The sequence below is a fragment of the Papio anubis genome, chromosome 11 (genome assembly GCF_008728515.1).
Source record: "Papio anubis isolate 15944 chromosome 11, Panubis1.0, whole genome shotgun sequence".
NCBI lineage: Eukaryota > Metazoa > Chordata > Mammalia > Primates > Cercopithecidae > Papio > Papio anubis.
In genome coordinates, this window is record NC_044986.1 from 111,361,096 (window position 1) to 111,505,274 (window position 144,179).

At 43.3% G+C, this 144,179-nt stretch overlaps 1 protein-coding gene across 6 annotated transcripts; it reads left to right on the plus strand.

Moving 5' to 3' along the window:
• The first annotated feature begins 27,346 nt into the window (after positions 1-27,346).
• Positions 27,347-114,227, plus strand: FAM107B (family with sequence similarity 107 member B). Of its 6 annotated transcripts, none has more exons than XM_031652483.1 (4): positions 27,347-27,513; positions 101,891-102,074; positions 110,725-110,875; positions 111,453-114,227. In XM_031652483.1, exons 2-4 carry the CDS (start codon positions 101,947-101,949, stop codon positions 111,567-111,569), a joined length of 396 nt encoding a protein of 131 aa, XP_031508343.1. In that variant the 5' UTR covers positions 27,347-27,513; positions 101,891-101,946; the 3' UTR covers positions 111,570-114,227. The 6 variants fall into 6 exon arrangements, with proteins under 6 accessions (XP_031508343.1, XP_017818045.2, XP_021798767.1 ...); XM_017962556.3 differs by lacking the exon at positions 27,347-27,513 and adding an exon at positions 34,579-36,373; XM_021943075.2 differs by lacking the exon at positions 27,347-27,513 and adding an exon at positions 42,170-42,254.
• Positions 114,228-144,179: the final 29,952 nt, after the last annotated feature.

Genomic DNA, 144,179 nt, shown 5'->3' on the forward strand with positions numbered 1-144,179 from the left:
TCACTGAAACCTCTGCCTTCTGGGTTCAAGGGATTCTCTTGCCTCAGCCTCCCAAATAGCTGGGATTATAGGTGCACACCACCATGCCCGGCTAATTTTTGTAGTTTTAGTAGAGACAGGGTTTCACCAGTGTTGGCCAGGCTGGTTGAAGTCCTGACCTCAGGTGATCCGCCTGCCTTGGCCTCCCAAAGTGCTGGGATTACAGATGTGAGCCACCTGCGCCCAGCCAGATTTCTTAATTTTATCAGAGGATTCCAATGGTCCTAATGGCTCAGGAACCTGCACTTTTTTCATGGGCTACAACCTGTGCAGTCGTATGGCAAAACCTACCTTACAAAGGCCGTCACTTGGCTTGATGCTGTGTTGTCACCCTCTAGAAATGCCTAATCATTTGGTGACAAAGGGCCACAGATTTCCATGTTGCACTGGACCTCACAACCTGGGTAGCCAGCCTGGCATTACAGAGAAATACTTATGGCAGGGGGTTAGGAGGGGTGCAATTCACTGGGGAGCAAAAGGGCAGAATCAGGGCTGATGATGAAGTCGCTGGGGTGGGGGCCCAGGAGGTTAGAGAAGGAAAAAAGAGGGGTCATTTTTAGTAGTGCTCACTATTCCCCTGGAAGTCTCCTTGAATTGCAGGGCTAGGTTTGGGATGGGGCATGGTGGTAGACTTCTTGTAAATCAATCAGGAAAATGATCAAATGGTCACAGTCAATTCTGAACTGTTCTTAAGGAATTTCTGCCAAATTTCAGAAAAGTAATCTGTCTCTAAAAATAGATGGATTCTAAAAGTTGTGCTGTAGAATTTACACACTGGTTCATCTTTTCCATTCAAACAGATAACCCAATATAAAAGCAGAGACAAGATTATCCCAGTAAACCAAGACAAATCTTGTCCTGACATGGTACTTTATATGGATGTTGGCTAGAAGGAGATGTTCTGGTGGCAGTTCACGAAAGAAATCCTGGAAGAGTAAACTAGGAAGGGGACTGTGATGTAGTTCTGTTGAAGGGATGATGGGATGCTGCCCAGACCCAGCCAGGGGATATGTACTGAGACTCATCTGTGAGAAAAAAGATGTGAGATAATTACAAACTGTCCCAGGGAGAAAAGTGTCTGTTTATCCCAATAGAAAGATTTTTGTAATGATCAGTACAACAGAAAGAGAGGCAGAGTTTAGATGACAAATTCATGCCTTTCTATTTGCTTTTCATTCATTGTTTCGCTGGCTCTCAATAAATGTAAAATAATAGAAGTCGATTAGGTAAACCATTTCAAACAGACTAGATCCCTTTATATTCATAGAATTCAGACAATAGCATTTGAAGGTCCTTTACTGATGCTCTACTTTATTTTATTTTAATTTTTTTTTTGTTATTATTATTATTGAGACGGGGTCTCCCTCTGTCACCCAGGCTGGAGTGCAGTGGCACGATCATGGCTCACCACAGCCTCAACCTCCTGGGCTCAAGGAATCCTTCTGCCTTAGCCTCCCAAGTAGCTGGGACTACAGGCTAATGCCATCATGCTTGGGTAATTTTGGGGGTATTTTTATTTTAGAGGCGAGGTCTCACTATGTTGCCCAGACTGGTCTTGAACTCGTGGGCTCAAGTCATCCTTCTGCCTCAGCCTCCTACAGTACTGGGATTATAGGCATGGGCCAGCCCAATGTTATTTTTTAAAAAAACACAGAACTGACTGCTTTTAAAGAGAATTAACTTCAAAATATAGTTTTGAAAGGGAAACTGAGAAATATATAACTTACATTCCCTAAGAAATATATAACATATATGTAAAATTCAACTCTGCCTACGTGCATTTTTTTTTTCTTGTTTGTTGGGATTCTTCGGGAGCAGTGGGCATTTGTAGGCAATTCTATATTTTGCTAATGATCACTTTGGTAAATATCGCAATTCAGCTATTTTTTCTGCAATTCTATTTCCATCTTTTCTTTTTTTTTAGCATCAGGAGAGAAGCAAGGCATAGTGAATTGCATAAGCATGTCTTAACGTTGTATATGGGACATAAAGTGCTTACTTCAGGTGAAACTGCTGAAGTGAGCAAGAGAAATATACATTTTGCATGTTTTCTTTTTTCTTTTTTTTTGAGACAGTGTCTCGCTCTGCCACCCAGGCTGGCGTGCATTGGCCTCCGAAAGGGCTGGGACTACAGGCATGAACCACCGTGCTAGACCCCATGTTTTCTTAAAAGTCTTGATTCTTGCCCTGAGATTTAGGTGCGGATAACAGGAAATTCTTCAGTGAAGGAAACTCCTACTTATACACAGCATCCTGTGGAAGGAGATAAAGCTCTATCAAAGTTGCACGTGATAAATATTGTTCATTTGTTGTGTAACATCAAAGAAGATATATGTATCTTAAGTTGAAAGTGTGTTTGCACTTTCGTCATTCACGTGGTTTTTTTAGTATTAATACTTGATTTTAAAAAGTAAATGTAAAAACCATGATTTTTTCTTAAATGTATATATTTTGCCATATATAATAATAATGTTTTAAAATTACTTTTATATCCTTGGTTAATATTTGGTTGCATTTAGAAACTTAAACTCCTTTAAACATCTTAAATTGCATTCATATTTATAAACTTTATATATTTAGTTTTCTTTCTAAATCCTTCAAGTTTTTAATACAACTTCCCAGAGACTTGTAATATAAAGCTAACATGTATATAATATATTTATAAACATTTATGTAAACTTTAATTCTCCTAAGTTTTTCCAGTACTGTTTACAAATTTGGTTTTATTGTGTCAACATAAAAGCATGAGTCTAAATCTATTAGTCATACCAAATTATTTTATTTTGTTTTATTTTATAGAGATGGGGTCTTGCTATATTGCCCAGGCTGGTCTCAAACTCCTGGGCTCAAGCGATCCTCCCACCTCAGCCTCCCAAAGTGCTGGGATTACAGGTGTAAGCCATCATATACAGTTCCCAAATTATTTTATACAATACAAACATTTAAAATATAAGGCATGCACAAAACTATTCCCTATATTAACACACAAATAATACTGTGAGTTTGATTTAGTTAATCTTCTTTAGACTTGACTTGGATCTAACCTCACCTGGGGTTAAAATGTATTTGCTCACCAAAGAACCAATTACACTATCCCACATTCATTTCACTTACCGTTCTAAGAAGTTTACAAATACTTCCCCAAGGAAGTTGGGGTTTCCATTCCTAGCACATTGGGGTTACCTTCTCAGAGACTGAGTAGCACATAAACTGGAAAGACCCATCTGGGTAGGAAAGATAGAGCTATGGGCCAGGTGCGGTGGCTCACGCCGGTAATCCCAACACTTTGGGAGATCAAGGCAGGTGGATCACTTGAGGTCAGGAGTTTGAGACTAGCCTGGCCAACATGGTAAAACCCCATCTCTGCTAAAAAAGACAAAAAAAATATCCAGGCATGGTTGTGGGCACCTGTAATCCCAGCTACTCGGGAAACTGACGAAGGAGAATCACTTGAACCCAGGAGGGGGAGGTTGCAGTGAGCTGAGATTGCGCCACTGCACTCCAGCCTGGGCAACAAGAGTGAAACTCCATCTCAAAAACAAAAAACAAAAAAACCTCAGCAAAACAAACAAGCAAACAAACAAACAAAAAGAAAGAGCTATGGACCTCCAGCATAACTTTTCTCACAAATCTTCTGGTTAAGGCAAATCCTTTGACTTTCCTTCCAAACCCCAATTCTGATCTCCCTCTTTGTGCCACTCCCTCACTGGATTCAACCAATCTGTTAAATCCTTCTTTCTACTCTGATTTTTGCCCCCTTTTTTATAGAGAAAGAGAAAACCTGGGGATTTCACTTTGTCCTCCAGGTGAGGATGCAGATATGTGATCCTAGCTCACTGCACCATTGAACTCCTGGGCTCAAGCGATCCACCTGCCTCAGCCTTCCAAGGAGCTGGAACTACAGGTGTGCTGCACCATGGCTAATTTTAAACATTTCTTTGTAGAGATGGGGTGTCGTTACGTTGCCCAGGCTGGTCTCAAACTCCTGGCTTCAAGTGATCCTCCTACTTTGGCCTCCCAAAGTGTCGGCATGACAGGCGTGAGCCATTGCACTCAGCCTCACCTCTATATTCTTTTTACATTCTATCTTCCTATCTAGCAGAGCTGCTATTTTAACAGATATTTGTATGATTTTAACAGATACTTGCATGACATCCTTTAGATTCCGCAGATCTTCTCCTGCCTGTTTATCCCTATGGTCCGTTTCTAAAATCATTCTAATGATAATATTCTGAATATAACCTTAAACAGCTTGGGATGGAGGAAATTAGGACTGAGACAAAAGTATGTTTTGGTAGAATCAGATTGCAATACTTTAAGAATTAATAACATCCATTTAGGAAATTTTCCTTTTTAATCTTAAGGCCACAATTTAGACTGCTGTTCAAACGTTGGTAATTTACCTAAATTGCCCTGTGGTAATTGGTGCCTGGCAGGAACTAGGTCCACCAGTGTCTGTCTTGTAAATATCCTGTCTGAAGCTCACCTTCAGGTTATGGTCATATCTAATTAAGAGTGTCCGGAGAAGGAAGAGATGTTGATGAGAAGAGGGAACATAGCCATTTGGTGCAGAAGCAAATCAGGATAATAAATGAGGATTTAAATCCAGACGCCCAAAAGATAGAAGGAGGCACAAATAGATCATGTGGGTGCAGATAAAACATTAAATCAGAGGCCATCGATGATGTGCTCCGTAGTACTTTTTATGCACGGCCAAAGAGCTTTGCTGAGATACACGGAGTCTCTTAAAGGAACCAAGCAGCACAACACAACTAATACCATAAAATGATCCATCTCAAATTCTGCAGTTTGTTTCCGTGAAAGTCAGGTCCTGTGATAACTAACAGCCCAAATGAGAAACCAAATGGCAGAAGTACTGTGAGAGAGTATGCTCTCATGCACCTAAATTCCAAGATTTCCAGCTCTTAGACAATTGCACAGTCCGACTGAAAACTGTAAAATTCCCTTCAAATATAGACCAGCATTGTTTTTATTGTTTATGTAATGAATCGTATATTGAAGACAGAGAAGAAGGGGGCGATCTCAGTGAACTCATGCTATATGAAGAGGGGTCTCTGTAAATCCCAGGCGACCCAGGGGCTGGCAGTGACCAGCAGTGACCAGCCTTCAACAGAGTAAATAAAATCATCACCATAAGAGAAGATGGCTTTTCTCTTCTCTGCTTTGCCAGCTTCAAAACAACCACGGTCTTAAAAGAGTCCCAAGTGTACTGGGGGGGGGGGACCGTGTCCCAAGCCTCCCCTTAGCTCTAATGAGGGAGGAGGATGTGCTTTGCTTTGATGTACAAAGCTGTATGTCCTCTAACGATGTAGGCAACAGATCAGATTCCATTACGACTTCTCCTTTCAAGCCTTGATTATTCAGCAGCCCTGTTGAAATTAGCTTTTTTTTTTTTTTTTTTTTTCCATGAGCAGCTGCATGGAGGTCGGATGGTTTTGTGTGTTGTGTTGCACTGAATCTGTCTGGGCCAAAGCACTCTTGAATATTTACTTAATTCAATTATCCTTCTGTGCCACTTTTTTTTTCCTTCTAAGCAATAGCACTGGACTCTGAAACCATGAGAATTTCACCGTAAAAGTGACCAAGAAATTTGATCTGGATTGTAAAACGCAGCTCAGTTCTAACAAGAGATAAATCCCTCAGTCCCTTCCGCCTTTTTCTCTTGCACGCGACATTAATGCCTATTTTGGCACACCATGTCACAGCTGCCAGGCAGAGCTGGTCCCTCCTGTTTCCCTGTTCTTATGAGCTCCCTGCAGAGCTGCCAGGACAGTTGTACTCATGGCTGTCAGGCCCTGGCTGGAGCAGTTACAAAGGCTTTTTCTCAGAGCAAGGGGCAAGCTCTGCTCGTTGTTCTGGGGAAGTGTTTGGGACTAGATGAGGCATCATCAGAGAGTCAAATAAGAAGAAAGGAAGGATGACTCTGAGACAAAACACAGATTTCATGGCAGGTTGAAAAATTCCCAGGGCTGGGAGGCATACACACACACACATGCACACACACATACATGACATTCCTTTTTTTTTTTTTTTTTTTTTTGAGACAGTCTTACTCTGTTACCCATGCTGGAGTGCAGTGGTACCATCTTGGCTCACTGCAACCTCCATTTCCCCAGGTAAATGGAGGAAGCCTGGATTATTCAGCAGATTATTGAACGATTCTCCTGCCTCAGCCTCCCAAGTAGCTGGAATTACAGGTGCATGCCACCACCCCAGCTAATTTTTGTGTTTGTAGTAGAGACGGAGTTTCACCGTGTTGGCCAGGCTGGTCTCGAACTCCTGACCTCAAATGATCCACCTGCCTCAGCCTCCCAAAGTGTTGGGATTACAGGTGTGAGCCACCACGCCCGGCCACACATGGCATTCTGATCAACAAAACTGTTGTCGTCCACCTAGATCAGTGGATTACCTGAGTTTCTTACCCTTGAATATTTGCTGATAGAGAGAAATGAACTTCCTTATGTAGGTACTTTCTGTTTCTCAGACCTCTGTATCATTGATTTAACAGCTCCACCCGCTCTGTTTTTCTTTTCTTATGTTTGCCAGCTGCTTCAGTTATTTTATGACATTTGTCATGAGTGCAGCTTGTTATGCTCAAGTATGAAAACTGACTCAGGGACATTCAAATTCTTCGGGAGTTGACCCTCCAGTCTATTTTTTTTTTTTTTTTTTTTGAGACGGAGTCTTGCTCTGTCGTCCAGGCTGGCATGCACCGGCACAGTCTCTGCATATTGCAACATCCTCCCCCTGGGTTCAAGCAATTCTCCTACCTCGGCCTCCCAACTAGCTAGGATTACAGATGCACACCACCACACCTCCAGTATTTTTGTATTTTTAGCAGAGACGGGGTTTCACCATTTTGGCCATGCCAGTCTCCAACTCCTGACCTCAAGTGATCCACCCGCCTCAGCCTCCCAAAAGTGCTGAGACTCCCCCTAGTTCTTTTGATTTCGAGATGGGGCAGGATAGACAAAGCCGTGGTCCAGTGGAAACTGGCTTGGTCATTTCTTCTCCAGCTTTTCCCACCAGCCTTGGGACAGTTTCCACACTTCTCACATCTTCTGATGGGTTTCATGGTTTTATTCATTGTCCTTATAGCCACTCCAATGTTTGTATAGTTAATAGATCTCTTTCAAAGCCTCTAGTGGTTTTTTAATGATCCTCTGTGGGTTTCGTGAATTGGGCACCAGCTTCCCTCACCTGCCTCTCCATTGTTTTATGTTTGCTAGCAACCCTTTAGGAGTCAGTACTGTGGTTGTTGATGACACGAGCAACTGATATATTGTGATGCTCCATTCTTCTGAAAAAGGCTTTGTAACAAATGTTGGCATGTTCATTGGAATAGTGGTGTCTTCACCAGTGTTCAGCGTTGATGTTGAGAAAGATGAGTTTGACATTCTCATAGAGTGACAGAAAAATTAAGGAAAATGAGTTGTTTTATATGCCTTTAAGATACAAAGCCCAAGTGTGAGCGATTTACTTATTTATTTCAGACAGAGTCTCTGTCCCCCAGACTGGAGGGCAGTGAGGCGATCTCAGTTCACTGTGACCTCCCCCTCCCAGGTTCAAGCAATTCTCATGCCTCAGCCTCCTAAGTAGCTGGGATTACAGACATGCACTACCATGCCCAGCTAATTTTTATATTTTTAGTAGAGATGGAGTTTCACCATGTTGGCCAGGTTGGTCTCAAACCCCTGGCCTCATATGATCCGCCTGCCTCGACCTCCCAAAATGCTGGGATTACAGGCATGAGCCACTGTGCGGGCCCAACTGTGAGCTAATTGGCTTGAAGCCTGAACTCTCTCGACTCCTCCTCTGAATATGGGTTGCTTCCTTTGTGCCCATCTCAGCTCTCTGCGTTGGTCAGCCTCCTTTGAATGTCTGTGCCTTTTGGGTAGTAGATGTTTTAACAGATCTCTACTTAGCCACAGTTGGGATGAACTGTCACCTAAATTCCCGATGTAAGATGCACAGGATGCATCCTGTGGCCTGCTGGCCTCCTGCAGGTGATAAGCTGTTCTCCACCTACTTCTGTGTCTACTGATTGAGCTGTTTGCTTAAGAAGAATAAGGTGTGTCTGCCTCAAACTTGTTCTGCTAGTTGTTATTTTAATATGGTTATATAATTAAAATCAAATCAACAAAACATGAACACCAAAAGAAAGAGGGTTGTGATGATCAAAATCAAGTCAAATGCTTTGAAAAGAATGAACATGAGCGGCTTAAAACAAAATGCTGTCAAGTTAGGTGTGGGTAAGAGAATTGTATCAGATGGATAAACTAGTATCAGTCAAGAAGAATGCTTTACTCAGGTTGCTTTGCAATTCTCTCCACATTCCTGCTCCCCTTTGAAGAGGCAAACTAGAAATTGTGTAGTTAATGAATGCATTAGGAGTGTGATTTCTACAGGAAAGAAATCCCTGTGATTTCTACAGGGAACTCCAATTAGAAGATTTATGGTTAAAGGAAAATGTTGAGTCTACAGGCAAATAAACTGGGACACAAATGCTCAACATATGTTTATGTTAAATTAAGTGTTTAAGGCATACATTATGTTTCTATAATTTCCTGTTCTGATTAACTGACCATGTACTTGAATGAAAATAGCCAATAAGAGGGTTTCTAGTGTACAGAAGCTTTTATGTGCTGCTTAGATGCCTTCTCCAGGAAGCTTTCTGACTTTCTCCCTCTGACCTGGTTTAAGAATCTCATGCCTGTAATCTTAGCACTTTGGGAGACTGAGGCAGGTGGATCTCAAGGTCAGGAGTTCAAGACCAGCCTGGCCAACATAGTGAAACCCTGTCTCTACTAAAAATACAAAAATTAGCTGGGCATGGTAGTGCGCACCTATAGTCTCAGCTACTCAGGAGGCTGAGGCAGGAGAATCTCTGAACCCGGGAGGCAGAGGTTGCGGTGAGCTGAGATCATGCCACTGCACTCCAATCTGGGCAATACAGTGAGACTCCATCTCAAAAAAAAAAAAAAAGAAACTCTCATACTGGCTCCCAGGTGCTTGTCCATCACAGCATTTATTGTATTATGTTTGTTCCAATGTCTGTCTCCTCCGCTAGGCTGTAAGTCTGCTGAGGGCAGTGACCGCATTTTTCATCTCCATATTCTTAGGTCCTGACATATTGCCTGGCCCCAGTTGGATGCATAGATGTTTATTGAATGAAAGTTGAAAGATGGACTTTATTAAATGTGTTGATGGAAAAGCCAAGATGAAAAGCCAGGCATGTTACTTCACGGAGAGACTGTGGAAAAGCTTTGTTGGTATAAGGGGTCATTTTGGGGGGTATTTAAGATGCGTGTGATTCGTTGGAAGGGAAAAGACCTGGAATCAGAGAGCAACTTGAATATATTTTATTGTTAGTGTTTGTTGACGTGGCAGACCCTCTCTTAACTGCAAGGTACTTTTGTACATCTTTTTTACCCTGAAGAATTTTTCCTTCCCTTTCTTTTTGCTCTCCAAGAGTCATACTCCGCTTTCAGTAGCTGACAAGCGAGCTGTGGAATGGGGCTGCTGCCACCCGACATTGGCTGGGAAAGCCTCAAAAAATCCAAATCCTGTTTCCAATCTTGTTTATGCTCCTTCCTCTGTTCCCCAACTTCAAATTAACAGATGCTTCTCGTCTGGGAACCTATGGGAGTTCTCAAGGCCATGTATCCTGTTTCTTTGAATAGAATTGCAGCCTGACTAAGGTAAGAATTAGTTTCCTTTTTGTCTTTTATATTCTTTAATTCCTTGTCTTCACTCTTTAATCAAATGTCTTGTTTTAATTTTTCCTTGCCCTGTGGCATTGGCTTATGGGTAGCCACAAAATGTCCCATTTCATATACGTTTTAAAAAGTGGACCACAGGAGGAAATATTTTATCCAAAGGGAACATTATAGTTTGAACACTTAAGATCTAGAATCAAAGAGTCTGCAGTAGGAGTGAGTCACAGAACACAGATAACAGGGGCACAGTTTGACATAAAAAATTAAAAATGAGTCTACGTAACATAAACAGCAGTTTAATGTTGCTTTCAAAACACTGAAATGTGAAACCAAATCTCCTTCTCTTCACTGGCTGTGGATGTGCCTCTTCCCCTGGAATTCCCTGAAAAGAATGCCAAATTTAAAAAAACCGAGAACCTAAGAAATAAAATGGTCTTTATTACAAAAGACCTGATTATCTACATTAAAAATCCCAAAGAACTATTGTAAAAATGACTAAGAACTATAATATGTGAGTTTGTCAAGTTCATAAGATACAAGGTCAATCTGTGGGAATCAACTGTATTTTTATATACAAGCAATAAATAGTTAGAAATTGAAATTCTAAAAATGTATAATTTACAGTAACATCAAAACCGAGAAGTACTTAGGGGTGACTTTAACAAAATATATGTAAGGTTTGTATGCTAGAAATTACCAAATATTAATAAGGAAATCGAAGAAGACCGAAATAAATGGAGAGACATACTATGTTCACATATCAGAAGACTATATATTAAGATATCAGTTAAACACTGCATGTTCTTACTCATAGATGGGAGTTGAACAATGAGAACACATGGACACAGGGAGGGGAACATCACACACTGGGGCCTGTCGGGGATAGGGGGCTAGGGGAGGGATAGCATTAGGAGAAATACCTAATGTAGAGGATGGGTTGATGGATGCAGCAAACCACCATGGTACGTATATACCTATGTAACAAACCTGCACGTTCTGCACATGTATCCCAGAACTTAAAGTATAATAATAAAAAAAATACAGTAAGCGTTTTGAAAAAAATCAATGTTACTCTAAAATGTATTTGAAAGCAAAGGGCCTAGTACAACCCAAATAATTTTGGAGAGAACAAAGTTAGATAACTCACAAAACCTGATTTTTAGAGTTGCTATAAAGCAATATAAATAAGATAGGGTGGTAGTGATGAAAGGTTAGATATATAGAGACATGGAACAGGATAGAAAATCCAGAAATAGGCCAGATGCGGTGGCTCATGCCTGTAATCCCAGCACTCTGGGAGGCCGAGGTGGGCAGATCATGAGGTCAGGAAATCAAGACCATCCTGGCCAACATGGTGAAACCCTGTCTCTATTAAAAATACAAAAATTAGCTGGGCGTGGTGGCGCACGCCTGTAGTCCCAGCTACTCAGGAGGCTGAGGCAGGAGAATGGCTTGAACCTGGGAGGCGGAGGTTGCAATGAGCCAAGGTTGTGCCACTGCACTCCAGCCTGGCAACAGAGCGAGACTCCATCTCAAAAAAAAAAAAAAAGGAAAGAAAATCCAGAAATAGATAGACATTGACACAGTCAATTGATTTGCAACAAAGCTACCAAGTTCATCAATGTATAAAACATAGTCCTTTCAACAAACAGAACAATGGAACATCTGTATACTAATGAAAAAAAAAAAAAGAAATTTTGCCTTTACACCATATGAAAATATTCATTTGAAATACATCATAGACCTAAATGTAAAAGCAAAAACTATAAAACTTCTAAAAGAAAACATAAGAGAAATTAATTGAGTGTTTAGCTTGAGCAAAGTTTGTTTGTTTGTTTGTTTTTTTGCTAGGACACAAACACAAATCATAAAAGAAAACATGGATAAATAAGCCTTCAAATTTAAAGTTTTTTCTTCTTCAAAAGACATTGTTAAGGAAATAAAGAGAGAAGTCATAGATGGGGAGAAAATATTTAGAAAACACACACCTGTAAAAGAACTCTTACAACTTATTAAGAAAACACACACAACCAATAAAAACTGGATAAAAGACTGGAACAGACGCTTCACTAAGGAAGATATATGGATGGCAAATAGCACATGAAAAGGTGCTCAACATAATACGCCATTAGAAAGATAAAAATTAAAACCACTATTCACCTATTAGAATGGCTAAAATGAATAACGCTGCTAGTGTCGTGTGCTGATGGATCATAGAGCAAGCAGGACTCTCATGCACTGCTGATGGGAACGTAAATACTTTGGGGAAAAGTGCCCATGAAGTGAAATACACACGGACCATACTGCCTTACTTTCCTAGGGTTGCTGTAACAAGGTATCGCAAAGTGAGTGGCTTAAAACAACAGCAATGTATGTCTCCCACTTCTGGTGGCTACAAGTGTCGGATGAAGGGGTCTGCAGGTGGTGCTCTCTCTGAAGCTCCCTCTGAAGCTTGTAGGAGAGTTTCCTTCCTTGCATCTTCTAACCTCTGGTGCTTGCTGACAATCCTTGGCACTGTTTATCTTATTGATGCATCACTCCAATCTCTGCCCCTGTTGTCACAAGACCATCTTCTTCCTGCGTGTCTGTTTATGTGTCTCTTCTCCTCTTCTTATGATACCTACCAGTCAGATCAAGGGCCACCTTACTCCAATATGACCTCATCTTAATTACATCATCTTCAGTGACTTTTTTTGTTTTTTTTTTTTTGTTGTTGTTGTTATTTTTTTTTTCTTTTTTGAGACACAGTCTTACTCTGTCGCCCAGGCTGGTAGGCAGTGGCATAATCTCAGCTCACTGCAACCTCTGTCTCCCGGATTCAAGCAACTCTCCTGCCTCAACTTCCTGCATAGCTGGGATAACAGGTTCACACCACCATGCCCGGCTAATGTTTGTATTTTTAGTAGAGACGGGATTTCGCTCTGTTGGTCAGGCTAGTCTCAAACTGTTGGCCTCAAGTGATCCAGCTGCCTTGGCCTCCCAAAGTGCTGGAATTATAGGCATGAGCCACCAAGCCTGGCCCGCAATGACTTATTTCCAAATAAGGTACTGGGGATTAGGACTCAACATCTTTTTGGTGGGCATGGGGGCAGGGGACAGAATCCAACCCAGAACACCATACAACCCGACAGTCCTACTCCTAGGTTTTCACCCAAGAGAAATGAAAACATATGTTCTCACACAGACCTGTGTGAGATGTGTATAGTGGTTTTATTCACACTCACCCCAAACTACAAACAAGCCAAATGTTTGTCAACTGTAAATGGATAAACAGAGATAAACAATACAATGGAATACCACTTGGAAATAAAAAGTACGAATTACTGATAGACCTGAGAACATAGAGAAATCTCAGAAGCATTGTGTGAAGTGAAAGCAGCCCCGAAGGAGACTGTGAACTGTGTAATACCCTGCAGGTTGCATTCTGGAAAAGGGAGAACTATGGAGCAAGAATCGCAGGGACTGTGGGTGGGCAGGAGGAATTCACCACAAGGAGACATGAGTCAACTTTTTTGGGTGGTGAAATATTCCCTATGATAATTGTGGAGGTGGTAACACAACTGTATTACATGAGTCAAAATTCATAGATCTGTACACTAAAAAGAGTAAATCTTACTGTGTATAAATTTCACTTCAAGAGGCTGGGTTTGGTGCTCCACACCTGTAAACCCCACCTCCCAGCTTCAAGCAATTCTCCTGTCTCAGCCTCCCAGGTAGCTGAGATAACAGGTGTGCACCACCACAGTAATTAGGCCCCCAACTCTGGGTCATGGGCCTGTCTCAGACTCTTTTTTTTTTTTCCGGCATCTACCTGAATCTGTCTCTAGTTCTTTGTTCTTTACTCCTGACCGGACAGCACCTTCCTAGATGTGGCGGTGTCCTTTCTTCCCCAACAGGACAGCTTGCTCTTGGTTTACATGTGTTCAAGCTCTGAGCACACCGTTTTACTTTTGTCTCTGCTCGAACATAGATAGCCACTTCCATGTTTCATCACTTCTAAGCAGTCATAAATTGTGAAATTAGGATATCTTAAGCTTCAGATGCCAGAATGTACAATTTTGTGTTAAATCATATTCAGTTTAGCCCATTTTTGAAAAGACAATGTCTCCTGAGTGGCTTGACTCGTCGTGAGCAAGACCCGGGCTCTCCCTCACTTCCTGTTGCAAGTTTGAGAGACACGTATCCTCCCCAGGGATTTAAAGCAGTAAGGACCCCCACCTTGAGGTGCAAGCCCCTTCTCTTTGCAGATGCTTTTATCTGGATATGCAACAATCGCTAGCAAGGTGCAGAGCAGGAATTACACACAGGTCTCAACAGGAAAGGCTGTTTCCTGAGTCTTTAATTCACAGTGAAAACTGGGGCGTGACCTTCGAAAAAACCTGAAAATATCCCAAGTCAGTTAATTTCCTTTTCCTTTCCAGCCTCTTTATTTCCTTTTCTTCACTCCTGCCGCATTCTTGTCTGTGATTAGTTCTTCCTCTCGGTTCTCTTTCTTCTCTTTTCTCCTATTGCTCCTCTCCTTTTTCTTCTCTTCCTTATCCTTCTCTTATTCACCCACCTGCCTGCCTTATTTTTATTTTTACTTTCCTTACTCTCTCTCTCTCTTTTTTTTTTTTTTTTTCTTTTTGAGAGAGGGTCTCCCTCTGTCACCCAGGCTGGAGTACAGTGGCACAATCATGGCTCACTGCAGCCTGACCTCCCAGGGCTCAAGGCATCCTCCCCCCTCAGCCTCCCAAGTAGCTGGGACCACAGATATGTGCCATTACACCCAGCTAATTTTTGTATTTTTTGTGCAGAGACAGGGTTTCCCCATGTTGCCCAGGCTGGTCTCCAACTCCTGGGCTCAATCGATCTGCTTGCCTTGGCCTCCCACAGGGCTGGGATTACAGGTGTGAGCCACTGAGCCCAGCCTCCTTACTCTCTCGAGTGTACCTTTCATTATTGCTGTTCTTATTCAGTAAAGTTTTGTGTTCTCCAATATGCCTAGAAGAAAGTCTGCCACAAACTTGCCAATAATATACCCACTGGGTCTTTCCATTTTTTTATACCAGGCTGACCTAGGCAATGGAACAATACCTTTTATCAGCTTCTTGATGTGATTCCAGCTCATGCATATTCATTTTCAACCTCATTACTAGTCCCCTGGGCTTATTTTGTGTCATCAGAAGAGGAGTGAGAATTATGGAAATCTCAGTAAAAACAATGTCCTTTGTCTTTTCATTTCTGTAGTACTTTTGAAGCTCAAGTGTCCAGTAGCTCTGTAGAACTGCTAATCAGATTTTTTTCCTACATATAAAGCTGAGTCTTAAGAACACTCATTCCAACAAATGTGCAACATGCCCTTGTAGTTCAGCTTTATCAAAATTTTCAATAAAGATACTCAGTTTTGCCATCCACAAGCAGGTCAATATTATTATTGTTTTTAAAAAACCACTGTCCTTAAGGCTCTTTATTTAACACAGCAGGGAAATATCAAACCTCTTTTAGAAAGTTTTAAAATAATTGTTATAAAATGTTTGAAGGAATAAACTATTAAGGGAAGTTTTTGTGATTATTTTATACAATTGGGAAGTAATATAATGGTGCCTAAGTAATTCCATTATACTTATTTTTAATTTAATTTGATAAATATCTATCTAGCTCTGATTATGAAGTTCTTGTTGTGCTAAGCACTAAAAAAAGATTAAAACATTGATTCCTGCCTGCCTTCAAGGTTGACAAGGTAATTAGGGAACACGTACAAAAAATTATTACAATAAGAAGTTTGTGGCCGGGCGTGGTGGCTCAAGCCTCTAATCCCAGCACTTGGGAGGCTGACGCAGGTGGATCATGAGGTCAGGAGATCAAGATCATCCTGGCTAACACAGTGAAACCCCGTCTCTACTAAAAATATAAAAAAGTTAGCAGGGCGTGGTGGTGGGCGCCTATAGCCTCAGCTACTCGGGAGGCTGAGGCAGGAGAATGGCGTGAACCCGGGAGGCGGAGCTTGCAGTGAGTCGAGATCACACCACTGCACTCCAGCCTGGGCAACAGAGTGAGACTCCGTCTCAGAAAAAAAAAAAAAAAGAAAAGGAAAAAGAAGTTTGTTAGCTTCTCAAGTATAGAATGATGCTTTTTATTTAACTTATTCTGTTCCCAAATCTAGCTCACTCCTTTCCACACAGAGATACTTAATAAGTAATTTATAAATATTAAGTGCTATTAAAAAATTAAAGAAGCAGTTGGTCTAGGTTATAAAAGTTAAGGGAGGCCTCATGGCAGACCTAAGGTTTGAACAGAAGCTTAATGCATGGGCAAAACTTGGATCTGCTAACAGGAGAGGAAGAGCATGTCTGCTAGAGGGAGCATCATGAATGAAGATTGGGAAGTGGAAGTGTGTGTTTATGCCTCATAGGAAAAATGGCTAGAGTAGAGTTCACTTCAGCAAGGCCTAGGCTTACTATCCAGAAGACCAAAATATATCCATTAATTCTCTCCCTACAAGATCATTCCTATCAGCTTACGGATAATTATTCGTATCTGCCTTTTTTTTTTTTTTTTTTTTTTTTTTTGAGATGGTTCCTCACTCTGTCACTCAGGCTGGAGTGCAGTGGTACAATCTCAGCTCACTGCAACCTTCACCTCCCAGGTTCAAGCAATCCTCCTGCTTCAGCCTCCCAAGTAGCTGGGACTACAGGCACATGCCACCGTGCCCAAAAAAATACAAAAAATAATTTTTGTGTTTTTAGTAGAGATGGGTTTTCATTATATTGGCCAGGCTGGTCTTGAACTCCTGACCTCAAGTGATCCACCTGCCTTGGCCTCCCAACGTGCTAGGATTACAAGCGTGAGCCACCACGCCCAGCCGTTTCTGCCATTTTTAAAAACAAGCAAAGCAATGAAACAAAACCTTTCTTGGCCCTGGATTCCCCTCTGTCTACTGCCGTTGACAAAGCTGCCTATAATAGCTGCCTCCAGTTGCTCTTTTCCCATTATGTCTTGAAGCCACTCCAGCCAGGTCTTCATCCCCACTGCTCCCCGAGTGATTCTTGAGTTGGTAAACACTCCCTGTCTCATGCAACCTGGTAGCAGTGTTTGACAAAGGTGCCCATCACATCCTCTCCTGCTTGAAACCCTCGGTTGGTCTCCAGGTTTCATTCATAGCTCTCTTGGGTCCCATTCACTTTCACTGGCCATTCCTTCTCTCTCTCTCTCTCTTTTTTTTTTTTTTTTTTGAGACAGTCTCGCTTGCTGTGTTGCTCAGGCTGGAGTGCAATGGCACGATCTTGGCTCACTGCAACCTCTGCCTCCTGGGTTCAAGCAATTCTCCTGTCTCAGTCTCCCGAGTAGCTGGGATTACACGCATGGGCCACCACGCCTGGCTAATTTTTGTATTTTTAGTAGAGACCGGGTTTTGCCATGTTGGTCAGGCTGATCTTGAACTCCTGACCTCAGGTGATCCACCTGCCTCAGCCTTCCACAGTGCTGGGATTACAGGTGTGAGCCACTGCACCTGGCTCCTTCTCCATCTCTTTAGCCAGTTCCCAGCAGCTCCCCGACCACCAAATGCCAGGGCGCCCTGGGCACAGGCCTCAGTTTCTCCCTTGGTGATGAACACAGGCTCCTGGCTTTCAGTATCATGCACACTGATGGCTTCTGATCATGCTCAGAGCCTCTAAGAGCCCACAGGACCTCATGTGATCTGTGACCCTCACAGGACAATGACTGTTAGGGGGAAAAGAAAGAAGTGACTTCAAGTTTTATTGATTGATTGATTGATTGATTGAGATGGAGTCTCACTCTGTTGCCCAGGCTGGAGTGCAGTGGCATGCTCTCGGCTCACTGCAACCTCTGCCTCCCACGTTCAAGTGATTCTTCTGTATCAGCCTCCCAAGTAGCTGGGCCCACAGGTGCCCACCACCATGCTTGGCTAATTTTTGTATTTTTAGTAGAGACAGGTTTTCACCATGTTGCCCACGCTGGTCTCTAGCTCCTGACCTCAAGTGATCTGCCCACCTCGGCCTCCCGAAGTGCTAGGATTACAGGTATGAGCCACCGCCCCCAGCTGACTTTGAATTTTAATAAAAGAAAAGCCAGCGGTCCGACTTTGAGGGGAAAGTGTTGTATAATTTGTTTTACTAGATTAGCCTAGCCGATGTGGCCTGCTTGTGCAATGACTTGAGTCATAGTGTATACCTGTGTGGGGCAGACAGAAGGAGAGCAGTATTAGTGGATATGCGCTCTGACAATTGTGTGTCTGTGGGCCAGGCAGAATTTGATAGAGATGGAGAGAAGAATGTAGATTTGAGAGAAATAATAGACAAAGCAATGTCTTGGTTTTGTCACCAAAGTAGATGTGGGGCTTAAGTGAGGAAATTAAGATTATCTTGAAGTTTGTGCAGTGAAAAAAACTGTCAGGGTTAATAAGGGGGCATTGGGGTAAATAAGGAAGTTCCGAGTAAAAAGAGAAGTTCTGCTTTTCATTAGTTATATGGATAAACTGTCTTTTAAAAGATTATGAATCTCTCCAATCAAGCTAAGAACAGTCATGAGCAAATCATTCTTAAAATCAATTTCCATACCACTAGGTTCCTTCTGTTCTATGATAACATTTTAATTGCCAGGTCAATTCATTGAAAGTTTATGGGCTCAGTGCGGTGGCTCACACATGTAATCCCAGCACTTTGGAAGGCCGAGGCAGACAGATCACTTGAGGTCAGGAGTTTGAGACCAGCCTGGCCAACATGGTGAAACCCCATCTCTCCTAAAAATACAAAAATTAGCCGGCCATGGTGGTGCACGCTTGTAATCCTAGCTACTCGGGGACTGAGGCAGGAGAACTGCTTGAACCTGGGAGGTGGAGGTTGCACTGAACTGAGATTGCACTACTGCACTCTAGCCTGAGTGACAGAGTGAGACTCTGTCTCAGATAAATAAATAAAATTTTAAAAAGAAAGTTTACCTATTTCATCCTGAGTCACTTGTATTTTTCTAGGAATTTTTATTTCATCTACATTTCCAGACAAAGTTGCTCATGGTGTTTTTGTATGCTTTTTTAGTTTTGGGGTATCTACAATTACGTCTCCATTTTTATTCCCAATCTTTTTTTACTTGTTCTTTCTCTGTGTGTCTTTGTCTCTCAGCCTGTCTGTCACTTATCATTTTGGACAAAGGTCTGTTATATTCTTTGGTCTGTCAAAGACAAGGACAGTTCTGTCATATCTTTGTATTTCTTTCTTTTGTCCTTGTAATTATTTGTGTATGAAATGATACAAATGATAGCAAATGGCTGAAGCAATTGTTGCAGAGAGAAATGAGCTGAGAAAAGCAGGTGCATGTCAAAGTACAGTTTCCTGCAATGTGTGTCAGCTGTGGACTTAGAAAAAGGAGGCCACCAGAACAAGCTAGAATCTTGGACAGGGTAAGTAAGGAAGGACAGGGCAGGTTGTTTTGAGTGCTGACGGCAACTGAGAGAGGAACAAGGAGACTTGCAAAACCTCTCCAGAAACTGCCCTCAGCTGCCCAAGAAGGATTCTGTCCTTCCATCATGCATTCATTCTCTCCTTTTCCTTATGAAGTTCAAACTTTTATTAAATTAACATTATCCAGCAAACACTAACATTAGTTAGAATTTTAGTTTAAATTTGGTGGAACAAATAGAAGAGTGTTATTACTTGAACAGCAGTTTTAAAAGTCCAGTAATCATTAGCAGTTCAAATGTGTGGGTCACACACTTCTCTAAGCAGAGTTAATAAGCAAACCTTCTCTGGCACGATTTAACATTAGCTGCAGTTTGAACTTTACTTCTAAGGTTGGAGTGGATCACACAGCCCTCTCTTCCAGCCAAGCCTGGACAGCAACCCAACTAAAGCTGGAACTTTTTATAGAAATAAGGACTTATATATAAAACGTGTATATATATTTATACTCATACACGTACACACACATGCATACACATACACATATATAAGGACATAAAAATGTTTTATATGTATGAGGATATAAACATAAAAATGTATGTATTTAGTGGCTGAGAGTGGTGACTCCCAGCTAATAACTAGCAAGGAAAAATATATACATATATATTTTTATGTATATATATTTTTATGTATGCAATTAATAGAAGTTAGGTGAATATATATATATAACTGGCATTCAACTAGTTATTAATAATATAAGCATTCCAAGGGATACTTTCTGCTAATGGAAATGTGTGTATCTAGAGTGAATATCAGTGAAAAATATATACATATATATTTTTATATATATTTATAAATGAATGAGCTTAGAAGAGGACCTTGAGCTCCAAATGAGATGAACTATGATCCCTGCTAAGATCTTGATTTTGATTTTCGGAGGCCTTCAGCAGAGAATGCAGCCATGCCATTTCTGAACTATAGAAATAGCTATGAATTCATTTACCGTTAAGACCAGAGGAGGCTGAAGCTTTGGTTAAGTTTCTTATCCAAGGTCACCAGGCAGATCTCTTTAGTCCTAGCCTAGCCTTCCTTCCATTCTTCCATAAACTGATTTTATTGCAATTAATAGAAGTTAGGTGAATATATATATATATAACTGGCATTCAACTAGTTATTAATAATATAAGCATTCCAAGGGATACTTTCTGCTAATGGAAATGTTTGTATCTAGAGTGAATATCAGAAAGAAGAAAAAGAAGTTGGAGCAAACTGTAGAATGTTCACAGAAATTTGGCCATTTGTATTATATGTTGGTTATTTGAATCAGGAAATTTACAGAAATTATCTTCATATTGCTTAATTGCAGAGATGGCTTGTTTACTCATTAGTATCTATCATGAAGATATCTTAGTATTTTTGACAGGATGAACACTTGAGGATTTTGTTCCCCGTCTCTTTGCTATTTAGAGATCTTAGTTTTAATACACAGGAAGACTCTCAGGAAATCCTTTTTTCTGGTTTTGGATTCATGGAAAGAAAAAAAAACGTAAAATGCAGATCTTTGCATCGTTCAGGAGTCGTTTATGTGAGTAACAGCTGTTTCTCTTGATTCTTCGTGATGTCCAGTTACAAGTTAGAACCACCATTTCATAGAGTACCTTTGATTTTAAAATTGTGAACAACGAAAAGCAAGTGGTCTTTAAAAATGAAATTTAGTATTTTAGGCAATACATATATTAAGTGTTTGGAAAATAAAACTCTCCTGAATTTGTAAACTCTCTAGAATTGGCAAAGTATTCAGTTACATCATGAAATACGGCTCTGTTTTGGAGCTTGCAAAGTGGTTTTGTAGCGGATAACTACTGCAGGGGACAATACTTATCTTTACTGTTGGTGCTATTAGCATATTTAATGAAGTCATTCCATTCCTGTGCCACAAATGCTCATACACAGAGGCTCTTTTAATGAAATAGCTCATCATCTGGTTTCTAGCATATTCTTTCAGATTTGGGCATATCATTTTGATCCTTCCTAAGTACTATTGATTTAAAAAGGTACGCATGTGCTATATTTGCTTGGCAAACCACACAGCTTTTCACAAAAATTTTCCACAAATGAGTTCTCTAAGTCTCTTTATTGAAAAGCATTATCTTCCTGGGTTATGGAACATTACATTAATGTCATACAACAATTGTGCAAACTAGTTAAGCAAAATAAAGGAAATTCTGTTATATTTACATGATTATGCTATTTAAATGATAAAATTAGGATGCCATATTCTTTTTTTTTTTTTTTTTTTTTTTTTTTGTGGGGGGATGGAGTCTCGCTCTGTCTCCCAGGTTGGAGTGCAGTGGCGAGACCTCAGTTCACTGCAAGCTCTGCCTCCCGGGTTCATGCCATTCTCCTGCCTCAGCCTCCCGAGTAGCTGAACTACCAGTGCCCATCACCATGCCCGGCTAATTTTTTGTATTTTTAGTAGAGACGGGGTTTCACCATGTTAGCCAGGATGGTCTCGATTTCCTGACCTCGTGATCCACCCGCCTCGGCCTCCCAAAGTGTTAGGATTACAGGCGTGAGCCACCGCGCCTGGCCTAGGTGCCATATTCTTAACTTTGTTTTCCTCCCCCATTTTTTTCAGTATTCAGGTCATCAGGGTTCAATGAAGACTTGGTAACCATTGAATCATGTGGGAGCTCGGTTATCACTCAATAAGAATTCCTTCTTAGGCCTGGTTCCTGGTTTACTGCTGAGCTCTGCATGTGATACCTCTCCAAGGCTTCCACCTTCTGCCTGCCCTTACATTCTATGTTTATATTAAAGAGCATGTGTTTGCCTATCCTTCCATCTATCATAGAATTCTAAGACAGCCTCCACAATTCCTGGCCTCTGGTATACACACATCTTCTCTAGTTATTCAGTCATAATCTAGGTATTGCTGTGAAGGGATTTTGCAGATGTAAGGAAGGTCTCGAGTCAGTTGCCTGTCCAGATAGGAAGATGATCTGGGTGTGCCCGACCTAATCACATGAGTACTTTAAATCTGAGTTTAGAACCCAAGATGGTCGAGTCAGAGATTGGAAGCATAGAAGGATTTGTTGAGACACTGCTCACTGGAAGATGGGGAGGGCCACGTGATGAGGTTTCTGGGCAGCCTCTAGCCTTTAGCAGCTGAGAGTAGCTCTCAGCTGACAGCCAGCAAAGAAACTGGGTCCTCAGTCCTATAGCCACAAAGAACTGAATTCTGTCAGCAATCTGAATGACCTTAGAAGAGGACCTTGAGCTCCAGACAAGATGAACTATGAGCCCTGCCAAGATCTTGATTTTAGCTTTGGAAGGCCTTCAGCATAGACCTCAGTCATGGCATTTCTGGACTGAAAAAAGGATGAGTGAATATCTGGGTGTTATAAGCCACTAAGTATATGGTAAGATGTTATGCAGCAGTAGATATCTAAAACACTGATTTAGAACCCAATCCACTTTAGTTGCATTACAGTCCCAAAGCCTTTGTTCTTTTTTCTTTCCCCCATCTTTTTCTTATTTAAACCAAAAACAAATAAGCAGAAATTAACTATTTTCTTTGACCTATCAGTTGAGGCCATGAGGTCAATACAAATGTACTGAATCTGTCCTTGTGGGTTTTGTGTTGAATGGCAAAGTGTTTTTGTCTTATCATCGGAAAGATTTCCCTTGAGACTATTGTTAGCACCTGTTACTTTGCCCTCCATTCTGTAGTTCCTCATGTCTGATTTAGAGGAAGATTATCTGCAAGGATGGCCACAAGAATTCCTCCTCTCCTAGTACCACACGCAAGCCCTGTTGCAACATGACTACTGCTTCTACCATCGAGGGGAGTCTGTTTCCCCAAACCTCGGATTTGGGCTGACATTGTGACATTTTTAATGGTAGAATGTAGCAGAATTCTATCATTCTTCTAGACCTATAACGCTACAGCTCCAGGGGCCTTACCACTTCCTCTTTCTCCCTCCTGGACCAGGCTGCTGTGTGAGGAAGTCCTATCTAGCCTGCTGAGAGGCCATACAAGGGGATTTGAGATGCCAGAGCTGACAGCTGCCATCAACTTCTGGACTTTGAGGCCACTCAGGGCAAGCCAGTCCCTGGCTAACCTCCCAGTTGACTGCAAATGCATGACAGAGCCAAGCTAATGCCACATGGGGCAGAAATAAGATATCCCAGCTGAGCCTTGTCCAAACTGCCAACCCACAGTATTGTGAGCAAATCATGTGCTCTTATTTTAAGCCACTAAAGTTTTGAGGTGATGTGTTATACAGTCGTAGATAATTGACACAGAATGAGAGAGCGTGGCTTAAAAATAGGATTTTAAAATTAAGATTTTATTTCTTTTTGAATGGATTACGATTCAAATGTCCACATACACAGTGCAAAATTTAAGATACAAAAGAGTATACATGTCAAAACACATTTCCCTCCTCTAGGGCATTGTTAAGTTTTTCTCATCTCTTTGGAGCTCTTCAGCATGGTGGTTTGGGTGTAAAGTAACAATTTTAAGATTATGCATGAGGAAAATGACCCAAGTAGAAGATAAAAAAGCAACACATCTTATTCCAGATTGATTTGCTTTGTATCATTTTATGTCCCCAAATATTCATTTCTGCTTTCTTCAATTTTCCTTTGGGATGAATTTACAAGGTCCCCAGATGTCCAAGCTAAAGGATGAGGTCATAGCAGAGTATATGGTGACCCTGCAGGTTGCTGCTCTGAAATGGAAAATTATTATGTATGTTTTCCAGTAATGCAAGATCAGAGAATCTATCACCAGTGATGGGTTAAATGACTCAGAAACCATTCCGCGGAGTGTTCCCTTTGTATTGTAAGGGAAATCAGTATTTGTATTGAAAGCAAATCAGTAAAGACCATCTAAGCTACCTGATAAACTGTGTCAGCCCCATAACAAAATCTTAAACACAATCCAGCAGGCTATTTAGGCCACTAGTTCCCCTTACTTTTTCCAGAGTCCTGTCTACATTCAGAATGTGAAATCTACAGTATATCAGACTCGGGCTGAGGGTCCGGTGTTACCTGGTATAACCCTGGGAAGTACCAGGCTTATGCATTCAACAACATCTATCACACACAGAGTGATATGTTGCAGATACTCTGGTGGATGGTATGGATACAAATGGAAATATCACCATAGCTCATAACCTTTAAGCTTTTATTTCCCGGGATTCACCCACAGTAGCTCCAGGGGCCCCAAACCAAATTGGATACTTGATCTTACCTGTATTAAAACCCCCCTAAGATTCCCTAGGGATGTGAGATATTCAGCCCAAAAGAGTGGTTTTAACATATTGATATTGGCCTCCTGTCTTTTATTTGAATTAATAAATTCAAAGTAAATATTTGCTTTTATTTGTTTCTGGTTTAAAAGAAATTATGGTACCTGGTACAAAAGGTAGCATGGTGACTTTGAGCCTGTAGGCATTTATACCCTGGAGTATGGAACAAGCCTTTGTTTCTATTTCTCTCATGGGGCAGGGAAAAGACCATGGTCACTTATCACATTCAGACACTCTGCCTGGCCTTGCATCACAGATGTTCATCCAGGCTACTTTGTATGGAGAAGTCAGGCTCACTGCTGGGTTGGGGTTTAGAATCTCGAATCCAATGCACGCTTCTCCTATTCATCTGATGGGGCTGCCATAACCGAATACCCCAGACTGAGTGACTTAAACAAGACATTTCATTTTCCCACAGTTCTGAAGGCTGGAAGTCCAAGATCGAGATGGCAGCAGGGCTGGTTTCTGGTGAAGTCTCTCTTTCTGGCTTGTAGTTGGCGGCCTTCTCATTGTGTCTTCATGTGGCCTCTTCTCTGTGTTTGTGCAGAGAAAGAGAGGGTGGGGAAAGGGACAGGGGGGAAGGAGGGAGGGAGAGAGGAAGAGAGAAGGAAGGAGGGATCTGGTGTCTCTTCCTCCTTATATAAGGCCACAAGACCTAAGCTTAGGATCCCACCCTTATGACCCTGTTTAACCTTAATTACCTCCCTATAGGTCCTGTCTCCAAATACAGTCACATTGGGGGTTAGGGCTTCAACATATGAATTATAGGGGTACGTGGTACACAGTTTAGCTCATAACACTTCCTATATGCCAGATATTACATTAGGCAAGTGGATATAAAGATATGTATATATGTCAAGCACAAACTCTGGGCTCACAGAGGTACATATTTACAATACAGTGCAATAGTGGCAATACCGTGCCGGGTATGGAAGGGGCAGAAAAGATCCATCTAGCCTGAGCAGGTCAGGAAAGGTTTTCCAGAGAAGGCTGATTCTCAGGAGAGGAGCTCTTGGGGATGGGTGAAGTTCTGCTAGGCAGAGGGGAAGCCCGTGGAAGAGCATGACAAGGCCATATATTCATTATTTCATCCAGTCTTCATCACAGAGCAGGGCCACTTAGCAAATACGGCACTCTGGCTGAGTGGAGTCTTGGATGTTTGCTGGGGAGCTTGGACTTGATCATGTAGCAGGAAGCAGGTACCCACTAAAGTGTTTCAAGCAGAGGAGGACACTGAGCATCTTGCACCTGGAAAGTTCACTTGCACCCCAGAAAGTTGAGAGGAAAACCATGTGTTAGATCAGAGGCTGGGGCCAGTTAGGAAGCCCCTGCCACCATATTGTGACTGAGCCCAAAGGCAACAGTGGCAGTGCCAAAGGAGGGGGAGGGAGACGGCCAGGAATTGCACACATTGCACAGGCCTTGGAGTTGATGCCAATGTGGGGAGGGAGGGAGACAGTTTAGGCTGGATCCTAGGTTTTAGTCTGGTGACCGGTGGAGCCATTGTGAAGAACAGAAACACAACTCAAGGACGGGAGAGAAGGAAGAATCATAGGAAACACCATGTATAAAGTTCATGGAATTCAACTTCCTGAGCTGGGAAGGAGTTTCTTTAAGTTCTCTGGCAGTGATTCCAGCCCTCAGTGGGTTCCAGGGAACCACGGATGGCCAGACCCTTACACGGCTGGCAGGCTGTGGTTTAGAGCATGGTGTGTGAGAAATATCTTTGGAATAAGTAATTTGTTTACCACAATCCATAACTGATGTGACTTTTCTGTATGACTATGACCCAAACTGTCTTAGTCAGAAAAATTTCCCCATAAATAAGCCCTTAGTCATCTGTTGCCAAGACAATGAAAAAACTTTTGATCTAAAATCCACGAACCTGTTGTCTTTTTGCTACGCTGAAACAGATACTGTTTCAGTCCCTGATTTTGTACCTGCTGTGATTCAAGTAGATGGTAATCTCAGAGCCTTAGGGTTGGTTAGAGTAGCACTTGTAAAAGAGCTGAAGAAAAGGAGATCAGAGAGCAGGTAAGAGGCAGAATAAACCCTTTCTTTCTTGCATATTTAAATTTCCAATTACCCTTTGATGAAGGGAGGGGAGGAAAATGGGTGAATCCCCAGGTCACTGGGTTTTGATTTGTACAATTACAACGAATGTCTCCTTTTCCTCCCTGATTCCGTCTGCGTTTTCTTCCAAGAGGAACTGGCAGGATTTCTATGGGGACGGCCTCTAAGCATCGCACGCTTGCCGGGGAGACGGAGCCCGGACACCCAGGAGCCAGATGCTCTTGGGTACCTGTGTGTGTGAGAGAGAATAAGAGAGAGAGACGGGGGGTGGGGACAGAGAGAGAGAGAGAGAGAGAGAGAGAATGAAAGAATGAGACGGGGAGAGAGAAAGAATGAGAGAATGAGAATGAGAGAAAGAGAGACAATGAGACAATGAGAGAAAGAGATTAAGGGAGAGAGAGATAAAAAGAAGAGAGAAGTGACAGAGACAGAGACGCAGAGGGAGAGAGCGACGGAACCAGGGAGTGAGAAAACAGGAGAGTGTGGCTGTGACCTACGCGGCCGCCTTCCCACTTTCCCGGTCGTCCGGGGCCGCCGCGCTTCCCCTCCAGCCCTCGCTCCCACCGAGTCCCCGAGGCTGAGCGCTGGAGCCCCTGCTGGCGCCCCTCCCGGTGCGGATGCCCGGCCTGTCTGGATCTCCGCCCGACTCGCGCGAGCGGTGGAAGGAAGGCGGGGGCGGGGCTGCTGGGGGCGGGGCGCGTCGGGGGTGTGGCCTTGCCCGCCCCGCCCCTCCCCGCCCCGCCCCGCCCCGCCGCTTAATTCGGACGCGCGGGGCCGCGGAGAGCGACAGCCGCCCTGAGCCGGACTGGCTTGCGGGTCGGGCCGCTGCCGCCGGAGCCGCCCTCGCGCCGCCTCGGGCCGCCGCGGAGCAGTCGGGCCGCTGGGCGCCGCCGTGGGTGCCCGGAGCGAGCCGGGAGGGAGCCGCGCGTCTTTGTGCGCGCCGAGGTAGGTTCGCCTCCCGCACTTACTTTGCACACAAAGACGAGGGGCGCGGGGAGGCGGGCGGCGGCCCGGCCCGACCCCGGCTCCGGGGACCCTCTCGGCGGGCGGGCGGCCGGGCGGGTGGGGGGTCCCCGAGCGCGGGGGGCGGGGGGCTTGCGGGGACTGCGGGTCACCCCGTGCGGCGCCCGGGAGGTGCCGAGGCTCAGGGCCAGCACGCGGCGGGGCTGGGCGAGGGGCGCCGCGGAGGCGGGGACCGCTGCGGGGAAGGGGCCCAGCGGCCGCCCGGCTCATTGTTGCCTCCTCGGCGTTGCCGCTGGGGAGCCCTACCCGGCGCGGGGTGCCTGCCCTTGGCGCCTCTCGCCCCGGGGCGCTCGGCGTGGACCGGGTCGCGCCCCGACGCCAGCCCCCGCCCCGCAGACAAAGCCGGAGCCGGGGAGGTTCGCCCCGCGCCGAAGGTGGCCGTGACACTGACTGCAGTCTGCAAGTAACTTTTCGTCTTTTGCCTCTTCTCTTTCTCCACTGTTCCAGTGAACCCAGCATATGGGGTGGTGTGACACACACAAGGAGTCCTAATACAATTTGGGTTCCATAATTTCCCCCAGGCATCTTTAGGTCCCTTGGAGGTGGCACTGATGCGTATGGCAAAGTGTTAGTGTTGTGTAGGGGGTGGTGTTCACCACTTGTGAAATCTGCAAGAGGAATTAGGTTGAGAGGGTGAACTGCAGATTTCATTCTCTGCTGCAAGGTACCAAGCCTCCTTCCTTCCTCCCTCCCAAAGATTTCAGGCAATGACAGCGGAGCAAAGTTACTTGATAGGATGGGAGCGATTTTGAGGGGACATAAAGAAAACGGAATGAGGCCTGTTCAACTTCACATTCTTAAACTTGAGATTTGTTGCTATCAAGTACATCGGTTTTCTCCTCCAGCCACGTTTTCCTAACATCACTTTGGAAATTCTATCCAAGTGGCTTTAAGTTGAAATAGTGCCTGGGCTACCTGTCCAGAGAAGATTTCTTAGCGCCGCTGGTTTTCGGGTTAAACTTTTCATTAGAAAATTTTATATATTAATTAAAAAATTGATTGAAAAAATATAGAAGAAAACCACTCGTGCTCACCACCCAAACACACCCTAAGGATGAAGGCATCTTTGCTTAAATTATAACTTGGCAGCCAAAAAGTAAGTGTGTGTGTGTGTGTGTGTGAGTGTGATGGAGAGGGAAAGAGAGAGGGTGGGGTGGTAAATGAGAGCATTACTGACCGGCCACATCAGCCTAAAATACATTTAATCATGATAATTCTACAACATTGGTATGCCACTTACATCCAAGATTAATACGGACAAGTTGTTTTGAAATATATTTTCTTATAGGTTTGCAAATAACCACCTGTACAGAAGGGAGAAGAAAGATACAGGAAAGACAATGTAGATTTCCACTTGATTTGGAAGAATGGGCTGACAAAGTTTTATGGACTGTATTTTTGAATTCAGGAGTCATTTGGGATTGACTTTTGTCTTTAAATGAAATCTTTCAGCTTTAAAAATATTTAAAAAGTTACATTGTGTTCTGAGATTCGTGAGAAATATGTGATGGAAAGGAATTCTTGTTTGTGGAACAAGGAATAGCAGTGATTGTACAACTGAGTGCATGCTGGTTTCTTAAAGACCTTTCACTGAGAAAGTAAAATAAGAGTTTTCCTGAGAGTTGTGAGTTGTGTTGAGTGTGTATGTTCTTTTAAAATAAAATCGTTCTTTAGCCACAGATTTGGCCACTGGACGCTTTTGTTATTATGTACTTTTATTTTCCTCTTGTAACATTTTTGGACTTTTGAATTCTCTAATATGCAAAATAAAAGGTCTTTGAGACAACCATTTAGAAGTAGGTTGATCATTAGGATGATGCAATACATTTTGAAGTTAGAAGAATTTACAAGAAGGAAGTCGTGGCTATGTACACTCAGGTGCATTTTTGTTGCAGTTCCTAACACTTGGGGCGCTTTAATCTGCACGCACGCTGAGCGTTGAGGTGTAGTAGTGGCCTGTGAGTCAATGAGTCATGCATGTAGTCAGCTCTAACGATCGGCATTCCTTCAGGAGTCCTGATGCCTTTCTGTCTGCAAAAGTCAAACGAAGCTCCAATAGGAAATGTCACAATCCCCTACCCCAGGGGACTAGAGATCCCATTCCTTGGATGGTTAAAAATGGACTTGGTTTGCGCGTCTGAGAAATTGACATGTGAAATCTTGTTCCTGATGTGGGAGGATGGATGCAGTCATTCATTCATTCATTCGTTCAGTCTTTCCTTTGACTCTTAATTGTTTAAAATGTCACAAGTAAAGGTGGAAAAGAGTTTTACTGATTTTCTTTGGGAATGGTGGAGGGGTAGAAGACTTATCTCTGGACGGAAAGAGGAAACACAGTAGATGAGGAATATAGTTGAATGTTATTCCTAACTTACCTTCTGCCCCTTCCCTCCAGAATTCTGTGCGCAAGCGTTTTGAGGAAATGCGTTGGGAGTTTGGGTGAGATCTAGATTTTGGGCATTTGTAGAAGTCTCCAGCTATCTCTGGGAGTCATTGCTCTTTCAGCCTAGAGAAGGTGGCTATGGGTGCCACTGTGCTTTGGGCACACTCTGGGGTGGGAAAGCTGCTGTGGAGTGGGATGCCCTCTGTGTGCATCATGGGATCAAGTGTGGCTTTGGGATGACCTCATGAGACCTTGCTGCATTTCCTTGTATAGTTCCCTTGTCTAATCATGGCCTATTTCTGCTTTTCCTTCTTGAAGCAAACCATTTTTCTCTCCTTTTCCTTTCTAGTTCAGGAAGGGCTGGGCCTGATCCATCTGAACTTTCCCTCACCCTAAGTACTTAGGATACTTGCTGAAGAGGAATGGACAGTCTTACCCATCTCATATCACTGATTCCAGTACCCCATCAGTGAAAGAAAGAAGATTATTTGGCAAGCTGGTTTAGATTGCCATTTAGTCATGGTTCATGGACAAGGGGCTATTTTAAGGTTGATGGGGGAGGCTTTGCTTGTCATTTACTCTCCATTCACCAGACATTTAGTGCCCATCATGCGCCAGGCACTGGGTTTACTACTGTTAACAAGACTACAAGGTAGGTGAGGAAGATATTTAAAGACTGGGCTGGGTACAGTGGCTCGTGCCTGTAATCCCAGTGCTTTGGGAGGCTGAAGCAGGAAGACTGCTTAAGGCCAGGAGTTTGAGACCAGCCTGGGCAACATAGTGACCTTCATCTCTATAGAAAATTAGCTGGTCACGCCTGTAATCCGAGGCATGCGGATCAGGAGGTCAGGAGATCGAGACCATCCTGGCTAACATGGTGAAACCCCGTCTCTACTAAAAATACAAAAAAATTAGGCGGGCGTGGTGGCGGGTGTCTGTAGTCCCAGCTACTCGGGAGGCTGAGGCAGGAGAATGGCGTGAATCTGGGAGGCAGAGCTTGCAGTGAGCCGAGATTGCGCCACTGCACTCTAGCCTGAGCGACAGAGACTCTGTCTCAAAAAAAAAAAAAAAAAAAAAAAATAGCTGGGTGTAGCAGCGCGCTCCTGTGGTGGAAGCTACTCGGGAGACTGAGGCAGGCGGATTGCTTGTGACCAGGAGTTTGAGACCAGGCTGGGCAACATAGTGACCCCCATCTCTACAACAAATTTTTAAAAATTAGCTGGGAGTGGTGGTGCATGCCTGTAGTCCCAGCTATTCTGGAGGCTGAGGCAGGAAGATCACTTGAGCCCAGGAGTTCGAGGCTGCAGTGAGCTGTGATCATGCCAGTACACTCCAGCCTGGGCGACAGAGTGAGAGCCTGTCGCTAAAAAACACATATACATAAACAAGAATTACACAAAGTTACACAAAAATTGTTTAATTACAGTTAAGAGCTGGGAAGGGAAAGCAGTGTGTGGTGAATTAAGGTAGCTCAGAAAGAATGATGTCATTGCCAGTGAAGGTGGGGGTTGGGTATCTGACAGTGGAAATGTCAGGGTGGGAGGGTACAGCGGGCCATGGAGCTGCATGGGGATTTGCCCAGTGCCCATCAGTTCAGAGCCTGCCGGTAGGGGCTTAGCTGAACAGATGAGGTGGACTGTTCAGTTCTGTCTGGAATTTGGCTGAGGGGTTCAAACGCTTTGTTGTTTGGAATTGAGGTGGATCAGGAAAATGTATGGTTCTGTCCCAGTGTCCTTGCTGAAGGTGAACTTTATGGCCAGTAGCCCCGGGAAGCCAGTTGTGGTGGGATGTGGTGTCCTGAGCTGGCCTGGATTCCAGGAGTGAGGACTTGTGCCACGCAAGGCTCACCCGACTACAGCTGTGCCCACCAGAGGTTTTGTTGCTAATGAAAAGATAAGAGGGATTTGTGGGGAACGAGCGAGAAGACTTATTTAAGAACATTATTCGGACTCAGATGAGCTGTAGGAAGGAAAATGGGGAGAGAGATGCAGAAAAAGGAGGGAATCTTGCTTTGACACCAGGTGAACTCTTGACTTAGGGATTGACTTTTTTTTAGTGAAAATAAATCTTTCAGCTTTAAAAATATTTAAAGAGTAAAATTGAGTTCTGAGATTCACGAGATGTATGTGATGGAAAGAGCTCTTTTTTTTGTAGAACAAGGAATAGCAGTGATCCCACAGCAGGGTACATGCCGGCACTGAGAAAGTTAAAGAAGAAGGGCTTCCCTGCAAGGAGTGAGTTGTGTTGAGTTTGTATGTTCTGTGGAAATAAGAATCATTATTCAGCTGCAGATTCTACATTCTTTTATGTTCCCTGATCAAAGATGTTTTACCAAAGATGTGAGTTAAACATATCTTTTTTTAAAAAAATGTAGAGATGGGGTCTCACTATGTTGCCTCAGTTGATCTCGAACTCCTGGGCTCAAGTGATCCTCCTGCCTTGGTCTCCCGAAGTGCTGGGATTATAGGCATGAGCCCCCAGGCCTAGCCTACCAAGGATGTGAGTTAAGCACATGTTAATAGTCCTAAAACAGGCCCCGTGGTCTGTAGTGGTATTGGGGGTGTGTGTAAGTCACATGGTTTGGTGACAGTAATGTTTCCTCCACACAACAAAGTCTTGGGGTTCCTGCTGTGGCAGAGAGACTGGGGTGTAAGAAGAGCACCCCCTTAGAGGCTGTGAGAGGGCAGGGGCCCTCTGGGCTGTTCAGCAGGGCTCTTCCTGGTGGGGCTGCTAAAGTCGTTAGCAGTCAGGAGACTTAGAAGTCTTGAAGTGGGGGGACGCTGAGCCCCGGCAACCCTCAGGTTATGTATGTGCTGTCAAGTCTCCCGCAGAAACAAGATAGAAAAATGCAGGTTGCAGACGGGTTCTTCCCGCCATGGCAGGTTTCGGTGCATTCAGTTAGAGGGTTTGCCTTCCACGTTCTCTGCTCTCCTTTCTGTTGTCATTGCTCACTTGAATTATGCTGGAACATCTCCAGGTGACAGCCCTGTCTGGCCACAGCCCTGAGCCAGAGGAGTGAAGTTGCTGAATGGAGCAAGGTGCTTAATGTGGTGTAGGGGAAAGGTTTGGAGAGCTGTGAGCCCGGCCTGCCAGGGTGAGGATCCAGGCCCCAGCTCTGTGACCTCCAGCAAGTCCCGTAACCCCTTTGAGCTGTAGCGTTCTCATCTGTGAGACTCCCTGGGTTATATGCACCTCCCATGCATCGTGTGGACATGTGGTCCCTGAGATTTGGCAAATGAGGGGTGTTTATGCTGTTATGCCAGTGCCTACGGTCTTTAAAAAAATGTTCTTTGCAAAATGTTACTGTGATAAGAGCACTTAACATGAGATCTACCCTCTTATTTATTTATTCTTTTGAGATGGAATCTCGCTCTGTCGCCCAGGCTGGAGTGTAGTGGCTCAATCTTGGCTCACTGCAAGCTCCGCCTCCTGGGTTCACGCCATTCTCCTGCCTCAGCCTCCCGAGTAGCTGGGACCACAGGCATCCGCCACCTCGCCTGGCTAATTTTTTGTATTTTTAGTAGAGACGGAGTTTCACCGTGTTAGCCAGGATGGTCTCAATCTCCTGACTTGTGATCCGCCTGCCTCGGCATCCCAGAGTGCTGGGATTATAGGCGTGAGCCACCGCGCCCGGCCAAGATCTACCCTCTTAAGAGATTTTTCAGCGTGCGATGTTTTATTGCTGACTGCAGGTGCAGTGTTGTGGGGGAGCTCTCTAGAGCTTATTCCTCTTGCTGAACTGAAACCTTGTGCTCATTGATTGGTAACTCCCCATTTTCCCCCACTGCGGTCCCTGACAACCACCATTCCACTCTTCAAGTCTATAAATTTAGCTACTTAGATGCCTCGTCTGAGAGGAGTCACATGGTATTTGTCCTTCTGTGCCTGGCCTCTTTCAATTAGCCCTCCAGGTGCCTGCATGCTGGCGCTTGTGGCGGAACTACTGCTTTTCTAAGGCTGCCTGGTATTCCATTGTAGGTTCATTACCATGTGTCTTTACCCATTCATCTGTCCTTGATGGTTAAGTTGGTTCCACGAAACTCCTGGAAGAAAACATAGGTGAAGACGTTCAGAACACTGGTCTTAGCGGTAGTTATGTGAGTGCCACACTAGAAGCACAGGCAACAAAACCAAAACTAAACGAGACTGCATCGAACTAAAAAGCTTCTACACAGCAAAGGAAACAGTCAATGGAGTAAAAAGGCAACCTGTGGGATGGGGAAAAATGTTGGCAAACTGCATATTCGATAAGGGGTTAATAACTAAAAAGTATAAGGGATTCCCACAAATCAGCAGTAAAAAAACAAAGAACCCAACTCAAAAATGGGCTAAGGACTTAAACAGACATTTCAACTCAGAGTTTTTTATTTTTATTTTTTATTTTTTTGAGGTGGAGTCTCACTCTGTCGCCCAGGCTGGAGTGCAGTGGCACCATCTCGGCTCACTGCAAACTCTGCCTCCTGGGTTCAAGTGATTCTCCTGCCTCAGCCTCCCAGGTAGCTGGGACTACAGGCATGCACCAACATGCCCAGCTAATTTTTGTATTTTTAGTAGAGATGGGGCTTCACCATGTTGGCCAGGCTGGTCTTGAACTCCTGACCTCAAATAATCCACCTGCCTCAGTCTCCCAAAGTGCTGGGATTACAGGTGTGAGCCACCGTGCCTGGCCTCAACTCAGAGTGTTAGTAACGTAGCCGGCAGTGATGTCCAGATGCGGACACAGGGACACTTGGGTGGGAGGATGGGAGCTTTGTCCCTTGTCCCCACCTGCTCCTCAGTATCTCTTCATGCCTTCAGGAGAGTTTTAAAGATAACTGGATTTTCATATTAGAAATAGCCTGTTTTATTCTATTCTTGGACATGAGTTTTGGCATTGTTCCTAAAGTGTCATAATAGAGTGTATAGGAAAGAGGGCTGTCATACTGTGGTATAAGCTTTTCTGTGCCCTTATTAATATATGAGACAGAGCATACTTCATCAAAGTAAAAACTCACGCTTTTTCCAAGTTTTAAGGTATCTGGGCCTGGTGAGAGCTAATGAGTTTACAAAAAATTGCACAGTCTCATTATGAAATCCTGCAGTATAAATAATCACACGTGGTTTGTGAGTGTTTAATGTAGATGTATTAAAATTCCCGTGTCCTGGAGGAAGTTGAGAATGCCATTTGTGCATATGCACATGTAGAGGGGGCTTTATGATATTCTTTCCCTTGTAACTTGATGCTATTTGAAACACGTAAAACTGGTCAGAGTTCTTTCTCATTTTTTCTTTTTTTAGTGGATGTGCAGGGCAATGTAGTATTTTGGAAAGAGTGAGGCCTAGACTTTAAACATTTTCAGAATCTGAAGCCTGAGCTTGCCGTGAATGAGTGTATGACTTTTGAGCATGTCATTTTTTCTGTTTCCCGGTGTCGTCTTCTGTAAAACAGAAATAGTCACACTCGCTTACCTCTCAGAGTTCTCTTAGGGTGAGACAGAAGCCTGCATTCTTTATGCCTGCTTGTCCTTCTAGGGAATGCTCTGGAATTGGAACAGCCCATGGGCCACCCCCGAGGATAGGTGACTCTTAGAAGCTGAGAGGAGGCAGGGCCCAGGGTGTGCGAGAGAATCAGCTACATCATCTTTCAGGTTCCTGCCGCGGTGGGTGAATTCTGTTACTCTGTGCCCGTGAAATGGGAGGCGTCATAGAAGTCATAGACATCAGACGTAGAGTTTGACCTGAGTGAGTCAGTTGCCCTCTTGGGGCTCCCATATTCTTACCTGTGAAATGCAGTAATAATACTAGTAATGTTATTATTATCAATGAACAGTTCTTGATCACCTCATATGTGGCCAGGCATGGTGTCAAGTGCTTTATGACATTTCTTCATTCATTCAGCAACTATTTAATGAATGCTGCTGTATGCCAGGCACCATTCCATGCTCTGGGGATCGGTGGGATCACTGGCTAGGATGGTGGGGGGGACAGACTGACTCCCTGCCTGCGTGGAGTTTATATGCTAGTGCATGACAGAAGATAAATAGATACATGGATGAGGTGATTCCCGTGGTCAGTGCTGTAAAGAAAACTAAGTCAGGCCAGGGGGCTGGAGTCTGGTGGGAGAGCAGGTCGTGTTTTTATTAGGATAAGGCCCCTCCGAGGAGGAGAATTTGAGATCTGAGTGAGGCAAGGGGATGAGCCTCGCAGAAACAAGTGCAAATATCAGCTCAGTGGCTGGCAGGAACTTGCTGTGGAAGGAACAGCAAGAGGGCCCGTGTGGGAGGAGCCAGCGAGCAGGGCAGGAAGAGAGCTGTGCGGTGGGGTGCGAGGAGGCCTGGCAGGCCACGGTGAGGATGTGGCTGATGAGGAAGCCACAGGAGAGTTCTGAGCAGAGCGTACAGGAGATGGACCTTGTATTTTGTAAGTGTGTCCCTGTGGCTGTGGAGGGCCACGGGGACTGCAGAGGGCCAGGAATGGGAGCAGGGAGACCCGGGGTGCTGCTGGTGAGATGGATTGGAGTTGATACAAGAGAGAAAGGCATTGAGAGTGACACCTGCTCTTTTGGCCTCAGCCTTTGGGTGAAAGGTGGTGCCATTGATTGATATGGGGAGACTGGTGGAGGATGAGCTTTATGATGTTGACATCAGCCTCTGGACTTAGTGTTGTTTTATTCCCATTTTACAGATGTGGAAACCAAGGGCGAGAGAAGTAAAAAGTTTGCCCTAGGACCTGGCCAACAGGTCTCTCCTAAAATTACAAAAATTAGCCGGGCGTGGTGGTGCCTGCCTGTGGTCCCAGCTACTTGGGAGGCTGACGCAGGAAAATTGCTCTAACTCAGGAGTCAGAGGTTGCAGTGAGCTGAGCTCGAACCACTGCACTCCAGTTTGGGTGACAGAGCAAGACTCCCTCTCAAAAAAAAAAAAAAAAAAAAAAAATGTTTGCCCTAGGAAGAAGCTGAGCCAGGATTAGGATCCAAGTCTGAACTATGCCCAAGCCCTTGCGTTTTCAATCATTTTTACTGTACTCTGTAAATACCTTCATTTACTCTCATTGCCAGATTGATACGAAAGTACCTGCAGAAACGCTTGGGAGATGCATCTGTTTTGTTTTTAGTATGGCTTTATTGCAGTATAATTTATATTCCGTACAATTCACCCATTATACGTGCACAGCTCTGTAGTGTTTAGTAAATTTGTAAGGGTGGGCCGCCTCCCCCTAGCCCAATTTTAGACTTTGCAGTCAGTTCCCCCTCCCGCCCCCAGCCTTAGTTAATCAGTGATCTTTTCTCTGTCTCTAGCGTTTTGCCTTTGCACAGGTAGAATCACGGCGTGGCCTCTTGTGTCTGGTTTTGTTCATGTAGCGTAGTGTTTCTGAGGTCCATCCATTGTTGCCTAAGACATCTGCTTTTAAGGAAACTTCTTGGTATTTGTCATCTGTCCTAAGAGGTACTCCGTGCTGATGAGAAAAACGTCTGCTGAGATGTGCCTTAAGATGAGAATAAAAATAACAGGGGCTGGCATTTCCTGAGCATTTGTTATATGCCAGGCACCGTTATGACCATTATTTTCTCTGATTTCTAGAAATCAGTTTTAGAGGCACCAGCCAATGAAGTTCCATGACAGGTGCCGTGATCAGTGATTTACAAGTGAGGAAGCTGAAGCATAGGGAAGTTAAAAACTTGCTCAGGGTTTTAAGAACTGGGATCAGACCTGGGCCTTCTCCTCATGGAGCTGCGTCTTTACTGCTCCTTCACACTCCCTTCACCATGTGTTTCAGGCTTGTGTCTTTGTAGCCTCACAAAGAGATTGGGATTCCATTTGGAGAATGCGTTTGCCACATTTGCCAGTTTTTTTTTTTTTTTTGGCAGGGTCTTGCTCTGTCATGCAGGCTGGAGTGCAGCGGCACCACCATAGCTCACTGCAGCGTTGAACTCCTGGGCTCGAGGAATCTTCCCACCTCGGCCTCCTGAGTAGCTGGGACTGCAGAGTGCTTCACCACTCTAATTTTTAAATTTTATTTTTTGTAGAGATGAAGTCTTGCTCTGTTGCCCGGTTGGTCTTGAACTCCTGGCCTCAAGCATTCCTCTTGCATTGGCCTCCCCAAGTATGGGTGTGAGCCACCGTGCCTGGCTGAAAATTGTGGTTTTAAGGAGAATATTTGTACTGAATTTTTATTTTGGCATTACCATATGGAGATGATAGTGTCCTAAAGTGATCCATTTGTGAAGTAGTTTTCTTAGGCACAGTGTCAGGATGGCACCAAATTAAAAACACATAATTATGTCATCAGACAGAGCCTGTGTGTTTGAGTTGTTTTAAATGTTGTGTTTACCAGAAATGCCATTTTTGTACAAAGTGCCCCAAGGCTGTTACCCTATTAATGGATGGAATTTAATTAGGCATCGTGCATTTTTCAAGATGTTTATCTAATTGTATTATATATTAGTACATTTTATTCTCAAACAATTCTATATTTAAACGGTATTTTTTCCTGCCACATATAGTCTATATTAGAAGATTTCTTAGTTTTGTTTTGCAGAGTTCTTTGTATATACCAAGAATTCTGAAATTTTGGAAAAGATTTTAAATACTTTACATACACAGTAGCTTGGTAAGACCTGGTTACATAATTTTAGCCATGATAAGCCGTAATTTTTTTTTTTTTTTTTGAGACAGGTTCTCACTCTTGTCGCTGGTGCTGGAGTGCAGTGGTGTGATCTCAGTTCAGTGCAATCCCCACTTTCCCAGTTCAAGCAATTCGCCTGCCTCAGCCTCCTGAGTAGCTGAGATTACAGGTGCCTACCATTGTACCTGACTAATTTTTTTTGTTTGATAATTTTTATTTTTAGTAGGCATGGGGTTTCACCATGTTGGCCAGGCTGGTCTCAAACTCTTGGCCTCAAGTCGGCCTCCCAAAGTGCCACTGCGCCCGGCCAGCAGTACACTTTTTGGAATAAGAATTAATGTTACACTGGGTTCTATGCCTGGTTTCTGGTAGAACAGTTTTTACTGGTGTCACATCTTCCTAAACTTCCTCAAATGGAATTATGGTGTCGTTAAACTAATTTTTCACATTTAGTACGTTTTTCACTTTTAAGGATTTGTAATTATAATTTTACTAGTTCAAAGTAGCAAACAAAGAAGCTTTTTATGTTAGACTACCTAGTTTTAAGAATAAAAATTAAGAATTAATAATATTACATTTTAATTTAAAAAGACTTCGTTCAAATCTTTGTTAATCTCTTTATATGGTTAGGACCCCGGGGAAGTCTGCCGTTTTTTAGAAGGTTAACCCGTACAATGGTAGGCCTTTGAAATGAGTGAAAGAGGTCAACCATTGTTCCATATTTGTTGGGCAATTCCAGGCAGTGCAGTGGCCAGTTAGAAATCCTTACAACTTGAGCTAGAAGCCTTGGGGAAAGTAGCATTTGTGGACAGAGGTGGGTACTGGAATGGTGCAGTGAAGAAGCTGTTATCTTCCATTGCCAAGGGACTCCGTTCAACTTTAATCTGTGTCCTGGCTGGACGGTGCATGTCAGCTGCCCAGGCTACCAGTGTGCAGCGCGCAAGAGTTGGAAGCAGGCCCCTAACCTGTTTCTTTTTCCATTCCAGAATCGCTTCTGACTGGCACATGCCTTGAGGAGAGGAGATACTATCTTGCAAAACCGATCCAAGTAAAATTGAATTTGCAGAAAGTAAAAATTGGGCTGTACATGTAACGCATGCACTGTATGCAAGTTATGCCTCAATTATGTATTTTTAAAAAGATACACGAAAAGCAAAGCCAAACCACAAAACCCCCGGGTAGAAATGCTGGAGTAGACACTGTTAAGGATGCAAAATCTAAGCCACCCCTTGGGTGTTGTCTCTTTTTCTCCTCTTTCACTTCAGAGGTGCCTTGTTTTGATTCACGTGATAAAATGACTCTGGGCAGACCTGTGATTTTATGCTTTTTATGTGAATGGCTTTCACATGAAGCCTCAGGGTTGCTATGAACCTGCTGGCAAAAATTTCCAGCAAAGGAACCTGTACATTTCCTCTCTAATAGCCCCAGGAACTGCCTCTTCCTTTGCTAAACCTGAATCATCTTACGTGGGGGTTTCCTGGTCCTGAGCTGGGTGTGGCCCAGCTATTTGTAGCCTAGTTTCTGTGCTGGGCCCTGGCCTTTCAACTCAGGGGTGGCTGGACATGCAGTTTGGGAAATCAGATGGCGAGAGATGGGGGAAGCCCAGGGATCTGTTGAACTTCCCACCTCCCCAGCATTGATTTCATCCTTTATTCACTTAAAAATGACTTTTCTTTAGGACCAGGATTTGAATGAAGTCTGTCCAGTGCATTTGATGGTTATGCCTTTTAAAGCTCTATACATGTAGAACAGTTCTTCTGCCCCCACCCCTTCCCCCGATGCTATTGACTTGTTGAAGGAATCAGGTCACTTGTTCAGCAGAATGTTCCACATTCTGGATTTGGGTGCTGGTTTTCTTTTAAACTCATCCCACTAGTCCCTGTATTTCTATAAACTGGAAGTTATCATGAAAGCTTGATCAGATTCATATGCAGGGTTTTTGGCAGGATTAATCTGTTGTTGGTATCATCTGGCTTAACGCTGCATCAGTTTGGGAAAAGGTCTGTCTCGTGTAGTGATTCTAAAACTGAGCGTTGGGGTCCTGTGGTGGGTGGCAGCTTGACCCTTTCATTTCCTCATCGATCTGTCTCCCAATGCCGTTGGCATTCATCAATGACTGTTGTTTGAATTAATTATTTCATTAGAGAGTGTTGATTCTTCTCTCTTAATGAGATGGCAGTGAGCGTGAGATGAGATTTAAACTGACCAGGGTGTCAGGGAAAACTGACAACATTGATACAGCTTAGGGGCATCTAAAGAATTAACAGAAAAAAGCAAAGATTGGCTTGGTTCTTGCAGTCACTGTGAGCGCCTCCTGTTATTAAAGCTAATTACCGTTTGCACGGTCTTCTATGGATGTTACCGTGTCAGGTTAATTTTGTTATTTAAGTCTTAAGTGGCAGCAATATTAAATTCTGTGCATATGTGCTAACTCTCTTGTTCACATAACTTGGGTGCCTGTTCACCTAAGTTAGGAGAGAATGACCTAGGTTTAGGAGATAGAATTCCCTGTGATGGTGCAGACCATGATTGAAAGTATCTTTCTCAATTGTCATTTAAAATTTTCTGACTTGTAAGGAGACATTCATGCTTAGTCTTTTCTTATAAAAGATCAGTCATTGATGAGTTTAAAATAACTAGAAAAGAATGATACACCTGAAATAGTTTTGTGTTTTCTTCTGCAAACATACAGAAGAAATGGAGTGGTTTTTTTTTTTTTTTTTTTTTTGAGATGGAGTTTTGCTCTTGTTGCCCAGGCTGGAGTGCAATGGCACGATCTCGGCTCACTGCAACCTCTGCCTGCCGGGTTCAAGTGATTCTCCTGCCTCAGCCTCTCGAGTAACTGGGACTACAGGCGCGTGCTACCACAGCTGGCTAATTTTGTATTTTTTTAGTAGAGATAGGGTTTCTTCATGTTGGTCAGGCTGGTCTCGAACTTCTGACCTTGGGTGATCCGCCCACCTCAGCCTCCCAAAGTGCTGGGATTACAGGCATGAGCCACTGTGCCTGGCTGAGAAATGGATCTTTTAATGGCAACGCTCAACTTCATTGTTAAGAGTGTTTGGAGAGGGTAGATGCTTGCATTGTTTCCATTAGGAAGAAATTGAGAGTTCCTTTGAAAGGAGCATGATCGTAGCGAATGAATTTAATTTATACATGGTCCATCAGCACCAGGCTGCACGGTGACATACTACACCTGCAGTTTGATTTTGGGACAACTTCCGTATCGGAAGACCACCAGAATGGAAGTAGATTGATTCTAACTATCATGGGCAAACCTGTCTTTTGCTGCAATGTGTTGTTTGAAACCAGATTGTTAAAAGGATCATTATAAAGTAGGTTCTAGGATTCGCACAGTCACAGTCTCATTTGAGGAGTTGTGCTGTTGACCAAACACTTGGTTTCATAGAAATCATGGCTGTGACCAATAAGTCGTAAAAGAAAGTTGTGAAAACTAGAAACCTGAAAGAGTTTGAAATCATAAATGATGCTTCTGTTGTCAGGGAGGTCTTGAGCTTGGAGAAGCCATAGAAATTAAGAAGTCATCTAATCAAGACTCTTCATTTTTGATGAATAAACCAACACTTAGATGTGTTAAATTGCTTGCCCAAGACCACACAGCTAATGATTTGCAGAGTTGGAACCAAAACTCACCTGGAATAAGGACCATTAGTACGTAAGTGTTTCTTGTGAACATGTTAAATGCTTTTTACATGCATCATTTTTGGATCCTCGCGACAACCCTGTGATTTAGGACTGTAATTGGCTTCATTTTCTGAGGAGGATGTTGAGACATAGAGACATTGAGTATCTTGCCCAAGATCACCCAGGACTGAGATATATTCACTACAGAGAATGCACTCTTAAAAAAATTGTTAAAAATTTTTAAATTTTACTTTATGTTCTGGGCTACATGTGCAGAACATGCAGGATTGTTACATAAGTATACATGTGCCAGGGTGGTTTGCTGCACCCATCAACCTGTCATCTAGGTTTTAAGTCCCGCATACATTTGGTATTTGTCCTAATGCTTTCCCTTCCCTTGCCCCTCATCCCCCGAGAATGTGCTCTTACTCACTCTGTGGTACTGGCTTCTGAGTCATTCGTTCATTCATTCATTTCTTCCTTTTTATTATTATTACTGTTTAAAATTCATTATTTCGTGTTAAAGGAATGCCTTATTCCTAACAGCCCGTAAACATTGCCTTTCACGGACTTTCCATATACTCTTAAAATCTATGTTTTTGAAAACCTACCAGCTCTGATTATTGCAGATATGGTCAATGGAAATCACTAGCTATAATAACTGTTATTTTAATAATTGGTAATTGTGCCTGGCTTGTTAGTATTTGAAAAAGCTTTCAGATTATGGATGGTTCAGGACTCTTAAAAGATGTATAAGTAAGTTTGAACTGATAGTTTCTTTCTTTTGATAAATGTCCTGTGCCAACCCACAGCTTTAAAAATACTTCCCTTGACCATTCTTTTAAAAAGTCACCACTTACTCTTTTTTTTTGTTTTCTTTTTTTTGAGACAGTCTTGGTGTGTCACCCAGGTTGGAGTGCAGTGGTGTTATCTCGGCTCACTGCAACCTCTGCCTCCCGGGCTCAAGTGATTCTCCTGCCTCAGCCTCCCAAGTAGCTGGGACCACAGGCATGCACCACCACGTCCGGCTAATTTTTGTATTTTTAGTAGGAATGGGGTTTCACCATGTTGACCAGGCTGGTCTCGAACTCCTGACCTCAAGTGATCTGCCTGCCTTGGCATCCCAAAGTGCTGGGATTACAGGTGTGAGTCACTGCACATGGTCTCACCACTTGTTCTTTAAATTCTTGGAAACTTCATGGAGGAATCGACTTGGGATGGGTTTGGAGCCCTCATTCTCTTCTTCCTCCTTTCACTCCCCTTCAGTCACATCGTGGGCAGCCCTGAAGCTGAGATTTCATAAAGATCAGATGTGTTTTTGGGAGATAGCGTGTGTGGGGTGATGGGCGGGGAGGAGTGGAGGTGAGAAGTCAGCCTGTGGCATGGGAGAGGGTGTTTGGTGTTGATTTTCTGAGTGTCAGCCTCTTGTTTCTCGGGATGGTTTGTTGACAGTCTTTTTCTCTATTTGCACTGCCCACAAAGAGCTGGATGTGGGTGCCACCGGGAGCTTATGGGACCCACTTACCTGTGTGAAGCCGGCTCACAGGGAGGGAAATGGGTAGATCCTGGGAACGTCCAGGGAGACTTTCACGTGGGCGTGGTTTGTACTCTGACCCACTGGTGACTTTAAACAATTTGTCATAAAATACCACAGTTGGCTTTGTAGCTATCTGGTATTTGTGCCTGGAGTAGGTTTGTTTGTTTTGTTTTAAATGCTTCTAAATTACAATTCTTTGTGAGCTTCCTGTTTCATACTTACAGCTGAAATATGTGATGACTGAATCTACCAGGGCTGCTTTTTTCCCCTTTTCTCCATTTGTGCTGGAAACAGAACAGCTTGCACGCACAGCCTGGAGCATGTTGCCTGCATGTGCTTCTTGGTGGACCATAGCACATGGCTAATTTCAAAAACCCCCTATTTATATCCTCTTCAGAATAGCTGTCAGAGTTAGGCGCTCTCTCTGCTAATGTCATGCCAATTAATATGGATTTTAAAATGGAGGTAAATTACTTTTTACTCATGGGTGAGTCATTAGATAGTCTTCTTTAAATACACATCCCACCATTTCTCTCAAGTGTGTCACACTAGTAATTGGCCCATGCTGGAGTTTTCAGCAATTATGATAGGATTGAATGCAGGACGAGGCTGTGGAGAACACCTAACCCTCTTATTTTATAGATGAAACGACAGCCCGGGGCTGCTGAATTACTCAGAGCTCAAAGCTCCTTGGCGCAAATCTAGGACTAGAGCTCTCTCCTCCCATAGCTTCGAATTGAGCACAGTGTCCTTTGCTGTCACCCACCTTGCCTCACGCTACCTACCCCACATGCTGGCACTTGCCACCACAGAAGAATAAAAACAAGGACAGGAAATAAAACTTCCTAGTTACTAGGGTTGTGGTGACATTTTTATAGCAGAAAACAAGATAATGTTTAAAATATGTAATCCTAAAAAAACTGTCTTTTTTGGGGGTTGTTTGTGTAAGACAAATTCCTATACTAATGGAAAGTCTTAAAAACGTTAAACATGAAAAATAGTTGTTCATACTATGAACATAAGCCTAGGCATTTATTTAAATGTATGAGAACTGTCTTTGTCGACTGTATCTGTTGTCCACATTTTGACTTCTAGGGCTAAGCATCTTCCTGTGATTGGATAAATATGGGAGTTCTTTGTAAATAAATATATGAGAATGTATTTCTGTGCATAAATACATGAGAATAAATACATGAGTTCCAGCATTGTGTCTTAAACTGCCATTATCCTCACGCTTTTTTCAGATGTATGTTATTTATTAGTTCCAACACTGGCGCATTCGAAGGACGATGAACTTTGTGCTAGATAGATCTAGGCGGCATGTTGTAAGAGCTTTTACATTGGTGAGTTCAAGTTTTCTCATCTCTGCGGTGTGACTGTTATCAGGCAGGCAAAGCACCTGGCACAGTACCTGTACACAGGTGTGAACAAAGGTTAGTGTCTGCTCCCCCAAGTTGGTGTTGTGATGTGATGTCATACGTGATTGTTTACAGTCTCACCTGATGGGCGAGACTATTCAATTCTCACAGGACTCAGTGAGAGAGAGTTTGTCTCAGGATTGGGGTGAATGTGTCACCTATATCATCCTGTTTCACCTATATCATCCTCTTGGGTCTTCTCCACCTGAAATGTAACCTAGTTTGATAAGCAGTGGTAGAATACAGAGATAGGTTAGGAACCTGGTGGGGGTAGTGGGTCCAAACTGGAGCTCTGGGGTCTAATTGGAGAGTGGAGGAGCAACCCTGGACTCAAAGGTATGGATGGCTGTCTTCATCCGTTTGGGCTGCTGTAACAAATACCACAGACTGGGTGGCTTTAACAGCATTTATTTCTCACAGTTTTGGAGGTTGGGAACTCCAAGATCAAAGGTGCTGGCAGATTCGGTGTCTGGTGAGGGCTCCCTTCCTGTTTTGCAGAAGGCTACCTTTTTGCTGTATCCCTACATGGTGGAGAGGGAGAGCATCTGTCTGGTGTCTCTTTTTCTAAGGGCACTAATCCCATTCATGAGGGCTCCACTTTTATGACTTAATTACTTCCCCAAAGCCCCACTTCCAAATATCATCACATTGGGATTAGGGCTTAAATAATATGAATTTATGGCGGGGGAGGAACATTCAGTCCATAGCCATGGCCAAGGTGAGCAGAGGCTTCAAGTCTATGGGCAGGATTCTCACCTTGTATTTTTTTTCTTTTATTTTTAAGTCTACCACAGAGACATTCCTTGCACAGGTAGGATTCTTAAAAGCAAAGAAGTGTTCTGTAGAGAAGGTAGGTTTTCAGTGGTGATGGAGGAGGATAAGGAGGATGTGAGTTGTAAAAGTGAGAGTGAGGCTGTAGGTCAGGAGTTGAAGTAGCACATGAGGAATTCGGGTCAGGAGGTCACCAGTAACCAGGAGTTGACAGTGGTGCAGAGTCAGTGCTCTTGCCCAGCTGTTTTATTGCTTGCTGGGTTCCTGTTTATGCAGGAGCTGATTGCTGGCTGGAGTCACCCCTGCACACCCAAGCAAGAGGGATCCAGGGTCAGCAGGTAGTAGCAGGGGAACCCCCTGAGGGTGCCTTGTATGCAGGGAGAGCGCATCTCCTGTTTGGTTTGGGACGAGCCTGGTCCAGGTGTAATTACTAACAGAGGCTTCCTCCACACTCAGCAATGACTACTGTGGTCGACAAGTAATATGGTCACCTTACTTACGAGTACTTGGTTGCAGAGAAGTATTTGTTATGTGTATGAGTGAAGATCCTGACTAAAGATTTGACCAGCACAAGGTTCTGTAGTGAGTCCATGGTTTACCTGTCTCATGGGTGGAGCTTGGCTGCCTCTCTTTGTGTATTTGTTATTTGAACTCCAAAGAACATTCTGCGCCACACTTTTCAGAGCTCTTTTCTCCCAGTGTGTGTTTTAGACGGCCATCTGTTTTGTCATCGATCAGCTAATTCTGTAAACCTCAGGGCAGCCGCACACGCAGCATCTGTAAACTGCACCTCTGTAATTGGCTGGAATGTTCGAGAGACTGGACTTGCTTTTCCTGGGCCCACCCAGGGTATGTGGCTGGCTTCACCTAAAGGCTTGGTGGCAGGGACTGGTGAGAGAGGGAAGAGGAAGAGAGGAAGGAGAGGAAGGAGAGGATGTTTGGCCTTCTGCTCATCGGCCTGATTGACAGGGGCTGGGAAAGTCTGACTCTTAGTTGACTGCGGGGAAGATCTGGCATGTGAGAGTGGAGGTGGCTGAGATGGGGTCCAGGTGTTTCTAGTGGAGGGTGTCCAGGCTCTTGGCATTTTAAACAAAGAGTTGGACAAAACTCACAAACAAAGCAAGGAAAGAATGAAGCAACAAAAGCAGAGATTTATTGAAAACAAAAGTATGCTCCACAGGGTGGGAGCAAGCTGGGCATATGGGCTTAAGAGCCCAGTTACAGAGTTATCTGGGATTTAAATACCCTCTAGAGGTTTCTTGTTGGTTACTTGATGTACACCCTGTGTAAATGAAGTAATGGCCCACTATCAGTCTGATTGGTTGCAGGAGGGGACCAATCAGAGGCTGAAGCAAAGTTACAAAGTTACACCCTATGGCAACATCTGATTGGTTGCAGGAAGCAACCAATTAGAGGCTGAAGTGAAGTTCCAAAGTTATACTGCTGTGCAGATGAAGACTTGGCCTGTGACCAGCCTGACTGTACGGGAGAGGGGACCAAGCAGAGTTCCTTTCAGTTTTTCATCTGCCATGCAGAAAAGGTGGGGGTTGCAAAGGGAGTATCCTTTGGTCCTTTTGTTACTAGGGCATGGAAAGTTGGGGTTTTCCTTTTGATTTAGTTCTAGGAAGTCAGTGTGAATCGGCCTTAGGTTCCCTGCCTCCAGCCCCTATTCTACCTCACAGGGTCCGTATTGTGGAGCTGTTTATAATTGTAGGGAGAGCACTGCATGTGTGTTCCTGGTTTTCTTTTGGCATGGTTTCTCCATCCCTTTTGGAGGAGTCGATGCACCTCCTTGAATTTCTGCACCAACTGTTTTATTTGGATCCCAGCATCTTATAGGCTGTTGTCTTGTTTTGCAACTTTTTCATTTATGGTGAAATGGAGTGAAAGACTCTGGGTGCCAAGGGCCATGGGGTGCAAAAGCGTAATTCTCATCGGCAGCTGGACCTGGGAAGTCCTTTTCCACCTTTGAGTTTTCCCCTGGTCACTTGATTATACACTGCGCTTTTCCATATCTGGTTGGCAGCTCTGAGGACAGCGACCCTGGCGTCCTCATCTTTGTGTCTCCTGAGGGTCCTACAAGTAGTAAGTGCTTATTCCTGAGTCATCGCTGCTGCTCAGCTGAGACACCCAACGAGCTACCCAGATCAGACCCGGAGTGTTGCTGCTTATTTAGGTGGGCCGGGCTGGGCATCGGGAGGGCCTGTCTTGCTTGGCCCCTCCGTCAGTTTTGGACCCAGTATGTCTCAGCATCTGGATCTGCTGGAGTAGCTAGGCACTCCTGCTGAAAGGCAGCGTTTATTTCTGCGTTGGTATCATTTTAGTCCCACACTTCCTGAACTCAAAAGCCTCTTTCCTAAGACCTGCCATGAAACACTCCCATGACCAACGGTGACCACAAGTCCCTTTCGGGGGGAGTGTCGCTTTATACTTTGTATTGTGTCCCAGCCCTGGATCCTGAGGGGTGGCCTTGGGTCTATGAGAGTGCCCAACGGTGTTCGCGTACGGAAGATTCTTCCGGTGAGTGGATGAACTTGTGGCCTCGTGCGGTAGTTTCTTTTCCTTTTTCCCTGTAGCTTCCTTCCACTGTCAACTTTCCCCCCTCCTTCATGGCAGCAGATGTTGGCAAGGACGTGCCCAGGTTAGTTAGGCCCAGCCTCTTCTTCTTCCTCCAACCCCACCCACCCTATCTTTAGGACTGGGGTAGGGTGATGTGTCTGGCCACAACTTCCTTAAAAAAATTAAAAATGGAGAGCCATGCCACATGCTTGTGACTTCCACAGGTGAAAGAATACTCAGCTCTAGAAGGGCGGAGGTGAGTGGGTGGTGACTTCCCGCTAAGGTGAGCTTGGGTCCTGTTTTCAGAGTTCTGTGGTCTGTGCTGCAGCCCTGTGTTTCATGTCATCTGTCACTAAGAAGCAGCAGCAGCTACTTTCTCTGCAGTATCTTCATCTCCAACTCTACCCCACCGGTGCCCTGACTCTTAAATAAGACACAGGCTGTCCTGTTAGCCAAGCAAAAGGGATATGTCCTCTTCTGTCTCCCCAGGTAACTTCTGCCAGATGAAGAATTTTTCTTTTTCTGGTTTCTTTAAATGGAGAAATAGTAATAGTATGATTTGTCAGGCTCTGGAATGAGACTACTGGGCCCACCTTCCAGGTCTGCCATTTACCAGCTTTGTGATCTTAGGCAAGGGAATCACCTACTTGAGTTTTGGCCTCCTCTCCTCTCCCCTCCCCTGCCCTCCTTTTCAGACAGAGTCTTGCTCTTTCACCCAGGCTGGAGTGCAGTGATGCGATCTCCGCTCACTGCAACCTCTGCCCCACTGGGTTCAAGCAATTCTCCTGCCTTAGCTTCCCAAGTAGCTGGGATTATAGGCATGTGCCACTATGCCTGGCTGATTTTTGTATTTTTAGTAGAGATGGGGTTTTACCATGTTGGTCAGGCTGATCTCAAACTCCCGACCTCAGGTGATTCACCTGCCTTGGCCTCTCAAAATGCTGGGATTATAGGCGTAAGCCACCATGCCTGGCGAGTTTCATCTTATCAATAAAATAATAGTGCCTTCTTCATAGAGTTGTACAGTAATAAAGTTGGTGCATGAGTAGTGTGCCTTCATGGAATAAGTACTCAGTACAGGGTTAAAATGTGGGTAGGCTGGGTGCAGTGGCTCACGCCTGTAATCCCAGCATTTTGGGAGGCCGAGGGGAGCGGATCACGAGGTCAGGAGATCAAGACCATCCTGGCTAACATGGTGAAACCCCGTCTCTACTAAAAATACAAAAAATTAGCTGGGAGTGGTGGCGGGCACCTGTAGTCCCAGCTACTCGGGAGGCTGAGGCAGGAGAATTGCTTGAACCCAGGAGGCAGAAGTTGCAGTGAACCGAGATTGCGCCACTGCACTCCAGCCTGGGCGACAGAGCGAGATTCCGTCTCAAAAAAACAAACAAACAAACAAAAAACCCAAAACAAACCAAAAACGTGGATATGTCGTTGCAGTAACTTACACTTCCACGCTCTGGTACTGTTTAGAAGGACCATTATTTATCTCCTAGAGGTGTGGTCACAGTTTATTATCAAATTGGGATTAGAGTAGATTATTTGAAAAGTAAATGTGCATTTACGGGGATAGCAAAGCAGGATATTTGAAATTGAAGTATCCTAGCAACCTTGGATCCCTTTGGTAACCCATGGCAAACAGGCTGCTGCTGATACTCTGTATGGTTGAAGACAGGGTTTTATTCTAATGTGCCATAGCTGGGAGTGTTAACTTTTGTCGCAAAGAATGTGTCAACAATGTGCCAAAGTTGAAACTGTCAGCTTGGGCAAGCATCCTATACAATTTTAAATCATACTAAATTCTGTACAGTGTGTCTCCTTATGATAAATGGGCACTGATTTTATTTATATTTATTTTATTTTTTCGAGACATGGTCTTGCTCTGTCACCCAGGCTGGAGTACAGTAATGTGAGCACAGCTCACTGCAGCCCCGGACTCTTGGACTCAAATGATCCTCCCACCCCAGCCTCCTGTGTAGCTGGGGCTGTGGGTGTGCACCACCATGCTCACCTGAGTTTTACTATGTTTTTGTAGAAATGGGGTCTTGCTCTGGTGCCCAGGCTGTTCTCCAATGCTTGACCTCAAACAGTTATCCTGCCTTGACCTCCCAAAGAGTCGGGAGTACAAATGTGAGCCACCACGCCTGGCTGGGCGTTAATTTTAAAACTGCTCCTGGTGTGGACACCTGCTGGTGATGGCAGCCAGAGTTAGATGTCTGCTGGGAACATCCTGATGGCTGGATGAGGCTGTGACAGGGATGGCTCCGAACGAACGTCTTTTAGGCCAGTTGATGTTTCCACTGCATTCGGTGGCCTGGAACTCTGAGACTTGAATCGACTGCTTCTTGAATCGTGGAATGCATCTGAAGCTGAGCCTGACCTGGGTTCCAGCCGCTTCCCTCCTGGCACCCTGCCGCAGCCACATTGGCTTCTTTGCTGTTTTCCCTGAGCAGCGACTCACGTGCTTGCCCAGGGCCTCCTGGTTTCTCCAGATGCCTCTCTGGAAAGCTTGCACCAGATGCGCTGCAGAGGCCTCCAGGCCACCGTTTATAAATGCAGCGTCTGACCCGCGGCGCTCTCTTCCTCAGCTCTGTTATTTTTCTTCCGAGCACTGCACCAGACCAATTACAGATCTGTGCGTGCCCATTTACAAATTGCCTGTTCTCCTCCTCCCCAGGCCCGGCAGCTAGAACCTACATTCCATAGACTTTGGGTTTTATACTTGCTGTTTCCAGCAGCAGATTTACTTTAGTTCTTGCTCTAATTTGCTGTAACTTCAGGTGCATTCAGCCTGGTGAGACTGCTTATTGAACTTACCAAAGCAACAGAGTAAGAGTTCTGGAGGTTTTAATTTTTTAATCACTGTGCTCTCAATACGCCAACAGAAGGAAATGATCTCTGGGAAGAATGTTCTGCTGAATACATTAAGTTCCATCTTGGTATGAAGTTAGGATCCTGGGAGGCCAAGTGTGAGGATTCTGCTAGCATTTTCTTTCAGTGAATTAAAATGATTTAAAGACTAGTGAATTAAAGGCTAGGCATACTCCTGTGCCTTTGGCCCTCGACAGGTTTTTTTTTTTTTTTTTTTTTTTTTTTAAAAACGACCGTTTTTTTTTTTTTTTTTTTTTTTTTTTTTTAAATAAAAAACAGCCATGTGTTCAGTGTGCTTTTATTTGGCATGAATGAATAAAGGCTTTTATCCATGCTGTAGTGCATTGTTCCTTGTGTAACATTCCATGTGGAAAACTTCTTTTAGACGATCATGTCATGATATTTTTTTCTTTTCCTTGCGAAGATGGATACTTATTTTTTTTCTAAGAATGTATAGTATGTACGTTTTTATTTTTGGTCCTGGCCCCCCAGGAAGCTCAAAACCACACTTAATACAGAGATCTGGAAATTCTATTAGCCCTTGTGTTATAACACTTGCTGTTTCTTTTGTAGGGTGGCCTTGACTTTTTTTTTTTTTTTCAGATGGATTCTTGTTCTGTCACTCAGGCTGGAGTGCAGTGGCACATAATCTCGGCTCACTGCAAGCTCCACCTCCCGGGTTCACGCCATTCTCCTGCCTCAGCCTCTCAAGTAGCTGGGATTACAGGCGTACACCACCATGCCTGGCTAATTTTTTTTGTATTTTTAGTAGAGACGGGGTTTCGCCGTGTTAGCCAGGATGGTCTTGATCTCCTGACCTCGTGATCCGCCCATCTCGGCCTCCCGAAGTGCTGGGATTACAGGCGTGCAGGCGTGAGCCACCGCACCTGGCCTGGCTTTCTAATGCTATTTTATTTACCTAGTTGGATGTATGACTTTTTTTTTTTTTTTTTTTTTTTAAGACGGAGTCTTGCTGTAATTCCCGTGCTGGAGTGCAGTGGCGTGATCTCAGCTCACTGCAACCTCTGCTTCCTGGGTTCAAGCGATTCTCCAGCCTCAGCCTCCCAAGTAGCTGGGAGTACAGGTGCCTACCATCATGCCTGGCTAATTTTTGTATTTTTAGTAGAGACAGGGTTTCACCATATTGGCCAGGCTGGTCTCGAACTCCTGACTTCAAGTGATGTGTCCACCTCAGCCTCCCAAATGCTGGGATTACAGGCGTGAGACATGTAAGACTTTTAACACACTCCAAATCTTCTTTAGAAGGAACTAGTGAATGACAGAACAGTTTTATCCTCCTCTTATCTCCTAATATGGGGTATTGAGTAACCAACTTGGTTTTGAAATTCTGTTGCCCTTGTGTGCTTTTACTTGGGTAATGCAACAAACGGAAATTTCTGGATTTACTTAAGTAGAATTTCCATTTCTTTGTTTGATAAAGCCCAGGGTTGCAGTTTTAGGGAAGTTGCCAGCTGGGTAGAGAGGTAGGAATCGTTTTGAGATGACCTTCTCACTGGTTTCCTCTGTTGATTCTAATTGTGAGATTTTCGTTACTTTGCAATAGAGGCTTTAAATATGCACTGCTTTACAGCAACCAGGTAACTGGCTTCTGAAGATTGAAATACGGTTTCTTCAACATTGCTGTTTCAAGGGAGTTCAGTTTGTTTTCATTCACAGACTCAGTGCCTTCCTCTGTTCAAGGAATTCTACTTGTTGGTATGGATGCTTCCAAATGATGCTTAGCTGGCTGACCCTTCTGTGGATAAGCTAACATTTTAAGAAATTAATTTTCACAATTGGTATGTCAAATTGGTAATTATTTCAGAAGCAAATTAAGATAACATCTTAGAAAATCAATTTATGGACTTGAGCCAAGTGCTTCTTACAACGAATGGGTTTTTTCTAGGTGTTTGTCACCGGGGATTCTCCTGAGAGGCTTGTATATATTAATAGAAAAGGAGTATAGCTTTTTTTTTTTTTTTCTTCATTATAATTTTGGTAAAGTCTTACAGTGAAATGTGAACAAGGCTGTCGTTTTTAGTCTGCGTTTGAACGAAAACGTGCTGTACTTTTTGGAGACTCTGATTGAGTAATCGGTGCTTGGGGTAGTGATAAACCACAGGTGAACTAACTTGCAGCATTCTTTAGATTAAAATTCGATTGTCATTGTTCCCAGCAATGATTTGCCAGGCATGATAAGCATACTGTTCTGCCCCATTCTTCCTTGTTCTAATCTCTTCTTAAATAGTTCTGTTTTTCTTTTGCCGGACAGGAATTCCCGAGTAAATAATTCTTTCTTGTGACTGAGGGTGCAGTTGATGAGGTCTTCTTGCCTTCTGAATGGCCGGTAGCTGCTTCCGGACTCCAGAAAATAGGTCGCAAATGAAGACTGCTATCACTCACTCTATAAACAGGACCAGAAAGTGAGCAATGTGGCCAGATCCCCTCTCTCGGCAAGTCTGATGGGTTTCTTTTTTTCCCCCAGTGAAGACTTGTCATATTTATAAGCCAATGGTGTTATTTCAGAATCTCCAAGGGAAATGTGCATTCGTGATAGGGAAGCACCTTGTTTATTCTAGACTTTTCTTCACTGTATTTCTAACGTTGAGGAAATTACTCAAAGAAGTTTGGCAGAGTGAAGACAGATGAGTGAGACTGGATTGAGTTTGTGGAATGTATTAATTCAGCTCATGTTTGTTCAGCTCCACGTGAAGGATCCAGCATCCAGGGCACAGATAAGTGCAGGATATTCGCCCTCAGGGAACTTCCCTATCATTAGGGAGGCTGGAACCTGCTTGCAATGAACAGAAATGTTAGCGTAGTTGCTCATTCTGCTTGAAAGCGGAGCCATTACCATTTCATTTAATGAACTTTTCCAAATGGAAAGAAAGCTTTGTACCTGCACGGACTGGCTCTGGATGTAAAGGTTGAGAGCCTGTGAAGCTCTTATTTAAACATGAAAATGGGTGTCAGCTTTAGGACTAAGTTCCGTTGGGAAGAACTGGGGGAAGGGAGCCATTTTTAGGTGGCATTAGCCATACCACCTTTAATAAAAAACTTCATGTGATTCAATGTATTTCCTGGCTGACTACAGTTACAGAAGTATTAACTGTCCAAAAATGTTTATTTTAAAGGGAAACGACTTCAGTATTGGCAAATGCACAGAAAACTAGATTATAAGTAAATACTTTTGTTCACATTGGGGGTTAAAAACATTGGGCCTGCTTCATCATGGTTATTAATGTGAGCAGAGGTTTGCAGTTCTGAGTTTCAAGGCTTGGCACTTGGAAATGAGCTGAGATTAGCGTCAGAGAGCAAGGCCTCTCCTGCCATCTTGGGAGCTGAAATCCTAGGATCTCAACCTGAAAATCAGGGGCTAACACTCTGATATGGATCTGTATACCTTTGGAAATCCAGTTTTTAAAAAGAAACAGCTTTGAAAACTAGCACTTTTTTTCTTTGTACTATGCAAGTTTACATATGTAGCTATAAAAGGCAAACGTAAGCTCGCTTTTGTAAAGATTCACGTGAAGCTGTTTTCTTTCTGTGAATGGAGGAGTTTGACAGAGAAACACCTTTGTAAGCACACATCGAGAATATGTTATTAGAACATGATTCTTTCTCCATTGGGCCCCATGAGGCCAAGCAGAAAAATCCAGCAATAAAATGCAAATGTGAGCATGCTTGCTTTAAGATGTATCATAAACTGTTTTCTGTCAGGGAATGGAAGGATTTGACAGAGAAACACCTTTGTAAGTTACATGTTGAGAATATGCAATTAGAATATTTTCTCAGTTGGGCCCTGTGAGGCAAGGAGGCATATCCAACCATAAAAGGCATTTGCATGTTTTCTGTAAGATTTCATCATAAGCAGTGTTCTGTCAGTGAATGGAAGTGTTTGAATAGAGAAACTTCCTTGTAAGCATACATTGATAACATGAAGAAACAATTATTGATCAAAAAAAGTCGTGCATTATTATATTTTTTTCTGAGCTGCTTGAAATTAGTGTTTCTGTTTTCTCATCGTGTTTAATAGAGGCACATTGCTGATCCCAAATACTCTGGGAAGATTTAATCTAATAAAATACCCCTTCTGTATTCAGGGATCTGATCATTTCTGTTCTTACTAGGTTTTCATGGTATTCTCAACTTTTCTAACAAAATAGTTTTTGAGCATTGCGATCTTCTTTCATTTTGTAGTAAATATCCTTGTTCCTGTTTTATAGATAGAAAAAAAAATAGAGTACAAAGATGTATTTGCACTGTTAGGATTCTGATGCCACAGAATACTACCGTAAATGTTTCTTTCCAATTGTGATAGTTTTGCCAACATCACATAGTACAGAAAGCCGTAATTTTGTGAGCGTTTCCCCATTGTTCACTGCTTTCTAACTCAGTGGCTTTTTGTTGGTTGTTGTTGTTTTTGAGACGTAGTCTCGCACTGTCGCCCAGGCTGAAGTGCAATGGCATGATCTCTGCTCACCGCAACCTCCGCCTCCTGGATTCAAACGATTCACTTGCCTCAGCCTTCGAGTAGCTGGGTTTACAGGCGCCCACAACCACACCCAGCTAATTTTTGTATTTTTAGTAGAGATGGGTTTTCACCATGTTTGCCAGGCTGGTCTCGAACTCTTGACCTCGTGATCTGCCCGCCTCGGCCTCCCAAAGTGCTGGGGTTACAGTTGTGAGCCACTGCGCCTGGCCAACTTTAGTGGCGTTTTAAAAAATTGTGGTGAAATATGCATAACAAGGTAAACAATTTTAACCACACTGTTGTGCAGCCGTCTCCACCATCCATCTCCAGAACTTTTTCATCATCCCAAACCAAAACTCGGTACCCATAATACAATTCCTTCCCATTCCCTTCTCTTCCCGGCCCCTGAGAAGCAGCATTCTACTTTCTGTGGATTTGACTCTTCCAGGGAGCTCATATAAATGGAATCATACCATACTTGTCTTTTTGTGACTGGCTTATTTCACTTAGCGTGATGTCTTCAAGGTTTGTCCATGTGGTAGCATGTGTGACAATTTCCTTCTTTTTTAAGACTGAAAAAATGCCTAATATCTGTCTTGTATGGATAGACCACATTGCTTATTCATTTATCCCTTGCTGGATCTGACTCAGTGTTTTTATACTGAGGGTGACAGCCTGCATTTTAAAACATAAAGTAGATTAGGAAATGTATGCCCATATGAGGTATTCGTGTTGTTTTGTGAGCCCGGGCACACATGTGTCTGTCTGCATTGTGATGTAAAATGTTTTTTTCTGGTTGTCAGTGGCTGTCAGAAAAGTTTGGAAGCCGTACCCTAAAGATCCTTTAGATGTTAGGTTTCCCTGGGCCCCTGTGCCTGCGTGAGCTCCTTTGTGACATGTATGGTGTTCCCTTGGTGTCCAGGCCATCACACAGTGCTTTTTCTTGGCTGTGTTTGTATTGCTCTCCATTGAAAAGCTTCTTGGCCGGGCGCAGTGGCTCACACCTGTAATCTCAGCACTCTCAGAGGTTGAGGCGGGCAGATCACTTGAGGTCAGGAGTTCGAGACCAGCCTGGTCAACATGGTGAAATGCCTTCTCTACTAAAAATACAAAAATTAGCTGGTGTGGTGGCACGAGCTTGTAATCCTAGTTACTCAGGAGGCTGAGGCAGGAGAATCTTTTGAACCTGGGAGGTGGAGGCTGCAGTGAACCAAGAGTGCACCACTACACCCCAGCCCGGGCAACAGAGCGAGACTCCATCTCAAAAAAAAAAAAAAAAAAAAGCTTCTTTAGCATGTGATCCCTAGTACAGGGAAGTACAAGCTACTTAAACTAGAAATTCTAAATAATATGCCACCTGCTTTATTCAGTGCAGGAAGCTCAGCGCCTTTAGTGCTTATTATTGATTCATACAGATAACTTACTTTTATGAGCTACTTTCCCACCGGTCAGCAAAGTCAGTGTTTTCATTAAAGGTCAGTATGAAAGACTGTTAATAAAGGAGGTCATATTTCTTTTTCCTGGTGTGTTCTTCAGTGGGGCGCACTGTAGCCTAGAGTAATATGATTTTTGGAATAAACAGGCCTGGATTCAATCATCCTGTTATTTGCTAGCTGTGGCCAATTATACACGAATTAGGAAGAGATTTCACCATCTCCATACAGAATTTATAGGGCCATATATGACTTGTGTCAGGGGTGGAGATGCTTTGGGGAAAAGTGTGATGTAATGTTATTAAAAATCAAGCAATTTTATTTCCTACCCTTCATATTAGCAGTATAATTTCATACTTCTTTTTCTAGGAGTTGACTAAAATATACTAATAATCTGTGAGAGGTCTGTGTGCTAAGCCTTTTCTCATCTCTCCTCTCTTGGCCAGTTGTGGTCCATTGGATAAAAACAGTATGTCTGGTCTGCTAGTCTGATTGGCTGCCGAGAGGTGGACAGTTGTGATCAGCCACAACGGCTCTGTTCTGAGACTTGGGTGACAGCGGAAACTCCTAGTTGGCAGGAACTCTGCAAGTGTAGGTGAGGGCCGTGTTTCCCAAATGTTGTTTGCCCAGGGCGCTTTTGTACCGGTCTGCACAATGTCCTGCAGAAGATTCTTCTTAGCAATGTGTAGGTTAAAACAACAAAACCAGGGTTCAGCTTTGAGATACTGGATAAATTATATCCACCGTGCATACATATTATGATGTCTCAGGGTACAGAATGTAAAGAGTAACAGTTCACTCTTACAGATTCAGTTGGGAATAACTGTGTCAAGATGCCTGAGGAAATATCACCTTGTTATCTATTTATTAAATACTAATTCAGTATTTTTTCTGAGGGTGGCATGCATATTCCATAGTGTTTGTGTATTGAACCGATCACACTGTTCTTACTGAGCTGATATTTTGCATTTTTTTATAAGCAGAGGCTAGCCCTAAGTATCTAACGTGGTCTTATGGCATTTCATGTTGAGGCCAAATATTTCCTGTGTCATGGGAAGGATAGATAATGAGAGAAGGAGCAGAGCAGATGAGCTCCTGGGCCTAGTTTGTTTGTTTGTTTCCTTCCTTCCTTCCTTCCTTCCTTCCCTTCCTTCCTTCCTTCCTTCCCTCAGCTTCCTTCCCTCCTTCCCTCCTTCCCTCCTTCCCACTCCTTCCCTCCTTCCCTCCTTCCCTCCCTTCCCTCCCTTCCCTCCTTCCCTCCTTCCCTCCTTCCCTCCTTCCCTCCTTCCCTCCTTCCTTGGCCTTCCTTCCTTCCTTCCTTCCTTCCTTCCTTCCTTCCTTCCTTCCTGATCATTTGGGAAGGAATCCAGAATGAAATCAAGTGTGAATTAGAACAGCATTGTTTATAGACGCTGTTGTAGTGTGTTCTGTGCTGCTGTAATGGAATACCACAGACTGGGTAATTTACAAAGAAAAGGAACTTATTTACTTATTTATTTATTTTGAGATGGGTACTTGGGCTGGAGGCATGATGGTGTGATCTCGGCCTACTGCAGCCTCTGCCTCTGGGGCCCACGTGATTCTCCTGCCTCTACCTCCCGAGTAGCCAGGACTACAGGCATGTTCCACCATGCCCTCCTAATTTTTTTTTTTTAATTTTTTATTTTTAGTAGAGATGGGGTTTCACCATGTTGGTTGTCTAGGCTGGTCTTGAATTCCTGACCTCAAGTGATCCTCCTGCCTTGGCCTCCCAAAGTTCTCGGATTATAGGCATGAACCACCGCACCCAGCCAAAAATGTGTTTCTTATAGTTCTGGAGACTGGGAAGTCCAAGGTTGAGGGCCTGCATCTGGCGAGGACCTTCTTGCTGCGTCACCCCATGGTGGAAGGTGGAAGGGCGAGAGAGGAAGGGGGCCGAACTCTTCCATTTTATAAGCCACTTCCATGATAACAGCATTAATCCATTCATGGGGTGGAGCCCTCATGGCCTCATCACTGTTGCATTGAAGATTACATTTCAGCATATGAACTTTGGGGAACAGAGTCAAACCATAGCAGTTTTCAGAGCTTTCCACCGAGCCTGTTTCTCTCCATAGTGCACTGACTGAGCAGGGCAGTGGCACTGGGAGGTAGCTGGTGTCTGCCATGCACTGGGCTTGGTGCAGGAGTTGAAATGTACTTATGGGCCAGATGTCACCAAATGGGCATCTGTATGTGCCTTTGCAATGGTAATTCCATACTTATTGCTTTGAAATATATTTGCTATTTCCTAATAATTTAGTAATAACAATCTAGAACTGGAAGGAAACTCCTTGTTTTTGAGGGGATGATCCTTCAGCCCAGAGGTCATACAGATATAGTTGGGCAGAATTGGGACTGGAACTCAAGTCCCTTCTACTTGTAATGTTTTTCCACTCTAATATATATACATATATATAAAGATATATGTATGAATACATATATCTATATATGTATATATACATATGTGTGTATATATGCATATATATACCCACTCTAATATATATAAATATATATAAAGATATATGTAAAAAAAAATATGTATTTTTTTTAAAGAGACGGGGTCTCTCTGTCACCCAGGTTGGAATGCAGTGGCTTTTCACAGATGTGATCGTAGTACACTACAGCCTCAAACTCCTGAGTGCAGGTGATCCTCTGGAATAGCTAGGACCACAGGTGCACACCACCGTACCTGTCTTCTGCTGTATTAAACACAGCCCTTCCTTTTTTTTTTTTTTTTTTTGACACGGAGTCTCACTCTGTCGCCCAGGCTGGAGTGCAGTGGCGCGATCTCGGCTCACTGCAAGCTCCACCTCCTGGGTTCACGCCATTCTCCCGCCTCAGCCTCCCGAGTAGCTGGGACTACAGGCGCCCGCCACCACGCCCGGCTAGTTTTTTGTATTTTTTAGTAGAGACGGGGTTTCACCGTGTTAGCCAGGATGGTCTCGATCTCCTGACCTCGTGATCCGCCCATCTCGGCCTCCCAAAGTGCTGGGATTACAGGCTTGAGCCACCGCGCCCGGCCTACACAGCCCTTCCTTACAGAAAATTCTCAGCACGTTTTATGAAGTGGGCTGTGATGCCATGAATCCCAGCCTCAGGAGGGCCGTTCTGATTGGTCTCAGGCCTCCGTGCTGTAGGTGTGTTGATGCTCTAAGAAGTGCGAGAACTTGGCATCCTCCAGTTGGAGGTTGACTCACGCATGCTTCCTGCAGTCAGGTTGTGTGAGTGTCGGAATGGGGATGGTAGGGCTGGAGAGGTCTTGCGTGCACATTTGCTTAAAGTAGAGGAGCCGAGTTTTTACGTACAAGTACATTTTACCAGTGCCACCAGCACGATCCCTTGGTCTGGAAGGTCAGTAACTGGTACCAGAGTTGGTATGGTTTGTTTTTCATTGTTTTCTCTGGCTGCTGTGCCGGATGAGGTCATTCAGTTGCACACAGTTCCTGCTTTCAGAAGTTGCTAGAGTGTTTCTCTTTGAACTTGAACTGTGGCTCTTTTGATATATCCAGAAAGAGAGCTCTTTAGGGGATGGTTAATTCTTATTTTGGGTGCTCTTCTTCACCGCTCTAAGGAACTACCGCAGTCAGAAGGTGCATTCTTACTGCAATCTTTTTATTTGCTACCTGGGACTTGAGGAGCCTGCTGGTATCTACCGAGGTGAGGTTAGGTCAGTCTGTGTAACCGTTTGTCACTTAGGCCTTGATGGGTAACAGGGATGGGGATGACGTCCTGGGCTAACTCTTCTCTTGCTAAAGGATGATTTTTCACCACCTTAAATGCTCATGATTGAAACATAAAGAAGAAAATAGATATCTGAGGTGAGAATAAGCACTGGGACCTTTCTGGGGCTGTTGAATAATTTAGTCCGTCTCTAGAAAATGTTGTGTGAACTTAGACTTGTTAACAGAACAGCCAACCTGTATGAGACTAAATAAAAATTATATGTTGTTGTAGTGAGCGGTGTTGAATAGTGTGTCTTTGCCAGGAAGAGAGCTTTGGAATAGGCTGTGTCTTATGCAGTTGTGAACTACTTTTTTTTTCCTAAAATTTCTTCAGATGCCAACCGTGTCTGTCAAACTCTGTATGAGTCGCCCTTTACTTAGCTTTTTAAGAAATCTTTTTGGATTCACTAACTTTTGTCTGCAGTATTTTGTCCATGGTCTGTTAAGTGTCTAGGATCCTGATAATTATGCATTTTCTCTGAAGATATCTATTTCCAGTAAAGTTTGACTATCTAGTGAAGATTGTAGGCCTGATCAATATATTTTGAAGTACTGGTTATGGTCTGAATGTGTGTGTCACCCCCAAAATGCATATGTTGAAATTTGAACCCCTTATGATTTTAGGAGGAGGGGCCTTGGGGAGCTGATTAGGTCATGAGGGCAGAGCCCCTGAGAATGGGATTAGTGCTTCCAGGAGAAGAGACAGGAGAGCTTTTTTCTCACTCTCTCTGCTGTCTACCACGTGAGGACGCAGCCAGAAGGTGGCTGTGTGCCAGTCAGGAAGGGAGCCCTCACCAGACACCTGATCTGCCGGCACCTTGATCCTGGATTTCCCAGCCTCTAGAATTGTGAGAAATAGACAAGTGTTGTTTAAGGCCCCCAGCCTATGGCAGCTTGTTGTAGCAGCCTGAGCTGAGACGTATTTGATTTTAGCAAAATAACTCTTGATTTGAAAGCATTCTGCTCATTGCCTTCACCTCCTCCCTGAACACGTGATCACAACAAAACACTAATATGTGCTGAGTTTAATTTGCTTCTTGTTTTTTTTGAGATGGAGTCTCACTCTGTCATCCAGGCTGGAGTGCGATCATCCAGGCTGGAGTGCAGTGGCATGATCTTAGGCCACTGCAGCCTCTGCCTCTGGGGTTCAAGTGATTCTCCTGCCTCAGCCTCCCAAGTAGCTGGGATTATAGGAACCCACCACCACACCTAGCTAATTTTTGTATTTTTAGTAGAGATGAGGTTTTACCATGTTAGCCAGGCTGGTCTTGAACTCCTGACCTCAAGCGATCCACCCACCTCGGCCTCCCAAAGTGCTGGGGTTATAGGCATCAGCCATGGCACCCAGCCTTTAATTTGCTTCTTATTCCTTGGTTAAGATTAGGGAGAGAATGTCTTGGGTGACCACAGTGGAAATAGCATTTCCAGTCCCTGTCGGTACCTGTCTAAGGAGATTTAAATGCTCGCCTTCCTCTTGGGCAGTCATTCTCGCAGTGGCTATGGCTTGTCTTGCTACATACACTGTGTAACCGCCCTGCCCTGCTGGGCCTTGGTGTACACAGACTGGGTAAAAATATTGGGTAAAAATCTAATGTTGAGCTAGACAAACAGGTCACACACACACCCACACCCACACACACACACACACACACCCACACACACACACCCACATTTTTTTGGTAGGTGCATTTTCAGTGTCGTTTCATTTCAGAAAAAATATGGGCTACACTTATATTAACATAGGGCACTTATTTACCTTGTTTGCATTCATTCACATTTATTTACATACAATTTTTTTTCTGTAGCAATGATAAATGCTATCCAAAGTAATATCGGCTTAACATTTGGATGCTTTAATTTATAAAAGCATTCCCTTTCTATGGCTCGTGACAGTGATTTATAAATATGTGTTTATTGGTAGCTCTGTTTTAGAAAAGGGCCTGAGTTGCTGGGTGTTTCTGCCCTAGTTTCTGGTTTCCGGGAACCTCTGGGCTCGCCCAGCCTGCCTGGTTGGTTGTTGGCTGAGGCTGGGCAAGGTTCTCGAAACTGTTGACACCTGTGAGGCTCTCTGCCTGTCTCAGTAGGCGCGAGAGTCCCATATCTTGTTTGGGGAAGCACTGCCTTGTATTGAGGAGGAAGAAGGGAAGAAAGAACTTGATTATGTCAGAGAAGAGACACAGGAACCTTGGTTTCCCTCAAGGTCTCAAGTCTGGAGTACCTGTCACTTCTGCTGACCTGTGAGCTGACTGTGTGGGGGCTCCACACCTCCAGTCCTGGCCTATTTCCATCTTCCCCAAAACTTAAGAGGAAGGGTACACTGAACAGAAGTACCTGTGTTTCTTGAGTTCAGGGATTTTTTTTCTGCTATATTTTTTTCTAAATGATGCTAAAGTTTTTGCTGGAACAACATAGATCACCAGATGTTATGATCTTAACATAACACATGTGTGCACGCATGCATGCACACATACACACACACGTGCACAATGCAAACTGCAGTTCACCACAACACAACATGTACCTTCCGCTTCCTTCCATGGGGATAGGATAACTTGAATCTTCTTTCTGATTTTATTGTCAAGAAATATTTTCTACACTCTCTATTTCTATATCGGTTATTGGCAGTTTTATCTGCAAAGCCATGAGCGTTTTCTGGATTCAGATAACAAACACGCATCATTTGTGGAATATGAGGAATTTAAGGAGACTCGAGGGTGGGCAAAGATTTGAAGAAACATCAGAACGAGGATGATGTTCTGTGAAACAAACCTCTGAGAATTGAGTTCCAAGAGCAATGGACTTTTTGATGAGAACCAAAAAATTCATTCTGTAGTTCAGAAAATTCCTAACTTCATTTCTTCAGGATAAACATGTCATTATACCAAATAGCAGTCTCAGTGTGTTAAAATCCACCTATGCGCTGTGTCCCACAGACATCGTCAGACGCCAGCTGCCCTGGAGTTGCCATTTATTATGTTGCTGATGATTCTGGGATTTAGGATCCCACCCTCATGCCCTGCCCCTCCTGCTCCTTCCAGGCTCCTGGGACTGCTCTTTGCCTCCCCCTTCGACCCCACCCCACCTCCCTTCCTTCCAGCCTCTTCCACCAGGTGCTGCGCTCCTGCCTTGGGATCAGCCAGCTCCCGTGCTGCCTCCTTCCCCAGTATCTTCACCTCCTGGTCTAACCCTGGGATCAGCCAGCCTCCTCCTCCCCCAGTATCTTCACCTCCTGATCTAACGCTGGGATGATCAGCCAGCCTCCTCCTCCCCCAGTATCTTCACCTCCTGGTCTAACTGAGAGCTGCTCTCCAAGTTCACTGCTGCCTCGGCTCCCTTGGGAATGGGAGTGCACCTTCTCCCACCCAGTGTGTGCCATGGGATCTGGAGGCAGGGCTCAGATGGCCCTTATGGCCACTTTTGGGTCATGACCCTTCCCCTCGCTGCTGCTTTGAGCCTTGTCTCAGTCGTATTCTGTCCTCTACCCTCAGTTCTAGCATTTCGTGGTCATAGCTCCTCTTTCATTCATTGAAAGTTTTGGCCCCTGGCTCGCAGTCAGGTCAGTATTTGTTAAAGCTCACCGGGGACACCATGGCAGCTGGAGCTGAGTGACCAGCGGCCTGGTTTGCCTGAGACTGGAGTGGCGGCTGGAGCTTTATGGGATGGGGATGTTCAGTCTGAGGACTAAGGAGTTTCACAGGACACAGGACTTTCAGTGCTCAAACTAGGAGGAGGAGGTTACCCTAAAAAAGGCACTGTTAATACCAGAAACCGCTTCTGAGCTGAAATCCAGAGATCCCACTCACCAGAAGCTTTATCCTTCAGCTCAGCTGACAGATTACCATAAGAACATCAGATTTTTCCCATTCTAGGTCCCTTTCCAACCCCTCTGCTCCTGCTGGACTTTGCCTCTGCTTTTGAATTCCAGCGTTTCAGCGACGCGCTTGTCAACACGCTGGAATCCCTTCCTTCACTGTCCTAGAGGACTGGGCGGCCCACCCATGCCTGTCCCTGGACTTCTGAGTTCCGCCAGAGAAAGTTACACAGTTGCATCTCTGTTCCTGATATCTGCCTCACCAGGGCCTCAACACTGCCTGGAAATCAGATTTTCCTCCTCAACCCTCTTCCTCTCCATAATGACTTTTCCAACCTCCTCCACACTTCTTAAATCTCTAGGTTCATACTCAGCCCATCCCTCTACCTCTCATTTCACTCTCGGCAGATGATCTTTCCACAGTTCACGGGACAGTCGTGTGAAGGCCATTCTCTGACCTTCCCACTGCCCCTTTGCAAATCCGCCTGCTCCTGGACCTGTACTTTTCTCATTTTTCTGTTTATAGTGAAAGAGGAATCCTGTTCTCTAGAAATCCATTTCTGTACCACCATTCTCTCCATCCTCCGGTTTAAACCTCTCTCCTGGTATTTCCTTCTCATAAGCATTTACAAGTGCTCAGGTCTCTCCTATCTTAAGACAAAAACAGAACCCAAGCCCTTGTTGGAACTCTTCTCTTTCAGCGCCCACTTTCTCTCTCCTTCTCTTGATTAAATGTTTTGAGAGCATGTTCTACTTTCTCCCTTGTACTATTACCTACTGCTACACAGCACATGATTGCACACTCAGTATCATAAACAACCTGTGTTGGTTCCCTCACCAGTTCCGTGGGTCAGGAGCCCGGGCACAGCCTAGCTGGTTTCTGTGCTTCAGGCTCTCACCAGGCTCCTGTCCATGTGGGCACCAGGGCTGTGGTCTCATCAGAGGCTCACCTGAGGAAGAGTGTTTCCAGGCTCCCCAGGTCATGGGCAGAATTCATTTCCCTGCAGTTGTGGGACATGGGCCACCTGCAGTTCCATGCCACATGGGTCCTTACTTCCTTACAGCTGGCAAGGGTGGAAGATTGCAGCATGATGACATCACAGGAGTGACATCTCATCACCTTTGCCATCTTCTGTTGTTAGAAGCAGGTGATAAGTGAACAGTAGGAGGAGAGGAATGTGGGATCACCTTACAGACACTCTGCTACCTATTTATTTTTTCATTCCCTTTTCACTCCTCAATCCACTAGATTCTGTTTTTTATCTCTGCTACTTTAGTGAAACTGATACCAGAGGGTCAGGATTGGCTGCAAAATTTTCTGGGTCCAGTGCAAAGTGAACATACAGGGTTCTTCGTTCAAAAATTAAGAATTTCAAGATGGTAGCAGCAAAGCACTAAATGAAGCATGGGGCCCCTCGGGCATAGGGGCTGTGAAGGTCCCATGCCCACGAAGCCAGCACTGCAGAGAGGCCTTATGTCCGCCCTGCTGCGAGTTCCACAGGGCCCTTCGGTTGTGTTCCTGCTTGGCCTCTCAGCAGCCTTTGCTAGCTGGGATTTACCACTGTGGAGCACATCCTCCTCTGTGAAACACCTCCCTGTCCTCTGAGTGCCTGAGACACCCTCCCCTGGGTTTCCTTCTCCCTCTCGATTATCCCCTTCAGCCTCCTTTGCAGCCTCCTCTTCCTCTCCCCACCCCTTTATATTTGGGTATTTTGAGGACACTTTTGCCACCCTGCTGAGGAATATCAGCAGTTTCAGCCGCTTTGTTTGTTGTAGGATTTTGGCTCTCATATCTACATATCCAGCCCTTACCTAACTTGTGAGCTCAAGCACCTGCGTCAGGGCATCCTTCATAGGCTTGCATGCTTTGCAGGTATCTAAAATGCAGTGAGTCTCTAACAGATCGCCTTGTTTTCTCTGATCCATTGACCTGGTTCTTCCTCAGTGTCCTCTATTTCAGCACTTGGCCTCACCCATTACCTGGGGAGTCCGGGTTTGTATCTGTGCCCTAACCCCAGGCTTGAGCCCCATCTTTCTTCTTCTTCTGGCCCATCTTGTGCTCCAAGCCCACGTGCCTATGTCTGTCGAGGGTTCTCCCTTGGACTGCATTTCATCACATGCTCTCCCTGGACTTCCATGGTCTGTTCTCATGGTGACCTCGGCTTCCTCTGTTAAAACCCAGCACACTTCATTGCTACTCCTTTGTCAAATGCCTGCTTCCCCCAGTAGAAAATAAGCTATGATAAGTAAGTCCATGAGGCAGAGAGTTTTACTGCTTTATCCTCAGTGTCCAGACATATGCCCGGCACATGCTATACACTCAATAAATACGTGTTTTAATGAAAGAGTTTGTTTTAATTTTCAGCCCAATTTTTAAAAGAATTAAATTGATTTTTTAGAGACAGGGTCTTGCTGTGTTGCCCAGGCTGGTCTTGAACTCCTGGGCTCAAGTGATCCTCCCGCCTCAGACTTCCAAGTAGCTGGGATTACAGGCGTGAGCCACCATGCCCAGCCCAGCCCAGCCCAGGTTTTCAAGTATGACCATTTTGTTGTTTCAGGACGAAAGTGTAGAAAATACTATATATGGAAGAGTAGGACAATGGTATAGTAGGATTCCTGTTCTTGAGATATTAGAAATATCTGTACAGTTATCATAGTTTTGGGCCTTTCAGTTGGATTGTTACTGATTAGAAAGTAAACTGTGACAGGAAATAAATGGGTGTTTTCTTATTTCTCTTGAGAGCTGGGCACTAACAGGTGGAAGGAAACTGGTGCCATTTGCCCTGCAGAATTCACAGAATTAACTTGTGCAATTCGGGTGGGAGGAAGTAAAAATAGGTGATGATTAACCATGGAGATAAGTGTATTTCAGATACCGCCATCTGAATCAGTTTGCCCTTACCGCAGCAAAAATAGTTTGATAATATTTTATCTTATTTTTTTTTTTTAAACAAATAAGTGGTGAGGTAGTCGAGTGAGAGATCTGCATCTCCGATTCTTGGGGGCGCTGTTTCCTCACAAGCCTGCCGTATCTGCTTGGAAAAGTATTTTCATATAGAATGGTGAAATGGATCAAGTATTTGGGGGCCTCATTATTCAGAGACTAAATGTGGCCGGAAGAGGAAGAAGTCTACCCAAGAAAGCTGCCGCTGATCTGCTCAACGTCTCGGAGCAGTCTCTTTTTAAGCAGAAGTCAGTAACAAGCAAACACAATGTCAGTGGACTTATTTATCTGTTAAACTCTTTATTCTGTTACCTACTGGGTCTCAGTCTTCTTGACCTCAGGACCCCTTTACACTGTTTTAAAAAGTATTCGAGAATCTTAAAGAACTTTTTTTTGGTTCTATCTATTGATATTTTACTATGTTAAAAATTAAAACTGAGAAATTTTAAAAGTTCACCTAAAAATAACAACCATAATAATAAACCTGTTACATACTAATAAAAAGGCCATTTATAATGAAGAATAACCTTCCTAAAACAAAAAAAGTATGAGATGAATGTTTGACATTGTTTTATTTATTTATATCTCTTTAGTGATTTTTAAAAGTGAAAACCAAAAAAAAATTTAGTGAGAAGAGTGACATTATTTTCCATTTTTGTGAATCTATTTCATAACCAGCTTTGATAGAAAATAACTGGGTTCGCATATCTGCTTCTGTAATCCATCTGTCGGGATAGGCTGTTTTGGGGGTTGTATATGCAGAAAATCTGGTTTCACACAGTTACATCATTGGGAAAGGTCAGAGAATTGAAATAACCTTTTCAAATAATTACGGACATTCTTCCTTGATATCACACCAAAACCTGACAAGTGGTAGTGTCTGAAAGGTTAGTTACAGTATTCTGAAGCCATAGCAATGGTCTTTCCTATTCTGTTACATTAAAATTAATTTGTCTATCTTGCATTTTGAATAGGACAATAGAGGAATAGTTAAGTCAGCTATAATACATTCATGTAATGGCAGATTTTGCAACCATATATTGAAAAAGTTATTACGGGTGACACGCTTACAAATGTAATAAACTATTTAATATCCCAATTTTGCTAAAAAATGAAAAGGCGTGTATTTGTATTAATTGAATGGAAATGTATCAAAATATAAATATTTTAAATGATGCATTCATGGGGGAAATTTTCTTTATACTTTTCTGTATTTTCCAAATTTTGTGTGATCAACACATTGCTTTTAAAATCAGAAGAAAAAAATAAGTATTTTTTTGTTTTGAGAGAAATGTCTGTTTAAACTGTTTCCCTCATCTGTAGGTTGCCTTCTATGTGTAAAACCCCAGCATTTTCAATTTGAGTGGTAACAAAGATCTGTTTTCCCCCTCAAGTTTTTATTTATTTGACAGACTATTGTAACCTTTCTGTGGCTTTTAAACTTCCCAGTTTTTCTGCTTTATTTCAGTAGCAATTCATCAATTGAATAGAGAAGCTTTGACTTGTTCAAGAAAAGTTGCAGAAATTAAACTTTCACATATAGCAGAGACATAATTTGCTTTTTCTCATTTCTGTTATAGCTCAGGCAAGCTTTGTTTCTTATCTAAGTGAAATGGCCAAAGGATATCTTGTCCTACAGGCATAATAGAGCTACTCTCATGGTTGAGAAATAACATGGAAATTAGCATGCAATCAACTTCTGAGTTATTGTGTCTGAACTGTTTGCCAATGGTGTGAGTGTCACAGTTTTATGGCTGGAAGTTCAAGTGGCTTCAAAAATGCAAAGGGCAGCTCACCTCTGGGAATGAGTTCCCTGCTCACTCCTGGACTTAGAAAGCATGTTTGCAGCTAATAATGTGGCTGACGTGATACTGTCGTAAAGGATTGCTACGTCCAGACTTTTGTCTTCTGTGGACAGGACTCCAAATTTGATGATCTTCTGTTTTCCTGCAAGTAGAGGATTTCATCATGTTTGTATTTCCTTCTTACATTTCTTATGATATAATTGGTTATTAAGATGTCTACAGAAGCTGCAAAGCACCCACAAAGCAGGAAATTAGCAACTCTGCCTCTACCACTTGTAGTAAAGCTTGAAGACGTTATCACTTTGACTTTTCCAGCTGAATGTATAGTTCTGTGGCTTTAGTTAACTGTGTCAGTGACTCTCAGGGTTTAGAATCTCTCCCAAGACTGTTTAGGAAGGTGTATCACTACACTTTGAAGTGTAGACTGTGATGGAAAACTACTGAATTGCATATTCTAATATTGTTTTAGATTAAAAGACCATTCTGTCCTGTGCTTAAAACAATTGAGGATATTATATTTGAGGGCATCCCTACTGGTTAACATCATCATTACATTTGAAAATGTTCGAATTTACTTTCCATCAGTAAGTATGAGTTGAACTCTTTGGAGTAGAAAATGCACTCTAAGGCCGGGCATGGTGGCTCACGCCTGTAATCCTACCACTTTAGGAGGCCAAGGCAGGTGGATTGCTTGAGGTCAGGAGTTTGAGACCAGCCTGACCAACATGGTGCAACCCTGTCTCTACTAAAAATACAAAAAATGAGCTGGGTGTGATGGCACATGCCTGTAGTTCCAGCTACTCGGGAGGCTGAGGGAGGAGAATCCCTTGAACCCAGGAGGCGGAGGTTGCAGTAAGCCAAGGTCATGCCACTGTACTCCAGCCTGGGTGACAGAGTGAGACTCTGTCTCAAAAAAAAAACAAAAAACAAAAAACAAAATACAATCTAAGTAAACCTAGTGGTTTATTCTTTTTTATTGTTGAAACCACTATTTATGTTTATTTCTTTCTTTTATGTATTAGACTAGACTAGGAAAGGTTTGCAGATCTAAATAAGGAATGGGGAGTGTTATTGTTATTATTATTGTATTGCCATGACCACAAACTGTGGGGCCTCTCGCCCTTGCCCCCCTGTGGTTTTGAGGGCAGGAAGCCTTACCATAACCCGGTTCCTGACCATGCCGCCTCCCTGCCGCTTTCCTGGTCAGGCCTCTTCGCTCTTCCCACCTGCCCCAGGCCTCTGTGTTTGCTGCTCCATCTGCCCGAACCTCTTTCCCTTGGTAGCCTTGGGCTCCGTCCCTCACTTCCGTCAGGTGTCTGCTGTCTTCTCAGTGTGGTGTTTCATGAATATCCACAATAGTGCAGCCTCTGCCACTCCGTTGCCTTACCTGTATTTCCCCGCATGGCACTTTGCGCGGCCTGATACTGTATTTCCCTCGGTTTGTCAGTTGGCTACCTGTGCCTGAATGCAGGCTCCAAGAGGGCAGTGGCTTTGTGTCCTTTGCTGCTAGGCCTATGTTGTTGTGAACAGTGCCTTACGCTTAATAGACACGGACTAAATACTTGATGAATTAATGGGAGGATGAATTCACCAGATTCCCTCTTGTGGGTGACTCTATACAAGATGGCATTTACTCTCCAGGTGCCCTGCCTCCTTCTAAAGACAGAATGATGGCTGGTTTTGTTGTATAGCTTGACCCAGTGGCACACCCTGTGCCTGACACCCAGTTGACAGATGTGTAGGGAACAGAATTACAGCGGGATGGCCACACAGTTGGCTGTTTATACTCATTGCCGCCAGCTGTCTCCCAGAACAGTCATCTGCTCTGTAGGGGGAGAAACAGGGACTTGAAAAGCCCAGGAAGGTTGTCAGGAAGCAATTTTGAATTTCTAATGTGTAAACATGGGGGCTTTGGCATCCTTTGAACCATTTTGATGATAGGAATGGAGGTGGTAGGAGCCACCCTAATTAAGAGCTTGTGGAGAATAAACTGGTGCGCCATTTACACGGGCTGAATCAATGTTGATGGCAGCTGTGTTTTTAATCCATGTGCCTAAAACAGTGTCCCCATACCTGTCTCTTGCCGAGGCCCCTGTCGCAGGTGAGCCACACCTGACTCCCAATCTTTCCATTGACTGCTCATTCCACCTCTTCAGCCCCATTTCCCGCCCTTACCTAGTGAGTCCTCCTTGACTCAGGCTGGTTCCTCCATTGTTTCTGCCACCTGCAGGCCATCGGTGCTCCTTGAATACCCTGTGGTGTCATCGCTGACTCGAGCCTCCAGGGCTTTCCTGCTCTGACAGCTCTGTGTTTCCTATTGCTTCATATAGCTTGCTTCTGAATTAGCATGGGATATTAGGTGACACTCGTATGTTGTGTATCTTGCTTTAGTTTTTACAGAAAGATGAAAGACTCTTAAAAGGGATCTTGGAGTTGTTCTTGTACATCTTTTATTATCTCCTAAGCCTTTGATGGGCGCTTGTTCCAATTGGGAAAGAAAGAAAAGACAATAAATAAATAAAAATAAGCCACCCAGAGTGCAGATGGGACAAACCGTTGGTCTTAGAGCACGGTGGTCACTCAGGCTGAGAGTGTGGGGTACATAAGGGCCACTGGACTAAAACTGTTTGATGGTCTGGATCAGGCTATTGAGTAGAACAACGGGTTGTAGAGTGCCTGGCACGCAGGTTGCAATGAGATTGGGGAAGCAAGGGTTGTGCATTTGTTAATTCAGAGATTGTATGAAAATGGAAAGAATTAGGAGGAGGAGGTTGAGGTTTATACTAGTATGATTCTCTCCACATTTAGAGAAGGCTCTTACAGTTCCTTTAATCCAATACTACACAGAAAAGTCCTCTGAGAACTGAGTGAGAAGCCACGGGCTTATAGGACTGAAGTTCCGTGCTGAAATTGCTTAGGGGATCCTTTTCAGTTGCCCCCTCCTTTTTTTTTTTTTTTTTTTTTTTTTTAAAGAGAACAGGGGGATTTAAATCTCCCTGGTATGGTTTCCATTAGAATGGAAGCTCTTTGGCAGGTCTGCCGGGACCGTTCATCACCGTGTCCCTGGTACTCAGACCTCAGTGCTGGCAAAGCTGCGCTCATGAAAGCTGGCTGCGCAGGTGGGTGGCTGGCTCACACGCTTGGTCCTGAAGATGGGGGAGAAGAGTCGGGTCCACCAAATGGTTCTTGCAGTTCTCCCCAGCCTGCCCTCTGGACATGGTTGTGTGTGGCACAGGCCGTCTTGTACTTGTGGCTCATCTGGATCGATTCTCCTTCTCTGCTCCCTGTGCTGGAGCTAGACACCAGTTTTTTTTTTTTTTGAAGTTCCACAGGTGATTTTGATGTGTGAGCCGGGGTTGAAAGCCACAGCTGGACTGCGTTGGAAGGGAAATGGAGGTCAGCTTAGGCCAGTTGGTTCACATGGAAATCAACAAAGCCAGCTTGGCTTTGAAGGACGTATAATCCTGTTACTCTTTGTTGGACCCACACAACTCAGCAGTTGAAGTTTTGTTTTTTTTCCTTCTGTGTTTTCATCTCCTAATTTGGGCTCCCCTTCACATAGAGCTTTTGGAAGCAAATAAGAATTCAAGCTCATCAGGCATATTTTCACTACACCTGGCAGAACATATTAAGGTGTTGTGTTTTAAAACTCCAGCCACAAACTATAGGTGGTCTCCAGCTCCACACACTTAGCAAGCTCCCTGCTCAACTCCCCACCCGACCCCAGTTTTCCAGTCCTTCCTGCGTTCACCAGAGGCACAGTCAGGATCACCTTACACTGAGTTCAGAAATGGAGAAGATATACAGGTAAAAAAAAAAAATCAAGATCAGGTGAGCAGTAGCCAGATGACTTCTCCACACAACTCTCTTTCCGGACGCTTCTGGAAATTGCCATCCAATTTTGGTCATTCTTTTGGCTGTGTAATAATTCAAACGGTGCTTTGTGAATAAGTTACCTTTTAAAAGTTATGAATTTTAGCATCTCTAGGAAGGTCAAGGAATTATTTTCCTTTTTAATTAGGTGACTTGTTTACCCTGTGTCTTCTGAAAGCTAGAGGGAGCAAATTGGAGCTTTTGAGTCTGTGTGTGCGCGTGCGCGTATGTGTATGAGTGTGTGCATGTGCGGGTATGTGTGTGAGTGTGTGCGTGTGTCTGTATGTGTGTGTGCGCGCATGCGTGTATGTGTGTGAGTGTATGCACACACACATTGGTAGGGGAGGCAGGTGATTATGGGCTGTGTCATGAATGCCCAAGCCTAGTGGTGCATTTAATGGGATGGTCCAGGGAAGCAAGAGGAAACTGAGGAACAGAGAGGGCAAGCTTGAGGAATTAGGAGGGAATTACCTGGACTCACAGAGAGGGGCTCAAAAGACGAATTCAGTCTTTTTCTAAAAACATTTTAAAAAGTGGTTTGCCTGACTCCAAATCAGGAAGAGACAGCTTTACCTCATCTCTCCTGCCTCCTAGCCTGTGGGCTCCATTAGCAAGGGATGAACTATCGTAAGAGCTGGCACTCTGGCATCGGGTGGACCTGGCTGGGACCTGGCTGGGTCCTGGCTAGGCCCCTCCAGTGGCATCACTGTGGGCAGGCTGCTAATCCCCCTGGACCTCAGCTACTCCTCCATCAATAAGGATAATAATACCTCCTTCGCAGAACTGTTGTGAAGGTTGAGATGAAGTATGAGTGTTTAAAACAGTGCCTGGGATGCAGTAAGCACTTTGAATGTTAACCAGTAGTAGCGGTCGTATTTTTGTGGATTACCTGGGAACCAAACCATCATTGTTGATATAATTTCTATTACCAGTTTTAAACAGTTAAATAACAGAGAATCCCATTTTAATCAAGAGATTACAGTAGAGCACAGACCCAACCTGGTTGGGTACTTAGTAGGGAGAAATAGGGGCTAGAAATTAATAATTGTGTCCAATACCAGTGAGCAGCTGTTTTCACACCGTGACCAGTTTAGTACAAACACAAATGTTTATAGACTGCGTCTTTTCTCCACGCACAATTGATTGAGGTATTTCATCACTTTAACAGATGATAGTTGAACATTTAGTGTTCCTAGCCCTGAAGATCCAGTGAGGTACAAACCAGAAATGGCCCTGGCCCCCAGGTAGCTAAATATCTAGAGGGGAGAAGATCAAAAACACACATGGGGCTGGCAATAAATTAAACAATTACAGATGGTGAGGGCTGGGAAACAAACTTAGGACAGAGATTGACCACGGAGGGACCCGTGTTGGATTGGTGATCCAGGAAGGTGATGTTGAAATACAGACGGAGAAGGTGAGGAAGAGCTAGGGGTCGGGAGAAGTGTGGGAAGGGGGCTGGCTTGGGAGGGGCATGTGCTCCAGGTGGGGACATCGTGTGCACCAAGACATGCAGCCCAGGAAGAGTTTGGTGCGTTCCAGGAATGAAGGCAGGCCTGTGTGGCTGAGGCGCAGGGAGCAAGGTGGTGGAGAGACTGGCAGGAGGCATGAGAAGCAGACCCAGGTCAGATCAGGTGGGGGGTGAGGGCCGCTGCCAGGGCATTGGAGAAGCTATTGAGAGGCCCTGACAATCCCATGGGGAGAAAGTCCATTCTTAGTGCACATTTCCTGCTTTGAACCTTTTCTATTCAATAACGAAAACTTGGATACTGTATTTATTTTAGCCACAAAACTATCTAGGTATCTTTGAGAAGTGGCACTTGCTGAGGTGGCCTTCTAAATCTTTGCCTGCTGTTCCATTGCAGGATGCGTTGTGAAGCCAGCTGTGGCCTGTGGCCCAGGTGGGCCAGGGAGATCTCGAGTGAGGGGCAGTAGCGCGGGGCACACAGTAGGTGTCAGTCAAGTCTAAACGTTGCGCATGGCTTTGTTTTGTCCAGAGCTGAGCTCTCGTTAGGTCGGGGCTGTCAAATGTGAATATTTTGGCCTGGGCTGCTATCTGGCATGCCGAGTGCTGACTGGTGTATTTCCTTTTTCGACCAGAGAATCCTGGTCAAGCCCTGAACAGTCCAGAAACTCTGAGATCAGCATTTCCAGATCTTCTATGCATTTGGGAGGAGTCACCATCGATGACTTTATCAATTGTAAATTTCCGATATCAAATTACTGGCCTTCCCATCAGTCAGTTCTGATGACAGGAAGGACGAGGGCTCTGGAAAGTCGCTTTAAGCTAATCATTGTTAGTCAAATAGTGCTGTTTTTGTATATTGAGTATTAAGAAGGGAATGTGCTTGGTCGGTGTTCTCTCTGTGCCTAGTCACCTGCAAGTCCTGAGGGCCCCAGGCAGCAGTGCACAAACTTTAATGTAGATTCCTGTGGATCAGAGGTGTCCTAGGGCTCACCTTGTTATTCGGCATTGCAATTGCAGCCAGGTAAAATCAGATTTCTCCTGTTTCCCCTTTTGGGGTGGGGTGTGTGGATTTGAAAGGCCTGTCACGTGTGGCCTGATTGCACTGCCCAATGTGTGTGTGTGTGTGTGTGTGTGTGTGTGTGAAAGATGTCTGCAAGTTTAGCATTGGCCTGTCCTGATTAGTGAGGACCTCTGATGGCCTAGGCCGGGGCTCAGGTGAGGATACTTTGACGCTGAGGGGGCGACTTGCTTTCTGAAGGCACCGAGCCTCCTGGGTGGCAGAGCAAGGATTGGGCCTGGCGTTTCTGACGTTTAGATAGACCTGTGTTCTTTGATAAAGCCATGATGTTTAATTGTAGAGAAAATGGTTCAGCAGCAGATGCAGTGAGGAAACAAATAGTGCCCAAGTTTTCCAAGTCACTGAATCGAATCTTTTTATCTCTGAAGTGAACATTTTAAGAGAAAACAAGATTTATTTCTTGCTAATGGGGTGGGAACAACTTATTTAAAAAAATAAGAGTGAGCAAAATAAAACTAGATTAAAGACAGAAGTAAAATGTTTAGAATACTTTATTTTATAATTAGGCATTAAATTACATCAGTGGAAGTATGATTCCAAGTTCATAATGTCATCACTACTTAATTAAAATAATAGATGTCTTTGTAAGTCTGCTTTTGTTAGATAATATTATTTAATCCAGTAGTCAGTTTTATAATCAATGTTTTTTCCTTGAGGTAAAAAAAATCATATGTCTTCAAATTATTAAACAACTTTATAATAACAATGTCCTGTTTCCCAAACATTTATAAATTCAGCTTATATCATTTAGGCTTATGGGTGCTTTTCTCCGAGTCAAAGATTATGACTTTGGTTATAAATCCCTCTGGTTTGAGAAAGTAGTGATTTCTTAATACTTGGAAGATAGTTTTTATAATAATTAGTTGTATATTTATAACGTAAAACAAAGAGCTCAACTGCTTATGACTAATCTGAGCAGACAGTGTTGTGTACTGTTGCTAATGACAACTAACAATTTTGGTCTGACATTTACAGGTAACTTGTTAGACCATAGGAGCTTGCATACTCACAATTGTTACATACTTGCTTTAAAAAATGCCTGATTCAGTCATCAGGTGATTGGCATATTTTTCATCTACTTGGTTAAATGAGCTTTTGGTTGATATACTTCGGTTAGCTTCATTGACCGCCCATCACTGCTTCTCTTGACCCACTTTTTTGGTACAGGATTGGAGGGCATAGCATTTGTCATCTACCGTACACAGGAAAGAAAGGGACAGTGTAACCCTATTTTGAAAAGTTCTGTTGAAACTTACTAGCTGCTTGGTACTGGTACTTCCTGTTTCCAAAACCAATGTTTATGCAATGCCACACTCCATTGTGAGACTGTTTATTGCCTTAAGCAGAACTCCTGGCATGTTTGAGACCCTGCCCCTCCCATTTGTGCCAGATCCCCAAGTCACAACTGGTCCAGTCCATTTCACACCAGCCGTACTAGACTTCATCCCTCTTCTGCCTCCCTTCTGTTGGGTGGCAAAGACCTTGTTGGGTCAATAAGTTTAATCTCATGGCTGTCCCAGCACATTCCTCCTGCCCAGCCTGAGTCCCGGCCCTTGTGGCTCTCTGAATGTCATTGTCTTGGCTTTGAATTGCCGGCACCTTTGCCCTGCCTAAGCAATGCTAGCACCCACCTCCGTTCCTTTGGTAAACATACTCATGATGGGTGTCATGTTTCTCATGCCTGCAGTGCTGTGAACTAGGTCCTACTGCCATAAGGTGGGTGAAAAGTATTCGTGGGGGAGGTGTGTTTGTGGGGTAAGGCAGTGGGAGGGTAGAGGAAAAGGAGATAAAGTAAAAGCCCATTTCTAACTCTCTGAACAGGCGAGGCCAGCTTACCTGAGATACCTGTGATAAGGTGAGTCCATATCTACCATACATTAATTATATATGACATATGTGTGGCAGTGAGCCTCTTAGGGTGGGCCAGAGGTGTCAATCCGTGCAGCAAGCCTGGGAGGTGAAGACAAGGAAAAACAGGCTCAGAAAGCTACCTGAATCCCCTCAATGACTTTAAAATGAGTCAGCCCGTGTTTGAAGCCTGCCCCTCCCATTATTAATTGTTATTAATTGTATGAATTTGGGCAAGTTTCTTAGCCTCTCCGGCCCTCAGAACCTGCCTCAGAGCGTTGTAAAAATTCACTGAGATAATGGCAGTTAGGACTGCCCAGCTCAAAGCTAATATTAGTTGAGTAATTATTTTCATTGTTTTTGCTGCTGAACTAAGGCCAGCTGATACGTGGCAGAGCTGGACTGAGTTTCTCAGACTCCAAAGCTTGGGCTCCTTCTACAAGTCATGCTATTACTGTTGTATCATCTCTTTTGGTCGGAATGAAAAGTACCTCAGTTCTTAGTGTCTCCCCTACTGTTTTTGCCCAGTTTCCTGTGTGGTGGGGTTAAATGGCCCTTGACTGTTTGGTTCCTGGTACCAGGGACCAGAGAACTTCCTTCTTCCCATTGTTAATTTGAGCTAAGGGTGTGGAATTTTGTTCAGCTTCTTAGAAAATTAAATAGATAGAATGATTGCTTTGGCATTAAGAAGCTTGTTAACTGACTTTCACTTTTTTTTTTTTAAAGGAAAATGCAGTTGAAGCTAATTTTATTTTATTTGTGGATAGAGAAACTGTTGGAACTGCTTTACAAAGTATTTTATTAAGTGCGGGGCAATTTACTGTCTTGGTCATCTTTATTCCTCAGCTTTCATCATAATATAGGGGAAAAACTTACCTAACTGAACAGATACAATTATTGAAGTCATCTTTAATTTCTATTCCCTCCCTCATTCACACACAGGTAAAAAGATTTGAGATTATTTTTTAACAATTGGAGAAGGGTAGTTTAAAGATTAGGTGGAAGAGAAGATGATGTCTTACTATCAGTAATATTAACCCAAATAAAACTGTTTAAATATTTCCCATTTGGAAGGGATCATGACAGGTGGTATAGCGCAGCTCATCCAATGTACATTTCTGTTGGACGTTTTCGTGTGCTTTCACTAGTCCTAAGAGAGCTGCCAAATTATTGTGACAAGTTTAAGTAAGTGAATTAGGGCAGGATTTTCCAAGCTGCTAGGCAGTCCGTTAGTGGGTCATAAAATTAGTTTAGTGGGTCACAACAAGCATTACAACAAAGTGAAATAATGCCTTTTTTTTTTTTTTTTTTTTTTTTAAATAGAGTCTTACCCTGTCACCCAGGCTAGAGTACAGTGGTGAGATTTTGGCTCACTGCAACCCCTCTATCTCCTGGGTTCAAGCTTTTCTTGGGCCTCAGCCTCCTGAGTAGCTGGGATTATGAGTGTGCGCCTGGCTAATTTTTGTATTTTTAGTAGAAATGGGATTTCGCTATGTTGCCCAGCTGGTCTCGAACTCCTGGCCTCAAGTGATCCACCCGCCTTGGCCTTCCAGAGTGCTGGGATTATAGGTGTGAGCTACCACCCCTGGCTGAAATAATGAACTTATCAGAGTATACAGCATGTTGTAAAGGCTGTGTATTTCTCCTGGAAACCTTGACTTCATTTTTTTTTTTCATTGTTGGGTGTGTGTGGTTATTGGGTCACTGTATATAAATAACTTGGGTTACAGACAGAAAAATTTGAAAGGCTCTGATGTGAGATATTTTAGAAAGTTGATCAGAGTTCTTTAGAGCAAGTCTAATTGCGCAGGGAAGGAAAGTGTTTATAACTGAGTCTTTCTTAGCTGTATTTCCATCACCATTGAGTGGATTCACCGTGACCCTTTTTAGGGTTTAGGACTTTGGTCATCACGGTGGCAGTGTTTTGCATCGTCCTCCTTCCTTCTGTGGTTCCACTAAGATCTTCCCAAGCATCATTTCTAGGTGGGAGAGTCACACATAGCCAAGCGAGTTATCACAGGCAATTATACGGAGTAGATGTGACCACACAGACTGTCCTTTTCAAATTAAAAATGTTTTGTTTCTCTAAGGCTGTCATTTTTCTTTTCTCTACACTAAATGAAATAGTTTGTGATCCTTTACAATAGAACTACAGTGTATGTCACAGAAGGTAGGTCTCCGAGAGGCTAAATGTGTGGCAAAAGTAGACAGGAAGCACAGTCCAACCACTGTAGGGTTGAAATATGAAAAACTAGTGTCACAGGCCACCAAGAAGGCTCTGAAGCCTTTTTGGGGGAGAATTGGGGAGAATTTGATAAAGCCAGAAAGGTACAAATAGGGACTGTTGAGACTGGCCTTTCAGTGGATTAAACTATAGAAGGAGAAAAAGAGATTCCTTAACATTGGTGATAATATGTTGTTATCAGGTATAACAATTTATAGTAATGGTAATACAGAGTTTTTTTTTTTCCAGAGCTAATATATTTTGTAAGTGAAATATAAGGTTTATGTCTTCAATTCTAAAGATTCATAGATGAAATGAGGAAAATAGTGTCCTTAAAAAAAAAAAAAAGGAAAATAGTGTCCTTCCTAATTAACATGTCCCATGTACCATTGTGTTTAGGTACTTTCTACTATAAACTGAATTTTAAAATCTTGGATAAAGTATACTCACAAATACTTGAAATCTTACCCAGTTTGACATTTGTAAGATTTTCGGCCAGGTGAGGTGGCACACGCCTGTAATCCCAGCACTTTGGGGTTCCAAGGTGGGCAGATGACCTGAGGTCGGGAGTTTAAGATCAGCCTGGCCAAAATGGTGAAACCACATCTCTACTAAAAATACAAAAATTAGCTGGGCATGGTGGGCGCCTGTAGTCCCAGCTACTCAGGAGGCTGAGGCAGGAGAATCGCTTAAACTTGGGAGGCAAAGGTTGCAGTGAGCCGAACTCCATCTCAAAAAACAACAACAAACAAACAAACAAAACACTATAAACCAAAATGTAGAGAATTACTTTTAGATTTTGTTTTTTCAACTCTGAGTTGCCTCCGAAAACTTTTAAAAGAATTGTCTCATTTTTCATGGCCTTTATGCTACATTTTAAGCACTCAATCTGTTTAAGGAGGTAACACTATTCTACTGTAATTAAGCTGTTCAGATTAATTTTTTTTAAGGCATAAAGGAAGTAGTTAGCTATGATGATCTGTAGTTTCTTGTTAGATGATTATTTTACAATTGTTCCTCTAGAAGTGATGAATGATTTCCTTTATAACCAGCTGTCAGTAAAAGACAAGTTTTCATTATGAGTATGTTGACGTGTCCTTTGTCCTTATCCTTTTCATTTAGTTAAAGTAACCAGTAGCTCCTATTTATGTGAACTTAAAAAAGATACTGTTAAAAAAGTTCTGACCTTTGTGATAAGAGCTGTGAGTGAAGTCAAAGCTGATGGGATGCTGGGTTCTTGGGTAATAAATCCTGTTACAACAAAAGAAAAAGCATGACAACTTGGGTAACTTCAGGGAAAGGAGCAGAGTTCTCCATTTCATGTGGACTTCGTATCAGGTGGAGCATTTGCTTGAGGGTTACCATACCACTCTATTCTGTTCTTCCCCCGAGTCATTACTGCTGTTATAGGATTTAAATCCCTTGATGATGTGTTGAGACTTTGGGCAAACATTACTTGACCATGGAGTTATTAGGTAGTAACAGACTTGATTGCAATGCAATGAATTGCCAGAGTGAGTAACTTGATGGAGGATGTATTGGTTCTTGGGGCAAAAGTCCTCATACCGACAGCCAAGGACTAGAGCTGTAGACTCAGTGGTAGGTGGTGGTGGTTCTCACAGACTTGTGTAGTGGGAGAAGGAGTGACTATTAAGGCTTTGTTTTGAGAGAGACAGAGAGAGAATTGACTTGAGGATGGAAATTACAAAGTAGACATGAGATTACTGCAGTAGTCTTAAATGATCCTTAAAAGCATCCTGTTGGAGTCAGGGTGAATTGGATCACTTCACTTCTATAGGATCTGGATTATGACTGATGACTCTGTTCCTCATCACTAAAATGAAGTGGTATTTCTCCAAGGCCTCTTTTAACTCTAGAATTACATGAATTTTTGAAATGTTGAATATTTTCTAAAACAGCCTCCTTTCCATTCCCGTAAGAAAAAAGTTGTTATGCAGTGATACCCGATGTCTGGGTATTTACCAGTGAGCTCTTTGCTTTTAGGCTTTCATCGTTCTGTGTTCTTTGTTTGCCAAGTAGGATGCTCACTTGCAGGATGCAGTCGTTTTCCCATTCTACTTTTAAGTTTTCCTGTGTCTGTTACTGTCCGTACAGATAGTGAAAGGCTTCAGCTCAGTCCTGTGGGGAGATCACTTCGAGTTTCTGGATTTGGGTGTGCTGTGATGGAGTGACTGAGATCACTGTTGGTGGTGAGTGAACGGTCTCATGGAGCTGGGATTGCCTTGCTTTTGTTTACTCATGACTCTGCAAGGCAGCCTGTGGGAAAATGGCAAGGCCTGGCTTCTTAGAACCACAAGCCTCCAGAGGGAGTTGAATTAATGTGCAGAGTTGAATCAGGAAAGTTCAGGGGCAGTGTAGTTTACTCCCTTATTCCAGTGCCCACACTCACTACAAATGTGTTTACATTAAACTTTTGCCAAATCCCCCTTAGTTTAAAAGGGAGGCTTTACATAAATGGAAAAGCTGAGACTAAAAGGTCTAAACTTCTCTCATCTTTGTTGCTTATTGCAGCTTTCATTATAGATGCTGCGAGTACTTAGCAGTTCTAAGAAACTCCCATTGCTCTTGTTTCCCTTTCAGCTTGGAGCTGGGATCCAGAGTAGTTAACTAAGCGGCCCGGCGAGCCCCTTGTCAGGAGGATCGCCTGCCGCTGAAGGCGGTTGAATTTCGTATGTGTCTTAGTCTCTTTAGGCTGCCATAACAGATGCCGTAGACTGGGTGGCTTAAATAATAGACGTTTATTTCCTCACACTTGTGGAGGCTAGAAGTCCCAGAGCAAGGTGCCAGCAGATTGGGTTCCTGGCTTGCAGACAACCATCTTCTTATTGTGCCCTCACATGGCATTGGGGCTGGAGAGTACAGGGAGAGAGACTGAGAAAGAAGCAGCTCTGGTCTCTTTTCCTCTTCTTATAAGGACACTGATCCCGTCATGTGGACTGCAGCCTCATGATCTCATCTAAACCTAATTACCTTCCAAAGGTCTCACCTCCAAATACTGTCACTTTGGGGGTTAGGGCTTCAACATAGGAATTTAGGGGGGGACTCAGCATTCACTTGGTAACTCTGTGTGTGTGTGTGCGTGCGCGTGTGTGTGCATGTGTACATGTAGAGCAGGCTTGATTGTCCACCTGACAGCCATTGCCATCCCCTCTTCCCTGCTCAATGCCAATTTGCGTTTTCCTGGCACCCTTTGTGGCTGGAGTGGTCATGTGACACTGTTCTGGCCAATGAGGCGATGGAGGAAGGCCCCCAGGGGCTTCTGGGAGTGCCTTACCTTCCAGCTGGAGAGAGCCCTCCTCAGGGGCTGTCCCTGCCTTCCCTTATTCCCATGTGTGCCTGGGGTAGCTGAGGCAGGGCTAGGAGAAGAGCCCAGGTCCCTCCTGCCACCTGCAAGTGCTGAAGCAGCCCTGGGCCAACTCCAGCATTTTCGTGTGAGCTGCAGAGGAGCCCCACGCTTCCAGCTACTTGCAGCTAGGTGTTGTTACCTGCGTCCCACGCATCCTTACCGAACTGTCTACAGGGGCACACGTGCCTCCCCTGGAACTGGCAGGAGGTGCTCTCGGAGAGCATCTGGTCCCTCAGGCCTCCCTGTGCCTCCCCCTGGACCCCCAGGGGTCCGTGTTCAGAGTTGTTGACCCTTGGGTGGGTCTGTTGCGTCTGCTGTCTTCTCCTCCAGGCTGGGAGCTCCTGGAGCACGTCTTGCTCCCCTCTTCATCTTCAGGCCCACCCTGTGCTCCCCCGTAGGAGACATAGCAACCGGTTAAGCCAACCAGGTTCAGTCAACCAAGTTCAGTCAACCAGAGAGCGCTCTGGGTCCTGGGCTTGCTGACAGCTGTTGCTTTACTCCTTTCTTGCTTTTGGTGTCTTCCCTAAGAAATCTGCCTATTGGTTGTTCACAGAAAGCTCACGAGGTGGCCTGAAGAGAGGGAAGTAAGAAAACAGACTTGAATTAAAAGGACCTGGGCCATGGAAATAGCTGTTCTCTAGGGTTTGGTTAGAGACAGACAATCCTCCAAAGACCCAGACAGATGTGTCCCGGTCCTCATGCTCAGTGTTCATTGCAGAAGCAGAAATCAAATAAGAGCCAACTTAAATTCTTTCAATTATGGAACATTGTAAGCCTACAGAAAAAACACATCATTGTTACCGTTGTTTCTGGCATTAAGGTCTCTTTTTTCTTTTTAAGAGTGAAAAATGAAGTTTTCCAGACAAACACTTCACTAATTCAGTATTTCAAAAGTGAAATACAGGCTGAACATCCCAAATCTGAAATCTGAAATGCTCCAAAATTCAAAAGTTTTTGAGCACCAACATGCTCAAAGGAAATGCTCACTGGAGCATTTCAGAGTGTAGATACTCAGAAACATTCCAAACACTCGCAAATGTTCTAAAATTGGAAAAGCTTTGAAATCTGAAACACTTCTGGTGTTTTGGATAAGGGATGCTCAACCTGTAGTGAGTGAGTGGTTGGAAGTTAGAACATACTCTTCCATAGAAACAAACCTATTTGACCCACAGTTTGGCCAATATATGGAGATTTGAGATGAAAAACTTATAAAATGATAGGATGACTGGCTGTCATTTTACCAGTAAGGAAACAAACCCAGAGAGTGAAGTCAGGATTTAGGTTTGTGGACCTTTTATTTAAGGTTCTTTCTACTCTGCCATACGTTACTAGTTACTTCAGACAGTGTCTAATTTCATCAGCCGAAAACCACCAGGAACACAACGTGTAGTTATACAGAAGTTGGCTTCATTTAGCTTGCTTCTGCTGGGGCCAGTGTACCCAGAAGAACCCTGGGATTATTTTGGAAAGGCAGACTTGGGTTTGTGGTTGGACTGGGTGGTTTGAAGGTGGAATTAGGGAAATAGGGCCAGATCTGGGTTGGATGTGGCCAGGAGGTAGGAACAATTCAGTGATTGGGTATCCCAACAATTTTTATCTAGGAGGTAGGAGATTAAAGTAGAGTTACAGTGGCCATGCAGTAAAGGATTTGCAGTCATACATGTTGGTGAGAAGAGGGGGCATCTGGTTTATTTTTGGTAGCGTGGGCCCATCTGAGTCATTTTTTGAGCCTTCATTATGTTCTGATGGGAATATTGGGGTCGAGTTGTCAATTAGACTGGTCTTTACTTTGGTGGTTGGTAGGGTTGAATTTAATTTGTTCACCAACTTAATTTCATTTGGAATGCTGATGCTTGAGGAATAGTAGGTTTTAATAGGAGCAAGATGCAGTGGGAAGTAGAGACTCAGAGGATGTCTAAGTAACTGTGTCTGAGCAGTCACTGGTTTTTAAACATTGTAGCTGCTCGGTGGTAATACTGCAAATTTAAAAAAAGGCAGTAGTTTTCTCCTAGCTTGAGAAGTTTTAGAAATCATCATGATGACTTTGTACTTCTTAAAACTTGATCAGCTATAGAAGCAGATAAAACTGTCGAGCTGTTATTAAAGTGTACTTATAGTTGAAACATATTTTATAGTCTTCAAAGATGCCATCCAGCTACTGATCCAGAGGTAATGTTAATGGTGGTGTTACTCACAGTGCCACAACACCCACAATTCAGTAGAAAATGTGAGCAATCCATTTAGAAAATTTGCAAAGCAGTCAGAAGTGAGAGGCAGTGTTGGGTAGTAAAGAGTGGACTGGACTCCGATCTTGGTCCTAGTCCGAGCTTTGCCACTGTGTGGTCCAGAATGTCTTTGCCACTCTCTTAACTTAGTCATTTCATCTCTGGGCCTCAGTTTCCTCATCTGTCCTAATGAGGAAGTTGAACACATGGTCTCTGTGTTCCTTCTACAGTTTCTATCATTAAGTCTGTTTGAAGATAGTCTCTTCTTTTGAAAGTATTAGTTTGTGGCCGGGTGCGGTGGCTCACGCCTGTAATCCCAGCACTTTGGGAGGCCGAGATGGGCAGATCATGAGGTCAGGAGATCGAGACCATCCTGGCTAACATGGTGAAACCCTGTCTTCATTAAAAATACAAAAAAAAAATTAGCCGGCCGTGGTGGCGGGCACCTGTAGTCTCAGCTACTTGGGAGGCTGAGGCGGGAGAATGGCGTGAACATGGGAGGCAGAGCTTGCAGTGAGCCGAAATCGTGCCACTGCACTCCAGCCTGGGCGACAGAGCAAGACTCCGTCTCAAAAAAAAAAAAAAAAAAAAAAAAGAAAGTATTAGTTTGTTTGGCCAGTTGGGCCAGGTCATAAATATTATGGAATTATTTTTCAGCTTTTGAAGACAGGAATGTTTGAGGGCTTTGAAAGCTAGCCCAGCAGGAAGCTTTTCGTGGTCTGTGTAGTTTCCTTCCTCTCATGAATGATTAGGCCGAAATCAACCAATTTCTCAGTCTATCCTGTTTGTAGTTTCCTGAGATGAATGACCGGGGTGTTTTCTCCTCAGAAAATAACATAGGGAAAAGTTCCCAGGGAGGCCTCTTTCTTCAGGAACTTGCAGTTTAGGAATTAAGTGTGATAACTTTATTTTACCAATTTTCATGTTGTGACTGTAAAATAACATAATGTAAATAAGGATTCTGTTACATGCAAGTTTTGAAATCATGCAAACACCAAAAAGGAAAAGAAGTCAATGAAAACTTGTATAATTTCAAAGATGGTGGCCAGGTGGTTTGGAAGCTGTGCATGGGATTGCCGCATGGCTGCTCCACTCCAGCAGGCAACAAGTGCCTCGTGTGTTTAGTTAGTATCATGCTGCATGCCGTCGCTGATGGCATTCAAGTTTTTGCTTATGTGTGCTGGTATTTAACGTGCACTTAGATCTAAATATCTTTTTTTAGCCTTCAAAGATGTCAACCAGGTATTTCATCAAGAGGTATATTAATGGGGATGTTAGTGATAGTGCCCAAGACACCCCCAACCCCCAGATCAATAGCTTTGTAACAGAAGTGCTAAACTGCTCTGAAGATGATCAGACAACAGTGGGATGCATCCTGCCATTAATTTAGCAGAAAGAGCACAGAGCACACGTCCAAATAGGAGAGTTAATATAGAGAGGTGCTGTAGCAAAGCGGCTCAGAACGTGGACTCTGGAGCTGGCTGCATGATGCTGCCACTTGATTAGCTTTGTAGATTTAGGCAAGTCACCTGGCCTCGCTGGGCCTTAGTTTCCCTGTCTGTACAATGGAATAAATTTAATGTCTACTGCAAAGGTTATATGACACTTAGCAAACATGATGAAAACACAGGTTGCCGGGCCCACCCCCCAGAGACCCTGATTCACTGCATCTCAGGTATTTGCATTTAACTAATTCCATGGTGGTGCTGATGCCTCGGACCCTGGGATGACACTTTGAGGATCACTGTGCTGTGCATTTGTACACACAGACACACACGTAGGCATTTATTTTCCAAAGTAAAGGGCATACTGTTGGGAACCTGATGTTTTTCTCCTATTTGGTGCCTTGTGAATATTTTCCCTTTCATTATTTATTCTAATAAGGAATGATTTTAAGCTGCATTGTATTCCATTATTAGATATTTAAATGGCTTCCATTTTTTCCACTATCATAGACCATGCCGGAATAAATATCATTCTGTGTACACTTGTCGACATCTCTGTTGATCTCTTTACTTCCACTAAAAGTGGAAGTAACCACGTTCAAGGCTGTTTCATGGTAAGGCCTTTTGCTACACATTGCCAACAAACTCTTCAGAAAGAGAGTAGCAGAAATTTATCTTCTTACAAGTGGTCTATGAGAGTAGATGCTGATTTTCTAAATGTAAGGGAATAAGAAAAACTTCATCATTAACTTTTTTCATGTATATTTGGGCTTTGGTGGGAGTAGGCAAGAAGAATATCCATGGATTTATACAGTAAGCAAAGGTATGTCAGGAAAAACTAGGGAGGAAAAATAGGGCTGAACTGTGGCTTGATTCCAGGAGAGTTTCTGGGATTCAGACTTGAATTAATTGAATGATGCTGTAATGTATAGGTGTTGGTATAGGTGATTTTATGCAAAGAAGAATAAACATTGGCTCACTTTTGTTTATCATATATGGTATGGGTGACTATTGCTGCTAGTTCAAGGGTCTTGATTTTTTAAAAATGTGTTTCTTGACTGTGGGAGCCCCAGGATACAGACTTGTGGTTAAATAACATCTGCTCCACTCTGCCTTCCCGTGTGGGCTTCTGTAATCCTGGGCCAAGCAGTTGAGTCTCTCCTCGGGGGACTTGGAGTGAGGGTGGGTGCAGCTTGGGTAATTCAACATGCGTACCTGAAAACTTACTCAAAGTAGGCTTCATGTAGAGAAGTCATTGGTTCTTGGGAACAGGGGTGAGTGAATGGAGGCCAAGGTGTGGCCCTCCACAGGTCAGTCAGGCCCTCAGGGTGGGACAAGAGCTGTAGGGCTCTTGGTTATAAGCCTGTGTGGTGGAGACCAGCAGATAAGCCAAACTCTTCTCTATTATCAGAACATTTCACTAATAAGGGATCTCAAGGGTCGTCTGGCACAGCCTTCTCTTTTTGCAGATAAGGAAGCTAAATAATTTATTATTTCAGTTAAGCTTCACCATATGGGATTCTTTGTTTTTCATTTGTTTGTTTGTTTGTTTTAAGTTTTTAGGAACAGATAATGAACCTTGGAACAGAATTGGTTGCTTTTTTTTCCTGAAAGAGCTGAACTTTAGACAGTCGTGGCTGCATGGCAGATGGGCAAAGCAGGAAGGACACAGTGCAGCTGAGAGTGAGGGTGGCCTGTGGTGTCTTGTTTGGCCTGGGGAATGGACTAATTTCAGCTCCTCCTGCACCGCTCTGAGTCACGGGTCCTACACCACCGCGCCTCTCTCCTGAGCTCAGGACTGCATGCTCCTTCCTGAGTGGTCTGCAAAGCTCAGGACTGCATGCTCCTTCCTGAGTGGTCTCCAAAGGCTTCAGAGTGGCCTTGGATGAAGAGCTGCTCTCTTCTGTGCCGGTCATGTTTTTTAGAATTTACGTACTGGTTTTCTTCTTGCAATTCAAAAAAGTGTTTTATTTTCCTTTTAGTAAAGAAACACGTATGATGGTTATTTCTTTAAAAAGCAACAGCTCCCCTGAACACCAAACTGTGCCTTTTACCACTGGGTGACACTGTTAGACCACAGAATATGCTTCACTGGTAAAATCAAGAGTCCTTGAATTCCAGATTTCATCAGGCTGCTTTACATAGGAGAGAGAAACTCCAAATCACTTAATAGTCATCTATCAAATGTTATGTGATAAGTGTAATTTATCAATTTTAAGGCCAATGAGTTTAAGGCAATCGCTTATTAAAGAAACCATTAATTGACAGGATTTCGATTGCTTAGAAGTTTTTGCAGATTGATGTGCTGCATGTTAATGAACTACTAATTATTTCATGGGAATATTTATGCAAGCCAATGTACTAATATATCTATTTCCCACCAGACAAAAGTCTTAAGTTCTCTTTCTTTGGCAAAAGACTCACTATTCATACATAGCAATTAGTGTTACGGACTTTTAGTGAGGATTTTTTTTTTTTTTGAGCCATCTTATTCAAGAGGAAGCATGTCTGCTGGTTAAAGAAATGGGTATTGGTTCTCTGTACTGGTATGTGTTAAGAAGATTGTATGTCTTACTAGTTCTGAGCCCTTTTGAGATCAAACGAAGACACAGAATTTGTTTAAAGCATCGGTTGACCTTCCCTACTCTGTTTTTGGGTCCTTTTGGAAATCCGATGTCTGCCTTTCTAAATGTAAAGTGAGCATTATCTGGTCAATTTTGGCTGCCCACCATGTGACTGAAATGTATGCGAGGTTAAGAAATGAGTGCGAGTCGGGCCTTCCCTTTATGGGCTTAACGTGAGAAAGAAGACAACTTCAAATTTAATTTTAATAGAAGCAGACTTTAGTATCCTAGGAGAGGTATTAATGGAGTCCTGCAGGAAAGTAAAGGGAAAACACTGAGGGGGAGCCAGGGAAGACTTGGTGGGGTAAGTTCCTACATGTGGATACTCTAAGCTACCCATGTTATCCTGTTCACTCAATACTTTTTTTTTTGTTTTTTTGAGATGAAGTCTCGCTGCATTGCCCAGGCTGGAGTGCAGTGGCATGATCTTGGCTCACTGCCGCCTCTGCCTCCTGGGTTCAAGCGATTCTTGTGCCTCAGCCTCCTAAGTAGCTGGGACTACAGGTATGCGCCACCGTGCCTGGCTCATTTTTGTGTGTGTGTGTGTGTGTATATATATAGTAGAGACGGGGTTTCCCCATGTTGGCCAGGCTGTTCTCAAACTCCTGACCTTACATGATCCGCCTGCTTCAGCCTCTCAAAGTGCTGGGATTACAGGCATAAGCCACCGTGCCCGGCCCATTCAGTAAATTTTAATAAGGTGTACACGGTATGACATACAGCCCAGGGCTGGGGAAGGCAATATAGGGGGTAAGACCAGAGGTTTGCAGACCTCTGGAGGTCAGCCAGAGGCACAACAAGTTGGCAGCTCCAGCTTTCTCCTAACTCTTGTGTCTGCTAGTCACTGTGAGGCCACTGCTACTTTGTGTGGCCTACGTACAAGCCGTCGTGCCAGAGCAGAGGGGAGAGGATGGAAGTCACTCAGAGGTCTTTTCTCTTCTGCAGAGATTCACTTCTGTGTCCTTCAAGGGGAGACAATGTGGAAACACGTGGGAAATTAGCTCACCGGGTGGGGAAGTGCCTGTGGCAAGGGGCGTCCAGTGCAGTTCTTCCACAGCAGTTCAAACAGGAGGAGATGTCTCCAAAGGAGAGGCCCCAGGAAGACTCGGGGAGGCAGGCTGTGAGCTGGTCTTTGCAAGGTGCCTGGAGTTTGACTGGCCAGCGGGGGCGGATTTCTGCCCAGGAGGAAATAGGGAGCAGGGGTGGAGATGGGAACGTGCGTGGGCTTGGTGTGTACTGGCTGGCTGGAGTTGGTGCCAGAGAGTTAAGAACCACACATTTGAAAAGGTAATTGAGGACTCCGCTATCGAGAAGGGGGCCACAGAAGGCCAAGCAGTTTAGCGTCCTCTCTTGAGGTGACCACTGATGCTTAGCTCGGTGGCCCTGATCTGATGAAATGAGTTAGCTCATTGGATTTGACTGAGGATGCAGCTGGATTGGGGGAAAGGCAGCCGGGGGGATGGAGGCCGTGGAGAAACCAAGTGCATCATTCCTAGGATGAGGGATGAGCGGCTGGTGATAGGGGATGATTTTCAGATGCGTTTATGGAAGGGAACTGATGATCGATTCTGTACTTAGGGTTGAAACCTGTGAGATAGAACCTTTTGGAGAAATAAGGAAGTTAAGGGAAGACTGCCAGGAATTGTTTCTCAGCTGAAGATGATGTGTGTGCTGTCGTCTCTGTTGCTTTTGAGAAACAATAGCTCCAACTCAAATTTGCCTGGGATGACTTCCACTGCAGTGTAGACCCTCTGGGGTGGGGTCGGCTCTGTCCTTTGAGTGTCGTTCGCAGCACCTGGGCAGTGTCTGGCACCCGGGAGGCCTTCAGTAAATGGTGAGTAAGGTGGAGCTCGACTCGATGTCTGTTGATTCTGAGGTGAACATTCCAGTGCGAAGTTGGTATTTCAGAGCCAGAGCTCGGGAAGACAGGAGCGATCTTCACACACACTTCAGAAACAGCTCATGGAGCAGAAGGGGTAAAGGTGTGTGGGGTCTCCAGAGGCATGACTGAGAGAAGAGGACAGGGCTGTGGCCACCTGCCTGGGCTGCTGGTGGCGTTAAAGGGAGGGAAGAGGAAGTGTGGGCAGAAAGGTGGGAGAGGACAGGGGGACGGTGGTCCACGGGCTGCCTTTGCATCAGCAAGGAGATGGACACCGGCCCCAGACCCAGGAGATGCCCAGGAGAGTGTCACCAAAGAAGGGAGCCCTGGATGACCTGAGGAAAGCCCCCCGGGTGTGTACTGTCATGTGCATAGTAACATGCTGTTGCTGTGAATATTTGAAGAATGACACTTGTTTTCTGTTATTGACCACTGATCACAGCCCTTGGGGGCAGACCTTGAGGGCCAGAGGCACAGGCACTTCTTACCGGAAATAACACCTGACAGGCCAAGTGACACTGCCAGCGCCTGGGGAGCAGTTGGTCTGGGGAACGTTAGCCAAGGCCCTTCTCAGGGGGAAATTTCTCTAGAATAGTTCTCAGGCCCAGCCATTGTCCTGGGAATAAGCCCAAATGCACCTGTTTGGTTGATAAACATTCTGTGGTTTGGGGCCTCAGATGGGACTGACTAGGCTGGGGCACCCAGAGCTGCAGAGCAGAGCAGGCTCTGACTGTGTGTCACCTCCATACGGTGAAGATGGCAGACGTCTGGTCACCCTTCTCGTTTCTCCCATAGATGTGCTGCTGTTGGCTGAGCCTAGGGGACATTCCTCCCTCCCACCACGTACTACTCACAGGATGAGGGTAGTTCTGCAGTCTACCAGGGAATTCTGGAATCTGCACAGGAGGGGAGGAAGTGAGGCTGTGGGCTTTGTGTCTTATCTGCAGTCCTAGGACTTTCAACTGAGTGAAAAAAGTCACCAAGGATCAGCCTCTTGGCAAGACAAGGGGCTGTTACAGTTGGCTGTGGGCCCTTGAAGGATTTTATTCACCCTTTAATCCATTTTTACCTCCTCCCCTGAGCTAGGAATTGAATGACTCTTTATTTTCTATTAGTTTTCTTCTATCTAGAGACTTCTTGTTCTCACACCCTAGAGTATTTTTGTTTTTGTTTTCGTTTTCTCTATATATTTTGTCTTTAGTCTTTTCTAAGTTTGTTTGAATATCCAATTTCCTGGCAAAACTAGATTATGCAAGAGCTGCTTTGTTTTTTTTAACTTTGGCTTTGATCATGATATATTTGGACAATATAGAAAATGCCTCTTTTTAGCCAAGACTGAGACTTCGGGGATGTGTAAGGCCGAAGAAATTTAGTTGCAGGAGTAATTTGCTAGTTTCCATGGAAAGCAACCCAAACTGTCATTGGTTGACTATCAGCCTCACTTTCTTCTGACAGATAGCAGCTGGGTCTTGGTTTACCCAACTTTGGCACAAGCCTCTGTGAGATCCTGCTCCAGTGATTGTCTTTCTTCCACAACACTTTCTCCCTCCCTGTCCCCTCTCTGTCATCCTTCCCTGTCCACATTGGAAAAATGAACAGAGGCCAAGACTGGGTTTGTCATTATTCTTTGTCTAAACTAGTGTACTTGCGGTATATGGTCATTCACTTTCATGTTGATGGAACATTAACGGAGAGTTGGAGTATTGAATTAGTTTGTTGGGACTGTTTGCCCACTTTGTTTTGAGCATCTGTCATGTGGGCAAGTACTATGGATGGTAGATGTTTTCCATGAGTTTTTGAGAATGCTGAGATCAGCTCTGCACATGCAAGTGTACTAGCTCTGATTTCCAGTTGAGGAAATCAAGACTCAAGTTAAATAATTTTATAAAATCACATAATTGATGAGTGACCTAACAAGGGATTCTCATTCAAGATGGGTGGTCTTCAAGCCTGATGCTTTTTTCCATTATGCTGTATAACTTCCCATGGGTTGTGCACGGTTTAAGATGGATGAAATGACGGAATTGTCGTAATGCAGCAGCCACCAAGTGATTTCTGGATAGTAATTTTAATAGCTGTTGAACATGTGCTCTTACACGTGCAGAGGGGGGCATGCACCAAAAAAGTGTACTGATTGAGGGCGAATTTTCAGAGGGAACACACCTGTGTCACCAGAATCTGTATAACCCAGAAACAATCTTTTCCAGACCCTGGAAGCCCCATTTGTACTGCCGTCTGTTCACTCCCAAAATAACCGTTATCCTGACACCTAACATCAAAGGTTGGTTTTGCCTGGTTTTGAACATTATGTACGTGGACGCATGCAGTATATACTCTTCTGCATCTGGCTTTGTTTGCTCAACATTGTATTTGTGAGATTCAACTGTGCTTTGCTTGCACAATTGTTGGTTCATTCTCATTGCTGGGTAGTATTCCACTTTATCAGCACACCGCTGTTTACTTACCCATCCTACTGTTAGTGGACATTTGAGTTGCCTCCAGTTTGGGACTATTATGAATGGCACTGCCATAAACATTCTTATAAAAAACATTTATATTAATATGTTTGAATGAAATTTGTCTTTCCTGCCTCCCGTCTAACTTTAATGTCATCCATTGCAAGATATTTTCTGTTTGGGATCGTAAAGCTGTGATATTAGAAAGCTTCCAGCGTCCTGTTGAGAGACAGGAAATCATTCTGTTAAACTCAAACCTGGTTCCTCCATCGTCATCCCAGCCCATGGAGTGCCTAAGAGCTTGCTTTTGGAATTACACAGACTCAAGGTCAAATCTGGATAGCCTTGGGCAGCAAGTGACAGCGTTGTTGTTACTAATTTATTCTTACTCGTTGCCAGTGACAGCACTCATAGCAGGTGACATCCGTTGAAGTCTTACTGTGTTGTAGACATTGTGTTTGGTGCATTTCTTTTTTTTTTTTTTTTTTTTTTTTTGAGGCAAAGTCTCACTCTGTCTCTAGGCTGGAGTGCAGTGGCGCGATCTCAGTCCACTACAACCTCCGCCTCCTGGGTTGAAGTGATTCTCCTGCCTTAGCCTCCCAAGTAGCTGGTATTACAGGAACGCGCCACCACACCCAACTAATTTTTGTATTTTTAGTAGAGGGTTTCACCGTGTTGGCCAGGATAGTCTCCATCTCTGGACCTCATGATCCGCCCGCCTCAGCCTCCCAAAGTGCTGGGATTACAGGTGTGAGCCACCGCGGCCCGGTGGGTGCATTTCTTATTTACTCTTCATAGCAACCCTGTGAGATCTATCAGTCCTTTTTCATTGTTGCTGTTGTTGAACCGGCGAAGGCCCTTACCCAAGATCACACTTAGAGCAAGTGAGGAAGCTGGAATGCAGATGCAGGGAGCCCCACTCTAACCCATGCTCTTGAAACTGTCAGCCTCATTTGGAGACTAGGGAGTCACGACCCCGACCTCGTGGGCCGTATGAGGACCAAGTGACGGGGGAAGCTTACATATACCCCCAGGTGACATGGACACCAGTTCCTGGATGGATTCCTTTCACCGCATCTCTCAGAATGGCCAACTGCTTTTGGGGTGTGCTTTGACTACAGTGCAGGAGGGCAGAGCGGGCATGGCTGCCTCACTCTGGCTGTCCTAAGGAAAGCGGACCTGCCGTTCCGCCTCTGGACACCTCATTAGTTGAGGAGCCGTCGCCACCTACTGGTCGTTCCCACCTCACTTGGGCCAGCTTCTGTTTGCTGTAGGCAGATGTCTGTCGGATATTTCTTGCCTTCCGTAGTACTCTTCTCACTCCCTCCTCCTCTGCCATTTTCTAAATATAAAATATGTGCCTTATTTGTAAAAATACATTTTCGGGGGATGAAAAAACTGATGAGAAAATGAATGTGATACTTTCCCAAGAGCCTCACTGTTTGGCATTTGTACAACAGCATATTGGCAGCAAATTTGTTGAGCTCGTCATTGTTTTAAATGACCGTCCTGGGAAGCCACAGGGGACTGTCCTACAGCTGTAGTGGGGCTTGGCAGAGAAGAAACAATAACATTTCTGCACTTACGCATAAGACTCTGGTGGGACGTCGTTTCTAAGCCTTGATGCACCAGGTTGGTGGCCACAGAAATCCCCTGGGCATTTGTCTGTTGCCTTTGAGTACCAGGTGATGCCACTGTCCCCTGGTCTAAGATGGAAATTTTTAGGTTTGCCTTAGGGCCAGGCAAGTCAGGAGTTTGTGATGAAAATAACCGCACTTTGGTAAAAATTCTTACTGGAACTCAGACTCCTGCCTGTCTGGGAACTGTGGGTGCTGAGAGGGAGGCTTTGGATCCGAGCCGTGTCTTTCCGTTTTCAGGCTGACCTGGCCTGGAGTTTGCCGCCTCCACCTTACGTAACTTGGGTTTCTCAGGGTATTGCCAGAGGGTTGCCAGAATCTTAGAGACAGCTTAGGAAACAGATTCTCCAAAAATACCTTGGAATTACTTTCAACTTTCCAGAAGTTATGGCAGTTCAAAAGTTTGTTTCGTTTTGGTTGGTAGTAGACACCTGTAAACTGTACGCATTACCATGTGCCAAGAGATTGTTTTAGAAAGGATTCAAGTGTTAGTGCTTCTAGATAGAATTAGGTCTTAAATATTTAGGTGAACATGAAAGTTAGCATAATCTCTAAGTTCTGATTTTTAAATCTTATAGGATTAGGTTTTGAAGTTATTGTATCTGTTTGATGTAGAAATATGCAGATATGGAGCCAGAGCAGTCTGCTGGGGCAAGCCAGCTACGGTCAGCGTTCGTTTTATCAGCCCAGTTGTGAAAGTTTTCCGAGGGAATGGTAATTCACCTCTGGAAAGCAGTCAGCAGAAGTACCCGGGATAGCCAGAGAGCTGGGCCCAGAGTGAACTTTGCAAAGGGAAAAACATGAAAAGCAAGGACTCAAAATCCATCTGTAAGCATGGGATTTCCCAATTCTCTGGGATAGTAGAGTCAAATAATGACTTCCATGTGTTGCTTAGTGGAAATTAAAGGTAGAATTCTCTTCAGGCAGCATTTTTCAGTGCATAGTGTATCTGTCTGAAATACAATTCTCTTTTATTATTCATTAGCTTAAAAATCTGTGAGTCCCCTCCGTTCAGAACAGCACGAAAGGCCCTTGTCATCAGACCTGCCTGTTTCCTGCCCTACTCTGAACGACTGGAGCCATTCAGAACTTCATGCAGCACCTTGGCAGTGTGGTAGACCTTTTTAGACTTTGCAGAAGCTTCTTATGTTAGTGGCATGAATGGGTTCAAGAACCATTGAACGTTATCAGTGAGAAAGTCTGCGGGTCATTCAACTGAAGTGACATTTTTGAAGAAATCGAAGCCCAGAGAAGTAGAGTTTCCTATACAGAGATTTCCAGGCCTCTAAATAAAGTATGAAATGTTGCTCGTCACATAGTTGGGGTTATAATAGCTTCTGTTGAGTTCTCATGTTTGTGCCAGGGATTAGAGAGAGCCCTTGCATACACATTTTACTCAATTTTTACAACATTCATTTTACACATAGAACTGGGGGTCAGGGAAGTTAAACTTTGTCCAGGATCTCAAACCAGTTTTATTTCTCCTTCACTGAGCTGGTCCTGGTTTTCCTTAATTGACTTGATACATTAAAAAAAAAAAAAATGGCTTTGAGTAAGTTACGTGACCAATGAAGTGACTGTGACAAGATTATCTTTGTGTTTATTTCTAGAAACGATGTTTCATGTCAATACTATTTGCCTGCAAAGTACTTGTACCTCTAGACATTTCTACCACATCTTTACTCTCAGGCTCCTGGATTCTTGATGCCCAGTAAGGAAGTGTACCTGGCCGCTCAGCCCCACTTTCTGCACTATACCTTGTGGCGGTGGAATCCAAATGGCTCAGGGGCACCCTCTGTCGTTAGCCCATGCCTTTGTTACTTCATTTAGGTAATACTTACTGAACAAGTCCAAGGGGTCAAAGGAATAGGAACATAAACCAGACATGTTCTTTGCAGTGAAGAGAGGATAAGATTTATATCCACGTTGCTGTAATACAAAGGTGGTGGTCGATGAATACTAGGAAGAGAGAACAAAGAACATCCCATGGAATTTGGGAAGGTGTCCGGGCAGATGTGGCGTTTATTTGGATCTGCCGGATGTGTGGGTTTGGCTCTGTGGAGGTCCGGGGCTGCAGTGGGAAAAGGGTCAACATGCCTTTGGAGGGAGCAGTGCTGCTGTGAGCACGCTGGTGGAGGAAGGCGGGGTGCGAGGATGTGCAGAGCAAGAATATTGGTTTCAGCTTGATTGGAAGATAGGATTTGTGAGATGCAAGAGTTCCCTTATACCAGAGTTGTATTTTCCAGCGTTGGTAGCAGTGAGCAAGACGGCTGGCAGAAGGAAGAGAGCTTTGAAGAAGGTCATTGTGATGGTTATTGCCGTGTGCTAGTCACAGGTCCAGGACGGGGTGTCACTGAGAAGCAGCTGGAACCCAGATCCCACATGGTTCTCCCAGCACCACTGCCCTGAATGCAGAGACTCAAGGAGGGGGTTGCTCCCGGCCCGTTCACCCCCTTGTTAGTAAATGACCACTTCCCAGACCCCACTGTGGCCTGTGCATGAGGAGCTGCAGGGACCCTGCCACCTGTTCTGAGGAAAGGCTTAAGGTCTCCATGCTTAACTCAGACTGAGACGCTCCTGTGCACTCCCTTTCCCAGCTCCAGTTGTGAAGAAGGACAAACCAGTGAAAAATAAGGAAGATGTTTGCCCCTGTGTTGACAGCATATACGTATACTTCAGCACACTGTCCCACGGAAAAACGTGCTCCTGGGCTGAAATCCTAAATGCACTACACACACCTCTGTGCAGCCACAAGTGTCTGAAAAGTCAACCACAGCCCTCCCCTCCTGCACCAGCTCCCAGTGACTGTGTCTCTCTAATAGGAGACAGGCTCGGGTGCCCCTCACCCCACTGGTGCTATGGAGAAGAAAGACTTCCAAGCAACTAAGTCTAAAGAGAAGTCAGAAAAAAGTCCCAAGCTAAGGCATGTTTCTTAGATTCAGAACTAAAGTCATTTCTTTCTACACACTGGAAGCTCAACCTCCCTCCTGGCAACAAGGCCCACGGCATGTTCGCACCCGAGCGCTGACCTCCAGGAAAGGCTGGAAGTGGGCATCTTGTGCTGCCTGTAGTTGAGGGAGCAGTGGGAGCGCGGGACAGAGGAGGAGGGGATAGAAAGTGGAGGGCAGGCAAAGCCTGAGGCCACAGAGGGCCAGTCAGTCAGGTAAAGGAGAGCAAGTCACCCGGACTTGAGCGCTGACTGTACTTGCCCTCTCGCTGTCACCTCTTCCATGTCGATCAGACATCTCAGACTCGACACGTCCCAGATCCACTTGCTCTTTCAGCCTCCTGTCATGGCAACTTAAGCCTTCTGGTTGCTCGGGCCAGAAACTTCCGAGTCATCCTTGATTCCTCTGTGCTTTTCACGCCTCGTGTCCAGTCCTTCAGGAAGTCCCAGAGACTTTACCTTTAAAATACATCTTGAATCAGGCTCTCCGCCTACCTGTGCTGCTGTTGCGTGAGTCTAAAGCATCTCTCAGCTGGATGACCCTTGCAGCTGCCGCCCTGACTCCCTGCCTGCCTGCCTGCAGCCCGTTCTAAACCTAGGAGCCGGAGTAATCTTTTAACTCATGAGTCAGATACTGTCATTACTCTGCTCAGAAACTGGGAATGGCTCCTCATGGCCCTCAGGGTGAGGACCAGAATGCCAGCACTGGTGTTGAAATTCCCACACTCTATATCCTCACCATCCCTCCCTCCCATGCAGCCACCCTGGCTGCTTTGCTGTTTCTCATCCCCCCACCAGGCACCCTCCTACCCTGTGGCCTTTGCATGCGCTCTTCCTGCTGCTGATCACTGGCCGGCTCTTCTGTCACATTCCCTCCAGCTCCTCCCCAACTGTAATAACGAGGTCAAGGTCAGAGGTGGTTGTCTGTTTGGGTTTGGCGTCATGGAGATTATCCATGGTGAAGGGCAGAGATAGCCTTTTCTGGAAGTGTGTAGCCTTCTTGTCTATGATTAACTAGAATCAAACTGCAGTTGATTTTTTCAGACACTTGTGGCTGCACAGAGGTGTATGTAGTGCATTTAGGATTTCGCCGAGGAGCACGTTTTTCCATGGGACAGTGTGTTGAAATCAGGCTGGCTGTGATGGGTTCCCTGAGTCACCCTCTGCGAGGTTTGTAATTCTCAATTCAGTTCGGGTTGCAGGCGTTCTTGTTGTTAAAATATCAATGCAGATAGTGTCTGAGGAATGCTTGGTGTAATTTATTATATATGCCTTATTGGTTGATAATTTTGAGCCTTAATCATGCGGTGATATTTAAGATATTTAAACAAACGTTGCAGCTACATGATTTTTCAGTTGACTTCGCCTTTGGATTTTCATTCTCTTTATTTTCACATTCACTTTGTAAAGATGTTGCTGTGGTTTGGTGGACGGAACATAACATGGGAGGTGCTGGGGGCCGGGTCATACTTTTCAGCAGGGCGGCTAGGAAGTCAGGCCTCTCTGAGAAGGTGACATTTGAGGAAGGGCCTGGAAGGATACGAGCAGGATGAAGCCCACAAGGTGCTTAAGGAAGGAGACAGTGACCAGTGTCACAGGCCAGCGAGCACCGTGCTGAGCCCTGGAAGCCTCTTCCACTGGTGCAGGGTCCGCATTGATATGTTTGTAGTGTAGATTGATTTGCTGAGGCTGAAGGATTAGCAATAAAGGACCTGGGTCTGGTGCGTATTGACCAGCAAGTGAAACAACAAGCACTAAAACTTAGAGAAATCGCAGTTAGATTTATTCAGAGCCAGGTTTGAGGACTTACGTAAGCCTGGGAACACAGACTCAGTGTAGACGGAGAATGGGTCCCAAAGTAAGTTATGTGAGGGGCTGTATATATACATTTCATTCCCTTTCCTTTTCTGTTTTGTTTGGTTTGAGACAGTCTCGATGTGTCACCCAGGCTGGAGTGCAATGGCGTGATCTCGGCTCACTGCAACCTCTGCCTCCAGGTTCAAGCGATTCTCCTGCTTCAGCCTCCCAAGTAGCTGGGACTACCCGTGTGCACCACCACGCCTGGCTAATTTTTGTATTTTTAGTAGAGATAAGGTTTCACCATATTGGCCAGGCTGGTCTCAAACCCCCGGCCTCAAGTGATCCACCCACCTTAGCCTCCCAAAGTGCTGGGGTTACAGACATGAGCCACTGTGCCCAGCCTCTTTTTTTTTTTTTTTTTCTTTTAGAGATATGAGGTCTTGCTCTTGCTCTGTCACCCAGGCTGGAGTGCAGTGGTGCAATCATAGCCCACTGCAGCCTCTCAACTCTTAGGTCCAAGTGATCCTCCCACCTCAGCCCCTTGAGGAGCTGAGACTGCAGGCATGTACCACTATGCCCAGGGCATTTAAAACTTTTTTTAAACATATGGGATCTTGCTGTATTGCCCAGGCTGGTCTTGAGCTCCTGGCCTCAGGGATCCTCCCACATCAGCCTCCCAAAGTGCTGGGATTACAGCCATGAGCTACCTTTCCTGGCCTTGTATTTTGTAACAGGGGAATACATGTGGCACAGAGGTGGGAGAAGCAGGCAGTGAAACAGCAGTTTCAGTCCTGTGTGATTGGCCTCAGTGATGCTGTGTATAAGATAAGGTAAATATGCAGCTGAGTGGCTAGGAGAAAGGTTAGGCATCTTAGAATCTGGTGGAGGGTGACTGATTCCATCCTGTCTTTGTTCTGTGTTTGATAAACAGGTTTATAACCAATAACCGTCAGCGAAATATTTAACAAACTCCAGTTCAACAGGCAAGAGGCCAGCTTTAGTTTGTAGGCCCTGCTTTCCTGACACATGTGTCCGACTGCAGCCCTCGTGGGCCAGTGTTCGAATTTTCATTTGAACTTTCTTTTTTCTGACATACTCAAGTGCTTGTTCTGAAGTGTATACGGAGACAGGGTGGCAGGAAGCATCCTTTGTGACTGGAACTCAAGGTGTGGCAGTGGCAGTGATAGAAGTCAGGCCACAGGGCTCCCTGGCCTTAGTCATGGGCAAGACAAGACCAGGCCACCATTCTCTTCCCTGCCCCACCCCAGTTACATTCCAAGCACTTTAGAAGATATATCAGTGATACCTCAGAGTGGACCCAGGAGGATGGCATGTGTTAGCATACTGAGCACAGCTCTGTGGGCCTCTGCATGTGTGGGAGAAGCCTTGGCAAAAACTGCAAATGAGTATTTCTCATCTTTCTCTTTCAGACGGCCCACCTGAGGTTATCGACCCTAAGGACTCATATCTCATTACAAGAAGCATCATGGCCGAGCCAGACTACATAGAAGATGACAATCCTGAACTCATTAGGCCTCAGAAACTGATCAATCCTGTCAAAACCTCCCGGAACCATCAAGATCTTCACAGAGAACTTCTTATGAATCAAAAAAGGTAAAATGGTTTCTTGAGCATAGTTTTTTTTTTTTTTTTTTTTTTTTTTAAGAGGACTTTTAAGATAATGATATTTAATTTTAATTGTATTTACAGAGGCTTCAAAGATTCTTTGATTTCTTGCCCTGTGTTAAGGCTTTCTTACTCCTTCTCACATCCTAGAACCGGGTTATCCCTCCATGAGGCAGGTCCCCTGCAGGTGGCTGTGACTGCGGTGGCCGGCAGTGCTTCCAGACTCCTGCAGTCCCGGGTTCCCTTCTGAAATGGATGCCTGTTTCCAAATTTGGATGGAAGAGGCTGGATTAGGGATAGAAGAGAATGTCCTAAGTAGAAGAGAAATACATTTTTAAATTTAAACTCTCTGAATTTTCTCCTTACACTGAGGGAGGTGTAGGAATCAGGTAATTACTGCCTACTCCAGCATTTGTCAGTAGCAGGGAGAAGTCTCTAGAACCATATTAGACTTAGTAGATAGGACACTCATGTTTTGGTTTGTTTTTGAGTAGCATTTTAAATGATTATTATCATAGTCTTTATTATTATTTTGGAGGACAGGAAAACATTTACCTTCTATCTACTTTGCAAGCTCCATCTGTGCCATAAATCATTTTGGATGTTGGGCTGGTGTACTCTGCTTTTTAAGTAATTTGGGCGGGATAGGAGACTAGGAGAACTGAGGATGCAAGGCCACTTTTTCAGTTTAAGAACTAGGAAGCTTCATTTAGGATTATTTTCAGATCTCGTAGGACTATAGATGGCTCATTTGCCCACTCTTTGCTAAACCCTGGTGAAAGGTCTCCCATTGAACTGAAAGATAACGCAGATCAAGTTTAGCATTAGGGTAATTTATTGCAGGGAGGCCTAGTTAAAAAAATGTTTTAAAGAGGATAAAGGGGGCATTTTTGTGGCAATTCTCTTTCCTGACTACACTCCAGTAGAACTAATGACTCCTATCTATCCCAGGAAGTATTTGTAAATAACATTTCTCCCTCTAGAGTGTGGGAATGTGGCTTACTCCAGTTTTATCCCCAGCATTATTACTAGGAAGCTGTTGGATTAATGTATATTAAATTGAATGCAAAGAAGATTTTAGCTTCCATCTGCCTTTGTCACACAATAGAAGGAAGAAGATATGAATTTGGTATTATTACAGCCAAAGCAAAATGAGACTATCAAGTTCCTAAAATAGACCACAGAATTTGGAAGCCATCCTGTCCTGCCTGGGAAATCATGTCTTCATTTTGGTGGAAAGATCGTCAGTTTAGTAGGCTCTGAAACAGAATAGCAGTTGTCACTCATAGATTTTCAGATTATCTTCACCTGTTTGGCCTCAGTTCCCTTATCTATAAAGTGTAAGGTAGGGGACTTAGCTGTTCTCTAAGAAACATTTTAGCTCAAACTTTTTCTTCTAGAAAAACCTATGAAAGGGCTCCAACTCAGAATAAAGGTCAGAGTAAAACAAACATTTGCAGAGTAAGTGTTCTCTAAATTATAGGCTGTAAATTATTCTGCAGAAATGTATTTAGTAGTTTGGGTCATATTGCTGTAAAACCTACAGATTTGTGCAGTTGAGTCTATTTCCACGTTTTTTAGAGACAGAGCTTCTTCCATGCTGTCTTTGGCCTGTTCTTTCTTCTCCTTGTTTGCCCAACTCAACTGATCTGAGACAATGCTGGGTTTCCCTAAAGTACTATGGTGTAGAGAGGACGTGGGCTTCGAGGTCAGAGAGAAATGGTAGGACTTCACTTTACCTATCTTATGATCTTGGCCAAGGTATCTCCTCTTGAGATCTGTTTCTTCATCTGTAAAGTGGAAGATAATAATGTGTTTCTTATAAAAATTAAAGTAGGCTGGGCACCGTGGCTCACGCCTGTAATCCCACCACTTTGGGAAGCCAAGGTGGGTGGATCCCCTGAGGTCAGGAGTTCAAGACCAGCCTGGCCAATCTGGTGAAACCCTGTCTCTAGTAAAAATACAAAAATTAGCCGGGCATGGTGCCACATGCCTGCAATCCCAACTACTCAAGAGGCTGAGGCAGGAGAATTGTTTGAACATGGGGAGGTGGAGGTTGCAGTGAGCCAAAATTGTGCCACTGCATTCCAGCCTGGGTGACAGAGCAAGACTCTGTCTCTAAAAACAAACAAACAAAAAAACTTAAAGAATAGCTTGTATGAAAATGCTTAACTTAGTAAGTGATCACTTAGTCACATCTATCTTCCACTTCCTATGTGGCAACATCTGGAATTTCCTATTGCTTTTTCTCCCATTTCTTTGACGGATTTTGATCTGGTTGGAAATATATTAAAAAAAGAAGAAGAAAAAGAAAAAGAAAAGACAGACTTCAAAATCAAATGAATGTATGTCATCTTATCTCTTAAGAGTTTTCAAGGTCATAGCAAACTTGTTAGAACACTGGTTTTAGACTGAGAATTTCTCATTTCTTTCCTTTTATTCATCTTTTATTTTGTATACTTTTTAGAGACTGGGGTTTTTATTTCTAAATTTTAGTGCCGAACTATAGGATACGTCCCATCAATACGATGTATGTTTGGTTAAGGAATAACCAGTCTTAATTATTGCATGGTGTTGTAATGAAAATCTGTTTGCTTTTCTGCAGTTTATAACAAGTCTTCCTACATTTTGTCTCATCCGGTGCTCTTTCTAATAACCCAGTGTGCGTTATCTTCAGATTACCCTCACTCATGTGAGTAATCTCAGGGTAACTGGTTTAAGGAATCATCTCAAGATCACATAATAGTTTTTTGAAATAGTGTTTGGAAATAAAAACAAGTTTATGTGGAGACTATACCTTTGCTACGCATAGCTACAAATTTAGCTCAAAGCTCCATAGCAATTCAGACAGTTTTTCCAGTTACATTTTAGAGATTATATGTTAAAGGCCAAGTCCCTGCTTTAGAGAACAAGCACCCACAGGTCTTCTAACTGTGAAACCTATGCTCTTTCTAGTGTATAATCCTACTCTTCTATTTACCGTCTTTAGGACCCAGCTTAGTTTCAGGTTAAAGTCTTGAAGCCTCTAGGTCTGACTGTTAAAACCCTGCATCAAGTTCTCAGTTTCCATAGGTGTTCTCAGTGGTATAAAAAGGCAGCTTTCAAAAGGCTTTTTTTTTTTTTTTTTTTTGTTAAAAGATCACTATTAAAGGGATCCTTAAAAAAACAATTAAGAAGGGCCAGGCACGGTGGCTCACGCCTGTAATCCCAGCACTTTGGGAGGGCGAAGTGAGCGGATCACGAGGTCAGGAGATCAAGACTATCTTGGCTAACACAGTGAAACCCCATCTCTACTAAAAAATACAAAAGATTAGCCGGACGTGGTGGCGGGCGCCTGTAGTCCCAGCTACTCGGGAGGCTGAGGCAGGAGAATGGCATGAACCCGGGAGGCGGAGCTTGCAGTGAGCCGAGATGGTGCCACTGCACTCCAGCCTGGGCAACAGAGCAAGACTCTGTCTTTAAAAAAAAAAAAAAAAAAAGAAAAATTAAGAATATTTCTGATACTATTTAGAGAGAGAAATTCTATACTCTACAAAAATTACTTTTTGGAATAAATAGGTCAGTTACTTAAACATATCCCTAAAATTGGTTCTTTGGCTTGTATATTTGGAAGTCAGTGGCTTCTCGTTCCTGGTTTTTAGCTGACATTCTTTTGGCATGCTTTTCTAGATGAATAGTTCCTCAATAAATACTTGCTGCTGTACAGCATGGAAAAAGACAGGGGCAGTTCTAGAGATAAAGGATACAAGTATTTGTGTTCGAATCCATGCAGGTAAAAATGACTGAACCAGAAATGTAAATGAGGCAGGCCAAACCGGAAGATTACAAGATTAAAGAACAAGGGCTGAAATTCAGGCCTGGCGCAGTGGCTCACGCCTGTAATTCCAGCACTCTGGGAGGCCCAGGTGGGCGGATCACCTGAGGTGAGGAGTTTGAGACCAGCCTGGCCAATGTGGCAAAACCCCATCTCTACTAAAAATACAAAAATATTAGCTTGGCGTGGTGGCACGCACCTGTAGTCCCAGCTACTCAGGAGGCTGAGGCAGGAGAATAGCTTGAACCCAGAAAGCAGAGGTTGCAGTGAGCCGAGGTCATGTCACTACACTCCAGCATGGGCAACAGAGCGAGAGTCTGCCCCCTCGAAAAAAAAGAACAAGGGCTGAAATTCAAGTCAGCTTTTCCCTGTACCCCAAGAAAAATAATGAGGCCAGGAGATGTTTGGCTAAGTGGGCAGGCATTGTTCTGTGATGGTCTGAGCCCCAGACCTTTCCTCTGGCTGAATGCTCTCCCAGGTAACGGAATGACTTCAGTTATTAATACATAGGTACATAGTTCAGGTAGATGTGGAATGAATGTGGACTCGCCCTATCTGCCCTTGAATGTATTTAGTGGTTTATGTGAAATGTACCTTTCAAAGTTGTTTCATACTCTGGTGGTGGGAATATAAATCATTGCAGCCTTTTTGTAGGGCACTTTGGCAGTGCTCATCAAAATATGCAGTGTGCAGGTGCTTAGCCAGCAATTCCGCTTCTATGAATCTAGCCAACAGAACTACTTGTAGAAGCTTGCAGCTATAAATGTCCACAGAGGCTCAGTGCCTCGTTGTTTTTAATGGTGAACAATTGGAAACCAAATAGATGTCTGTCAATAGGGATGTGGCAGAATTGTGGCATGTTTATATGGGTGTAGAAAGTGTGGAGGAACATAGACCAAACTGTCGGTAACAGTTCTTTCTGGATGCAGGAATGGGTAGGGGTTGATGGGTACAGGGCCTCTACTTTGTATAATTTTGGGGCCACTGTTCACACAGAACATTTGCAGTGGAGTGGAGCTCCTCTGATTTGTTTAAAGGAGAGGGTTTGGATGTGCTTTTGCTTTTTTATTTAACATATGGGTATATTACCTTTCTTTTTCTGCAAAGAGCACTTACTAATTTTATAATTTTTAAAATTGGCTTTGCCCACTTTAGTAGTCGCAGGTAGCTACCTGACCAAGAAGCCAACTTGGAAATTACTGTTGCTTTTGGGTGATACTGTCATAAAGGGGTTGAAAGTACTTGTTAGCTGTATATGTCAGAATTGATTAAAGAGAACCAACTATTCTAATGCCAGGGATGGTATTGTAGTTAACTATGAAAGTTGGAGAAACTCATTTCTGTCTGTCAGCACTATCTCTGCTCCATTTAGACTTAGAGACTTATATGGGCAATGCTTGACTTTTTCCATTCAGCACAGAAAGTTAAGTAATCCACTGTGATAAAATTTTAACTAAATTTGTATGACTTCTTGACTGCTGTAAGTAGAGAATATTTATCATATAAGCACCATTTTCCTGAATTTTTTGTTACTACATATTTTATCTTACTGTCACTATTGTGTAAAAGCTTTGAAAGGCAAATGAATACTGTGTAATAGTTAAATCCATTCATAGGTTGCAATAGAGTGTCAGCCAATTGTGTCATACATCAAATGTTCAGCAGCTTTTGCATAATCCAGGAGAATTTAATGATAGTTGAAGTTCATTTTGCCAGTGAAATGTAGGGAAAGAAAAATGTTTGAAATTTAAATTATTCAGATAGCTAAATTCTTAATCCTAAAATTTAAATCCCTTAATTCTGTCTATAGTGTTATATCAAGACTTTTTAGTAGTCATGAAACTGAGTAAATCTTTATTCAGATTACTTAAAAACAGCTTTTCCTGTGGTTAATCACACCTTTATTTTGAACAGAGTACTCTTAAGCAACTTATATTGTGCTGATTAAAGATTTAATCTGTCCATATTTTTTACCCTGTTGTTCAGTCTTGATAAGTATGAAGCAAACCATAATTAAAGCACAAAAGTCACCTGCCTCTTTTGTTTCACTGGAAATTTGGCCAGATTTTTTTTAACGGAAAGTTCTGCTAATAAAAATTGGGAAATGGAGATATATATTATTTTGACTGTGTGTCCTCTGTCATTAAGGATGGACTATACTAGCTGGGTGTGGTTGCTTATGCCTGTAATCCCACCACTTTGGGAGGCCAAGGCAGGTAGATGACTTGAGCTCAGGAGTTCGAGACCAGCCTGGCCAACGTGGTGAAACCCCATCTCTCCCAAAAATACAAAAAATTATCTGGGCGTGGCTGTGGGCACCTGTAATCCCAGCTCCTCGGGAGGCTTAGGGAGTAGAATCGCTTGAACCTGGGAAGAGGGGGTTGCAGTGAGCTGAGATTGTGCCATTGCACTCCAGCCTGGGTGACAGGAGCAAAACTCCATCTCAAAAAGGAAAAACAAAAAAACAAAAAAACAAAAAAATACTGGGCGTGATGGCATGTGCCTGTGGCCCCAGCTGCTCAGGAGGCTGAGGTGGGAGGATCGCTGGAGCTCAGGAGGCGGAGGTTTCAGTGAGCTGAGATCATGCTGCTGCACTCCAGCCTGGGCAACAGAGAGACCCTGTCTCAGAAAAAAAAAAAAAAAGATGGAATATACTGATTTTTACTCTAAAGAACAACTTTGAATTAAGTTGTTTTTTTTTTTTTTTTTTTGAGGCGGAGTCTCACTCTGTCGCCCAGGCTGGAGTGCAGTGGCGCGATCTCGGCTCACTGCAAGCTCCGCCTCCCGGGTTTACGCCATTCTCCTGCCTCAGCCTCCCGAGTAGCTGGGACTACAGGCGCCGCCACCTCGCCCGGCTAATTTTTTGTATTTTTAGTAGAGATGGGGTTTCACTGTGTTAGCCAGGATGGTCTCGATCTCCTGACCTCGTGATCCGCCCGTCTCGGCCTCCCAAAGTGCTGGGATTACAGGCTTGAGCCACCGCGCCCGGCCGAATTAAGTTTTTATTGTGATTTTTAAAAGCATCTACATAGGAGAGATGCCAGAATTTTTAGAAATTCTAGATGAGCGAGGAAGTATGCAATTGAGGATTGGTTTACAGATGTGATTGTGTGGACTTGAAAGGGATCAAGGTGAGTGTGCTGTTGAGTTTCTCTGGTCAGAGCACATATATTGGAAATTGTTATTTAACAGTTGCTCAGATGAGTCCTAGTTGGTGAGTCACGGTAGTTGATAGGAGTTGTTTAAAGAACAACCTTGTCCCTGGTCTACAGATTAGCAGTCACCAGCAGCCAGACCAGGAGGTGTGTGGGAAGTGCTCAGGCCCATCCTGGAGTCCAGGACAGAGTCAGCAGTGTTCGTTGCCTACAGTTCAGAAAAGCATGAATTACTATTCTGCTACGTGCCTGTGTGCATAGCATGAGTGTGTGTGCACTGTTACCTACACCCTGTGCTGCCTGAAATTGATAGTGCTTTTCCTGTTCGGTGGTTGGTCCTATTTTTATTTTAAATTGTCTTGGCAAATTTTAACATCAAGTTGAGATTACTTAATGAGTTGGCAGAGACTGGCTAAGATAAGTGACTAAGGAAGACAATAAGAAGAAAGGTGGGCTGGATGATCCAGCATTCTGGAAAGCCATAGGAGAAATCCTAAGGAAATAGAAAAGGCAAATCTTAAGCTGACAGTTAGACAGAGATCGCACCGGAGAAAATGCTAAGACATGTCTTTCCCTTGACTTCTCTCAAATATTTCAGATGGAGGGTGGCTAGTTCATGACCTGTTTGGCTTGTTTCTCCCCATTTGGAGAGATGGCTGCCTAATTTATCTCTCAGAAATGTAGACCTTCCCTGAAGGCTGACTTGCTTTCATTGTAAAGAATCAGCCACACATCTGAAAGGGTTTCAGTGGAGGAGCACTGGACTGAGAGTTAGGGGATTAAGATTCTGCACGGCCATATCCTTCAGTAGTGATATAACCTTGGACGTGCCTTTAGATGTACAAGAACCCCCTTTCAGATCTGAAAAATGGAGAGTGGGAAGGTTTCGAGGGCCATTTTACTGTCTAAATTTCTGTGCTAGCTGGTCTTGAGGCTGCATTTAGTGCATAAGATCAGGGGCCAGAGGCCAGGCACGGTGGCTCACGCCTGTAATCCCAGCACGTTGGGAGGCCAAGGTGAATGGATCCCGAGGTCAGGAGTTCGAGACCAACCTGACCAACATGGTGAAACCCCGTCTCTACTAAAAATACAAAAGTTAGCTGGGCGTGATGGTGCACACCTGTAATCCCAGCTACTCCAGAAGCTGAGACAGGAGAATTGCTTGAACCTAGGAGGCGGAGGTTGCATTGAGCCTAGATCGTGTGCCACTGCACTCCAGCCTGGGCGACAGAGCAAGACTCTGTCTCAGGAAAAAAAAAAAAAAAAAAAATCAGGGGCTAGGTTTTGGGAAGCCTTCTCTCCGTGCAGAGCCCCCTGATTTCCTGAGCATCTCCGTCTCCGTCATGGGCACCCATCACAGTCATTGTACGAGCACCCCCACCCTCACTGCCCTTCTTTGCGTAGCCTACCGTCTTGCACACGGCAGGTGGCCAATACATTTTTATTGAATGAATGGATTTTATGTACTCTCTGGAGATCTCCTGTTGCCTTTCTTTCATGCTGGTGAATTTCTTAGATCACCATGTTGCCTATTGTAGCTTAGTAGGTATCATGCTAATTCTGTAGACCTCTTTTCCATGGTTGATATTGTAAGTTATATTTCTGTTCATAAAACGATGTAGCCATTAGATGAACTTTTTTAAAATTTTTATTAATACTTTTTTTGCAGGGGTCTTGCTCCTCAGAACAAACCAGAATTGCAGAAGGTGATGGAAAAAAGAAAACGAGACCAAGTAATAAAGCAGAAGGAAGAAGAAGCACAGAAGAAGAAATCTGACTTGGAAATAGAGCTATTAAAACGGCAGCAGAAGCTGGAGCAGGTAAGGGGGATTGACTGGAAGCTGTCTTTCTTTTTTTTTTTTTTTTTTTTTTTTATCTTGAGGAATGTTGGAGTGCTGGAGCAGGCAGGATTTACCAGACATGTCAGTGTATACATTTATACTATGAAAGAAATATTGGAGACAAATGTCAGCAAATGGGGTCAGATATGTTCAAGGCGGGGACAAGAATCCTACTGAGGACCTCAAACAGATTCCAGAGGCAAAAGCAAAACAGGGACATGGCACTGAATTCACACAGGGTGCTGGGGTCATTTAGTGAAATTCACCCTCACGAAGACTCCAGAGCAGCTGCGCGCTGACCTTAGGATGTGTTTCCTTAGCCCTGTCTTTTCATTTCTTGTCATCTCGTGGTCCTATTTGCAGTGACAACCAAGTAGCTTCTGTTTCTGTGCACAGTTACCCAGACTCCATCCATCCATTTTTTGAAAAGTGGGGCACCAGGAGAGACTTCCTTCCATGGGGAAGTAAAGTTGTCAGGGACTTTGCAAAGAGAGAGGAGTATTTTGAAAGGCTGCTTGGTTTGTAAATAATTTTCCCTTTTCTGAATGTCATTTAGCTTGAACTTGAGAAGCAGAAATTGCAAGAAGAGCAAGAAAATGCCCCCGAGTTCGTGAAGGTGAAAGGCAATCTCAGGAGAACAGGCCAAGAAGTCGCCCAAGCCCAGGAGTCCTAGGCCGAGGCTGCAGCAAGACCTCGTGTGTCACCCCACAGAGCTGTCTGTGGCTGCCTCCTCAATCTCAGGGCACAAGCCCCTGGAGAATGTTCCAGCCAGCAGAGAATTTTGACTTGCAGTAGGATTTGGTGTGATTTTCCTGCGATCTGGGTGGATGCCTTGCCTGTGACGGTTGCAGTTCCTATTCGCCAAATGAAGGGCAGTGCCCCGCACATAAGTTGGAATGATGGACCTGTGTTCAGAGACTTTAACAGAACCAACAAGCAGAAAAGTGAGAACAGGAAAAAGGAAGAGGACACTGGAATCAGTTCTTGAGAGTTGCACGACTTGGTTTTTCTTCCATTCCAAGTTTAGTGGGACCCAGAGCCTTTCTTCTTTTAAAAGCTAAAAAAAATAATACTTTTAATTCCTCTTTTTGTTATCTGTTAGATAATTGAGATCACATAGAAGTGCATTTAATCTGTTCACCCACTGTAAATTTTATTTTGAGGACCCAGAATTTTCTTGTTTAATTTATACTTTCACCCATGTTGCAGTTAACACCAGAGAAGGAACGTGAATGTCGAGCACAGCCACCACCCTTGTTGGCACTAAATTTAGAAATAGGGTGAGAAGGTTTAAAAGCCTGTAAACACCCATCTTGATTTTATTTTCATTCCTTTTGGTTCTCTGTGTAATAATAGTAGGCTACATAGTGACATTCCAGTTCCAAGAAGGTACATCCTGTCCGTTCGTTAATTGCTTTGATTATTAGGAAGATTTTTGTTCAGTTTTGTTTTTAAATGTCTTGCTGATCTAGTTCTTTTAGATGGAATAACCTTCCAGTCCTTTAGAGAGTGGAACTAGTCCATATAACCCAGCTTCAGTATCACAAGTAGAAGCCCGCACATCTTTTCATTTCTCCAAGAGGAGTGTGGGGAAGGTTCCCATGACCAGCTGGGCAGTGAGGATTTCACTAGGCATTCTAATGTGAAATCAGTGTAGATTGCTCTTAAGGAGGCTTCATGAGATGTATAGCATTTGAATGTCTAATGATAATGAGTGTCATTAGAATCCAAGCTTTGAAAATTTCTGATTAATGCTCATATATTTCTTTATCTTTGTTTTTTCTTGTGAAGAAAGACTTTCACCACTGTTTGAGTGATGATGCTGTTGATAAGGATGATGTCGATGACTACTATATTGCATCTCTCAGGAACAGCTGACAGGAAGGGAGCGGCTGCTGAGTGCCCTCATTCTAGCTAGCACCACGCTCCTCAGAGAGCGGCCGAGTTATAGACAGCAGCAGCATTCTCATGCAAAATGAGTTTTAAGCTGCTGGTGTGGGCATCGGTACCTTTTGCCTGGGTGATATGGAAGAATTTTTGAGGATTTAGTATGCTCTCCATAGAGACAGTTCAGCCAGTCATTTCTGCATTGTAGAGACTTCTCATACTTTCTTTGAAGACTCATAGAAAGCTGGATCCAGAGCTTTTGAATCCTTAATTAGCATAGTAGAAATTAGCTTTCTATGGGAATGCTTTAGTGTTAGCAGTTGACAATTAGGCCCATATTCAATCTGAATGGGAACAAAAGTAAATGCAATGATAATATACTGCTAGTTAGAGAAACATGTTAGTTGATTATACCTGAAATGGATTATCTATCTCATCAGCAAGTATTATTTGAATAAAATGAGAAATGCTTAAGAAGAATTGTTGCTCTATAGTAATTTGGTTTTGAAGAATGGAATGGTAACTATTTTTTTCCATCGTTCTTCCTTTTGAGAGAAGAAAGTGTGGTGACTGATGATCTGGAAAAGCCCATTTCTGATTGCACATTGACTGGAATTCTTTCTTTGTGTCTGTGGACTAGTGATGCTTTTTGCAAAATGAAGATTCGGGACTGGCTCCTATCTTGTTATCTAACTAGATGTCAGATCTTGAAATCTGTATTCTCGAAGCAATTCTGCCACTTGATCGTATTCACAAGGGCCCTGATAGGCTCCTTTAGAAGGCCCAATTCTGTTCCTAGAGCTTAACTAGAATTCATTCTTCACTGGGGGGGGAAAAAAAAAGTTAATTAAGAAAGCATTTCCTTCCTAATCTCACTCAAATCTGCAGAATTATTTGTAATGAGTAGTACAAAATCTGGCCAAAAGGAGACTTGTAAATAGCGTAAAGTGGTGTTTTATGCTAAACGGTGGAATGTATAGGCAGAGAAGCTCTTTGAAGTTGTCAGATGACCTGGGCTTACAAGCCTGATTCAAACAGACTGTCAGTCTCCTCTCTCCCCTTAATACCATGCAGCCCAAACCCCTAGGACTCTTGAACATCCGAGCAGTTTTGTGCTTTGAGCCACTTTTTGACAAAAATGGCTCCATTTTTCCACAGCGTGGGTTTCTTAAACTAGTTCAATGTTTTATAGTCTCATAGTAGCAGTGTTGCTTTCTAAGCTATAACAGTCGACTTTATTCTTCTACTCTGAAAAATCTTGACTTGTTTGAGTGTATATAATATATATAAAGGGAGCCTTAATGGATTGGTTTTCATAATTTAATATTTTTTGTATTTGCTCTTGTATAATTGTTTTTAACGGAAAGTATTAAAGAATTGAGGGTGGAATTCTTAGAACCAAAGTTATTCTTAATAAAAATCACCACATGCTTGGACCATGCAACCATGTTTGTCTGATCTGTTTAAAGTGGGCATCTGGAACAGAACGGGGTTGGGTTCAGTTCAAAGGTGAGAGTTGGTTCCAGGGTCTCCCTTTTGATGACTGGTCCTCATTGACAACCTTACCCCCAAATCACTTATGTCCTATTGCCTTGTGGCAGTCGAGCTGACAGTTTATCATATCAAACAGAGTCATCTCAGGGATTTATGGCACTGTAAATTACACATTGCGGTAGACCCTATGGCCTTCAGCAGCAGCCGTCAGTCCTCAGCTCAAAGTATTCTGTATTTTAGATAGCTTGGAGGACAGTGGGAGACAGGTTTTGGGAAGGGCCATTGTTTAGTGCGTTTGACCCCAGTACATATGGCATGTCTGAAGTGTGATTATGAGTTGTTTTTTTTGCTTATTCAACTATATGAATGTTATTCCTCAAAGAAGTTACTTTGGAAAGGTATACACCTGATCGCATTATACTACTGGTTAAAATACTTCGGAGGTTCAAGTCTCTTTATAAGTATGCCTTTATTTTTCAACTACAAATTACTCAGTTTGATCATCCAACTTCTAGTGTCTTTGGACTCTTTTAAAATACTGTATCTACTCAGGAGAGTAAAAATTTACTATTCTCTAAGGTTGTACCATGAACTATAAAGCCAGTACAGAAGATAGATCCAAAAATCATTGAGGAGTAGCTGCATCCTTGGAATAACTAGGCAGTTTGCCCAGGTGACTATGTTAAGGCTGTCAATCCATTTGACCACTTCCCCAATCTCTCTCTCTCTCCCGCCGCGCCCCCACCCCGTGTGTGTGTGTGTGTGTGTGTGTGTGTGTGTGTGTGTTTTACAGTAGTGGTAATAGATTTGAAACAAGACAGGGCAATTAAAGTGTTTAGTAAGATTTAAAATACTATAGGTCAGCTAAAAGAAGTTTTAAAATAGTCCTACCCGGCATACATTTCCTAGTATAAGAAATGAAGTATTTTACTTCCAGGGTCTTTGGATAAATACAATCTTTATGAGCTAGCCTAACAATCACAGTTTCTACTTTGTTTTGTCTCATGAGAAAACATAGTCTGATTATCAGTTGGGGATCCTTTGAATGTCTTCCCACTTGCTCCTAGATTTTCTGGCAAGATGGTAATTACCACTCGCCGTGGCACAAAGGGCACTCACTCATTTGTTGAAAGTGTGTTCATTGCTACTGCAGTCCCGCTACTCCTAGAAACCCTCAAACTACATATGTGCCTGTGTGTCTAAGTGTAAATATGTATGCACACATTTGCATTGATGTTTATTTTTATATCTGTATTTATAGAATATCATGAGGTCGGGCCAGGGATGGTGGCTCATGCCTATAATCCCAGCACTTTGGGAGGCCAAGGAGGGTGGATTGCTTGAGGTCAGGAGTTCAAGACCAATCTGACCAACATGGTGAAACCCCGTCTCCACTAAAAATATAAAAATTAGCCAGGCATGGTGGTGCATGCCTGTAGTCCCTGCTACTCAGGAGGCTGAGGCAGGAGAATCACTTGAACCTGGGAGGCAGAGATTGTGGTGAGCCGAGATCACACCACTGTGCTCCAGCCTGGGCTGGACAGAGTGAGACTCCATCTCAAAAAAAAAAAAAAAAATCATGAGGTCACATTGATACCTCCAATCCCAACCTGGTGGCATGTTCTTTTCTCCCTTTCCGAATTTGTCACTCCCTCCTCCGACAGTGACAATCCTGGCTTCCACTGTCCTCCACTCATTTATTTATTCTCTCAATGTCCTGACCTTCTTCAGCTGCTTTCACCTCCCAGGCACTGCCTAGTGGCTTTTTGACTGAATTAGGAAGGAAGGGAGAAAGAAAACAAACAGCAATTTTTCTTGAGCATGTAAACATGTATTGTGAATTAAATTAATTAAATCGCCTCAAACAGCCTAAAGTGCAGCTATAGATCGAGTATACATGATTGTTTAAAACCTTGTAAACTCCTTAATATATCAACTATACTTGAACACAGTGGTTAGCACATTTTAAAAATAGCTTACATATACCCATTTTAAAAAATCAAGCTTTATGTCCATTATTACTGTTTTTGAGATAGAGTCTCTGTTACCCAGGCTGGAGTGCAATGGTGCGATCATAGCTCACTGCAGCCTTGACTGCCTGGGTCAAGCTCTCCTCTCGCCTCAGCCTTCTAAGTAGCTGGAACTACAGGTGCATGCCACCATGCCTGCTAATTATTTTCTTGTAGAGACAAGGTTTCCCTATGTTGCCCAGACTGGTCTGGAACTCCTAGCCTCAAGTGATCCTCCTACCTTGGCCTCCCGAAGTGCTGGGATCACAGGCATAAGCCACCGTGCCTGGCCATTTGTCCATTAGTTTTCTACTTTTAAAAACACTTTCCTACTACTATGACCGTATTTATTTTCATATTCTCCTAGATATTCAGTTATACTCTCCTTTCTGGGCTTGCAGTAATTTTACCAAGATTAAAAGGAAAGAACTACCCCCTCAGGCTAATTGAAGGAACAAGATCTGGGTTCTTGACTGATTCTTAGGACAGAGGGCCTGGCAGCACAGTCCAAGCTGCTGCAGTCATGGACCACGGGCCCTGGACGAAGTCCTTTGTTATAATTAATTCTTCCTTGCTTTGTCTTGGAATTTTTAATATCTTGCCATTTCTTCTTTCATTTTGGAAACTTGGTGTCCTTCCCAGAAATGGATGCTTTCATGTTGCATAGTCAGCCTGACTTACTCATTGTCTTGCCTTTACGATCTATTGATCTTGTCCATTAGTGTAATTGAAAACTTACATATGCCTTATGAGTATCTCATATAACTAGGATCATTTCAAGATTTTGTCTAGTAAGAATCATCAAGTCTGTGTGGTGAACGCTTGTCCCTGGGATATTTGGCTATTTATTATCTTTGACACAACTGCTGGATCCTCTTCTGTTTGTGATCATATATGATTAAGTGGACTCTTTTATTTCTATTTATTATATGTGATCACTGATGACGATTTTATTTTTTTGAGACAGAGTCTCAGAATTCTGTCATGCAGGCTGGACCGCAGTGACGCGATCTTGGCTCACTGCAGCCTTGACCTCCCTGGCTCAAGCAATCCTTCCACCTCAGCCTCCCAAATAGCTGGGACTACAGGCATGTGCCACCATGCCTGGCTGATTTTTTTTTTTTTTTAGTTTTTTTGTAGAGACAGGGTCTCACTCTGTTACAGCTCAGGCTGGTCTTGAACTCCTGGCCTCAAGTGATCCTCCTTCCTCAGCCTCCCAAATGCTGGGATGACAGGTATGCACAACTGTGCCTGGCTTCTTTTGTCTTTTTGTAGTATGTTTTCTAGTTTATCTTATGATTTTCTTTATTCCTGTGAGGATAGCTAGAAACAAACACATGTCTATGGTTTATGAAAATGTGTTATTCTTCACACAACAAACAAAATGTCCATACATATATGAATAGTCCCTTAGCCATATCCTATAATCATCTTAATTTTGTATTACAACTCCTTTTTCTCTTCGAATCTCTATGAAGGTGTGTCCCTTTATAGACTCACCTTATAATTTTCATCTCCTTTTTTGAACACTCAGAATATTACAGCTTGGCTGGTAGAAGTCCTTCACGCTTATTCTTTTGTTTTTGTGGGGTTTTGGTTTTTTAAAAAATAAAATATTGCTTTTGACAGTTATGGCAGCATCCTTACTTTGTTACAACAATAGGATGTTTGGGGCCATCCTAATTTTTTTGTTGTTTTGTTTTTTTGTTTTTTGGTTTTTTTTTTTTTTTGAGGCAAGACATAGGACTGTGCCTTTCAAGGAGTCCTGGTTTCTTTTTTTTTCTTTTCTTTTCTTTTTTTTTTTTTTTTTTGAGACGGAGTCTCGTTCTGTCACCCAGGCTGGAGTATAGTGGCGTGATCTCGGCTCACTGCAAGCTCCGCCTCCCGGGTTCACGCCATTCTCCCGCGTCAGCCTCCTGAGTAGCTGGGATTACAGGCACCTGTCACCACGCCCAGCTAATTTTTTGTATTTTTAGTAGAGACAAGGTTTCACTGTGTTAGCCAGGATGGTCTCGATCTCCTGACCTTGTGATCCACCCGCCTCGGCCTCCCAAAGTGTTGGGATTACAGGCATGAGCCCTGGTTTCTTTTTTGATGAAGAATAGAAACTGCTAGTGGACAAAAGTGTCCTTGCACTGGTAGTAATGACAGAGCTAAAGAATGTGAAATTATCCTTGTTTTTCCATTTCGACCCTTTATGTGGTTCTACCTTATTTTTCTTACAAGATCTTGTTAATCCAGAAATATTTTCATTACACTTGCAAAGATTAGTTGAGATATTTTCTTTACAGATAAGAGTTATGAATGGGGATTTACCAGACCAGATACCAAAACACACCTTCAAGCAATAGTAATTTAACTGGTTCAATATTGGCTCAAAGAAGACAAACTGATGAATGGAGTGGCATATAAAGTCCAGAAAATTACTGATTTGCATGTCAAAATTTACAATGATTGAGGTGGGATTTTATTTTATTTCAGATCAGTTAGGAAAGGATAAACAATTCAGTGAAAAGTTTTGGGGCAATTGGAACCAAACAAATATATATTCCTCTATGTAAGAATAATTTCCAAATTTATTAGTGTTCAGCATAAAAATAAAACTGTAGAATTATTAGAAGAAGATATAAGGGAATATTTCTATAATCCTAGGGTTGGAGGAGGCTTTCCTAAGCATAACATTTAGCCCAAAATCTATAATGAAGAAAACTGACAGATTTAACTAGAGAAAATTAAATGCTTTTGTACAAAAAAGATGTAAGAAAGGTTAAGTGTCACAGACTAAGGCATATTACATATACAGCAATACCTGGATTACATACAGAATATCTGTAAATGTCAATCCAGTTTTAAAAAAAAAAGTATATGAACAGGCAATTCACAGAAGATGGAATAAAAATAGTCCATCAACATATGAAGAGATGCTCACTACTATCAGGAAAATGCAAACTAAAACAACAGTGAGGTAACCTTTACACAAATATCCACAAGGCAAAAATTTGAAAGACTGATAATGGCTATAGTTGGTGAGGATGTAGAGAAGCAGGTATTATATATACAACATCAGGGGAAGTGCAAATTAGTAAAGCCAATTTAAAAACATATTTTCACACGCTCTAGAATGGATATAACAAAAAAGATATACAATAACAAGTGTTGACTAGGATGTGGAGAAATTGAATCCCCTTGTTTCATTGCTGGTAAAAATGTAAAATGGCGTAGGTACTTTGGAAAAGTTTGACAGTTTCTTAAGAAGTTAAACATAGATTTATCATATGACCCAGCAATCCCGCTCCTAAGTATTTACCCAAGAGAAATGAAAACATACACCTACACACAGAGTCTTGCATACAAATGTTTATAGCAAGATTATTCATAATAAAGTATGGAAGAACCTCAAAGGTCCATGAATTGATAAATGGACAAGCAAATGTGGTATGGCCACACAGTAGAATATTATTCAGCCATAAAAAGGAACAAAGTACCGATAAATGCTACTGAAAGGAGCTGGGCACATTCCTCAGCTCCGGGCTCAAAACTCCCTGAGCCTAGTACAAACACATCCCATCCTCCCATCCCACCACATACCACCATATATCTCTCAAACTCCCTGAGCCCAGTACAAACACCACCTGGAAAGTCTCCGATAAGGGGACAGCCGTTCAAGGTTACTGAAAGCGCGGGAGCCAAAAGAATTTCTTTGTTCCCCTGCAACTTTCGGGCTATAAAAAGCAAATGCTAGCATTGTTCGGGGCCCTCTTGTATACTGTGGAATGGAGGGACCAGGTTCGAACTTGTAGTAAAGATCCTTGCCGCTTGGCTTTGACACTGGACTCTGGTGGTCTTCTTTGGGGAACAAACGGTCTGGGCATAACACTACAACATGGATAAATCTCTGAAACAATAAAACTTTTAAAAATGCATGTATCTTTTGACACACTGATTGCATTTCTAGGAATGTGACCTTAAGAAATATTTAGGTGCATAGAGATTATTCTTCAAAGACATTTGCAGCCAGGTGTGGTGGTGTGCACCTGTAGTCATAGCTACTCTGAAGGCCAGGGTGGGAGGATCACTTGATCCCAGGAGTTCCAGACCAGCCTGGGCAACATAAAGCAAACATTTGTTGGGCAAACATATTTTGTCTCTGAAAAAGAAAAAAAGAAATATTTACAGCATTTGTCATAATTTAGCTTGCAAACCACCTGCTTATCTAGTAGTTTGCTAGATTAAGTGTAGTACATTCCCGTTCTCTTTATGTACTATAATGCAGCTTTTAAAATAATATATTATTATACATATACATAAATAAGGCTTTGAAGCTATACCCCATGAATATGTACAACTATTTTGTATCCAAAATACTTAAAAATAAAAAAATTATAAACTAAAATTTCTGAAAATAAGTATTGACCCAAATAGCCTATAAACTGAAAGAGAAAATAATATTGCTCTTATAACAGTTTCATTTTTCTCCCTGAAGAGACCTGAAAACATTTATGGACGGACGTTTTTGGTTTTCTGTTTGGATTGACCTGAAATAAAACTTTTATTATCAACAACAAAAAAGCAAGCTGCAGAACAATAGACATATGATCTCATCTATACGAAAAAAATTTTTGAGTATTCATATCCATTCATCTATACAAATGCTTGCAAATAGGACTGGAAGTTTACCTAACATATTAACAGCGGCTACTTCTAGGGGAGGGAAGGAATTTAAGGCCAGAAATAGAGCGGCTTCTGTATGTAATCTGTATATTTGTGATCTTCTTCTTCCCCAAGACAGGTTCTCACTGTCACCCAGGCAATGAGTCAATCACAGCTCACTGCAGCCTCAATCTCCCAGGCTCAGGTGATCCTCCTACCTCAGCTTCCCGAGTAGCTGGGGCTACAGGTACTCACCACTACACCTGGCTAATTCTTCTATTTTTTGTGGAGATGGGCTCTCACTATCTTGCCCAGGCTGGTCTCAAACTCCTGGGCTCAAGCAATTCACCCTTCTCAGCCTCCCAAAGTGCTGGGATTACAGGTGTGAGCCACCGCACCTGACCAATATTAGTATGTATTTAAAATTGCATACAATCAGAATGAGTCCTTGATTCACTAGTGTTTAAAACGGCATAAAAACAAAGCTTGGAAAATAAGTCTGCTTAATACAAAAAAATCCCTTAAAATCTAAACACTGTTAATTTCATAATAACTGGCGTGTACAGTGAACACCCACAAGAGCAGTTTCAATGTTCCCCAAACATGCAGACCTATAGTTGAAATCATCGAAGGAAAAACAGGTCTAGTGAAAAGATAGAAGCTCTGATTCCAGAGCGGCACTGAGAAATGTTTCGACCTTTTGCCAGCCTGGTAAGGATGGAACAAAGACCTGAGCTGGGGGCTCCTCATAAGTGACGCGAGGGGTGTAGACTTCGCCATGAAAACAGCATTGCCCTTTAGAGTTTTCTGCTGCTCCTGGGACTTCAGTGACTGTAGTTACAGTCCTCTGGTTTTCCTCCTATTGTTTTCATTGGCCCGGTTCTAAGTGACTTGGAAGTGAGGAATCGCGAGCTCTGTAATGAAATACTGCTACTTGGTGCGCGCAGGGCATTGGGGGAGCTCCAGCTTGGCCAGTGGAGGTCTTCTTGGCGGATGTTCTTTCTTGGATGACGATGGAATTCTCTTTCCCTTCTCCCTTGATACCAGGTGGGGCCTTCATCGTATTACTAAGAGTCGATTTATTACTCTTTCCGCTCCTTCTGGTTGAAAACTGGAGATAGACGCTTAGGAAAGGAGCTAGCCAAGCCCTGGAGAAATGCTGACTCTTTGGATTTAATTTATGAGGCCTAATAGAAGCCGTCACAGAGGTTGGCTAAGGGTAGAATTAGCAGCAGAGAGTAGCGGCTGCAGCCTCCCCTGTTGTGACTTTAGGATTGAAGCTTCAGGTGTAATCTCACGGGGACCTCCTTGGTTGGTTGTCCATGGTTATTTACTCATTTAAGAGATTCCAGGAAATAATGGCACCTGTGTTAGCCAGGTGCCAACAAACAGTGAAAGCAGCATGATTAAAAACATGTACTGTGAGGCTGGACACAGTGACTCACGCCTATAATCCCAGCACCTTGGGAGGCTGAGGTGGGCGGATCATTTGAGGTCAGGAGTTCAAGACCAGCCTGGCCAACATGGGGAAACCCTGTCTCTACTAAAAATACAAAAATTAACAGGGCATGATGGTGCGTGCCTGTAATCCTAGCTACTTCTGGAGGCTGAGGCAAGAGAATCGCTTGAACCCAGGCAGCAGAGGTTGCAGTGAGCTGAGATAGCGCTACTGTACTCCAGCCTTGGTGACAGAGCAGGACTCTGTCTCAAAAAGGAAAAAAAAAAATGCCACCCAGGGGGGAAATACCTTACACAACAGGCTATGAATCAGAATCAGGGTTTGTAGGAGCCTCCATTAGAGCTGATAGCCAGCCTATAAGTTCAACAAAGAAAAAGTTCACTGTGCAAAGCCACATGCGTGAAGGGAATATTCTAGCTGCTGCAATGTGGCTTTAATTCAGTGAGTTGGTGCTTTGCTCTCTAGGGGGACTTGCTGGAGTTTGCTCTCTTTCTTTCCACTCCCTTTTCCTTCCTCAGTGACTTCAGTGTTTCTCAGAGATAAGCAGTCAGATCAATTAGGCACACGTGCTTACTGAATATGTTGACAAGATATCTCGCTAGGAGCCAGTTCCAGCCCTGGAGGTGTTTGTAATCCTGTTCAGAGATGAGACATTGCATAAGATGTAATAAATAATAACAGACATGAAATAAAATGCCACATGAATACTTCGAAGATAAGAACTATAGGAGCAAATTAAGAAAATACACACATGAAATCAAATGGTTTTATTGCTAGATAGATGTTCGTATTAATGTTCTACGAGGGAAGCCGTGGAAATTAATGGTTCAAATGATGTTTTAAATTAAATGTAAATTTTGTTTCTTCTTGATCTTCCTCTCTGCTTCCCAGACTGTTCTTCAAAAAAACACAACTGAACAATTTGAAAAGCCAGGTTTTTGTGAGTAGCAGTAATAGGACACTGGGGAGAGGGAGAGCAGGAAGTGGGAAAGCCAAATAGGCCTGCTGCCTCCCCCATGCACAACCGCTTGCAGTGTTGCTAGGAAACACCTGTCGTTTATTTCCAAAGAACTTCCTGAGGTGCTTGAGGTTAGGCTATGGGTGAGTTTTGATTTGCGTCCTAGCATTGAAATCTGAAGACCTGTGTGGTTTGCTGTGGTGTAATCAATAACAACCAAATGGCAAGCCATCCCCGTGCACATGCTGTGGGTACCTGGTTGCAGGAATGAATGGGGCTCTGGGGAAGCGTGTGTTTCCTGCTCAGGCTGTATGTTTGTCCATTTTCATCACAATGCCCCGCGTTGGGAATATAATGCTAAGCAAAATCATAGCCCCTGCCTTTTTGGAGCTTAAAATGGAGTGAGGAGACAAATATTATTCAAAGAATCACAGAAATGCATGTAAAATGACAACTGTAGTGAGTGGTACAAAGAGAAGGGCAGGGAGCTATGAGAACGGGTGCCTCTGCACATAATGGCTGATGAGCAGAACATTAGTCTCCAGCCATTGCCACTCTCCATGTGCCAGGCACCATGCTCAGTGCTTAACATTCGGGACCTAATGGAATTCTCACCATATTCCTATGGGGGCAACACTATTGTCACCTCTACTATAGAGGAGAGGGAACTAAAGGTCACCAAAGTTGAATACAGTGGTCCCTGCTTCTCCTTGGGGTAAATTCCAAGACTCCCAGTGGGTGCCTGAAATCACAGATAGTACCAAACCCTTTATATATTATGTTTCTTCCATCTGATAACCAAGACGGCCACTGAGTGACTAATGGACCAGTAGTGTAGACATCGTGGATATCCCGGACAAAGGGAAGATTCCCATGCTGGGTGGGATGGTATGAGATTTCATCACACTACTCTGAATGCCCTGTGATTAAAAACTTATGAATTGTTTATTTCTGGAATTTTCCATTGAATATTTTTGAGCCGTGGTTGACTATGGGTAACAGTCAAGCCATGGAAAGTGAAATCACATATTAAGGGAGACTACTGTAACTGAACTGAAGGCCTTCTCCTCCAAAATTTCACTCTCATCCACAGTCCCAGTCTTCGTAAATGGCACCACTCTCCATCCAGTCCTGTAATTTGGAAATTTGGGAGTCATCTTTGACCCAGTCTCACCCTCCGTATCCAATGGAGTTCTTTCCACGCTACCTCATAAATATCCAGTCAATTTCTCTACTCCTCTGCAATCTCACTACCCATATTGGAACAGTAGCTTCCTGGTGGTTCCTCCTCTCACTTTTGCCTCAATCTGCTCTGTGCTCTCCAAAGAAGACCGAATGATCTTTAGCAAATGCAAATTTGACTGTGTTCCTCCCTTGCTTGAAGACTTCCCATTGATTTTAGGGCAAAGACCAAAATCCTTAACATGGCCTCCAGGCCCATCATGCTCTGGCCCCTGCTTGCATCACCAGCTGCTCCTCTTGTACCTCTGCCTTTGTTCTCCTTGTTCCAGACTTTCCAGCCTCCTCTCTGCTTCAGGGCTTTCCCACCTACCAACTGCCTTTCCTCAAAGTTCTCATTCTCCCCTTTGTGCTTAGTTAATTCATGTTGGACCCTTAGAGTCCCAGCTTCCTTAGGGAAACTTTCTGAACTGTGCAGAGCAGGTCAAATCAATCTCATAACACAGTTTTACTTCTTCTTTGTAACATTAGGTAAATTAATCCTTGTGTAATTAATTAATGTCTCTCATATATATGAGCTATGAAGTTGGGTATAATATCTGCCTTGTTCACTGCAGTATTCTTCATTTAGGGCTTGGCATACAGTAGGCACTCAACAAACATTTGTTGAATCAATGAGTGAACTTCCCAGAGTTCACATGGTCGATATATGGCAGAACCAGGACTCAAACCCAGTTTGACTAATATCAAAGTTTATGCTTTTAAAATATATGGCAGAACCAGGACTCAAACCAAGTTTGACTAATATCAAAGTTCATGCTTTTAATCACTGTATTCTACTATTGTCCTCTATGCCACCACCATGATAATGTCTTAAAGACATTAAGAGCTTCAGCAGAAATTTACTGTATACAGAATGAACCCGTATGTTCTTTTTAATAGAATGTTGGGCAGCAGCTGCCTCTCAAGGTGACTCTATTGCTTTTTATCTGTTCTCATATGTGATTCTACTGAAGTGAGCTGAGAAAAGACCTAGTGATAAAAATCAAGAGGTCTAAAATAATTATTCTTAGTCAAAAAGAAGACAGATTAAAAATTATTCTTAGCCAAAAAGAAGATAGATTAAAAAGAGTGGAATTTTAATTGGATAACCTAGAAGCGGTGGATAAATTCCTGGACACATATAACCTATCAAGTTTGAATCATAGAGAAGTAGACAGTCTGAAGAGACCAGCAATGAGTAAGGACATTGAATCAGTAAGAAAAAAACAAAAAACAAAAAAGACCCAACTCTCTCATCAAAGAAAAGCACAGGGTCGGGCATGGTGGCTCACACCTGTAATCCCAGCACTTTGGGAGGCTGTGAGCAAGTTCAACACCAGCCTGTGGAACATAATGAGACCCCTTCCCATTAAGGGTAATTGGTGGCTGTCCTGGTTACTTGGGAGGCTGAGACAGTAAAAACACTTGAGCTCAGGAGTTCGAGGCTGCAGTGAACTATGACCATGCCACTGTACTCCAGCCAGGATGACAGAGTGAGACCCTGTCTCTTAAAAAAAAAAAGAAGTAAAAAGCTCAAGACCTGATGGATTCACTGCTGAATTTTATCAGACATTTAAAAAAGAAGTATTACTGACTCTTGTCAAACTCTTTCTGATAGTTGAAGAGGAGGAAACACTTCTTAAATATTTTTACAAGGCCAGCATTACCTTGATATCAAAGCCAAAAAAGACATTACAAGAAAAGAAAATTACAGGCCACTATTCTTGATGAACATAGATGCAAAAATACTCAATAAAATGTTAGCAAATGGAATTAAACACCACATTAAAAGGATCGTCCACTATAATCAAGTAGGATTTATCATTGGCATGCAGAAGGGGTTCAACATACACAAACTAATAAATGGGATATATCAAATTAACAGAATGAAGGACAAAAATTGTATGACCATTTCACTGAATAACAAAAAAGCATTTGACAAAATTCAACGTTGTTACATGATAAAAACAAAATGCATACCAGCTACTCTGTGCACGTTGCCTATGGAGTAGCCTTGTTTGCGAGAAGTAGTAATTTGAAAAAGAAAGAAAGAAAAACTCTTACCAAACTAGGTACAGAAGGAATGTACCTCAATATTATAAAGGCCATATATGAGAAGCTCACACCTAACATTTTGTGCAACAGTAAAAAATCGAAAGCCTTTTCTCTAAGATCTGCAATAAGACAAAGATGCCCACTTCTTGCCATATACAACATAGTATTGGAAGTCTTTGCCAGAGTTACTAGACAAAAGGAAGAAGTAAAAAGTAAGATAAATAATCATTGGTGAGAAAATGATCTTATATATAGAAAATCTTACAGATTTCACCAAAAATCTGTTACAGCTAATAAACAAACTCAGTAAAGTTGCATGATACAAAATCAACACACAACAATCAGTAGCATTTCTGTACACTAACAGTGAGCTATCTGAAAAAGAAATCAAGGGAATAATCCCATCTACAATAGCTGCAAAAAAAGAGAAGATACTTAGGAATAAATTTAACCAAGGAGGTGAAAGATTTGTACACTGAAATTTATGAAGCAATGATGAAAGAAATTGAAAAAGGCACAAATAAATGGAAAGATATCCTATGTTCATGGATTAGGAGAATTAATATTGTTAAAATATCCATACTATCCAAAGCAACCTACAGATTCAATGCAATCTCTATCAAAATTCCAATGTTTGAAGCTTGGTCTAGGAGGATCTACTGTATTCTGTCAAAGGATAATGTATAAGGGCACTTGATAGACAAGTTGCTTGAACAAAAATATAAGACAAAATCAATAATTTACCTCCCATAAAACATGCAGGGAGATAACTTGAACTTATCTATATTCCACTCTGCTTTTCTTTAGATTGTATGCCTTGTAAAAGTCAATTTTTCCAAAAGTCATTCTTTCTTTCAAAGCATACTGTTTGCAGTCTTGAATGGTGGAAAACAAGAGCTGAGAGGAAAGTTCTATGTTGAACCTGATATTTTAACACCATAGGCACTCCAAAAGTTATTTTTACTTTGAACAAATACAAAAATAATGCATAAGTTTATTCCATCCTGATTTGCCCCCCAGCTGGCTTACTTCATTGGTTCATAAATTGCCCATGATCATTGAATTGACGTAAAGCCTTGAGCAGATGAATTTTATGGTCAAGATTTGCTGAAAAATATATTTTTTCTCTTCTTGAGAAATATCGCTCCCTCAAAGAAAGGGAGTATTAACTCTGGGGTATTGACTTCCTGCTAAAGGGGACTTGGAGACCATTGTCCTTCCACAGCCAAAAATTAAAAATAAATAAATCAAGGCTTGAATCCTTTCAACAAATTCAAAGCAACTCCAGTTAGGCACTACAAATATTTAAGGGTACACACAACACTTTAAAAGTAAAATGTATCTACTCTGGCAGCTGGTAAGTGGCTATTTTGCATTGTAAATTTACCACAAAGCTTGTTACTTACCTATGTGCTGGAAGACGCCACCCTGCAATCTCAGAATGATGCCTCCGGGTTCTCTCTGTGGACACAGTGGTGGGTCTGCATGGAAGAGCCCTCTCTCATACTGTTGCAGGATCCACAAAGACTTTTAGCTCCCTAAAGAGGCAGGAGCCCAGTGAGAGTGAACCCACAAGGCAAGTCATGCCAATAAATCCAGCCAAGTGAAAACCACTAGACAGACAGGAAGATCACGGACAAGTCTGATTCCCATAAAATGGAATGTAAATAATTTCCCTTTCTCTTCCACAATTTATTTTTCAGGCAAGGGAATTTAATATATAATAGGGACTTGGCTGATCTCAAAGGCAGGCTATTTATAGACTCTCATTGACAAGCTATTAGTCTTAAAGATAAATCTCTCTTCTCATCCTCAACACAACTCATTGACTTGCCCTCCCTCTCTTCCCTCCTCTCTTTCTTCTCTTCTTCTTACAAAGTAAAACAAAAGCAAGGTCTTAACTGCTGATCATAACTGGTTATTCAGCCGGGAGAGTTATTTTCCACAGCCATGCAACCTAGAGGCACTAATGAATCAATTTTCTGTCTTGGAGGTTACTGCTTGTATTACTTTATTTTCCATCATGGCTTATGTTTCCTATACAGGATCCTTAGGTACCTCCCCAAAGCATCATATTCCTCCAGGCTGTGCTGGCTCTTTGGGTAGCACTGTATGTACTTTCCTCCTATCTGATTTTGCACAGGATGGCTTTGGCTCTGCGACATTGTCACCCCTCTCTCCCTGGGACAGAGCAATGAGGCAAGACAGACTGGGAGACCCCAGGGAAGTGAGGTGGAGGAACAGACACCCCAGGTAGCAAGGGTGATGAGAGTCAAGAGGAGACCCACCTTTTCCCATCGTCTCACTTCCCTAGGACATGCTCACTTTATTTTGTGTCAACTGACACACATTGAGTACCTGCCTTGTGCTGGTCGGCATGAGAATAAAAAGTGAGTAGGGCAGAGTCTCCACCCATGGGCTGATTCTTGGGAGGCCGCACAGGTAAGCAAGCATTCCCAGCATGCAAGGATCCTCCTTGTATGGTGACTTTGACCAAAGTAGGTACAAAAAATTGCTGTTGGAGCCATGAAAGATCAATTTACATTTTCCTGAGTTCCAGGGAAAGTCAGATCCAGTTGTCACAAGCAAGTACCATGGTCTTGCCTATGTCACCATGTGGACATACTTAGAGGCTCCACACACACGTTGCTTTGTACAAGAGCGAAATGCAGAGAATGAAGGCAATAGCCAACTCTCAGTTATTGGTGGCTTCCTTTCTCCAGCTGTTGCACTAATTCTTACTACTGACAGCAGGAAGCCAGGAGGCATCTGGGGCTGGTCTCCTTCAGTAGAATGGCTGTGTGTGTGGGGGGGGGGGGGTGGGGGGGGGGGGGGCGGGGGGTAGCGGAGGGGGCTGCTTTCCATAAACAAGGTCAGATGGAATTCACATTGGATGCTGGCTTGGATTTTGGGGAAAAATTGAGTGGGCAATAGAATAAGGAGCACAGGCTCGGGAATCAGGACTTGGATTTGAATCATAGTCCCATCACTTTCTAGCTTTGTGATTCTGGGAAAATAAATTCTTTGGCCCCAGTTTCCTCATCTGTAAAATGGGCATAACTGGCCAGGCATGGTGGCTCACACCTGTAATCCCAGTACTTTGGGAGGCCAAGGTGGGTGGATCACTTGAGGTCAGGAGTTCGAAGCCAGCCTGGCCAACATGGTGAAACCCCGTCTCTACTAAAATACAACAAGTAGCCAGGCATAATGTTGTGAGCCTGTAATCCCAGCTACTCAGGAGGCTGAGAGGAATCACTTGAACCCAGGGGGCAGAGGTTGCAGTGAGCCAATATTGCACCATTGTACTCCTGCCTGGACAACAGGGCAAGACTCTGTCTCAAAAAATAAAAAATAAAATAAAATGGGCATAATGATTTTGTTTGCCTCATTGAGTTATTGTAAGAGTTAAAGGAGTAGGGTAGGTATAGTGGCTTATGCCTATAATCTCAGCACTTTGGGAGGCTGAGATGAGAGGCTCACTTGAGGCCAGGAGTTCCAGACCAGCCTGGGCAACATAGTGAGACCCTCTCTCTATAAAAATTTAAAAAATTTAGCCAGATATGGTGGCACCAGCCTGTAGTTCCAGCCACTTGAGAGGTTGAGGTAGGAGGATTGCTTGAGCCCAGGAAGTTGAGGCTGCAGTGAGCCACAATCGCACCACTGCACTCCAGCCTGAGTGTTAGAAGGAGACTTCTGTTGGAAAAAAAAAAAAGTGCTAGAGGAGATTCATGTACTTAGTAAACATTAGTGATTATGATCATTGCTGTTCTTTTGTTTATATTTGTTATCTACATATTGTATTTATGAGGTTCAGGAAGTCCAGGCTCAGTCACAGGCTGGTGTGGGGCAGAGCGGCTTCAGTGTTGCTCACACACCGAACGTGCAGGACCAGGGCCATCCTAGGCACAGCCCCTCACCACATGGTATGATTTGAAGCCATAATGTCCAGCTGCCCTCAAATGCCTCTTCTAAAATCCTACTGTGTTAACCTTTTTTTTTTTTGAGATGGAATTTCACTCTTGTTGCCCAGGCTGGAATGCAATGGTGCGATCTTACCTCACTGCAACCTCTGCCTCCCAGGTTCAAGCGATTCTCCTGCCTCAGCCTCCCAAGTAGCTGGGATTACAGGCATGCACCACCACGCCTGGCTAATTTTTGTGTTTCTAGTAGAGACGGGGTTTCACCATGTTGGCCAGGCTGGTCTCAAACTCCTGACCTCAGGTGATCCACCTGCCTTGGCCTCCCAAAGTGCTGGGATTACAGGCATAAGCCACTGTGCCCAGCCCCTCATTCACCTTTTAAGTCCCAACCACTGTGTAGTGGTAAAATGTCAACATGCCGTTGTCTGGGGAAAGACAACGCATTTACCCTTTTCTACCTGACAGAGATACCTTAATGCATCCTCAAGCACTGGGTACAGCTGGGACAACCCCTTCTGGCTTGGTAAGGGAGAGGGGGGACCAGGCATGAGCAGTCAGGCATGGGGAAACCAGTCAGGAGCCCTGAGGAGCCTAGGACAGGAGGATGGTCTCCTGTATAGGATGTATAGGATGTCTCCTGTATAGGAGACAGTGTGGGGGTGAAGCATGTGGAGTTCGAGGCTGGGACATAAGGCCTGGTGCATAGTTGGTCCTCAGTAAATATTTGCCATTAAATGACAGGGCCTGGAATGAGGGAGCTGGGCACTGGCAGGCGTGGCTTGTCACCAGTGTGTCCAGGGCTGGCCCAGCCCGGCCAAAGTCAAGGTGCCTTGCCGGCCGGGAAGGCAGATGGTAGGCTTTCTCAGCCCATTCTAAGGCCCGGAGGAAGCCTTTGTCCCTGCAGCAAGAACCCCTAATTCAGCCGTTTCTGGGAATCAAGGCTTCCCCTAAGTGGTTTCTTCTATGACTGGGCAAGACAGTCAATTGCTGGCTTACAGAGAGGAGGGGAAAGCTTTCCATGCCTGCTCTTGGCAGTAGCAAGGTTGGTGACGTTAGGCTTCAGGAACTTGGGACTTAATCCTTTCTGCTAAGTACCTGCAATACTAAGAGGCTGGGAAGCGTACATGAAATAATAAAACCCAGCCCTAGCCGAGGGCCAGGGCTATGCAGACCCTAACCAAGGGGTGCGGCGGCTACTTTCACCGTCCTTAAAATGATGCACGTTGCTGCCATCTAGTGCGCACCAGCAGAACTTTTTAGTTTTTAAAAATGGAATCGCAATTCATAGGTTGGGCACAGTGGCTCATGCCTGTAATCCCAGCACTTTGGGAGGCTAAGACGGGAGGGTTACTTGAGGCCAGAAGTTCGAGATCAGCCTGGAGAACATAGCGAGACCTACCCCCACCCCTGCCCCACCACCACTCCCTTCCCATCTCTACAAAAAATTTAAAAAGTTAGCTAAGCGTGGTGGCTCACACCTGTAATTCCAGCACTTTGGGAGGCTGAGGTGGGAGGATGGCTTGAGCCCAGGAGTTTGAGACTAGCCTGGGCAACATAGTGAGACTCCATTCCATCTCTATAAAAACAATAATTATAATTCATTTGTTGATTTATTGAGTTCTAATCTTCTGTTCTTGGTCTGAAGTGACCTAGTTCAAATCATGAGCAGTAAGCGTTATTATTACACCTCTCAGTTTGATATGATAGGTTCAGGCACCAAGAGTAAAACGTCCCCTTTTCTAGGCCCACTGCTGCCTCTTACTGTGAGGGCAGTGGGGCAGTCACGGAGCCTCCTGATGTGGTTTTCCTGATGTGTAAAACGGACTCGCCATCCCGTTCCTGCCCATGGTCAAGTATTGCGAGAATTGCAGTTTCACACATTCATTCATCCAGCACAAGGGTACCAGGCACAGGAGCCCTGGGTGAGTAAGGAAGCCAGAGCTCTTGCCATGGGGGAGATGGCACTGTATGGAGGAAAATAGAGATCACACACTCACACACACACGTGCACATGCATGAACACACACACACAATGGACAAAGCACGGAGCCATTTCTCACACTGACTGGTAGAGGTCCTACCTCCTCCATTCCTTGCTTCCGATCGCTCTCCTTTCATAATAGGCCAGTTCTTTCCTAAAACACAAACCTGAGCCTCTTACCACTTGCAGAGAGACCTTCCTCCTTGTCAATATCATAAGGTTCAATTTGCTCTATCATGGAAGTTACAGTACCAATCACACCAGCCAGCTTCCTCAAGCTACTTATGGTTTTCTGATACAACAACAGGTAACTTTTACCACGTGCCAGATATTTTGCTCAGTGCTTTATATATCAATTTGCACATTCATCTTAAGAGTGATATTGTGCTATTACCCTCCCCCATTTATCTACAGGGAAACTGAGGCAGAGAGAAGTAAAGGAATATGTCTAAGGTCACACAGCTAGTACATAGCAGCCTGGAACTGAAACCCAGGTCTCTGACTACAGAGCCTGTGCCCTTGCCCACTTGGCCACACTGCCATATGCTGCTTCCTCCCTGGCAATGCTGCGCCTTCCCTCCCTTCACATCTCGTGGGTCAGCCTTTTCATGGCCTCCTGGTGAAATCTCACCAATTGCAGATGAGCTGACTCAAGCATCCTGCCCACGAGACTGCTCCTGACACCCACGTGATACAACTGCTTTCCCACTGCCAACGCCGGAAGCCTCATTCAAAGGTGTCATGCCTGTCATGCACGATAGAGGTTGTATACATGTTTGTCTCCCTGCACACATGGCAAGGGCCTTGGTAAACATCTGCAGCCGTCTGAACTAAATAAAGGTTTGTTGAATCGTAGTAAATGAAACAGCACGGGAGACAGTGCTCTGTAAACTATAAAACATCAGAGAAACATGAGCCAGCAGATCCTTTGAAAAGTTCTTCATAAAATGTAAACAGATTTAGAGTATGAAGTATTCATTTATGCACAAGCGTTTTCTTCTTTGTGATTTTAGGCCACTTTCTCTGCTAATAATGCTTCTACCTTTTCTTTTTAATTTAATTTAATTTTAAGTTCTGGGATACATGTGCAGGATGTGTAGTTACATAGGTAAACACATGCCACGATGGTTTGCTGCACCTATCAACCCATCATCTAGGTATTAAGCCCAGCATGCATTAGCTATTTTTCCGAATGCTCTCCCCTCCCCAGCCTCCCCTGACAGGCCCCAGTGTGTGTTGTTCCGCTCACTGTCTGTGTGTTTTCATTGTTCTGTTCCCGCTTATAAGTGAAAACAAGTGGTGTTTGGTTTTCTGTTCCTGCATTAGTTTGCTGAGGATAATGGCTTCCAGCTTCATCTGTGTCCCTGCAAAAGACACGATCTCATTCCTTTTTATGGCTGCATAGTATTCCATGGTGTATATGTACCACGTTTTCTTTATCTAGTCTATCATGGATGGGCATTTGGGTTGATTCCATGTCTTTGCTACTGTGAATAGTGCTGCAAGGAACATACGTGTGCATGTGTCTTTATAATAGAATGATTTATATTCTTTTGGGTATATGCCCAGTAATGGGACTGCTGGGTCAAATGGTATTTCTGGTTCTAAATCTTTGAGGACTCATCACACTGTCTTCCACAATGGTTGAACTTGCCTTTTCAACCAAGGGTCACTATATGGGAGAATATTCCTGTTATTGACTGAGAGATTTGAAACTATCACTACACACACTTTGCCCAAAAGCAAGCATTTCCCTCCTTAAAGACCTTTAAAACGCATCAGTGAAGTGACTCCTACTGGGGGCAAATCTCTCTGGGTAACGGAACCTGGCCTAGCAGTCAAACCCTTGATTCTGGCTGGGACTCTGTCCCTCACTGGCTGTTCCCTATTGGCCTTCTCAACGGTACAAAACAGCCACCAAATGATTTCTGAGGTCTCTCCCAATCCTAGGATTCTCCGATTCGCATCTTGGCTCTGCAGCCTCATTCCTTGGAGCCACTTAATTGATTTTGGAAATCAGTTTCCATGCCTATAAATTGGACCTGGACTGACCCAGCAGAAATCTGTGAGTGCTATAGAGAAATATTAATGTAAATTGCTCATGCAATTTAAAATCAAATAAATGCAGAGAAGAACAAAGGGGTATTGTGTTGCCCAGAAGTAAGTTAAAAAGAAGAGCCTAGTGATGGCCGATTCTCTCTTTTTGGTAGATGAGTTAGGTAGGTGGAGCATGAAATCTTTTTTTCTTTGGGGTGATGAATTGAGATTTATGCAATCAATAACATTGGAGACTATCTTCCTCGTTCTCTGCCTTCTTCCTTTTCTTGGTCACCACCTGCTTTCATTTCTGGACAGAGCTAGCTCATTGCTCCTCTGATTCTCCTGAACAAAAGTTCTATACTCAAAAGCTTCAAGCTTAAGGCCCTCCTGTGGCATTCTTTTAGTTGCTAGTGAAAATTTTTTTTATATGAGATAATTTGTAGTCAGGGAGTAAATATAACATTACAAATTCAAAATTTAAAAACATAATGTATGCTTCAAAGAGATTGAACAGTAGTCAAAAACAATCTTAAAATTCTAGGCAAAGATAGTTTCAATGGCAGGTTCTACCAGATAGTCCAGAAAAAATAATTCCAATTTTACACAAACTAATAGAGTACAGCAAGAGAGGAAACACTCCTCACCTCAATTTGAGACTTCCAAAATCTTGATACCAAAACCTACCAAGGATAGTAGGAGACAGGAAAATTATTGGCCGACAACACTTAGGATCACAGATGCAAAAATTCTAGGCAATATATTGGCAAACCAAATCCAGCAACATCTCAAAGGGATGATCATGACCAAGTTTGTGTATTCCAGGAATGCAAGGCTAACGTAACTTTGAGCATCAGTTAATGTAATTTTCTAAAGTATTTGATTAAGGGAGAAAAATTATATGATTATTTCAATAGATATAGGCAAATATTTAATAAAATTCAATATCACAAGTGATTTTTAATAAAATCCTTCTCAAACTAAGATAATTCCCTTAACATAACTATACCTAAAAATAAACAAAACAAAACATAAATTCTGCCATAGATGTCATTCTTAACGGTGAAAGGGTGAAAACATTTCTTTTTAGATGAATAATGATGGAAGGGTCCTAACAATCTTTTTTTTTTTTCTTTTTCTTTCTTTTTTTTTTTTTTTGAGAATGGGTCTCACTCTGTTGCCCAGGCTGGAGTGTGGCGGTGTGATCTTGGCTCATTGCAACCTCTGAGCTCAAGCAATCCTCCCACCTCAGTCTCCAGAGTAGCAGGGACAACCAGGCGAGCACCACCACACCTGGCTGATTTTGTCTTTTTTGTAGAGATGGGGTTTCCCCATGTTGCCTAGACTGGTCTTGAACTCCTGAGATCAAGCAGTCCTCCCACCTTGGCCTCCCAAAGTGCTGGGATTACAGGCTTGAGCCACCGTGCCTGGCCAAGATCTCTAATAATCATCATAATGGAGGTCTTGGAAAGTACACTACGGCAAGAAAAATAAAAGTATAAGGATTGTAAAGAAACAAAATTGTTATTATTTGTAGATGTCATGATGTATATATGGGAAATGGAAACAGATTTATATAAAACTTATTAGATTAAATAAAAAGTTTATCAGGATTATGGATATAATACCAATATAAGAAAATCTATTGTCTTTTTATATACTGGCAACAAATGTTTGGAAAATGAAATGAAAGAGATGCCTTTTTGTTTTTTGCTGCGAATCTAAAACCACTCTAAAAAATAAAGTTTATGAATTTAAAAAAGATACCAGAATAGCACTAAAAAGCATTTAAAAAGTCAAATAAATGGAAACAGAGAGTCTAAGAGTCTAATAGTGGTTATTAGGGGTACAGAGGAAAAGAAATTGGGGAGAAGTAGGTCCAAGGCTACAAATTTGCAGTTTGGTGGAATGAATATGTCTAGAGAACTAACGTGAAGAATGAGGATGTAGTTAATAATACTGTGTTGTATACTGAACATTTGCCAAGAGGGTAGACTTTAGGTACTCTTTCTTTCTCTCTCACACACAGAGTAACAATGGAAGGTGATGAATAAGATAATTTTCTTGCCTGTAAATAGTCCTTTCACTATGAATATGTATATCAAAATATCATGTTGTACACCTTAAACATATAAAATAAAAATAATTTTTAAAATATTATTAAATGAGTTAACAGAAGTAGATATATAAAGTTTCCTTATAAAAAGATAAGGAGAAGGTTTCATAAGTCCTAGAAGGTTTCTCCATTCTGTTGTTGCTTTTCTGTGCATTATAAAATGTTTTAATTTACTTTATATGTAAAAGAATAGCACAAAGGTTCTACAAATTATAAGCCTTTTAAAATTCTTTATTGACCGATATGAAATAAGTCCTAAATAAGAGGAGAAACATACTATGTTCATGGATTAGAACATATTATCTCCAAATTGACATACACTCAAAGCAATCCCAAAAGTGTTTGTGTGTGTGTGTGTTTGTAACTTTATAAGCAGATTTTAAACTTATGTGGAAACATAAAGGACCAAGTACAGCCAAAGAAAAGAAACCAGCCTAGGAAGGCTAGGCCTATAAGCTATCAAGATATGGTATAAAAATATAATAATTAAGATTGTGTAGTATGGATGCAGAAAATTAAAAAAATAGAACAACAGAACAGAATGGGGTTCAAAAACCAGATCTACACAGATATTGTCACTGGACATAAACATAGTTGAGATTGCAAATGAGAGGGAAAAGAACTGATATTTGAATAAATGCTGCACAAACAATCAGTTAACCAGCTGGAAAAAAATAGAATTGGATCCTACCACAACCCATGCTCAAAATTCAATTCCAGATGGATTAAAAAACCTAAATATGAAAGCAAAAGTATAACACATTTATAAAAAAATATTTTCATGACTTTGAAATACCAAAATATTTCTCTAGATAAAAATTGTAAGATGATATTTGTGAAGTAATAATTGACACGTAGAATATTTAAAGAAATCTTATCAATGCATAAGAGAAAAGAACCCAATAAAAATTGGGTTAAAAGATGTGAACAAATATTGCACAGAAGAAGGAAAACTCAATGGCTACAAAATATATTAAGAAATAAATGGTCGGTCTCATTAGTAATCATAAAAATGCATATTAAAGCTATAGTCAATACCATTACACATACACTAGATTTGAAAATTTTAAACAACTGACAATATTATGTGTTGACAAGAATATGAACAACTAGAACTATTGTAAACTGGGGGTGGCAGTAAATATTGCTATAATACTTTCGAAGACAATTGGTACTACTTTACAATGTTGAGCATGTACACATGCTATGACCTAACAATTTCACTTGTATGGATGCTGTGTCAATTTCTTTTTTCTTTTCTTTTTCTTTTTTTTTTTTGAGATGGAGTCTTGCTCTGTTGCCCAAGCTGGAGTGCAGTGGCGTGACCTTGGCTCACTGCAACCTCCGCCTCCTGGGTTAAGCAATTCTCATGCCTCAGCCTCCCTAGTAGGTGGGATTACAGGAGCCCACCACCATGTCTGGCTAATTTTTGTATTTTTAGTAGAGATGACGTTTCTCCATGTTGGCCAGACTGGTCTTGAACTCCTGACCTCAAGTGATCCACCTGCCTTGGCCTCCCAAAATGCTGGGATTACAGGTCTGAGCCACTGCACCTGGCCAATATTGTGTTAATCTCTGTTGCCCTGTAACAAATCACCACAAACTCAGCAACTTAAAATATCACTCAGTTTTTATCTTACAATCCTATAGGTCAGAAGTCTAGATGGGCTTTTATCTGAAGCTTTGTGGACAAATTCATTCCAAGCTCATTTAGCTCATTGCCAGGATTTAGTTCCTTGTGGGTGTAGGACTGTGGTCTCTATTTCATTGATTTGCCTTCAGTTTCTATGTATGTGTGCATGTGTGGTGTGTGTGTGTGTGTGCTTGTGTGCGTGCGTGTGTGTGTGGTCATTACCTGATCCTAGCGGCCTCTCTTTGGTCAACAACAGTACATTAATCCTTCTCATGCTTTGGATCCCTCTGATTTCTTGTTCAGTGACTAGCAAACCCTATAATTCATGTTATAAGTAGGAAGTAAAACGTTGGTCATCAAGGAAGTGGAGACTGAAACATCTGGAAAAGAGAAGGAAGCCAGGGGCTAGTTCAAAGAAGCCAACCAGGGGGTTTTCACAAGAGGATGGTCTTGAAGAAAGGATCTCTACTTTCATCTCAGAGTGATGCCTTTCCCTCTACTCTACAATGGCATCCTGGTGGTCAGCCAGTGTTCCCCATGGGGTCTAACGAATGCCAATACACAGTGAAGTAAATACAATTTTATAGTTCCAAGGGACAAGGGTAAGACAATTAGGTGCAAGAATATTGCAGCAAAAGGATTTAAATGAGATTTGCTTTACCTATGAGTTTCAAAAATCAGTATCACTGGCAATAGTTGTAATAAATCTGTAGAAGGTTTATTGGCATTACCATGTTTGTCAATGCAAACCCAAGACACCCTCGTCTTCATCTTCTTGTACCTAGCATGAGGCTAAGAGACCACAAATATCTCCCTATAGGAAATTCCCATTTGGAATTCCCTTGAAAAACCGTATTCCCATAAAAGCTAAACAAATGGGGTTGAAGCGGAGGAGAACCCATGCATATCAAATTACTTTCCACTTTCACTTGATCAGTGCTAATTTCTTTTGGCCCTAAGCTCTCTTCTCACGTCTGATTTAAATGTTTAAACCATGTTTCTGCTTTGGAGAGCTAGGAGATGTTGGAGTGTACCCATTGAAAGTTGGAATGTCCTTTGTTCTTGGAGATGGTACTTTAGGATGCCCCTGCCAGAAATTTGGAAGAAAAGCCTTTGGACCATTTGGTGAGGTAGAATCCATGCAGCCATGTCCTAGTCCAATCAGCTTTCCCTGTAAAGGATTTTATTATTGTTTTAATGGAAAGAATGTGTTCTTTGAAAAGAGCATCATGTGAGGAAAATGATAAACATTGAGTAAGAAAAATTTAAATTCATTCAAATCAAAGACTTTATCATTTAAGTCCCTCCTCCCTCCCAAGACACGGGTCATGCTTCATGCATTTTGCAGCCCCAGTGCCTGGCATGGTACTCAGTCATAGCCTCTAGCAGAGGCTCACTGAATCTTGCTGAATGAGACAAATGTAAGGGCAAGTGTCCTTTGATTATCGGTTTGGCCCAACCGCACTTTCAGAATTCCTGAATGAAGAGACTTTTTATTTAGCTTGCTAATTTGTGAATTTTGAGTGGGAATAAGTAATGAAGGCCCAAAGCAATAAAGTTATAAATAACCTTAGGCTTGAGTTAGTTGAGATTAAGACCTTAAAAGACTCAAGATTCTGTTGGCATCTGAAATGAAAAGCTGAGTTGTGCTAATTAACGTGAAATAGCACATTAAACATATCATTATTAAAGTGAAATGTACACACTATATAACAGGTGAGTTTGGACGGCTGTAAAGGTAATTAAAACAGATGTCTTGCATCATTAGGCTTCAAACACCTGCATTAGATCTGAAGGAGGTACTAGGAGCACCTCCCATGATGGCTGTAGAAACAAATTTTTGTGTCACAGGTATAGAAGAAAAACAGTATCTGTTCATGGAAGACACTCCTTGTGTTTCCTAACCACAGGTTGCCTTAAAATAAAACCACAAGAACAAGGATTTAAAGCAATGTGCAGCCAGTGAGGAATATATTTTTTCCGTTTTCCTTTTTGTTTAGCTGTTTATTAAGTTGAATAATTGTGAAGCCTGTCTTCCCACACTCCAGGCGTACCATTTGGGGGCAGGCAGGCATAGATATATGCCTGGGAAGCACAGGAGGTTAAGATCCCGGATCATTTTTCCTGATGAGGGTTACAGCTCTTCCTGGGTTGCGAGAACTTCCTTGGCTTCTGAAACATTGAAGTGCCCTGAGAATCAACATCTTTGCTACCTCACGAACCCATCAGACCAATATCCAATTGCATCAGCAAGTGGACTTCTTACTGTGTGTAGGTAGCAACTATTCCTTCCCTTCCTTTCTTCCTTCATTCTCTCTTTCCTTTTCCTTTGTCTTTTAATTCCTTTATCTGCTCTTGTCTTGATTTATAAAGACACGAGTGTTGTGGTTGAAGCTTCTGTGGCCCTCACACTTGATTGTCCAAGAATTTGCTAAAAACCCCATAGTAGCCTAGAAAATCATCAATCATCTTTTGGATGACATGTGTCAGGCCACTGTTCCCTCTTTTACTGGAAAAGAGGCTTCCAGCCAGCCAAAGGGTCAGGGAGCAAAGCAGAGTGACTGTGACATGCAATTGCCTTCCAATCTTAAGAGAAACGCCATGTGCCACGGAGGCAGTAGGAGATGATGGCTTCCCAGCTAAACAGAGCAGGTGTAAGATCCTGTCTCATCTGTGCATTTGCTTAATAAACACTCGAATGCATGCTGTCAACTTAAAAATCACCCAATCTATACATTTGGAAAGGAGATCTTATTTATTATAAAAGGTTACAGCCTGCAAGGTGGCCATCTTGACTGACTGGAAAGCACAGTCTAATATGCAATTCAGTGAAAATAGCATATTAGACTGAAAAATAACATTATCAACCCAAAGACAAGTACTTGGAAAAAGTGAAACAGGAATTTATGTTGAATGGGTTGGTCAAGTATATATATTCAACAGATTACAGGAAAAGCTAAGCATTATCACAGAGCGAGGGCACATGCATGATAAGCAAACATGCATGTTACATGTATTCCATGTTCACTTTGGGGTGGAGACTTAACATTTAAGTGTATTCAAGTTAGACCCTATTCATCAAAAGGTGAAGCATGGACACCAAGATCCACCTGCATCAGCGAGTGGACTTCTTACTGTGTATAGGTAGTAAACCTTTCCCTCCCTCCCTCCCTCCCCCCCCCTTCCTTCCTTCCTTCCCTCCTTCCTCCTTTCACTTGGTTGGAGGTCTCTTCTTTTCTTCCAGTGTTAAAACATGACTGGCTGTTTATCAGAAAACACAGAATTGTGGTCATTCTCCAATTCTCGGTACTGTAGGCCAAGTCCTGTTATAGGCACTAGTGAGGTATCAGCAGATACACCAAGTTTACTGTCATCACAGAGGGCAGCTAGATAATAGACAAAGTGAGTATGTTACTATATTTTGTTGATTCTTGGAAGCAAGATGTTTCACATGAGCAACTCTGAAACTGGGGTGCATTCTATGATTGCTGGCATCTTACCATTGCTGCTGGCCAGGCAGCTGCCTTTAAAGAATTGCCATTTGTTCCAAAGGTGCAAACCTGAGAAAAGCTGCTCATAGTATTCCTGCTTAAAGTCATTTGGGCTCTTTGTCGGTAGTATGCGTAAAGGATTTAGTTTGCCATTCAAATGTCTTCAGAAAGATTCCATGATGATCTGGTGTTGAAACAAAATGTTGTTATGTACGTGGAGAGGCATGGAAACCCAAAAGCAAATATACATCTTTGGGAGAGTGACCACAATTCTGTGTTTCCTTGTAGACAACCAGTCATGTTTTGATACCATAAGAAAAGAAGATACGCGCAAGAGGGTGAAGCTGTGTCATGTCTTATTACTGAGCTATGTTTGCAAAAGGACTGCCTATCACAAGCAAAGGTTTTCAAGGCAGGAGAAGTCTCTTAAAATCTCTAAATTAGTAAAAAAATTGGTGAGGTGTTGAGGTAAGAGGCAGGACTCACCTCCAGAGGTGGAGCTCGGACACTAGGATCAGATTGAGGACTAGCTAAAACAGGGCCAGGGTGAAAGCAGCTTTCAATCAGACCCACCCACCGGTGTGCCAGGTCAATTTACTGTTGCCATGGCAACACTCAGACGTTACTGCCCCTTTCCATGGCACCCAATGATCCAAAAGCTGTTACCCCTCCCCTGCATAAACCACTCCTTAATCTGCATGCAGCTAAACATGGGTATAAATATGACTGCAAAATTGCCCTGCCCTGAGCTGCTACTCTCTGCCTGCTGGGTAGCCCTGCTCTCCAGGGGCAGTCATAGAGCTGTAACACTAAAACTGTTTTCTTTTACTTTTGGCTTGCCCTTGAATTCTTTCCTGGGCAAAGCCAAGAAGCCTTGTGGGCTAAGCTCCATGGTGGGGCTCAGCTGCCCTGCATCACTGTGACCTAATGTCAAGGCTGTGACTCAGTTGGCAGCCCTTCTCTTTTGTTGACATGAAACATAATAGTGTGCGTCGAAATTGATGTCTTACATGAAATATGATGTGTTGTGTGTTAGAAATATTATGGAGGAGATGAAACGGGGAACACTGTGGGGAGGAGGATGCAATTTTAAATGGTGTGACCGTGGAAGTGCTCACTGAGAAGGTGACGTTTGAGCGAAGACCTAAAGGCGTCCAGGGGATGAGCCATGCTTCCTTCTAAAATAGAGTGTTTCAGGAAGAACAACAGCAACAACCAACCAAACAAAAAAATTCCACAAACAAATTACGTAAGGGTATACTTTAGCCAAACACAAAATAATTTAAAGCTTTTATGGGGAGGAAAGCTCCATGAAGACAGAGGTTTTTTCAGTTTGTAACTGTAGATTTCCATGCAGGGCACACACCAGACAGTCGATGTTTGTGGAATAAAGGAATAAACTTTTAACAGGGAAATAAATGCTATGTTATATAGTAAACAATAAAACCATTAATACATTTGAATGTTGTTGATAATATAGTTTGCGAGGTTTAACACATTGAAAAAATATTTGAAAGAATAAGCAGTATATGTCATTAGGGAACTGTAAATTCAAAAAATGAAATACTATTACACACCTATTAAAATGGCCAGAATCCAAAACACTAACACCAAATGCTGGTGAAGATGTGGAACAACGGCAATTCTCACTCATGCTGGAGGAATGCAAAAATGGCACAACCACTTAGGAAGACAGTTTGGCAGTTTCTTACAAAATGAAACATACTCTTACTATATGATCCAGCATTCACGCTCCCTGGTATTTACCCAAAGGAACTGAAAGCATATGTCCACGCAAAACCCAATGCACAGATGTTTCTGGCAGCTGTCTTCATCATTGACAAAGTTTGCAAGCAACCAAGATAATCTTCCATAGATGAATGGATAAACTGTGGTATGTCCAGTCAATGGGATATTATTCAGTGTTGAAAAGCAAAGGTGCTATCAAGCCAACAAAGGCATGGTGGAACCTCAAATGTATATTACGAAGTGAAAAAGCCAATTTGAAAAGGCTACATACATACTGTGTGATTCCAACTATATGACATTCAGGAAAAGGCAAAACTATAGAAGATAGTAAATAGATCAGTGGTTGCCAGGGGTTGGGGAAAAGGAAGGATAAACAGGTGGAACATAGAAGATTTGGGGGCAGTGAAACTATTTTGTATGATGCTATAAGGGTAGGTATACGTCATTATACATTTATCAAAAGTCATAGAATGTACAACGTCAAGAGTGATCCCCAATGTAGTCTATGGACTTTGGATGATAATGATGTGTTAACGTAAGTTCATCTATGATAACAGATGTACCATTTTGGTGCAGGATGTTGATGATGAAGAAAGCTGTGTATATGTGGGATGGGGGTATAT

Bases quoted from the DNA above. Each gene is read 5' to 3' on its own strand.
- FAM107B (XM_017962556.3), top strand. From the start codon at position 36,148: ATGAGCCTCGCAGAAACAAGTGCAAATATCAGCTCAGTGGCTGGCAGG. The intron at 36,374-101,890 runs GTAAGTGTGTCC...TTTCTCTTTCAG, and splicing joins GGAGATGGACCTTGTATTTT to ACGGCCCACCTGAGGTTATC. The intron at 110,876-111,452 runs GTAAGGGGGATT...AATGTCATTTAG, and splicing joins GGCAGCAGAAGCTGGAGCAG to CTTGAACTTGAGAAGCAGAA.